The following is a 144,179-nucleotide window of genomic DNA, read 5'->3' on the forward strand; positions in this document are numbered from 1 at the left end:
TTATTTTGAGGATGAACGAATCAGGGGGTGGGTCTTTTTACCGCCGAACACCACCGCGCACCACTGAACACCACCGAACACCCAAAACGTGAATTAAAACTATGAAAAAAACAATAATGTGTGTCAATAAAAGCAAAAAACTTGAATTAGTTGATTTTTTTAGAATAATTAAACGGAGAATACATACAGCGTTTGTGAAAGTCTATTTATTATGTTATTGTTTCAGTAAATCAACTACATATATATTGACGTCATTACTGATTTTTTTTTTGGCAGATTAAATGTCTATTTCAATTTTAAGATTATTGAAGGTATTTTTTTGGTTCTGGTCAGATGATTTTTTTTTTAAATTTTGTTCAATATATATATATATATATATATATTTATGTCGTTTTTAGGGTTCGCCTTCCTGATCCTTCCTTAGTTTTTTTAACAAACAAATAAAAGTTATATTTCTTAATAAATAGTTATTACAGTAATCTTGTATATATATATATTACAAAAAAAAAAATAAGATTTCACCAAATGCAACTTTTATGTGTTCTAAATGTATTATTTATTAGGGCCCCGCCGAATGGCAGACGCCCTATAGTGATCCGTCTGTCCGTCCATCCGTAACAAATTGTGTCTGCTCTATATCTAGAGAACCGTTAAGATTTCAAAGTTTATACTTGACATGTATATTAACCAACACCAGAGGGTGTGTCATAATGTATGTACAACTTCCTAGGTCAAAGGTCAAGGTCAAAAACTTTGGTGTTAGTTGACAACCCCATGTCCTATGGTAAAGATCGTGTCCGCTCTATATCTTGAGAACCGTTAAGATTTCAAAGTTTATACTTGACATGTATATAAACCAACACCAGAGGGTGTGTCATAATGTATGAACAACTTCCTAGGTCAAAGGTCAAGGTCAAAAACTTTGGTTTTAGTTGACAACCCCATGTCCTATGGTAAAGATCGTGTCCGCTCTATATCTTGAGAACCGTTATGATTTCAAAGTTTGTACTTGACATGTATATGAACCAACACCATAGGGTGTGTCATAATTTATGTACAACTTCCTAGGCCAAAGGTCAAGGTCATAAACTTCGGTTTCAGTTGACAACCCCATGTCCAATGATAAAGATACAATTTTTTTACCACACATTATTCACGGCGGGTCCCTCAGAGATGGCTCCCATCTCAATGATATCTAGTATACATCAATTTTAGCCTGACATGTGTCTGGGGGTAAACAAGATTAAACGTGATAAGGAAGTTGGAAGGAATGAATAAATTACAGCTTGACACACGTTGGTGATAATCAGTTTAACGCCTTACTCGCTTATCATGATTAATCACAATTAACAAATATACTAACCCGCATACAATTATGAAAATTGCGAAAAACAATTATCAGACCAGACGAAAAAGAGTAGGATGGTCCTATTTCTTCTCTCAAAAAGGTCAAACAACAGAAAGTGTAACCACTAGAAGTTACTAGGTGATTAATATCTGGTATTGCTGACAGTCATAATGGTACAATGAGTTACAGAAGTCACCCTTTAATGAATTCTTGGAACAATTCTGTCTGCAGTCCCCGCAAGGCAAAAAAAATGGACCTTTTTAGGTACGAAATTTTGCGTTTAGGCATTATGATTTCAGTTATAGACTTTTAGATATTTTTTTGAGAATTTTTCTATAAATTTCTTGTTCTGTCAATATAATATACCTTTTTGTCACGAAATATCTTCAGATTTTAGAACCAATCCTAAATTCGACCAATAATATCAAATGAAAATAAATGTGTACAATTATTTTCATCGGAAATAAAATGTTGTCCAATAACCTTTACAGAAATTATCTGTGATTCCAATACTTAATGGATATATATTTTTGGATGTTCGGCTGTGTTAAATGTGTTCGGCGACTCTTTTATTTTTTCGATGTCAATATTTGGTCTTGTTTCCTTTTATTTGTTATCTTATTACTTTATTATTAAACATATCAAACCTTCTATAACACTTGTTGAAACAATAAATTAAAAAAATTTTTTTTAAAAGAGTTTTTTTTCTCGTACGGTTCGGCGGTGATTTACGGGTGTGGTCGGTGATTCTCCTATACTTTACGATGTTAAAATTCATTCTCATTTCCATTTATTTGTTAAATTTTTTACTTAATTACAACATAAAGGTAAAAAAAAAATTAACAAATTGATAAAAAGGTATAATTATGGGTGTTCTGCTGTGTTTTGCAGTGTTGTTGACTCTTCTACTCTCTTTGGGTGTTTTAATATTTGGTCTCGTTTCCTTTTTTATTTGTTAAACCTTTTACTAAAATACGTGAAATATATCTGATAACATAATAAAATATGTTTTTTTTTTCATAGTTTAAGATCATTTTTGGGTTTTTCGGCGGTGTTCGGTGGTGTTCGGTGTTGTGCGGTCGTGTTCGGCGGTGAAAAGACCTACCGCAAATCAGGCGAGTGTATGTTCATATGTTTTATTGCATTGTACTTATTGCTTTTGGGAAAGGTTAACCTTTTAGTAGTTAGACCCGTCACGGCCAGGCTGGGAAACTTGGTAGGAAAATACACAACTCAATGAAAAATTGATTTAAAATTAAGTATCAACAAGTGATAACAACGTGACATAGTTTAAATACATACTTTTCCCACAAGGTCATGTTTTTCTCTGACTGTTTATGACGTCTTCTACTAAATCCATTGGATGTTGGATGTGTACGGATTGATAATTTAGTCTTAGATGCATGATTTTTTTATTAGTTGTTAGTGGCTTTGAACTTGCTGTCTGTAACTGCGAGTACTCTCAGATCTGTACTTAGTGTCTTTTTGTTGTTTGGATGTACAAGTACCCGGCTACGGCCACTTGTATTTGTAGTAATTGTATTTTCATCCATCTGATGAGTTAAGCCTCTTTCAACTGATTTTTGTAGTTCGTTCTTTTGTTGTTCTGTTACACCACTGTCCCAGGTTAGGGGGAAGGTTGGGATCCCGCTAACATGTTTAACCCAGCCACATTCTGTATGTATGTGCCTGTTCCAAGTCAGGAGCCTGTAATTGGGTGGTTGTCGTTTGTTTATGTGTTACATATTTGTTTTTCGTTCATTTTTTGTACATAAATTAGGCCGTTAGTTTTCTCGTATGAATTGTTTTACATTGTCATTTCGGGGCCTTATATAGCTGACTGTTTGGTATGAGCTTTGCTCATTGTTGAAGGCCGTACGGTGACCTATAGTTGTTAATTTCTGTGTCATTTGGTCTCTTGTGGAGAGTTGTCTCATTGGCAATCATACCACATCTTCTTTTTTTATATTTTGATGTTTCTTCTTAAAGCAGACATTGATTTTCTACCTTGTTCCGACAATTTCTGTTGTAGCATATCATATGTTCTATTAAAGTTTAAAAGAACACCCAGCATACATTTAAAGATACAAGGCGGGTTATCCAAATGAAACGTTTGTTGCTTGTTTATTTACTCAAAATGCAAATTGTATTCAATGCAGATCTCAATTTTTTCAAAATTTTATTCGTCACTGAAGCCGTAAAAACTGTATAAGTATGGTATGGTAATAAAATGAAAAAGAAGTTATACATTTTTATGTGTTCGAAGCGCTTTTCTGAAATCGCTCAAAACCGAATATTTGAAACCCAAGGATGTATAAAAACCGAAACGAGTGTACGTAGAGCTATATAACCAAAAGGACCTAGAAAAATAGCCAAATCCAATTTAAGATCAACTTTGCCTGAAAAAATTGTAACCTTTGTAACGTGAGATAATTGTCATAGAGACAGCAACCCAGTGATACAAAACAATTGGTATTTAGCTTTTTACACATGCAATAGTAAAAAACCTGAACCATTTAAGAATTAAATGCAAGAATGGTTCCGATTTTCTAACTATTAAAAAAAAGCAATAATATACTACTACAATACTCTTGTTTATATAAAATACCAGTTGCTAACACAGGAACATATATATTGACTTTAAAATTAGATTTTACTGGTTCCAGCTTAGCAATAGAAACATTAAAACGGCGAATCAGTGATTTTTTTTTTATTTTTCGAAGCATAAATACAAGCCTTGGGGTATTTAAATAAGGGCAACTATTCTTTTTTTTTTCACAAGTAAAGAGACATACAGAGTTCGGTGAGAGGAGTAACTTAAAAAAAAACCGCGATAAATAATCCATTGCGCATAGCAAATTGGTCACGTGACAAATTACCTGCCTTTACTGATTTGACAGGTTTGTTTAATCTCAGGTATTACATTGCTTTAAACACTTACAATAACACTCTTGATATGAAATTGATCCGTGTTGAGCACATTTAATCAAATGACAAGTTTTAAAATATAAAAATTATTGGGAATCATTGTGAATTATTGAGTTTCTCATTCTACTTTCGTTTTCTGTCCGCTTTTACCTTATACACGAAAGAGCGAATAAATCCAATATACAGTTTCTTATTTGACTATTGAGACCTGGTTCAGGATCAGGATTTTTGAAAAAAAAACGGCGGTGGGGACGACAAGGCAACATTAGGAGTGCTACTTGTAAAGAGTCTTGTAATAATCATATTTTAGCTCCATAAGACAGGCCCTATGCCCCTGGGTCTCCTTAATCCGAATCTGTAGACCCATTCTATTTTGTCGGAGTGTAACCTGATATATTTATCGATTGGTTGTATGAATGTTTAGGTGTTCATTTGATGTATGAGTGTCTGAAAGGGGAAGGGGTGGGGTCCTTCATTTTTTCACAATTTTTCTCTATTTATTATCTATTATGTCCATTATTCTCTATTCTGTAAACACCTCGTGTAAGATCGTCCTCTAGTATATCCACGGAAGTAAATTGTTTTGTACCCTAGGTGACCGATCGGTCGTGCCATGTGACCCAGGCTCACTATTGTAACCATGTTTATTAGACTTTGAAGAGCATTGTTCTAGAAAAAGATCAATTTCATGAAAGAAAATATTGCTATATAGATATATTTTTTATCATTTTTTTTTCATTTTATTTTAATGTACGTTTTATTGATATACCAAATTATCAAATTAGTAAGGAACTTAATTAGAACTGTTTAAAATGGGTGTTTTCTTTTTATCATGATAAAGATCAGTCACATCACCTCAAGAATTGTCAAGTGTGTAATTAAATATATGAAAGCTTGGTTTGAAAATGAGAACAAAAATTTTCAAATTCTTGTAACCGGAGCACTTAATTCTCTGCATACATGATCTTTCAACTTTTTCCACAGGCACTTGTCTTTTAATTTTTACTTAATATACACCTTTATATCTAATATAGCACAAGGTACCTAACTCTTATATTTGAGAAAGGCTACCCGGTCGTTAACGTCCGTTCTATTTCGACTTCGCGGTTGTCTTTCCCACTGGAATTTGTTATATCAAAATTCTGATTGATATTTTAATATCGGAGTGAATGATGAATTAATTTTGTCCCTTTCGTATCGTTCCCCTCTCTGATACATATCTTATTGCTAAAGATAAAAGTTTTTTTTTGTTGTTATCGCAATTTTGTATATGAAGACTTGAAGTCCAGAGAGAGTCTGAATAACAGTGATGGAATGAGAAAATCTGAGTTTAAAAAAAAAGAAACTAGTAACTCGATCATTAGACATACCTCAAATAAAACTTATTAGATTTTTTTGTTCACAGTATCTTTTACAAATTCACTGTTTAGAAGATAAATTAAACTGATTCGGAGAAAAACTAACAGGTTTTTGTGAAATATTATTTTTTTAATGATTAATCATTCACTGCGAAATAAAACATTTCCAATCGGTTGTGAGAAATAATTACGGTTGATCAACTTGTTTACTATTCGAGCGTCGCTGATGAGTCTTTTGCAGACAAAACGCGCGTCTGACGCAAATACTAAATTTTAATCTTGTATCTATGATGAGTTTATTTGTAATCTAATATGTGAACTTTAAAGTTAAAGCAGTGTAACGATAAAGCAAAGTGTTAACTCTTCTGTTTTGTAGCATGTCGAGTAAGTTGACTGTGTGTGGAGTATGTGAATACCGCAACATCAACAAATCCTCGGTGGTCTGGTGTTCGGAATGCGACGAAGGTCTTTGTGAGGAGTGTAAAGAGCATCATGCTGCTTCAAAGGGATCAAGAGACCACAGTATTGTACCAATATCCGAGTACCAGAAGCTTCCTTCCAATATATTGCAAATTACTCAAACTTGTCCAAAACACAATGAAAAATACGTTATATTTTGTAAGAAACACGATAGTCCATGTTGTAGACGATGTGTTGTAGAAACGCATGACGATTGCAGAGAGTTGAAGGCGATAGATGACGTCATTCGAAATGTTAAATCATCAAATGCATTCTTAGAGATGGAACAAATGTTAGCAGAACTTTCGGAAAATTTACAGAGAATAAGAAAAGATCGGCAAAACAACATTAAAATTCTGAAGGAGAACAAGACCAGAATTGAAATAGAGATTGAGGAGACACGAGTATTGATTAAGAACCATCTGGATAAATTGCAGGAAAGTCTGATGAAAGAGTTGTATGCCGCTGAGGAAAAGGAAAACAAGAAAATCAGCCGTTTAATATCATCTATACAAGAGAAAGAAAGGGAGATTACAGAATGTCAGACCAATTTAGATAAAATAAAACAATATGCCTCAGACCTGCAGACGTTTTTGGCTATGAAACACATCCAACAAGATGTAACAAACAGCGAACAGTTTCTAGAATTCTTATGGAAAGAAGCAAAAATGAGCGATGTTACAATTTCATTTAAAAAAGAAAACGTTTTGGAAGCTCTTCCTAAAGCTATAAACAAGATTGGAACCATTATCTTAGATACCAGGCTAAGTGATACAACATTAGCCAGCAGAAAGAACAAGCAAGCACAGACAATGGTGCCTACCACACATGTTTCTAACATTGATGATCTTAAACTTACTTTAGGACAGACCGTGCAAACAAATGGAAAAGATATCACTGGTTGTTCCTTACTACCTGATGGCAGAATGATGTTTGCCTGCTACGCAAGAGGCCATATTAATGTGATGAAAACCGACGGGTCGTTAGATTTCACATTACAGCCAGGGTTGATTACAACTAATATACACTTTACAGAGGAAAGTCAAAAACTTGTCGTAACATCTGACAGGGACTATTCAATTACGATAATCGATATGAAAAACAGAAAAAGTGAAAAATCGATTAATGTCGGGTCACATATTTATGGAATTGTTTATAAAGATGGCAAATTGTTCTATAATGCATCTAGTCGTGGATTATGTGTTGTAAGTTTAGATGACGACTCTATAACACAGCTAGTTAACGCTACTTTGTCTCCATATAGCAGCATTGCAATATGGTCAGATCAACTTTATTATATAAACAATGATGATTCAGTAACATGTTGTGATCTTCAAGGCACATTTAAATAGCAATTAGAACAGAAACCATTTCTACGAGGTGCACGGGGTATTACGGTAGACAAAGACGGACGTGTTTACGTATCGGGGTTTTATTCTAACAATGTCTTTATCATTTCACCAGATGGAAAGAAACACAGACTGTTGCTGTCAGAGAAAGATGGTCTTAAACTGCCACAATCTTTATTCCGTGATCGCAAAAATAACAAGCTACTAATTTCGAACCGATCAAATGAGGCATTTCTTTATGATGTTTCTAATTGATGAATTGGTACAATATACTCTTCTAAAAGAAACATTAAAAAATATTTTGAAGACTGGTACATTCGATGTTTATACGCCAAGACGTTTGTGTAACTACACTTGATTTAGTCGAGATACATGTAATTCCTCTACAGCAATCAAACTTACAAAATATAAAGTAGTACCAAGAAATAATTAAGATGTTATTAAAAAAAAGTATTAAGCTTGGTATTATTTTGTTTTTTTTGTTTAGATCAAGTAAACTGCATTATGATTGGTGTTACGATGTAGATTAATTCAGCCCCTTTTTATTGTATATTGATTTATTTAGTGTACGGAACATTGCTGAATCATTGTGTATATCCATAAAGCTTATTTAACGAAAACTGATGACCGTTTCAACATTTAGACTTGAATAAGCTGATATAATTTATCTACTCTAACTTTACCTCAATTGTTTCCCATTTTGTCATGTCGGGCCTTTTATAACTAGCTATGCAGTATGGCTTTTAGTTATTGTTGAAGGCCAAAAGGTGACATATAGTTGCTAACATTTATGTCATTTGGTCCCTTCTAACATTTGTCTCCTTGACAATCATACCACATCCTCTTATTTTTATATTACTTTTTAATCCATAGTTATTAGTATTGATGATATGCGTCGTTTTTAATTTGATATTAGAATTTCTCAATGTAATCTTCATAGTATTACCATAATTAAAGACAAAATGAGTTATATTTTTTTTCCTTAATATTGAAGTGCAGTGCCCTCTCTCTCAGGTGGTTAGATATCGTAGTATTTTCAGAGACATTTCAGATGGAAAACATTAAGAAATTATGTGGCCACTGCTAAGGAGTGCAGAATAGCTGTGTTGCTTTGTTTCCATTTATCAATAAATACACATAAAGTAGTGTCTACTGTTATACATGTATCACCACTATACGAATCCATACTCTGTAGAATATCACAATCAGGAATCGGTAAACTTATGGATTAGATAAATTTTCTGATATCTAAAAATCCCAATATTACCGAATAATGAATATAGTTTTTAATAGTCACAAGCACTTTCATGTTTTTACAACAATCTTCAGGTAAAAGACGAATAATTGTAACTAAGAGGCAGTAGTTGAGTACGTAAATTCATTATACAATCATAAAACGGAGTAACAACTTTTAAGTGAAATATGGAAAGTCAATTGTAACGTTATTGAAAACCTCGCACATTTAAAATTGGCTTGCATTTGGTTATTAAGTATTTTTACCTCTTGATGTCACAGTCTACATTTACTTTATAGAACGGGAAAATTTTAAAAAGCCCTATTCTACAACGATCTAAATGTTCGCTTAGAAGGATTTTCCTAAATTGCGGCTGTCTGATGTATTGTCGATAGGCTTAACTATTTCCAGTTTGTCTGATGTATATTTCTTTGCAGTCGCAGCTTTCAATACGGTATATCAAATTTTCACTTTTACACGTCTGCTTGGTATTAGCCTAAATTGTTTGTCTGATTTCTATCTTAAGTTTGCTTCCGATATAGATGTAAGGACACGTACAACATCGAGAATCCTTGCATTTCGACATTTGGATTTTTTCCCCTCTATGTTTGGTCGAATTATTAAGGGTCAATAGACGTTTTAAGTTGTTTGGTTGTCGTTTGTCTTGTATTAACGTTTCTTGATTTATTAGGGTACTTAATTTTGAATTTTGTACAGAGTGGTAAATTTCTTCTTGTTACGCGAAATATATTCATGTTACGAAGATTTGTGACAACAATTGGTATCTCATCATTTTGGTATAGATCTATTGCGTGTTGTCCTTCGTTGTACCATCGGGATTTGTTAAGGCATTGCAATACCCGTTTTGATAAGGCTTTGCGGATATTTGTGTGACATAAGAAATGTTTCAAGTTCTTGCAATCAATCATCCCTATACTGTTCATGCATATTTTCCTATCTAAACAGTAGGGTATGTTTCTTTTTGCATGTGCGGGATGCAAGAATAAAATTTAAATATTGTTGCGTGTCTGTGTCTTTATAGTAAATATCGGTTTTCATATCAGTGCCTTCTTTGATTACCAAAATATCCAGAAATGATAGCTTTTGGGAGGTTTGGCTAGCCATTGAACCATGTTCTATCCACCATTTTTTCTTAAATTGTTCTGTACCAAGTCAGGAATATGGCAGTTGTTATCAAATAGTTCGTTTTATTTGTAAGTTGGCGTTTGTTTTTGTTACACTTCAGTGTTCCTGTTGTTCCTTTGTTTTTCTCTTGTAGTTGCTGTGTTTACCTCGGTTTTGGTTTGTGGCCCGGTTTGTTTTCTCTCAATCGATTTGCGACTTTTGAACACCGGTATACTACTGTTGCTTTAATTTATGAGTATTCATTTCCATCGTAAACTTTATAGCTCTGTCCATAGAACATCGGAAGACATTTTCAGATCTTCATCGGATTTTGTCCAAATAATAAAGCAGTCGTCTAGATATCTCTTCCAGGATGTTTAAAAATTCCCTGGCCATTTCTATACCGAAAATGTCCTCAATCTCCTGATATTGTTTCTGTTGTTAAAAACTCATTACTTGGGTAGCGTAAGTTGGGGAATATGTTTTACTCAAAGCAGTTTGTATTTAGTTTTTCTCATCAAAATAAAATGTATTGTTTTCCAAGATAAATTTTACGGATTCTAAAACAAAATCGATGGTAAAGCGATTGGGTATTGCATCCCTGTGTTTTTCTATCCAATCTTTTACGGCCGCAATTGCCAGGTCATGTGGTATATTTGTATATCAGAAAGTGAAATTAAAGAACTTTGCAAGATGCACTTTATTATATGCCTTTGAGAAGGCTATGCATGAATTCGGTTTCCTGTGATTAAAAAAAAAATAAGTTGATCATTTTCGAGCACTACATCCCTAAGAACATGTTACAGAACAAATAACTAATTGGATTTATAGTTAATTTGTATTTTTGTTTTGTCCTGAATATGTATGAAATATTTGCCACTGGAAGTAAAGCAACCGACGATCAATCAATCAAGTTACTGATATCACTTATCTCATTGTTATTAACAAATGGCCCATCCAAAGAAAAATTAAGAAAACTATATTATTGTTTCAAACTTATTACAAATATGCTAATTGGTATTACCTCACAAGATACCAGATACCATATCTTTTTACACTAACTGCATTATTTAGACGGGTATTACTTGATTAACCTATTTCAAACTTGTTTCCTTTATTAATGTTACGACCTTATAATTTCGAATACATCTTGATCGGTTTATACATATTCTATAATTTGAAGGATTGTCGTTCTTTTATTTTTACACTCCGTAGATACTGAATTGAATTACGCGGAAAAGCAAGAGTTTTGTTTTTATTTTTTGGCAAATCTCTCCGGCAACGTTAACCTTAGTTGTTTTGACTTTTTTTTGGTCACTTTTGTTCATACTGTCCATACTGTTTTAATGTTTATATACAGCCCTTCCTTTCAAACGTTTGGGTTTGAGTGTTTCTGATGAGGGTAAATCCAGAAAAGCGCTTAGGACGTCCGATATTTATAAAGTAGTATTCTCATTTTTTAGTGTTTTAATGTTTTATGATGGCTACTTATTTGTGCACATACACCTCCCCTCGTCACTCCTGCTGACATAACATGATAGCGATCTTTTTACTGACATTACAATTTATAAACAAATATATTTCAGATACATTTCTGTCCCTATCCAACATACCATACGACTTATTTTTAAATAGCTGACCGTATATCCTGACCTTCCCCCCGATTAAACCCTACCTTGCAGAACCTTCGGAGTTCTTATTTTTTCAGTTTTCAATTTGGTCTCACCCTCACCATGCATGGTATATATTTCCAACTGAACGTTAAGAAATAACAATTAATTGATATTTTGGATAACTATGTGATGCATTTTCATAGCTCATCAACTTACCAAACAACTTATAAATGTTCGCACTAAATGTTCATGTAACAAATTGTTACCTGTGTTAGTTACAGGTGCTTGGAAAATTGACCCCGCTTTTTTCGAAATATTGAGAAAGAAATAAGAAGAAAAAGGTGGTCCATGCCCTAAGCGCTTGTTGCATCGATAGGAATGTTACCTAGTGTATCAACGAATTCTTGACAAAAAGGTACAATATACAAGGAAACACGTCTCTCTCCCGTTCGTTAGTCAAATAGATGAAAGCACTTACATAATGGGAATAATGTATGACAAAGATATCTGTGTTGTTAGTTTAACATAACATTTCACCAATCAGAGTTATAACATAAGTACAAATAAGGATGAAGTTAGATAATATAGAATTAAAGAGAGCATGAAACGATAAAAGCAGCCATAGATGTATTTTGGTTATGTGTGTCATTGGTTTTCTAAATGAGGGTCGTGATGCGGTTTACAAAATGGAGAATAAAAGTAAAAAGGTACAGAATTAAAGGCTAAAAAATGTTGAAGGAATAGCCAAAAAATAAAGAATAGAGACTTATGGGTTAAAATATAAAAATAAACAATAATGAGCAAAACAGATAAAGAATAGAGAAAAAAAAAAGAAACGAAAAACCCACCATCCAGACCCTCCTATATAAACCATTTCTGTTTACTCCAGATCTATTTATTCATATAACATGTATACATCACCAGTGGCTTAATAAAAGAAACCATACAAGATTTACATAGCATAAATGTTATTGTCAGGGTATATAAAAGAATTTCAAAACATTCTTGTTTCCTTTAGTAAATAGTACGTTTAAATAAACCGCGATAATTTTATAAATAATCTATGACGCATATTGGTCACATAACAAATTATCTGCCGCTGCTTGTTTTACAGATTTGGTGAATCTCACGTATAACATTGTTTCTAACATTTAAAACACTTACAAATAATACTCTTGATGTGTAATTGACATATGTGTACCACATTTGATCAAAATAAGAGTTTTGAAATACTAGAAATATTGTATATCATTAACTTCCCATTCTACTTTCGTTTTCTGTTTGCTTTGAATTTTTTTGTAATCTGATTAAGTATAATTATAAGTGTAATATAATACACTCATAATACATTATTGTACCGACCAATTAAAAGTCTCCTGGTTGTTTGGTTACAATATATATTTTTGTGCCCATCATTTTCCTTTTTAGTTCCCCGCGCAACGCGATGCGGGGAACATAGAAATACCGGGCATCCGTCTGTCTGTCCATCCGTTCGTTCGTCTGTGCGACCGTCCGTCCGTTCTTGTTAGCGCTCTCACGTGTACAATTCTTGTCAGATTTTTATGAAACTTATATCATAGGTTTATAACAGCAATGTCTTGGACGAGTTCGAAAATCAATTCGGATCAATCGTTTTTAAGTGTTTAAAAGAGTTATGCCTCTTGGATACATTAACTATATTTAATATTGCATCGTTAGCGCTCTCATTTGGTCAATTCTTGCCAGATCTTTAAGAAATAATATCATAGGTTTATATAAGCTATGTCTTTGACGAGTACAAAAATCAGTGCCCATCAATTATTTTTAAAAGAGTTATGCCCCTTGGAAACAGTATTTATGTTGAAAATTGCATTGTCAGCGCTCTCATGTGTACAATTCTTGCCAAAATGTTATAACCTTAAATCATAGATTTATATAAGCAATGCATATAACTAGTTCGAAAATCAGTGCAGATCTATAATTTTTAAAAGAGTTATGGCCATCGGAAATATTAATCGTATCGAAAATTGCCTTATGAGCGCTCTAATGTGTACAATACTTGCCAGATATTTATGAAATTTATATTAAAGGTTGATATCATCAATGTCATTGATGAGTTCAGAAATTTGATTAATAATTATTTTAAAAGAGTTTTGCCCCTTGTAAATATTGATTATATGGAAAATTGTATTGTTAGCGCTCTCATATTTTCAATTCTTGCCAGAATGTTATGAAATTTATATCTTAGGTTTATATCAGCAATGTCTTGGAAATTTTCAAAATCAAGTTCTGATCAAATATTTTTATCAAGTTATGCCCCTTGGAAATATTAATTATAATGGAAATCACATTGCATATGCTCTGAAGCTTTCATTTCTCTAAGATATTGACCAAAAGATTTAAATAAACCAACAAAAAGTGCTGTTTTTGCTCTTGTAACTTGGGATGATAAAAAATGTGCAACGCGGGGCACATTGGAACTCTGTTTTATTATTTGAATATAAATTTTAACACCCCTTTATTCTCCATTCTTATTTTTTCGCCTATTTATCTATTCTTTTTTATTTTTTCTAAGGGGATGGGGTTCATTTTCATGTTGTAGTGGTGACTTATTCTTTATAATGTAAATCTAATCCAGACCCTCATCAACGTAGGCCTACATCAAATAGAAACGAACTTTTAAAATTGAGAATGAAATTTTGTCAGCGTAAGTTTGTTCCTCCTAACAGAAAGTACTCTGGAAACTGTTATAACTATTGCTATAATGGCTGATTCTTTTAAAAAATATCTATAACCTTTATTCCGTCAGGTAGAACTACTATATCATTGTTTGCAGTGGAGGTAATATTTCAGTATATTTCTTTCATTTAGAACTTTACATGTAGGACTTCTAATTTATGACTGCTTTACATACACCACTTAACTTAATAAGAAAAATAAATGTAATAATGACTACATAGCAAGAAGCACTAAATGTTGGTGTAAACCTAACCAAATTACGATGTTTTGTTAACTATTTGCTTAAATAATTTTGTAAATGTCTTTATGTGTATAAAATTTAATCAATAGAAATAAAAAAGAAGTATGACGCTACGGTTTGACCTATTGTAGGCGAAACTACAAATGTGCTATACAATGCATCAACCGACATTTCAACATTCTTCATGTGTTCAATCTGTTATGATAATAAAACGCTTCTTAGTTAACATAGAATCATGGAGCACTTAAAACATAAATGAGACGAAAGACATGCAATAAAGCGATTCTTATGTTGTTTTTTTTTTAAATATTTTTAATGATTGTCAATTTGTTTACCATGTCAACTATTCAGAAAAAAACATTGTGATCAGGCAGAAGAAAAAATAATATTTTCTGATAGAGAGATTTAGCCATTTAATTGAAATACAAATGCATAGTCCTTGACAAATAAATTCGCGATTTACGTAACAACAACAACAAAAAACTCAATACCTAAGGACTAAATGGTCTTAGCCTTACTTGTTTAAAAAAGACTTATTTCACAATTTCATATTCATTTCAGTTTATAAACTGTACATAAGTTAGACTTATAATAAATGGAAAATTTATTACATCCAATATCGATTCAATTTCTTATTTGACGTTATTTATTGAATTTGCATTTAGTAGATAATTTTAAGTCCACTTTATCATCAATTTCACCCAAGGCGCCGCTGCGACGAGTTCTATTTTTCGGAGCTCCATTTTATACATTTCTCAATTTGTTAAAGGAATGTTGCGGTGCTACTGTGACATCGTAGATGTATGACCGCCCTTCATTATCCATGTGGATTAGTACTTCTTTAGACAAGGCGAATGAGAGATGATTTACTGTCTCTTATGTCTCAATGGCAAGCTGGCAAATTTGTTACTTAGGAAAGAAATTTATATAATCATTAGCCTTTGTAGATTATTTTTCTAGAAAAAAAATCAGATTTTTGATAGATATCTATTGCTATTAAAATTTTGAATTTTCCATTATTTAATATCATTGTTTCATTGTATACGTCTTAATTAATATTTCAAAGTATCATACAAGTAAGGAACGTCTTCTCAAATGTTAGGAACGCTCAAATTTCAACACTTGAAAGCCAGGGATGTATATATACAGAGAACTATTAGGAACTACATGTACATAGGACGCATCAAATTAATAAAGTGATATTTTCATTAACAATATGAGTTAGACAAATAACACATAATATTGAAGCTTATGTTCTAATTCGTATCCTTCAACCGAACATAAAACATTTATCAATATAATACAAAACTATCACATGGGAGTAGCCACTTGCAAAAGTCAAGTGCATTTTTATTCAGGTATTAAGTACACGTAATTCATTTTATATCAATGAGAATTGTCTGTCTCTAACAAGCACATCAATATTTGCGACCCATCTTGGACTATCAACCTGTAAATAAATATTTTTTATAATTATTCATTTGGACAAACGCCTCTAGCGCACTTGACTGCAATGACTCGAATAACGATAACTACTATCAAACCACCCGTGCATTAAATTCTACCCGTATACTTTTATATATCCAATCAAACAGACATATCTATAAATAGAATAAACACGTGTACCTTAAAAACAACAAATTTGCATCGATATATGTACAACTTTGATAAATATAATATTTAACGTAAAATCAAAGTTTTCATTCTTCTGTTTTGTAGCATGTCGAGTAAACTGACTGTATGTGGAGTATGTGAATACCGTAAGATCAACAAATCACCGGTGGTCTGGTGTTTTGAATGCGAAGAAGGACTTTGTCAGGAGTGTAGAGAGCATCATGCAGCTTCAAAGGGGTCAAGAGACCACAGTATTGTTCCAATCTCCGAGTACCAGAAACTACCTACCAATATATTGGAAATTACTCAAACTTGTCCAAAACACAATGAAAAATACCAAATATTTTGTAAGAAACACGATTTTCCATGCTGTAGACGATGTGTTGTTGAAACGCATGATGATTGCAAAGAGCTAAACGTTATTGATGACGTCATAAAAAATGTTAAATCATCAAATGCATTCTTGGAAATGGAACATACATTATCGGAACTTTCAGAAAATTTACAGAGATTTAGAAAAGATCGGCAAAGCAACATTACAAGTCTAAAGGAGAACAAGACCAAAATAGAAAAAGAGATTCAACAGACACGAGTATTGATTAACAATCATCTGGATAAGCTACAGGAAAGTCTGATGAAAGAATTGTATGCCGCTGAAGAAAAAGAAAACAAGAAAATAAGCTGTTTAATATCATCCATACAAGAGAAGGAAAGGGATATTACAGAATACCAGACCAATTTAGGTAAAATAAAACAACATGCCTCAGACCTGCAGACGTTCTTGGCTATGAAACACATCCAACAAGATGTAACGTACAACCAAAAATTCCTAGAATCTTTATTGAAAGAAGATAAATTGAATCATGTTATCATTTCTTTTGAAAACGAAAACACCTTGAAATCTCTACCTACCATTCTAAACAAGATGGGAACCATTATCTTAGATACCAGGTCAAGTGATATAACACTAACAAGACATAAGAACAAACAAGCACAAATAATAGTACCCATTACATATGTTCTTACCATTGATGATCTAAAACTTACTTTAAGACAGACCGTGAAAACAATTGGTAAGGATATAACTGGTTGTTCCTTACTACCTGATGGAAGAATGATTTTTTCTTGCTACACAAGTAACAAAATCTACGTTATCAAAAACGACGGGTCGTTAGATTTTACATTACAGCCAGGAGAGCGTACATCTCATATAAACTATATAGAGGACAGCCAAAAACTTGTCGTTACATCTGGCATGGACAGTTCAATCACAATAATCGATATGAAAAACAGAAAAACTGAAAAATCGATTAAAGTCGGGTCATGGATTTATGGAATAGTTCACAAGGATGGAAAATTGTTCTATAATGGATTTGAGGGTGGATTATGTGTTGTAAGTTTAGATGACGACTCAGTGACACAGCTAGTTAATGTTAACTTACCTTCGAATAGAAGCATTGCAATATGGTCAGATCATCTTTATTATATAACTAATGATTCTTTAACATGTTGTGATCTTCAAGGCAAATTCAAATGGAAGACCGACCCTGCAGCATTTCTTAATAGTGTACTTGGTATTACGGTAGACAATCACGGACGTGTTTACGTATCAGGCCGTCATTCTAACAATGTCGTTGTAATTTCACCAGACGGAAACAAACATAGAGTTTTGCTGTCAGAGATAGATAGTCTTAAACAGCCAAAAGCTGTGTTCTTTGATCGCAAAAATAACAAGTTACTTATTTCGAACCAAGAAAATGAGGCATTTCTCTATGATGTTTCAAATTAATGAATTGGTACAATACCCTTAAATTGCAAGTTGTGTCATGGTTTTATGTGTTTGCATATTAAAGTACCTGTTCCATAAACAATAAAGATATTCAAGGGGTGAGTCAATCTGTTCATAAACTTTCACTCAGTGACGCCATACCGTAACATAACGTGCATTTCGCGGATAATACCGTACAGGAAGTTGTTAGTTCCCAAACAAGTACTTCCCATTCAAAACAAAAACTATTCCTATGATATACGTCTTTGTAGGTCAATATCGTTTGCTTTCAACATTTTTTATTGTATGTTTTTTTTTGTTATCAATGCTGAACCAAGAATTGATAGTAAACAAAATATCCGGTTAAATAAATGTTGAAAGCCAACAAAATGGACATACGAAGGCTTAAATCATAAGACTAACGAAGAAATATGTCACATATACAAATTTTTTCAATGCAATTTCTGTCATGATAACGGTCACCTGCAATTTTGTTCTTCAAAATTCAGCATTGTTTAACATATACACAATTCTTTAAAATGTTTTCTCTAATCTACGAAAATAAGCAATAATCACTAATCATTATTACATCTTTAATGACCAATTTCTTTAAAACAAGAGATTGACATACTACAGCAAAAAGTGAAATAACACAAATAACGAATTACGAGGAAAATTCAAAACGAAAAGTCCCTAATCAATTGGCAAACCCAAAAGCTCAAACACACCAAACGAACGAATAACAACTGTCATATTCCTGACTTGGTACAGGCATTTTGTTATGTAGAAAATGGTGGATTAAACCTGGTTTTAAAGCTAGCTAAATCTCTCACTTGTACGACAGTCGCACAAAATTCCTTTATATTGACAACAGTATGTGAACAAAACAAACAGACATACTAGGTAAAAATGTAAAAAAATAGGAGTACAGCTGTCACCATTGTGCTATAATCTTAATCACTACACATGCTATGAAATTAAAACCAAATATATTAACAAAGAAAATCAAAACTCCATATAGACAAAGCACATCAGCAAAAACGAAAGATAAGAATACAAAAATTTAACATAGCATAATATCACAATGACGGGATGTATAAGTACCGAGCCACGTCAAACGGAAAATAGACTAAACAGTAAAAGAAACAATTTACAACGACAAATAAAAGAACAATATAACGCGTAATTAAGATGATAAACAACGTCAGGGCCTAGAATCTATACTTCAAGACCATCGTGTATTATTTGTGAAGCTGATATGGAATATTTTTATACAAGGTCTTGGTGTGTTCCGATGATCTTTTTTTTTTTAGAAAAAAGACGAGACGTTATTTGACACAACCCTGGTTCATCAACATTCTGCTCAGACACTGTTGACGTTTTACAAAGTCTGAGAAGCAGCTGCAAGCTCTTGAATACCGAATGAGTTGGAAAATGTATATTCCATATGCAGGTGAAGTTGGTTTATTGGTACTTAGATGGGGGAAATTGATAATTTCAAAATTTAAATCGTCTTGTTTGTAATAGATTCTGGTACTGAGATGAACGCTTAAGTCAAATTTAGGTATAAGTTTAAAAATGAGGCAGATGAAACCGTGTCTGTTATTTCCTTAATTTCAAGTTCTGGAACCCAATCAGAAAAATTTAGACTGTTAATTGAAAGAACATTCAATATATCTGAATGTGAAATTAAATGATCTGGTTTCTTTGATTTTTTTTCTGAAGGAACTCCGACTCATATGAAAATTACGGAGAGGTCGACAAGGAGAGGCCCACAGTTCGTACCCATAGAAATGCCGAAAAATTGTTGAAAAGTCTACCTCCGATTTCAACAAATATGCTGTCAATATGAAACTCCAGCATACTGATCACTTGTTCCTCTGTGTAGCATGGTTTACTTTTTTTAACTTTTAACAAAATATGCCGTATGGTATAAAGAATCACTGCAATAACTTTGTGATGGGTTTGTAAAGGTGAATCTGTTGCATGCCAGTGGCAGTTCAATATTTCTGCCCTCAATAAAATCGGGCGACCCATTTTTCAGAATTGACAAATAACATATTTTTTGCTGTTTTGAATAAATCCAATAGGCTAACTGGGATTAAGAAATATAGTCCAGCCGGCGTGCAGTAAAACCCGTTGGTTTGTCAGTTTGATTCAATGCGGGATGAATGAATATGCAATCACTTCCGGTCAGAATTGGGGCAATACATTTGAGGCCTCATTAGAGAGACAGTCAAACTCGCTGCACTTAAAAGAACCCTTGTAATAATTCATACAGTGGCATATTGCAAGACCCAATGTCTGTCACTGTCAAGCAAATTACAATTAGATATTTTGCAATTGTAAATTTGTTACAACGACGGTTTTGTCCTTGAAATATCATTTTGTAAGCCAAGCCACATCGCCGTCGTTAATCCGCACTTAGGCATTGACTTCTAAACATTAAACCGTTTACATCTCTAGATTTTAGGGTCAAGAAGAAACGTTAAAGATCGTTAGACGGATTTGTAAAAGTGTTTTTAGAACTTGTTTCCAAATCCCATATTTGACTGCTATTTTTAATTTTACTAAACCATGATTATAATTTGCAATGCTATATCCTATTCAAACTGGACTTTTTAACGACAAATCCCTGAAGACTTTCAAGAGTACGAGGGTCACACAGTATAAATCACTATGTAAAATTGGACAATTTTGTTTTATTTTGTTCAGTTGATTTTTTCTTCTTTCTTACATTTCGCACTTTACTATTCCTTGGATTTTGTTTATTATTTGAAGAATAGTGTGTTTATAGCAATTCCCTGAAAGCTTCGGCTGAATTTATTTTAGATTCGGAGCGATCTAGATGATGAAATAGTGTATTGCCACTTTTTTTTCAAAACCACATTATTGACCTCTATAGCTGTCTTTGTGTGTGTATATGAGATTTTGTAATTTGATTCATTTTGTATTTTTTTGGAGGGGGAGGGTGGAGTTGGTTGGTTGGTTTGGCGTCAGGAAAGATAGTGTAACATGGTTGGTGTTCATTTTGATTATTGATCTTCCAATAGACCCGGACCGGTTATCGACATGGTAAGCATCTTCTGTCTGGTATGTATTAATCACCAGATATGAAAATTTCACACTCATTTAAAATGTCATATTAAGGAATCGGTAGTTGATTGATTAAGGTCTTTTGCTAGAATATATAAATCTGTTCAAAATCATGTCGCTAGAGTTGAGTCATAAAAGCATTGTATTGGTCTACTTATTTGCAATGGTGACCGAAAAACTTCTGAAAAGTCCTTTTCGGTTGTTCTTTAAAGATACATGTATGAAGCATTATGAATTCTTCATGTGAGTACTAAAACAAGTTGATTATAGTAGCACTACATCCCAAAGACCCAATTTGAAGAACATATACTCAATTGGACTTATTGCTAATATGTTTTTGTCCTGAATATGCATGAAATATTTGCCACTGGAAGAATCAAATTTCTGGTATTACTTTTCCCATTTGTTATTAACACACGTGTCCAACACAAAGAACAATTGAAGAAACATTTTAGTGTTGCTTCACTCTTATAACACATGTCTATCTTATTGTGTACTATTATTTGTCTGTTTGTATTTTTCATTTTTAGCCAGGGCGTTGTCAGTTTAATTTCGATCTATGAGTTTGAATGTCCCTTTAATATCTTTTGCCCGTCTTTTATCTCACAAAATACCAGATTTTTTGGGAAATATTTTTTCGAATTAATAGGAAAAGAAATAACAAGAAAAAAGGGGGTCCATGCCGCAAGGGGAAGTTGTGTTGTGATAAGAATGTTCCCTTATTTATAAATGAATTCTTAATAATACGTAAAGTTTACAAGGAAACATGTCTCTCTCTTTAATCAAATTAATGAAATTACTAGCATATTGGGAATAATGTAAGAGAAAGACACCTGTGTTGTTAGTTTGACATAACATTTCACCAATCAGAGTTATAACATAAGTACAAATCAGGATGAAGTTAGAGAACTTTAGACTCAAAGAAAGCATGATACAGTTAAAAGCAGCCATAGATGTATTTTGGTTATTTATGTCATTTCTTTTCTAAATCGGGGTCGGGACGCAGTTTACGGAATAGAAAATAAATTTAAAAAGTACTGAATTGAAGGCCAAAATATAAGGAATAGCACAAAAAATAAAAAGTAGAAAATAATAAGTTGTTTAAATTTAAAAGATAGAGAATAATAAACAAAACAAATAAAGAATAGGAAAAAAATAAATGAAAAACCAACCATCCACCATTATTATTCATAATACATGTATACATTGCCGGTTGCTTAACAATAGAAACCATAAAAGTTTTGCTAAGCGTACATTTTATTGTCATGGTATTAAATGAATTTCAAATATTTCCCCCGTAAGTAAAAAGTATGTGAAACATTTTAAATAAACCGCGATAATTTTATAAATAATTAATGACGCATATTGGTCACGTGACAAATTACTGGCCGCTGCTAGGTTTACAGATGTGTTGAATCTCAGGTATTACATTGTTTTTAACATTTACTTACAAATAACATCCTTGATGTTTAGTTGACTCGTGTTTACGACGTTGTATCAAAATACGAGTTTTGAAATACTACAGTTAGGCCACACCAAATTAATGTCTCTTTCTTCGGACACTTTCCGTAAAAAAGGGTAGCAAGAGAGCGAAATTTTTTTATCTGTTTTTTTTTCGAAGTTTCATTTTTGGCAGGCGAAAGTATTTTTTACTAACGAGCGATATTATTTTTGAAATATTAAAACAATTAAATCTATGAAAAGCATTTTTTGCAAGCGAGCGATCAGAAATTTACACAGTTGTGGTGCTTCATGTTTTTATATATATCATATCCTACTTCTCATATTTCACCACTGTGCTTCTTAATATGTTCTCAGACACCCTGTTGAATCTTTTCACAACATTTCTAGTACACAGATTGTTAACTAGTAGTAACTAGTAGCAAATCATAGATAATTTCGTGTAGTCTGCTCAAATAAAGATCCAGCTGAACATGAAATAGTACAACAGCATTGAACAGGTACACATTCATGTTTGATGACAGTTATAGTTGATGCATTATACATTTAAGGTATGATTGCCATTGAAACAACTATCCACCGAAGTTCAAAGAAATTGATATTTACAATTAAAGGCAACTATACAGCCTTTACCAATGAGAAAACGCATCCCGTATAGTCGACTGTAAAAGGCCCTGACATGAAAAATATGAAACAATTCATTTGAGAAAACTAAAAGCTAGTTCATAACAAAATAATTTACGAAAAACAAATTTGACAAACATGAACCAACAACCAGTGAACTACAGCTGGCTCCTGACAGGCACATATAGAACGGTATGTTGTTTCAAATAAACTTATGCAAAGCATTATATGCATGTATAAACTTTTATATACAACTACATATGAGTGTATACAACAAGATGAAAATTAATTAAAGGACTGCCCTTCAAAAACTACATCAATTATATTTCTACGTATTCAAATACATCACACCAGATGCTATATATATATACTAATTACCAGTAAACGAAAGAAACATTGTAATACATTCCACTTAATAGTCATGCTTTGCTGAAGAATTTAATATGACCAATTAATTGATTGTTGGAAGCTTTATAACATTCAATGGCAAATGATTCATGCATGTTTAGGATGAGAACAAATTCACAATAATCACAATGGGTTATTCCTGCAACAGATGAGGTCCGGGAAGAGGGTCGGTGAAATTTGGACTGCCACGGGAAAAATGAGGGTACATTGTACATTAGACAGGGACAGAAATTCAGCCTTGCAACAGGCCACCTACTGACCCCTCAGAGTTGTTGCAAGGGTTTTCAATGCTCAAAGAATGTGGCACTCTCCTTACACGAGGCATCAGATTTAACGTCCCAATTCTTAAGGGCATCGATACAGTTTCACGTTATATTGTCATTTTTATAATTTTGAAATATGTTGTAGGCCTGGGCGAGTTATAAAAGAAATTACCAAATAAAACATATGTCACTGTGCTTGTTTTCGAGAAAATTGAGGCTGAAAATTGGGGTATTTTGCACTTTTGTAAGAAAGTTAATCAATGTTATCATAATTTTGGAGTAGATATTATTCGTCATAAATTGATAAGATTAGATTCAATCTGATGCTGTGATAAGTGAGAATAATTGAAAAATGGATCCCTACAAGAATGACTGGTTAGTTATTCAAGCCATGCTTAAAATTACGGATAAGATGCTCAATGTAGGATATTTTTTTCACCTTAGAATGTGCAAAAAGAGAGTTTCTTATATTGTCATTTTTCTCATTTTTCTACATTAACTGCCTTTTGTCATGCTTACTCAAAATAGCAAATAAAAAATATATGTCACCTTGTTGGATTCTAGAGATAAATCGCGATTTATCCTAAAAATTGCGTCACCCCTAGGTAACCTCAACGTTAGTGCGAAATTGCACGACGTCGCTGTCAGACAATTTCGACGTCTCCCGCCAATTATCTCTGCAAGTTATCGGCGACATTTTTCAGATGTATAAACAGTGTATATAAAGTGCGAATCCAGTTAGTTCATTTTCACTGTCGTATGCGAGTATGTCTATTGTAGTATAAAGGATGATGGGAAAAACTGTGTTTGTTTACATTTTGAAAATACAAAATAAATGATTTGAAAGTACTTTTTAACAATTTCATTAGAATGTATCTTTTTAATGTATAATAACAGGATTAAAGTCTAAAAAAGAGTAATTAAAGCAGCAGAATCCATAATATTGATTACTGAATGCGATTCATTTTAACTATAGATGCGATGAATTATCACTGTAAGTGCAATCATTTCTGATGTGGAATTTTTGGAGGTGCGATGAATTTTCATTGTTGTTTTATAAGATAATTCGACATGCGACAACTGAAAATAGTCTTCTAATGACTTTAATATTGATGGTATTCACAATTTGAAATGCAAGCTAGTCGTAGATGCTTACTTGAATATACACGGGTATAACCAACGTATGAGTGCTTGTGGACATTGTGCGTTGTGTGCCGTTCGTTGATTTTTTTCCTGTACGTTCGTTGCAGGATTTCGTTATAAATGCACCGTTCGTTAGTAAAACATCGAGAAAATAATTTGCTGTTTCTATTGAAACTAGAAAACACCCGCGACATCGTGGTTCCGTGACTGAATTAGAGTATCTAATTATATATAAGCCTTATTTTTAGCCTGGATTTTCAGTACTCGTATGTCATCCGATAAAGTCATGCTGCTTAAAGATGCACGGTCTCCTCTGCTTTCAAAATCTTTCTGTTTTAACCCGTCGACATGGTACTTATTACTTTTTTGTAATATCAATTATTTAGAAAACAAAAGGGCCTGGAATGGTTTTATTTTTTAATCAACACCATTGTCTTATATTAGTTATATATAAAGTTGAATTTTTTTATTCACCGTTTTTATGTCATGCCGGCTAACAAATTGGAAACTGTTCCTATACGCCTATACTATTTTAAGTTTGGATTTTTAGTATTCGTAATGTCATCTTATAAGGTCGTGCTGATTACAGTACAATAGGAAACAATGTGGTAACGCTTGAATTCAGTACGTCGACTGAGCATGCGCGAAAGCGTATATTACACGGATCGATAACGGTCTCCGAATTTGGATATTTTCTCAAAAGTTGGCGTTTTCTGTGGAAAAAAAATTGTTTTAAAGACAAATTTAGGAAGTACAAATTACTACATTTATACGTAATATTATAAATATTTCCGACTCTGTATGGTTTCAGAGGAGTTGCGGCTCAATGAAATCGGTCTCCTCCTTTAGTATTATTGATACATATCTTTTATTATTTTTAGCAAGCATTTGCAGCAACTATAACTATTTGACATTTCTAACATTTCCTATTGAAGATTAAAACAACATAAATTTTGTATTTGTTTGACGTGAAACAGAACTTACTAGAGCAAGAGAAGCCCACTCATCTCGCCTGATTGCAATCGAGTTTCTAAGAAATCCAGTATTTTGATCTTGAAGTCAAAGGTCAAGCTCACACAAAGGTCGGGTGATATGCGTCACATCGTTTTAAGGTGATACACGTTCATATCTTGCGTATTCAAATATGTAATCCGAAAATATACTGGAGTAAACCATCCATGAATATAACGTATTTTTATGACAAAATTTTCCTTGAAAAGGTTTAGTTCTTTCTTGAAAAAGCTTTGAATTTGTAACGCCGAATCTTACACATTTCTACCATATTGATAGGCTTCGTACAACGAACAGTACACGAATTTACAACAAACGGTACTAAAGAAAGCAAACATACTCCAAAGAGAATATATCGTACAGTGCCCAAATTTTGAGTTCAGTTTTTTTTCAATTAGATGTCTGCAAATAAATACAAGAACGGGTTTCTCATTCGCATTACCTATTTTAAACGACAACAATTCACAAAATACACGGTCGCATTTAGGGTAAGAGCCAACCAATTAATATGCTTTGTTTGTAATTAAATCAAGTTTGAGTTACACATAATGGTTGTTTCGATATTTACAAGTAATTCACAGACCTGTATATTTAAAATATTGACGGGGTGTTCATGTAATACAAACAATAAACAATTCTGTCAGGAACAAAACTTTGATTTCATAAACATTGAATACTTAACTGAGTCTTTGGTGAAAATATTATCCTAATAGGACTCACAAAGTATGCATATATAATCAGTCCTTCTAACTTCATACATGTTGTCAGAGAGTCGGCTGAATTAAGACTTTATATGATGAAATTAATGTATTTCCTTCTGTGAAAATGCATCGCATATACAATAGAAATGAATCGCCCTACAGTGAAAATGAAAGTCAAGTATCATTATTCAACAGTAAACATGAATCGCACAACGAAAACAGCTATAGCGAAATTTAATTCAATATCAATAAACTAAGTAATAAAATCTGTTTTAAGTTATACAACATTAAAAATAATGTTAAAAGGTACATTTTTCTGCAAATGTAACTTAACTGCTGCTTTTAAATCTCTTGCACGCTCTGTTCGTGAACTATTCTTAATATTTATCTATTTGTGTATCAATTTTACACCTGGATGGCTATATGCACGATGAAACCACATTTGCATCTCTTACCTTTATCATGAATTTATAAAAACAGTATATATTATATATTATTTCGTATTTTATTCAAAAATCATGAATTTGTCGTCTGTTTATTTATCATTCTACATCAGAAATTCATAGCGGATACAGTGAAAATAGTATTTCAGGATTCGCACATTACATACACTATAAATTTTGCTTATAAAGAGCTACCTATAAATTGGTAATATAGTTTTCGGAAATAAAATCATGTGTAACATGAATACCTCTCTCTGTTTGTGATCCAAGTGAGAAACATATCAAGCATAGTTATTGCGGACTGTTAATATTGTTTACGGCTTAATTTAAAGACTCGCAAATTAGAACTTGCCATGCAGGTACCGTACACACTCGTCTATTGTTTTAGACCATATGTTGACCTCTAGATGTTTTTTGTTTTCGTTTTGGTTGGTGGGCTGCTGTTTCATTAACATACCCCTTAAAATCCTTTTATTCACATTCTAATCTCTTTTAAGAATTTCACATTTATTCATAAAATCAAACTGTCATTCGGGTCAATTATTACAGTTGAATAAAACTTTGAGGCTCCTACTGTTTTTAAAGTTCACTTGTATATACTTATTTCCATTGGATCACAGCAAAAAGGTTACTTACATGAGGTCTTTTCCTGCAAACGGAACTTGTCTGAAAACAAAAAAAAAATCTTATAAAGCAGAATCTTCAATTTGTTAAAGGAGGCTTTTACGAGACAGAGAAACTGAACCATAATTTTGAAATTTTTCATAATATTTGATTTGGCAAAAACGATTGAAATAATATCTAGAAGACCGGACATATTACCTATACATCCCCCATAACTTTGGTTTTGTTTTTGTTCCTTATTATTTCTCTCCCAAATTTCAACATATACCGTCCCAAATTACGATATTAAAGCAAGTCACTTCTTAAAGCATTTATAATCTTCTTAGTAAACGTTCAGAAATAGCACACAATGTTGTAGAAACCTCAATGTGTAATAAGGTTATTGAAAACTGGCCCTACCTCTTTCGGTTTTTCACTATTATATTGGCATACATTCTCCTCATTCTTTAATACTGTATTTTTTCTGGGGCGGGAAGGGGGGGGGGGGTGTAAAGTTAAAATCCAAATACTTCTCTTATAGCGTAATTTTATTGGCAAATAACTATATATATTTTGATCCCCCTTGCGACGCGTTGCAGAGTACATAGAAATATCGCACGTCGGTTCCTCTGTCTGTCCTCCCGGTTTATTAGATTTTTCAAGTGTACAATTCTTGCCTGAATTTTATAGAACTTATATCGTATGGACACGTTCGAAAATCAGTGCCTATCAACTATTTTTTTAAAGAGTTATGGCGCTTAGAAATATTAATTATATTGGGTATTGCATGGTATATATATTTGCAGTTAATCCGTAACTTCTCTAAGATATTTGTTAAAAGTTTTTAAGAAAAAATTTTTTTTTGGTTATTGCCCTTTGTTGGATAAATTACGTACAACGCGGAGGTTATTGGAAATTGTTTTATGTTAATAATAGCGGCATACCATAATTCATTTTACATAAATAAATGGAATAAAATGTTCCGTTTGGAAATTTACTGCTTCATGTACCTAAACTTTCGGTATAATATTTTAAAAATCATTGACACAAATTGATATTGACCTTGCTTTTCTGTGCTGTAATAAAATGTCAGAAAGTTGGATCCAAACCAAAATTCGATCATGGATGATGAATGATAATAAAAATGATAATTGGCATGCATAATATTAGTAACACCAAAAGGGTCAGTCGTCTTGAGATTGCTTACTATACGATATTTTGTTGAAGATCTCACAGAAGCTTCAAAATGAGGAACAGCAGAAACAGATATAATTGTTTAATTTCTTATAATTTTATTAGACTTTTATCCTGTTAGAATCAAATGCACTAATATCAAGGGTGTAGAAGTTAACATGTGTGAGAAACATAATTTCGAGCATCGATTATACAAAATTAAATATCGTTCTTATTACGGAAAATTACACGCATAACGTCCCGCAAAAAGTGACGTTTTGCGGGAATTCGAACGCTTAACGTCGCGCCAAGAGATAACTCCCTTGAAACTGTATACGTATCGGATGCCCTTAACGATGTTCGCTACTCTGTACTCTGTTTTAAAATAACAAGCTTTTTAAAAGACTGTTACAAATTGATTGAATATAAATAAAGAAACTGGAAAAGCAGAAAAATAATGGGTCCGTGTGCTTGTTTTCGAGATATAAGGCAATGAAAATTTGGCGGGAAATAGTTCTTTCTAGATTTTTCATACATTTAACATTGGCACCTTTTTTCTTTCAAAAACCATGAAAAAATAACAGATTTTCAAAGATGACATTTTAAACTATATGTAATGAAATTAAGGAAAAAAAGTAGGGATTAGTGGGCAAAATTTTTAAATGGTACTTCATGGATAAAACCAGAGGATTCCGAAAATCTGGCAAAATTTCCAAAACAAGAGGAACGAACATCCTTAACGGACGTGGCTGTACACTTATACATCCCGCATAGCCATACGAATGCCCCACTCTAGCGAGGGTTTAACGCCAGTCGGTAGAAGACCTATGATGACCATATTTCTATTCACCAGTCACCCTAGTTGGGAGGGGGAGGAAGAAGAATTTTATAGCAATCAGATCTTTATGTATATGGGGATATGGCTCTGTGTTGAAGGCCATGCTGTGAACTGTACTAGTTACAAACCTCAACAAATGGTCTGGAGGAAGTTAATCTCATTGACAATCATACAAATTCTTATTTTTAGAAGATTTTGTAAATTGTTTAGTTGGATTGATGCGTTATATTCAATTACCACACACACTTTCTTGTCAAATTCCATGCTTTATAACTGCGTAATGGTACTAGCAAATATAAATGAAAGATTCAAGGGAATAAACATTTTATTCTAAAAGATAAAAAAAAAAGTAAAAAATATAATAGTATCATCGCGGTGCCATTTCAATTCATGTTCCACCATCTTCGGGATTCTCTTTTCATGCATGTTATATTGTCATCATTCAAATCTTCTAATTCGGAGGCTTTGGTGCTTTGTGCCAAATAATGTTGTGGTCTAGCACTGAGCACTTCAAACATATCGGTAAAAGAATCGTCCAAATCACATTCCACTGCTGTGTTTGGTAGTAAGGTAGTTGTCTGCGTTACCACTGTAGCTACTCGTGTCTTGCGTTTGAAATATATATCCTATAGGCCAGAATATTTGTCCATGATACAAAAACGTTGTAAATGTTAGATCTAGATCGATTTTGATGTCAAGTTTCGTGTCTGTGTTACCTGACTTTAAAACGCACAACTGATTAAAATTTTGGTTATATAAATTTAGAGACAGACAAGCGCGGCTCCGTAAAGGACGCGGGTTTTTAAAAAAAGTACTATTTTTTTCTCGTCGACCTTTCACAACACGCGGGAAATCCGACGAAGGCGGTATTAATTTGGCGTGGCCTTATTGTTAATCATTGACTTTCTCATTCTACTTTCGTTTTCTGTTTGCTTTGAATTTTTCTAGTCTGATTTAGTATAATTACAATATGAAACATATTAAACCCCAATGTTGTCGTTAAGAAAAGGAAATATTTGCTACTGGATATGTTACAATCAACAAGAAAACAAACCTAATAATAAAATAGAAAAAGAAAGTATTTGCACAGGAAGTTCTGACTTAAATTTTGGTTCTGTTATACATTACAATATAAAAATAATTGTACAGACCAATAAAGGGTCTTTTGATTGCTTGATTACAAGTAGAAACACCAGAGAGGGTCTTTATGAGGGGTCTTTCATTCTTGTATTTTTCAATTTTCAGGTCGTTTTTTTCAATCTTTATATTTTTTGCTAATTATTCTCTATTATTTTATTATTTTTATTTAGCAAACCATTATTTTGTAATTTTATTTTTGCATTTATTTAAAAAAAAAATTTGCCCATTTTCTGATCAATCGGCCTATTTCCTGATCTATCGGCCCATTCTTCTTTATTGTGTCAACCATATCTAAACCTTCATCAAAGTAGGCCTACAACAAATAGTAAACACAAATTAAATTTCCTACTTTTAAATTTCTTCAGGTAGAGATGAAAATTTTGTCAACGTATATCGACGTATATTTGTTCCCATAACAGAGGTTTCTCTGGAAACGTTGTTGTATCCATTGCTATGATATCATCTGTTTCTGTTGGAACAAACATTCTATAACCTTTATTCCGTCAGGAATAAATACAGCTAACGTAATCAGAAAGAGAAAAATAATAATGGCTGTACTGTAAGAAGCACTTAATGAAAACCTGACCAAACTACGATGTTTTAATAAAAAATATTTTTTAATGACTTTGTTGGTATCTTAATTAATGTGTCCTGTTTAACTAATTGAATTCGAAAAAAGTAATATACAATGTATGAATCTACCATACAACATTCTTTATGTCTAATGGCACCAAATCATAGTACGTCACACCGGTTGCATCTCGAAAAAGGGTTAAAAAAATATTCCTTTGAATTTGACAGTTGTAGGAAATTGATTCTACATTTCATTACAGTAAATTTCTGAGTCATAAACATATATCTTGGGTGTTTCAAAGCACCATTCTTTTTTTTCGGTGTTTCTATAGAACGTTTTTGAAATTTAAGGTAACATGGTTACTTAAGTTTGTACACATGAAAAACAGGGATGCAGATTTGATGGTTAACTTACAGTGATATATGCAATGACATGTTATGTGAAATTTTGTCTGTTGTACTGGACAGGTTAAAACTTTACTCATTCCAAGTATTTTTTTATTTGATCAAAAATAAATTCTGTACAATTTTTTGAAAAGTACATATTTAACAGTGACTAATTAGGGGAAAAACAATGGTGGTATTACTCTTAAATGTGTCAATGAGACAACATAAGTCAAAATACCTCAATTGAGTGATTAAATTGAGAAAAAAACAAATGATAGCTAATTAACGTGAAATCAAACTTACCACTCTTCTGTTTTGCAGCATGTCGAGTAAGATTACTGTATGTGTAGTATGCAAATACTGTAACATCAACAAATCCTCTGTGGTCTGGTGTTCATAATGCGATGAAGGATTTTGTCATGACTGTAAAGAGCATTAGCAGCTTCTAAGGGTTCTAGAGACCATAGTATTGTTCAAATCGCTGAGTACCAGAAGCTTCCTTCCAATATACTGGAAATTTCTCAAACTTGTTCACAGCACAAGGAAAAATACCAAATATTTTGTAAGAAACACGACAGTCCTTGCTGTAGACGATGTGTTGTTGAAACGTATGACAATTGCGGAGAGTTAAACGCGATAGATGACGTCACACAAAACTTTAAGTCTTCAAATGCATTCTTAGAAGTGGAACAAATGCTTGCGGAACTTTCAGAAAATTTACAGAGAATAAGAAAAGGTCGTCAAGACAACATTACAAGTCTTAAGGAGAACAAGACCATTATTGAAATAGAGATTAAGGAGACACGAATATTGATTAACAATCATCTGGCTAAAATGCAGGATAGTCTGATGAAAGAGTTGTATGCCGCTGAGGAAAAGGAAAACATGAAAATAAGCCGTTTAATATCATCCATACAAGAGAAATAAAAGGAGATTGCAGAATGCCAGAACAATTTAGATAAAATAAAACAACATGCCGTAGACCTCCAGACATTCTTGTCTATGAAACACAGCCAACAAGATGTAACAAAAAATGAACAATTCATAAAATCCGTATTGAAAGAAGCCAAAATGAACCAAGAAACCCTTTCTTTTGAAAAAGAAAACACTTTGAAAACTCTACCAACCGATCAAAATAAGATAGGAACCATTATCTTAGATAACAGGCTAAGTGATACAACATTAACAAGCAGAAATAACAAACAAGCACTGATAATCGTGCCTACCACACATGTTTCTAACATTGACTATCTTAAAGTAACCTTAATACAGACCTCGGAAACAATGGGAACAGCTATCACTAGTTGCTCCTCTCACCTGATGGCAGAATGATCTTTTCCGACTACGTATTATATCAACGATGATAATTCATTAACATGCTGTGATCTTCAAGGGACATTTAAATGGAAATTAGAACTTGCAGCATTTCTTCAAAATGCACAGAGTATTTCAGTAGACAATCACGGAGGAGTTTACGTATCAGGCTTTCGTTCTCACAATGTCGTTGTAATTTCATCAGACGGAAACAAACACAGAGTGTTGCTGTCAGGGAAAGATGGCATCAGCTTTCCTCAAGCTTTGTTCTTTGATCGAAAAAATAACAAGTTACTAATTTCGAACCAAGAAAATGAGGCATTTCTCTATGATGTTTCATAATGTATTGGTACACATTTTCAAATCAGCTTTCTTTAATAAATTAGTTTTTAATAAAAAAAAATGCGGTTTTCTTAATGAAACATCTACAAATGCTTTTGAATTCAAAATATGGTGCATTCAAAGATTTTACACGTAGACTTTTGTGTAACTGCACCTTATAAAGTCATGAGCATTCCTCTACTAAATTCAAAATAAAAATTGTTTGTGCCTGTCCCAAGTCAAGAACCTCTAGCATTTGTGAGTCTTGTGTGATGATTTAGATTTTGGTTTGTTTGTAAGTTTCGGAATTAAGTTTGACGTCTATTTCGTTGAAATCGTATACATTATTGTTACGGTGCCAGTTGGTGCCCGCCTCCGGGTACGGGATTTTACCGCTGCGTTAAGACCCATGTGTGGCCTTTGGCTGTTTTCTGCCCTTTTTATTCGGGTTGTTGTCATCACCCATCTCCGTTCTGTATTCTAATTAGAGCGCGAAATTATGAAGAAATAATGAAGAAATAATAATAAACAAAAAGTTTAAAGCTTTGAATTGTCTGGTTTATTTTGGAGATTCGTCATTGGTATTACAATGTAGATTAATTGAGTCCTCTTGTTGCATATTGATTTATCAAATGCATTAAATTACATTGTGCATGTATGACATAATGGTCATATTTCTTACTTGGTTTTAGAGTGATTAAGATAATAACACAACGTTGACTGCTGAACCCCTATTTTTGACATTTTTACCTATTATGTCTGTTTGTTTTGTTCACACATGGTTGTAAATATAATAGAATTTTATGCGACTGTCATACAAGTGAGAGGTTTAGCTAGCTATAAAACCAGGTTTAATCCACCATTTTCTACATAAGAAAATGCCTGTACCAAGTCAGGAATATGGCAGTCCATTCATTTGATGTGTTTGAGCTTTTGATTTTGCCATTTGATTAGGGACTTTCCTTTTTGAATTTTCCTCGATGTTCAGTATTTTTGTGATTTTACTTTTTACATGTATATATAATGGAAACTGATTGATGGACGTTTTAATATTTGGAAGAAAGTTTCTCTGTAAGATATGAGATAAAATATTTATAAGTATAAAATCTAGTCAATAGGACTGCTACTGAATAACATAATTAAACAATAAGAATATGTATTATTTATAAATGACCTTTTATAATCTGTTATTCGGAATGTGGTTTTGCTCTTGTTGAAGGCCTTAAGGCGAAACATAGTCCCTAATATCTACTTCATTTGGACACAAGAAATAATAATTAGGTCTCTGGTGATAGTTGTCTCTTTGGCAATCATACCATGCAGATATCCTTATTTTGATTTTACATTTTTTTTTAATCCAAATTGACATGACAATTAGATGGTGTAACTTGCAGATCAGCTATATAAAGCCGACGAGGAAAGCAACAACCCGACTTACAAAAGCTTTATATTTCTATTGCCTAGTTGGTCAAATGGCCATATCACAGTGAAGGCGGTGTTGCCACGGTGTCACAGTTAGGTATTTTTCATATCTTGACTGAAATCTAAAACTGTATCGGTTTGATCAGTTGAGAACTAAACATCTATAAAAGAAATGATTCAATTTGTCCTTTGTAAATTTTCCATTTCTGTGGAGCAACATTCCCTCTGTACTTGCAAATGGAGTCTCGATTTCTCAATATGATATTCCAGGGCTGACGTTGACTATCATGATTTCCATGAGTGATGCCTGTTTTTAGTTTGCTAATTAGAAGCATGCGTCAAATAATTCAGGAATATAAAGTTAGATGGGAACCGTCTAAACAGGGTATGCGTGTCTATTTTTATTATAGAATAGGTTTCGTGACCATTCTGATACTGGATCCGAAATGTTCAATTTACAAAGTATCAAACGAGTAATCTTTATTCATAAATTGATATCAACGAACTGAAATATATACAACTGGTCTTACTTGCTTCAACAGTGTAATTTATCTATACATTAATCATTCCACTTTAACCTATATACAAATAGCAATTTGTCCTTGGTCAGGACAAACGTTTCCGAATGGTACAATGCAGTACCCTACAAGCTACGACTTGTCCTAATGAAACATTTTGGTACCCTACAAGATACGACTTGTCTTAATGGTTCATTTTGGTACCCTACAAACATCGACTTGTGTTATATGGTAAAATTCATATTTGACAAACTACAGCTTGTACAAGTCTTAAAGAACAGGCAACAACCTTGTCTTTTGTTGCATTACATCTTGAATGCAATTCCATATTAGAAAATACAATCTCTAACAATCACGTACCGTACGTATCATGGTCATCGTCTTCGTAGACTTCAGACGATTGACAAAGAGTGATGATGATGGTAGTGTATAACGACTTTGACTGGCTATACAGCCCTCGCATGGTCGAGAGTAAGAAATCGCTCCTGCTTATATACCACAATTGTAGCCGTACCATTCTTGAAGGAGGGGTGTTCTTCCAAAGTGACTCATTACTCGTATTATAAAGTATATACAAATACATAAAATAAGGCGTCTACCAACTGTTAATAAGGTAAACGATCTAAATAAAGATACAAAATCATCAATGATGATTTTCATGAACGGATTACTGCTGATAACGATGTCAACAAGAGTTCAAAGGACAAATTTAAGTAATCTCTTCAAAAGTTTATCACGATCCTTAACTTGTTATATAGATATAAGAATATGTGGTATGAGTGCCAATGAGACAACTCTCCATCCAGGTCACAAATTGTAAAAGTAAACCATTACTAGTATATAAATGCGTTTAACTAGTGACAGTAATTGTTAACCCTTCAGTAGCATCCAAGGTAATCCACGGATATTGGTGGACTTCATGTCGCCCAATCTTTAGGTTTCTGTGTAATGTTTTTGGACTGTTTGTCTTTTCTTTATTTTACCTAATAAGTTCTTGGTTTTGTCCGTTTTTCTTTAGTAATGATTTTTTTATCAACCCTTTTATATCTCCAATTTATTAACAGAGGTCTTTCTTCTCTTGTTATTTTTGGGCCTTTGTAGTTTTGGATTTTGTCTTGTTGGTCTCATTCTTGTCTATCCGATGACAATAATTAATAGATTTTATTTTAAACTTCCGTTTTTCTGAATATTTTTCTTTTAAAAACTATTTTATCTGTTCGATACTAGTCTGGATGAAGGTCATTCATATATATATATTTCTATTTTTAATTATTTATGTCATTTTTCTCTATCCTTTATATTTTTCTACCATTGCTCTTTACTCTTTATTATTATGACTAATTTTGTCTATTCTTTATTTTGTTTGCATATAATAATTTTCTATATTATACCCCATTAAGACCCTCATATACAACACAGATAAGCATGATTGTATTACCAAAGACAATTACCAGTCTGACCTCTGCAAATAATTCATTGGCATTTACTTTACTTATATATCAATATGTTGTACATAATCACATCAGGTCAGAAAACTTATCAAAACATTAACTCCGAATTTTGTTAGTTCGGGTATTTTTTGTCGTCCGTCCGTCCGTCTGTCTTCCTTTTGTGCTATGTTTTGATTTTTTCGTTTTTGATTTTGTTGTTTGTATTGGTTGGTTTTTTTTTCTATGTGTTACGTTTTGTTATAACCGAAGATTGCACAAAATATAAGCATAGATTGTAGACATGTGTTTTCTGTCCGGTTTATAAAATATGAATCGAAATTAGTATATGCTTTGAGAGTCCAATTGTTAACATTTTTAATACGTGTGTTTGCAATGGTTTGGATTTACGTCGATATTATATTTGGAAATTTGATTGGGAAATAAGAAATCGCAAATTGTTTGAATTTTATAAACTTGTGAATGATAATAAAAATTTCAAGAATTGTACTTAGGATATCTGTGTCATCAAACCTGATCGGCTAATATGTGAACATAATTATAATATAATAGAAAAAACAAAGGATATGGTGTATCTATCCATGACACAAAATCAGTACCTACACCCTAAATACCCAAACAAAAAGCAAAGGAACAGCTCTTTAATTATGTTTGTGTGAAAAAAGTGTTGAAAGTTTTATTACATTTCATACGACGCTTAGTTGAAAAGGACCTGCTTAGCTAAACCAGATTCAACCCACCATTTCTACTTAAAATGTCCTGTACGAAGTCAGGAATATGGTAGTTGATTTCAAATAGTTCGTTGGCGTTTTCTTTTGTTGCACTCCAGTGCTCCTGTTGTATCTTAGTTTTCCACTTAGTTTATTGTTATCCTGGTTATCTTAATAATTCTTTCTTATGTTGTACTGTTACAGCACTGTTCCAGGCTAGGGGAGGGTTGAGATCCCGCTAACATGTTTAACCCTCAACATTCTGTATGTATGTCCCTGTCCAAAGTTCGGTATGGGCTTTGCACATGGTTGAAGGCCGTACGGGAGACCTATAGCTATTTTAATTGCTGTGTCATTTGGTCTCTTGTGAAGAGTTGTCTCATTGGCATTCATAACACATCTTTTTTTTTATCCAAATGTGCATTTAATTCTTGTCACTTGACGTTAAACAAGCATATTGCAATTCGATATATTTAATTTTATTATATGTATAGGTCACTGTTGTTCATACTGCTCATAATGTTCCTACGTTCATCTATAAAACCATCCTCCTGATTAAAACCTACCTTGCAAAACCTTTGAAGTTGATAATTTTATCAATTGTTAACATGGTCTCATCCTGAACATGCATGCTATATTTGCCTCTGGACGTTAAACAACAACAATGAATTGATATTTCGGATAACGTGCTGCTTAACCGTGTTATGCATTTTCATAGCTAACCAACTTACCGAACAACTTACATGTATACATACTGTCCTAAGTCAGAAACCGGATGTTCAATGGTTGTCTTTTGTTGATGTGGGTCATAAGTGTTTCTCGTTTTTTATATAGATTAGACCGTTGGTTTTCCCGTTTGAATGGTTTTACACTAGTCATTTTTGGGTCCCTTTATATCTTGCCGTTCGGTGTGAGCCAAGGCTCTGTGTTGAAGACCGTACTTTGACCTATAATGGTTTTTACTTTTACAAATTGTGACTTGGATGGAAAGTTGTCTCATTGGCACTCATACCACATCTTATTATATCTATATTGTATATTTTCACTAAAAAAGCTCACGTATCAAAAATTAATCGCATCTGTCTCAAAAACTACGAATAAGAGCATACATTGAGAATGGAAATGGGGAATATGTCAAAGAGACATAACCCAAACATAGAGCAGAAAACAGCCGAAGGGCAGCAATGGGTCTTCAACGCAGGGTGAAAATCCCACATCACGAGGCGTGCATCAGCTGACCCCTAAGCAAAAATGTGTAGTAGTTCAGTGACAATGGACGTCATACTAAACTCCGAAATATATATAAAAGCACTAAAATTAAAAATCACCCAAGACTAACAAAGGCCAGAGGCTCCTGACTTTGGAAGGCGCAAAAATGCGGCAGGGTTAAACATGTTTTGTAAGATCTCAACTCTCAGAGTTCTGACAAAAACAAATAAGGATGAAGTTAGAGAACTAAAGAATTAAAAGAACATAAAAACAGTTTAGTAGCAGCCATAGATGTATTTTGGTTATGTGTGTCATTGTTTTTTAAATGAGGATCGGGACGCTGTTTAAGAAATAGAGAAACAAAAGGTTAAAAAGTACAGAATTGAAAATATAGTACATTATTAAAGGCCAACAAATGAGGAAGAGACCCCCTCCCCCCCTCCCCCCCCCCCCCCCCAAAAAAAAAGAAAAAAAGAAATGAGAGTAATGGGGTGTTAGAATAAGAACAAAAATAAAGAAAAATTGAAAAAAAAGATAAAGAATAGAAACAGTAAGAAATGATGAACACACCATCAAGACCCTCCTATATCTTTCTGTCTACTCCAGATCTCTTTTTATTCATGTAACATGTACAAATTGCCAGTTGCTTAACAATAGAAACCATACAAGTTTTGCTAAGCATAAATGTTTGTCAGGGTACATAAAAGAATTTCAAACATTCTTGTTTCCGTAAGTAAATAGTACGTTCAAATAAACCGCAATAATTTTATAAAAAATCTAGGTCACATGACAAATTATCTGCCGCTGCTGGGTGTACTGATTTGGTGAATCTCAGGTATAACATTGTTTTTAACATTTAAAACACTTACAAATAACACTCCTGATGTGTAATTGACTCGTGATTACCACATTTGATCAAAATGAGAGTTTATAAATAATTTAGTTATTGTCAATCGTTGACTTTCTCATTCTACTTTCGTTTTCTGTTTGCATTTAACCTTTTTTAGTTTGATTAATTATGATTACAAAAAGAAACATAATCAACCCCAATGTTATAATTTTGAATAGGAAATATCTGCTACTTTATGTTTTTAACATTCATCAATAAATCAACCAAAATGCAGATTACTTTCTAAATAAAACCATGAACGAAAGCATTTGCACAGGAAGTTCTGACATGAAATATGATTCAAGTATTGGTTCTGTTATACATTGTAATATAATACTCTCATAATACATTATTGTACCGACCAATTAAAGGTCTCTTGGTTGTTTGGTTACAATATATATTTTTGTGCCCAATATTTTCCTTTTTTGTTCCCAGCGCAACGCGATGCAGGGAAAATAAAATACTGGGCATCCGTCTTTCTGTCTGTCCGTTAGTTCGTCTTTGCGTCCATCCGTCCGGTCTTATTAGCGCTCTCACGTGTACAAATTTTGTAGGATTTTTATCAAACTTATATCATAGTTTTATAACAGCAATGTCTTAGACGAGTTCGACAATCAATTCCGATTAATAATTTTTATACGCCCGTCAATTTTTGACGGGACGTTTTATGGTATACAAATGTCCGGTATCCGTCTGTCCGTCTGTCCGTCTGTCTGTCCGGTGTAAACATGTCGCACCGTAACTTGAGAATGACTTATCCAAATTTCATGAAACTTAACATAGTTGTTTCTTATGATGGTCAAACGATCTGTATACTTTTTGGTGAAAATAAGATTAAAACTTTTTGAGTTACGGGACTTAGTAACTAAAACAGGTGTGTGTTTTTTTTTTTCACATGTCGCGCCGTATCTCAAAAACAATTTATGATTATTGCTTTAAACTTTACACACGTCTTAGTTATATTAATCTTAAGATCTGTATTCTTTTTGGTTATGATTCAAAATTTTATTTTAGAGATATTGAGTATTTTGTTAAAAAAGGGGGAGGGGTTTTTCACATGTCGCGCCGTATCTCAAAAACAGTTTATGATTATTGCTTAAAACTTTACACACTTCTTAACCTTAAGATCTGTATACTTTTTGGTGATGATTCAAAATCTTATTATTGAGTTATTGAGTATTTTGTAAAAAAAGGGGGAGGGGTTTTTCACATGTCGCGCAGTATCTCAAAAACGATTTATGATTATTTCTTAAAATTTTACACACTTCTTAGTTATATTAATCTTAAGATCTGTATACTTTTTGGTTTTGATTCAAAATTTTATTTTAGAGATATTGAGTTTTTTGTAAAAAAAAAAGGGGGGTTTTAGCATGTCACGCCGTATGTCAGAAACTATTTATGCTTATTGCATAAAAATTCACACACAAGACGACGGGCGTATCATGCGCTTATGGCGCAGCTGTTTATTTAGAGAGTTATGCCCCTTGGATACATTAACTATATATAATATTGCATCGTTAGCGCTCTCACGTATTCAATTCTTGCAAGATTTTTAAGAAACTTATATAGTAGGTTTATATAAGCAATGTCTTTGAAGAGTACAAACATCAGTGCCAATCAATTATTAATAAAAGAGTCATGCCCCTTGGAAACATTATTTATGAAGAAAATTGCTTTGTCAGCGCTCTCACGTGTACAATTCTTGCCAAAATTTTATTAAACTTTAATCAAAGGTTTATATAAGCAATGCATTTGACTAGTTCGAAAATCAGTGCAGATCAATAATTTTTAAAAGAGTTATGGCCCTTGAAAATATTAATTACATCGAAAATTGCCAAATGAGCGCTAAAATGTGTACATTACTTGCCAGATATTTTGAAATTCATATTATAGGTTTATATCATCAATGTCGCTGATGAGTTCAAAAATTTGATGAATAATTATTTAAAAAGAGTTATGCCCTTGTAAATATTGATTATACGGAAAATTGCATAGTTAGCGCTCTCATACGTTCAATTCTTGCAAGTATTTTATGAAAATTCTGTCATAGATTTATATCAGCAATGTCTTGGACATTTTCAAAAATAAGTGCTGATGAAATATTTTTATCGAGTTATGCCCCTTGGAAATGTTTATTATAATGGAAATCACATTGCATATGCTCTGAAGCTTTCATTTCTCTAAGATATTGATCAAAAGATTTAAATTAACAAAAAAAGTGCTGTTTTAGTTTTTTCGTTTGTACCTGGGGTAGATAAAATATATGCAACGCAGGGGACATTGGAACTCCTTTTTTTATTTAATCAATTTTAGCAACCTTTTATTCTCCAATCTTATTTTTTCCGCCTATTTATCTATTTTAATTTATTTATTCTTAAGGGGGTGGGGGTCCATTTTTATGTTGTAGGGGTGACTTATTCTCTATTATGTAAATCCAATCCAGACCCTCATCAAATAGAAACAAACTTTTAAAATTGAGAATTACATTTTGTCAGCGTACGTTTGTTCATCCTAACAGAAAGTTCTCTGGAAACTGTTATAACTATTGCTATAATAGATGATTCTTTGAGAAAAATATCTGCAACCTTTATTCCTTCAGGTAGAACTACAACTAATATATTATTTTTTTTGCAGTGGAGGTAATATTTCAGTATATTTCTTTCATTTAGAACTTTACATGTAGGACTTCTATTTTATGACTGCTTTACATACACCACATAACGTAATAAGAAAATAAAAATAATATTGACTGCATTGCAAGAAGCACTAAATGTTGGTGTAACCTAACCAAATAACGTTGTTTTGTTAAAAACTTTTTTGATCAAATAATTTTGTAACTATCTTTATGTGTATCAAATTTAATCAATAGAAGTAGAGTTGAAGTATGAAGCTACTGTTTGACCTATTGAATGCGAAACTAAAAATGTGCTAAACAATGCATAAATCTACATTACAACATTCTAAATTTCATATGATGAAGACATAATCTTTCAATCAGTTTAAATGAGTTCTGGAGCAGGCATGTCAGTAACTGCTAGTAGTCCTTTGATAATTTATGTATCATTGTCATTTTGCTTAGTTTCTTTTGTTACCTATTCTGACATCGGACTCGGACTTCTTTTAAACTGAGTTTTACTGTGCGTATTGCTATGTGTTTCTTTATTCTACATTGGCTAGAGGTATAGGGGGATGGTTGAGATCTCACAAAACATGTTTAACCCCGCCGCATTTTTGCTCCTGTCCCAAGTCAGGAGCCTCTGGCTTTTGTTAGTCTTGTATGTTTTTTAATTTTAAGTCATTTATATGTTTTAGAGTTTAGTGTGACGTTCATTTTCACTGAACTAGTACACAATTTTATTTAGGGGCCAGCTGAGGACCACCTCCGGGTGCGGGATTATCTCGCTGCGTTGAAGACCCATTGGTGGCCTTCGGCTGTTGTCTGCTCTTTGGTAGGGTTGTTGTCTCTTAGCAATATTCCCAATTTCCATTCTCAATTTTATTCATGTGTTCAATCGGATATCATATTAATAAAACTTTGTTTAGTTATAACATAGAATCATGAAACACTGACAACATAAATGAGACAAAAGACATGCAATAGAGCGATTCTTATGTTGTTTTTTTTTAAATATTTGTAAACATTTTCAATTTGTTTTTCATTTACTATGTTAACTTTTTCAGAAAAAAACATTGTGATCAGGCAGAAGAAAACATAATATGTTCTGATTAAGAGATTTTGCCATTTAATTGAAATACAAATGCATAGTCCTTGACAAATAAATTCGGGATTTGCGTAACAACAACAAAACAACTCGATCCCTATAAGCTAAATGGTCGTTCCCTTTCTTGTTTGAAAAAGATTTATTTCAAAATTTCATAATCATTTCAGTTTATAAACTATACAGAAGTTAGACTTATAATACATAGAAAATTTATTACATCCAATATTGATTCAATTTCTTATTTGACTTTATTTATTGAATGAACATTTAGTTGATAATTTTAAGTCCACGTTATTATTAATTTCACCCAAGGCACCGCTGTGACGAGTTCTATTTGTCGGAGCTCATTTTTATATATTTCTCAAATTGTGAAAGGAATGTCGCAGTGCTGTTGTGAAATCGTACATGTATGACCGCCCTTCATTATTCATGTAAATCACGGTAGGTATTGTGTCCGGCTAGGATCGTGGTTTTTCGAGTGAGTTGGTCCATTTTTTTCGAGTGTAGATCGGGGTTTTTCGAGTGAGATAACATGCGATAAGATCAATTAACTGCTATTTCGTAATTATAATAGTTTTTTTACATGACTATCCATCTTATTTTGAACACTATACATGTTTTGAGGAACAGCGAAGCACAATTTCTTTCTATTTAACCAAACAATTCAGTGTTTGTTATTGTCCGTGCTTTTTCGAGAGCAACTGTCTTGATTTTTCGACAAATGGTCCGGGTTTTTTAAAGAAAATTTTAATAAGAAAAAAAGGTATTTTTGACCTAAAAGATGAACTTTTCTAGTTTATAACTGTATTTTAGTGAATGACAATATCATGTATTCCAAACAAATCTCCAAAACATATTAACGCAAATTTTCTGTTCGGAAAACGTTCTACATCAACCTTCCAGTGTTAAATTAGAAATTACTGGATCCTTTATAAACCGGTATTTAGAACAAAGTGCAGGGGACTTTTAATCTTTTAAACTTCATTTTATGCTACTTTTGTTTTTACAGTTAATAATATTTAAAACAAAAGTGGTTAAACACCTACTGGACAGCAGTAAAGAATCAGAAAAATGCTATGTAATAAAAAATATTATACTAAATAAGACCTGCCCCACAAAAACAAATCCATCAATTTAAAGAAAAACACACACACACATCCATCCCATTTTATTCCCATTGACAATAAAATTGGAATTAAATTTCATATGCAACTTACAATGAAATTAATCGTTCATCAGCTTGACACATTATATGTATGTACGTCTCAACCCAAATTGTCTAAGCTAACATAAGATTGTTGACATCACGAATATATACTATGTATGTAACTTATAAGATGTGACAAACAACAATATATACAAGTGAACGATACTTGTTAATAAAAAGAAGATGTGGTATGATTGCCAATGAGACAATTCTCCACAAGAGACCAAATGACAAAGAAATTACCAACTATAGGTCACCGTACGGCCTTCAAAAATAAGCAAAGTCCATACCGCATAGTCAGCTATAAAAGGCCCCGAAATGACAAATGTAAAACAATTCAAACGAGAAAACTAACGGCCTGATTTATGTACAAAAAAATAAACGAAAAACAAATATGTACATCAACAAACGACAACCACTGAATTACAGTCTCCTGACTTGGGACAGGCACATACATACAGACTGTGGCGGGTTTAAACATGTTAGCGGGACCACAACCCTCCCCTAACCTGGGACAGTGGTGTAACAGTACAACATAAGAACGAACTATAAAAATCAGTTGAAAAAAGGCTTAACTCATCAGATGGGTACAAATAGAAATACATCTAACAAAAACATTTTAAGCTAAAGGAAATTTGTATAATCACTCGATAAAAATTTAGGAAAGAAATTTATATAATATGGTTACATGCTTATTAGGCTTTGTAGAGTATAATTCTAGAAAAAGTTCAGTTTTATTAAAGATATCTATTGCTATAGAAATTTAGGTTTTCCAATTATCTCATATCCTTTTTTAATTATATACAGTTCGGTGCAGACCAAGCATTAGATGTAGACGGACGGAAATAGTTAACGCGGCGTTTACTAGCGTGCACTACATGTAAACGCCGCGTTAACTCTGCGTTAACTCTAAAAATTTAGTAGACATAAAAAGTAAACGGGCGTTTACTTACGCGTTTACCTCCACGTTGACACGAAAATAGCGCGTCTTTTAATTTGGTAAATAGGAAAAGGTCGTTAACTTTCGTGTTTACATCCGCGTTAACGTAAAAAAAAGGCGCGTCTTTTATTTTTGTTTGTAGTAAACGCGCGTTAACACAGATTGTCATCGTATCCTGGATACACTGACATATTACACGATAAGGTACACTTAAATGACCAACTGTCCATTTTCGATTGACATATTGGCGATTACAGTTAATGACATTACACCTCTTTAATCAATTAAAAATTAATCATATTATAAAAGTTTTTATGTATTAAAACGATAAGATAATGTTCAAGTTTCTAAAAAGGGCTTACCTGCATTTCTACGACGTTTCTGTCAGAGTGGAAATATTTTTGTGAGACGATATTTTTACTTGTAACGTTTGAAAAGAAAATATAGAAATCCGCCATTTAAAGCTATTGGAACTAATAAGAAAAGTTAATACTTCGAATTAAAAGTGATTTTAAATTGTAACGGGTTGAAACACATATACGTAAAATATCAAGATAAAAGTCGTTTTGACAAAATAAAAAAATGAACAAATGTACACAAAGTTTCTTTTATAATTTACACCATCAGTTAACGCGAAAAGTAAACGCGCGTTTACTTTCAAGTGCACGTAAAAATACACCTGTGAAATATGTAATAAACGCCCATTAACTTTTTAGTGCACGTAAAAATAAACTTGTGAAATCTGAAGTAAACGCCCGTTTACCACTGACTACACGGACACAGAGTAAACGCGCGTTAACTCGGGTAGACATTTGATATTTCTATTTTGACCGCGTTAACGTAATTATAGTAAAGGCAAAAAATGAAGTTTACTAACGAAATATGTGCACGCAACGTTAACGTGCGTTTACTTTATGTAATGCTTGGTCTGCACCCAACCGTAAGTCTTAATTAATATTTCAAAATATCATACAAGTAAGGAATGTCTCCTAAAATGTTTGTTTTTATATAGGTGCATTTGTGAATCACCTTACCGTAACAAGAATTTTGTAGTGTGGTAATATATGTGCATGAAAGATTTGTTTTAAAACGAAAATAACAAATTTTAGGCGTCTGATTCTCATTTTGCATTTCCCCTCGCAAGGGACGTTCAAATTTCAACACTTGAAAGCCAGGGATGTATATATACATAGAACCATTAGAAAATACATGTATATATGACGCATCAAATTAATAAAGTTTTATTTTCATAAACAATATGAGACAAATAACACTTAAAATTACAAAAAAGTAATAACATTTTGGTTGAAATTGGACAAATAGGAATTATATAGGGCTGATATTTGGCGAGGAATCGATATGCCTCTATTGAATGATTAAATGAAAAAATGCAACGTTTTAAAAAAGCGGTTGAATCTACGCAACATATGCAAGCTAATAAATAAAGACAACAGTTGTATACCGCTGTTCGAAATTCATAAATCGATTGAGAAAAAACAAATCCGGGTTACAAACTAAAACTGAGGGAAACACATTAAATATAAGAGGAGAACAAAGACACAACAGAAACACTAAAATGCAACACACACAGAAACGAACTATAACAATAGCCAATTTCCTGACTTGATACAGGACTTTTTAAGAAAAATGGTGGGTTGAACCTGGTTTTGAGGCTTGCCAAACCTCCCGCTTTAATGGCAATGTTAAATATAACACTACAATGACAACATTACATGACAGAACTACAATACAAATAAATGGAAGAACATACAGGACAGGGAAACACACAAATAAACAATACAATGGAATATTAAGACAATAAACATGAAATCAAAGTTTTCATTCTTCTGTTTTGTAGAATGTCGAGTAAGTTGAATGTATGTGGAGTATGTGAATACCGCAACATTAATATATCCTCAATGGTCTGGTGTTCAGAATGCGACGAAGGTCTTTGTGAAGAGTGTAAAGAACATCATGCAGCTTCCAGGGGTTCCAGGGACCATATAATTGTTCCAATCTCCGAGTACCAGAAGTTACCTTCCAATATACTGGAAATTACTCAAACTTGTTCAAAACACAATGAAAAACACGTTATATTTTGTAAGAAACACGATTGTCCGTGCTGTAGACGATGTGTTGTTGAAACGCATGACGATTGCAAAGAGTTGAACGCTATTGAGGACGTCATAAAAAATGTTAAATCATCAAATGCATTCTTGGAAATGGAACATACATTATCGGAACTTTCAGAAAATTTACAGAGATTAAGAAAAAATAGGCAAAACAACATGAAAAGTCTAAAGGAGAACAAGACAAAAATAGAAAAAGAGATTGAGCAGACGCGAAAATTGATTAACAATCTTCTGGATAAACTGCAAGAAAGTCTGATGAAAGAGTTGTGTATCGCAGAGGAGAAGGAAAACAAGAAAATCAGCTGTTTAGTATCATCCATACAAGAGAAAGAAAGGGAGATTACAGAATACAAGACCAATTTAGATAAAATAAAACAACATGCCTCAGACCTCCAGACATTCTTGGCTTTGAAACACATCCAACAAGGTGTTACAAAAAATGAAAATTTCATAGAAACCTTGTTGAAAGAAGACAATCTGAACCATGTCACCCTTTCTTTTGAAATAGAAAACACGTTTGAAACTCTAACTACCGCTCTGAACAAGATGGGAACCATTATTTTGAATACCAGGACAAGTGATATAACACTAACAAGCAGGAAGGAGAAACAAGCACAGATAATGCTGCCTACCACACATGTTCTTACCATTGATGATCTTAAAATAACCTTAATAAAGACCGTGAATACAATTGGAAAGGATATCACTGGTTGCTCCTTACTACCTGATGGAAGAATGATTTTTTCCTGTTTCAAATATGGCCAAATATATGTGGTTAAACCCGACGGGTCGTTAGATTTTACAGTACAGGTAGGATCGCATACATCTCATATATACTTTATAGAGGACAGTCAATCACTTGTCATAACATCTGTCTCTGATTACTCGTGCATTAAGATTATCAATATGAACACCAGGAAAATAGAGAAATAAATTCCAGTGAAGTCTAGGATTTATGGAATTGCGCACAAAGATGGAAAATTGTTCTGTAATGGATACTCAAGTGGATTATGTGTTGTAAGTTTAGATGACGACTCTATAACACAGCTAGTAAAAGTTACATTGTCTATTTATAGCAGCATTGCATCATGGTCAGATCAACTTTATTATATAAACGAAGATGATTCTGTAACATGCTGTGATCTTCAAGGGACAATAAAATGGAAATTAGAATTTGCAGCATTTCTTAAAAATGCACGGGGTATTACAGTAGACAATTACGGACGTGTTTACGTAGCAGGCTTTGATTCTAAAAATGTCGTTGTAATTTCGCCAGACGGAAACAAACACAGAGTATTGCTGTCGAAAGACGGTCTTACACGGCCACAAGCTTTGTTCTTTGATCGCAACAATAACCAGTTACTTATTTCGAACCAGGTAAATGAGGCATTTCTCTATGATGTTTCAAAATGAATATGTACACATTTTCAAAATTCGCTTTCTGTTATAAATTAGAATAATAAAAATAATGAAAAACTGCGCTTTTCTTAATGAAACATCTACAAACGTTTCGAGTTCAAAATATGGTATCATTCAAAATTTGTAGACTTAGACTTTTGTGTAACTAAACCTGATTTAGTCGTGATCATTCCTCTACAGAAATTAAACCTAAAAATATACACTTATGTTCGCCTGTCCCAAGTCAGGAACCTCTATCCTCTATAAGTCTTGTGTGATGATTTAAATTTTGGTTTATTTGTTAGTTTCGGAGTTTAGTGTGGCGTCTATTTCGCTGAAATAGTATACATATACATAAGTGTCAAGGTGCCAGCCGAAGCATATATCAAATGGAGTGGATGTAGGCGATATAGGCAACCATACGACCTACAACATGAGAAAAAAACCTTACCCAATGGTCGTCTGTAAAAGGCCCCGTGGTGAAAAACATGAAACATGCAATTAAATTGAGATCACTAACGGCATAATTTATAACAAAATAATTTGCGAAAAACAAATATGAAAGACATGAACCAATGACAATCACTGAACTACAGGCTCCTGGCTTAGAATTGGCACATACAAAATGTGGCGGGGTTAAACATGTTTGTGAGCGCTCAACTCTCCCTAACCTGGGACAGTGGTGTAACAGTACAACATAAGAACAAAAAACTACGAAAATTCAGTTGTAAAATGTATCACTTATCAGATGGGTACAAACAGAAATACATCTAACAAAAACACAGAGTGGACCTGGACGGGTACTTATACATCCCCACAACAAAGAAACACTTAAGTACATTTCTGAGAGTCCTCGCAGTTACAGACAGCTATTTCAAAGCCAATAACAACTAATAAAAAACATGTATCTAAAAAAGATGAAAATATCAATCAGTACACATGCAACATCCAATGGATTAAGTGTAAAGACGTAATTTAAAGTCACAGAAAAACGTGATATTGTGCAATGCCAAACTATAGGTATCGACAGATTGTAGTACATTGAAAGTTAATATGTGTAATATTTAGTATGGTATTAACTGATAAAAAAATCAATATGTATACCAATTAAACCAATATTCAAAGATTCAATTACAGTGTTGAATAGGAAACCTTTTAGAATAAATTGATTTAAAGGATTAATAAGTTTACCCGGATCGTATCTAAATTTCCGGGCTCGGTTTACAACATCACCGTAAACTTTAGAATGTGCTAATCCGTTTGAAAAAAAAAATCTACAGGTACAGCCAAACTTACAGACCATGTCTTTGTAACTATGGATAAATTTAGTAAAGGTTTTAATTAATTTGTGGTAACGAAATCCGGGAGCTGGCAAGAAAAATACCCTGGCAATAAGCTGCACAACATTTAAAACCATTACAATCCTGATCTCAGCATTTTCTTTTTGTTCATTGAAGTGGTGTTGGTCTTGGTCATATGTTGTTACATGTAAGTGTTATAGTTTTTATTATAAGTCATAACGTTTTAATTTCTGAGAGATGTTACGTATAATGAACACATACGATGCCAGTCTTAGTCACATAAATCACCAGAAACTAAATACACATTTATATATTCACTAAAACTATAAAAACACAGGAACAATATCAATTAGAATCATACAGGCTGGTACCTCTTTGTTGAAACATACACTTTTTTTGTAATAAACGAATGGCCCATTCATTTGGCAACATGGCTCATTATCATCACAATCCAAAAAAGGGTAAATTAACGATAGGGAAAGAAAAATCATGTTTGTGTAGAGTTTATGGTGTAATACTGAAATCTTTAAATCTAGAAAAGGACAGTTATTGCTGTTAATAATTCATTTATTTAAAGTAAGTTCCTTGGGTAAATTTCAGCAGTATAAGTCTTGATAATTTAACGAAAAAAATATCATCAAGATAACGGTAATTGTTGTTAAACCTATCAATTAAATGGAAATTAGACGGTTGTTTACTGAGTTTGGCCATACACTGTGATTCAGAACAGTAAAGGAACGAACCCGTTATTAAAAGGGGCACAATTGGTGTCAATAGGAATACCTACAACCTGTCGATAAACTTTATTAAGATTATTTACTTGTTATGCACGGCAATCAAAAACATTTAACTTGTGGAACAGAAATTGTTGACCCCTCAAGAGCACCGGAGGTAATCATCGCATTTTGTTGGGGTTCAATTGCTCAATCTTTAGTTTTCTGTGAAATGATTTTGGGCTGTTTGTCTTTTCGTTGTTTTACCTTTGTTTTCGTTTGTCCGTTTTTTTTAGTAATGATTCATTTGGAACTTTCGTTTTCTATTAAATTTTCTTTTATATGAAATTACTTTATCGGTTGATAATCCTTTGATTTCACATCAAGAATATATGTTGATATAACAATTACATGAGGGTTTGGACATGGACCTTTCATTTTGTTTCCTATTTCTTAATTATTTATGTATTTTATTTCTATGCGTTATATTTTTTGCCAATTATTATCTATCCTTTATAATTTAGAACCCTATTATTCTCTGTTCTTACTTTTTTTTATATTCCTGTGTTCTTAATTGTGTCTGCTTAGAATATTTTTCTGCAGTATAGGATCATTATTCTGTATTCCGTAAACCCCATCCTGACCCTCGTTTTTAAAAGACAATTACCAGTCTGACCAAACAAATAAATCATTGACGACATTTACTATACTTATATATCAATATGTCGAACCTTATCACATTAGTTCAAAAAAGTTATGAACTCCATACATCATCAATCAGCATGTTGCTTGTTTGAGTATTTTTTGTCGTTTCAATGTCCGTCTGTGTGTCAGTCTTCTGTCTTTCTTTATTTTCCTTTTCTCTTTTGTGTTTTGTGTTATGCTTTGTATTTCTTTGTTTTGTGTTTTTATTTGGATTTGGGGGGGGGGGGGTATTCTTTTTGTTACGTTTTTGTTCTTTGCTAATGAAGGAATGTTACAACCGAAGATTCCCAAAATAAAAGCATACAATGTAGATATATATTTTCTGTCCAGATTACTTAATTTGAATCGAAATTATTATATGTTTTGCGAGTCCTATTGCAAACATTTATTGTATAATACGTGTGTTTGCATTGTTTTGAAGTCGATTTCTTATCTTTTAATTTTAGATCGGAAATTAAATATCGAAAATTATTGTAATTGTTTGTATGATTTATCAAAGTTTTTTAATAGAAATTGGGCTTTGGATAATTGTGTGGTCGAATTGAAAATGATGCATTCAATAAGTTAATATGTGGATACATAGTCTATGTCTGCGTATTTTTAAATGATATTTTTTATTTTATAAAATATGGCTCGCTGTATAATTATGCAGACGACAATACTTTGTCTTTTTCAAGTCCTGATTATGACAATCTTATATCAACTCTAAAACTGGAGTCAAATCAGCTGATAGAATGGTTTAGGATAAATAAAATGCAAGCCAATCCTGACAAGTTTCAAGTAATTGCAGTTGGAAAGAAAACTTTTGACATGAACCCAACAATTGAAGTTCAAAATTCAAAATTAACTTGTGAAAAAATAGTTAAATTGTTGGGTGTAGAAATTGACTATCAACTAACATTTGACATCCATATTGGAAATATCTGTAGAAAGGCAGCTTAGCAACTAAGTGTTTTAAAACGCTTAGGACCATACCTTTCTAGGCTAAATAAAATTACTATATTTCATACATTTATTTTAAGCAACTTTAATTTCTGCCCTTTGGCATGGCACTTTTGCTCGGAAACTAACACTAAAAAACTAGAGAAAGTGCAGGAACGAGCACTTCGTTTTGTCTATGACGATTACACCTCGTCATATTTGGAATTATTACAAAGAGCTGAGCTGTCTTCTCTACAGATCCGTCGTATTAGGACTATGGCATTGGAAACTTTCAAAATTCTTAACAATCTAGCTCCCTGTTGTCTCAATATTCTGGTAAATAAAACACAAACTAATTATTCTTTCAAGTATAGTAACATTTTGGATATTCAAAGGGTAAGAACTTCTTCTTTTGGCAAAAACTCTTTTCATTTTGCAGCTCCTACATTATGGAATAGCTTGCCTGACCATTTCAGGACTGAAAATGACTTCTCCCTGTTTAAAAGCTTAATTCAGTCCTGGAATGGATCAGAATGTAGATGTAGTGCATGCAAGCAGTATTTTTTTTTAATTTGTTCTCATATAGCTTTTAAATTTTCATTTACTTTTTAGTTGCTTATAGTGCTTAATGATATTGATTGCTTTGCATGGCTATTCTATTCATTTTATTGGTGCTTATATGTTCTGCTTATATATGTATGCTTTGATTGCCTTGCATGTATATCATATTCATTCTATGTCTGTATGTGTATGTATATAGATATAGGAAGATGTGGTATGAGTGCCAATGAGACAACTCTCCATCCAAGTATGTATATCTGTTTTATTTTATGTGTCTGTTTTATATATTCGGTGAAAATCTCTCAAGAGCTTATGTTTGTATGTTTAAACCATGCCGAATCAAAATGAAATTTTCTTATCTTATCTTATCTGTGTTAGCATATTTTCATATTACCTTTTATTTGAAACAAAAATCTCTTCAATGTTTATAGCTATTAAAGCATCTCTTTGACTATTAGTGTCGCAACAAAAAGGGATTAGACGAATGTGTTTTAGCTTCATAATGTCACCCCTCCCCCAACCAAAAAAAAAAACCATAATGCCACAAAATACTGTTTCCCCAGTAAATCTTTCAAAAATTTACCGCCTCGGTGGGCTAGTGCTATTACTTTGTAAAATAGAACGTTAAACGTCCCACTCTGTGTGTCGTTCTAGTACAAAGCATAGCTCTTATTCATAATACATTACAATGTTCTCATCCTGATCGTGTATGCATGAAATATTTGTCACTGGACGTCAAACACACATACATCAAACACATTAAGTAAATACGCATACAATTTCATGTAGGCCGGAAATGTTTACATTATATAGCTTTTAAAGTGGCATAATTTTACGTTCGAAAATATTAGTACTGCTAGTAACTCAACTCTACCGTAAAACTGCGTACTTTGTTGAAAGCAGACATCGATTTTCCTCAATTGTATTTACCTTCTCTATTGTCTAGTATACTCATACTGGTAAACTTAATTAGATAAATGAATAATTTAAATCCCAGTTGCACTCTCTTGGCTGAACAATTTATTTGGATATTAATCGCTCTGACAGATATTTTCAAGTAGAAATGGAATCATAATTGCAATAAATCCATATGCTTCAATTTATGTAATTGTTCTGGCGCTTAAAGTGAATTACCTCAACAGTTATGAAATTAAATGGCCTAACAACAATTTGGTTTACTTTGGGTAATGTCAGAATCAAACAAAAAGTGGAAACTGAAACAATATCTAAGTAAAATCAATTCTACAAATTTATCAACGCATTATCATTGTACTAATTGTGAACGAACAATGTAAGAACAGATTCGTTAACAGAGAATATTGTAAATATAAAAAATGCGAAGAATTTTCATATTCACTCTTTTTTGTTCAGTGTTTGCCGTTGTTCCTGTGAAAAATGACGACTGTACGTACGAATTTGATATGGAACATAATCTAATCTACGTATCATGTTCAAGAAATGTGTCTCTAACTATCAAAGAAAAAGATGGTGCAATAAGTCTTATTCAAGACCCGGATGACAAATTGTGGTTCGAAACAGACGAAAACGTGAAAAATCAGTTACCGGATCGTTTTAGCAGTAAATCTACCAAAAAATTGAAAGATGCCGCGAGACTTTTAAAGCGAATGAAGTCTACCATAGGGACACGTATGGGGACATTAGAAAATATAACTGCGACTTTAGCGTCTGGGGACAGTGACTTAAGGAATGATCTTACAAATATAAAACAGTATCCACCGACGTCTACATTGATGAGAGAATCAATGGTGGCAGCCTTGCAGAATCAGTACACGTACCTCCAACACGCCATGTTGGCACTTAATGCCGAAATGAAAGAAATGGTCGAGATGATGTCATCTGTTGCTACAGCAGCGCAAAAATCAGTTCGAAGTCAGTTAGCTATGAATGACAAAGTTCAAGAGGATGTTTTACTTATATTGGCAAGCTTGGCAAAGGCAAATGTGACTAAAATTGAACGCAAAACTGGTAAGTTACAACCTCATTATTTTACTGCGTTTAAAAATACTATTGAAGTTCATTGCCTACTAAAAAAATTCAGTGCGTTGTAAGTTATAATGTTCGTCGCTATTTGCCTGGCAACATGGAACGTTATTGCCCATAATCAATGTGCAGATGTGTAAAAGTTGCTTGATATATATTATCAATCAAAACGCGTCATTAAAATGCTAGTTTGACTCTTAATTTCAGAAGGAGAGACCAGGGGTACATAGGAGTTAAGTGATAAGATAAGTCAATGATATTTTTTAACGCAATGTAAATGGAGTTTAAACTTTGATATTGAGCGAAACATTAATTTAAGCAACTATTCACTGGAATAAAACTGAAAATGATAATAGTAACCAGAATACGGTCATTAAAAGACGACCAATTTCCCCTTCAAATTGACTGTTCATTCAAATGTAAAGTAAATAAATAAATAAATCCAGAATGAAATTGTATGAGCCTTGATTGAAATCAATTTCTGTTTCAAGTGTGCTACAATTAAAGTAAATAATAATTAAAACAAGAATGACAAAAATGTGTGAGTCTTGTTGGGATTCAGGGTGCATTATGGGTAATGTGTCATTTTTTGTGTCGTTGTGTTGCTGTCTCGTTAAGGTATTCCCACATCTCCTTTTTTTCCTTTATATTCTTTAAATTTTCGTTATCGAACATTACTGAATTATGTATGTATACAATAATAGTATAAATCTCTTACTGAAGCGGTCATATATTCCTTTACAGCTGTTACTACTCTGAAAAATGGTTTCATGTATATGATTACCTTTTATTTATACTGCAACTAGCTGTGTTTATTTCCTAAATATAGTACCACAGCTATATTTTGTACAATGTCAATTTCATCATGGATCACTTTTCCACAATCAGGGGTTCATTAAGGGGATGAAAATAAGTTTGAAATTAGAGTTTCTATTTAAATAGCTATCAATGTATTAATCTAAGTTGCAGTATACAAACAATATAAGGTCAATGTCAGAAAAATATATTTTTTTTTGTATTCGGCACAAAACTGTTTCTCAGCCTCATACAAAAAAGTTTATATTTTTGTGACATTGACCTAATATTGTATATTTATTTTTATGTTAGATAGAAATTAGAAATATTTGCTCTATAATGGTGCTATTCATTATCTCATTTAAATTAAAAACAGAGAAATGCGCTGCACAGTAAAATTTTTGGATTTTTTATTTAAAATGTGAAATCAAAAATGCTTCACAGTGCTTTCAGTGTATTTGTTTTACTCACGGGTCAAACGTAGAAAGTTGTCAAAACCTTCTGAAATTCGAATAGTTATAAGAAGATGTGGTATGAGTGCCAATTAGACAACTCTCCATCCAAGTCAAAATTTATAAAAGTAAACCAATATAGGTCAAAACACGGAGCCTTGGCTCACACCGAACAGCAAGCTGTAAAGGGCCCCAAAAATAACTAGTGTAAAACCTTTCAAACGGGAAAACCAACGGTCTAATCTATATAAAAAACGAGAAACGAGAAACACTTATGAACCACATCAACAAACGACAACTACTGAACATCAGATTCCTGACTTAGGACAGGTGCAAACAATTGCAGCGGGTTTAAACGTTTAAATGGTACCAAACCTTCACCCTTATCTGAAACAATAGTGTAACATCACAACATAGAAAGACACACTATAAAATATCAATTGAAATGGCTTAACTCAATCAAAAGACATATTAACACCAGTGAACATACACTGAACAAATCAATTTGATCTATGATACAATGTAAATACAAAATAGATAAACTAAGGGAAGAATAATTGAAGTAACATGTTATACCGCTGTGAAATGTTTAGCAATTTAAGAAAAACAAATACATGTATTTGGGGGCCCTTTATAGCTTACTGTTCGGTGTGAGCCAAGGCTCTGTGTTGAAGACCGTACTGTGACCTATAATGGTTTACTTTTATAAATTTTGACTTGGATGGAGAGTTGTCTCATTGGCACTCATACCACATCTTCTTATATCTAATTAAAGAATCTATAAAAATAACTTCAATCTTATTTCAACAACGTTACATATTTCCTTAAAACAAACATACATGTTATTTAGAGCTACACACTTCTGCTAAAGACAGTTTAATTGTAAATGTATTTACATTTACACATGTTACACGACACAAAAAATAAAAAGATACCTACAGGTCAATTTTCAAGCATGTGAAACAAGAGCAATACCCATCATGCACCCTGAATTCCTACAAAGCTCACACATTTTTGTCATTCTTGTTTTAATTATTATATACTTTTAATAAACTTTTAACATGAAAAATACATCGTCTACATAAATGAGATAATTTATATTCGCTTGCAAGATGATACCAAGCTTTATTTCCATTATAATTTCACAAAATCTATCAAAACTGCGGATATCAATAAACATGTATGAGTCCTATGTTTAGAAATAAGACAAAATATTGCAAAAAGCTCAAAGGACAATCATGAAGTTACGATACACTGAATTTTGACCCAGATTGAAAGACTTTCTGAAAATGACCTAGGTGTGAAATATATTCTGCTTGAGAAAATCGGTACTACCCCCTTTCCATTATACATGTAAAATTTTATTATACCTCAGTATGTTTTTTCTATATAAAAAGAATGAAATATTTGTGCTATTTCATTCTACAGACTATTTGCCAGTCAATAGTTTCAAAGACTATTACCCAGGTCAATAGTTTTATAAACATATTTCCCGTACTTTTTCATACTAATTTTTCATAGAACAACAATGACGTCGTTGACTATTCTGCTTGGATTTGTGAGCTTGGCAACGTTAAACTAAAACATATCGTAAACGGTATGAATGTGTATGTGTATATGTCTGTCGTCGTAATTTCAAATTTATATATTACTTACCAGAAGCTAATAAAAAAGAAAAGAAAATCTACATGACATATTTTAAGAACTAAACCATGACAAATGTATGTTATGGTCTGTCGTCGTCTTTATAATCTGGAATTACTTTGGTGTACGGTTATACATTTTAGCTAGCGTGAATTTCCACTACAGGATTCCTGGTCTTGATTACAGTAAATAAAATATTGACAAATACCACACGGACAAAAAAAAACCTGATAGTTCATCTTGTTCATGTTTATGTGACTATTTGGTTTTTTTCCAAATGATGCATGTAGTCTTTTTAGAAATTTGTTTTGTTCGGTATAATAAAACACTTTATGACTAGTAATGAGTGTAATAGCAAGTTTGTTGTCCCTTTGATACTAACTATTACCTTCGGCTTCGCCTCGAGCAATAGTTGGTATCTCAGGGATAACAAACTTGCTATTACCCGCATAACCAGTCAATAGGTGTATAATATTACATAGAAATGGTCATGTGCGCTATTCTCATCACTTGGCGTCCGTCGTTCGTCGTCGTAGTCCGTTTATTTTTACAAAAATCTTTTCCTCTGCAACTTCTTGGCCAAATTTAACCAAACTTGGCCACAATCACCATTTGAGTATCTAGTTAATAAAATGTATCGAATGACTCAACATGGCAACCAACATGGCCAACATGACTAAAAAACATAAGGGGAAATTGCAAATTTGACAGGGTAAAATGTTTAAATTATTAAGATTTACCTACTGTTTATTTACATCAAAACTGTTAGTCGTATAGGAGTTCACGCCATAAGATGCCAATCTTTACTAATTTTGTTCGTTTTTGCTTATTATCTTGAAATTATATTGAACTTAGATAGAAATAAACTTTAAATGTCAAAAATGATCAGTCAGACAACATCTACAAATAGTAGTGACCAAAATTATCAGAAGACTACTTTCAGGAGTTATTGCCCTTAGATAACGATTTAACCAATTGTTTTTGTTTATTATCTTGAAAACTATAATAGGTTGAACAAAAACTATAAATAGAAAAAACAATCAACAAGACAGGATTTACAAATAAGTCGACTCAGCAGAAATCGTAATGCAACTCCCTATAGCAGTTATTCCCCTTACATGAAGATTTTTATCAATTCTTTGCATTTTTTCCCTATTATCTTGAAAATTATAATAGATAGAGAGAAAATTCCAATAGCAAAAATTATCAGCAAGACAAAATCTACAAATAAGTAAACATGGTTAAAATCGTCAGAATACTCCTTCTAGCGTTTTTGACCTTAAATGACGATTTTCACAATGTTTGTTCATTATTTCCTATTATCTTGAAAACTATAATAGATAGATAGAAATTTTTAAAGCAAAAATGACCAGTAAAACAATGTCGTATATCACCCCAGGTTATTGTTTGGGTTCGTGTTGCTTAGTCTTTAGTTTTCCGTCTTGTATTGTGTAGACTTATTTGTTTTATTGTCGTTTTTCTTTTTTTTCTATTGCATTGTGAGTTGGTTTTCGACTTATGAGTTTTAGTATCCCCTTGGTATCTTATTTTCTCTCCCTTCTACAAATAAGTCAGCATGTCTTTTGACCTAAATCATATATGAGTTATTGCCCTTAAATAACTATTTTTACGATTGTTTTGCTTGTTTGCCTATTATATAGAAATGAATGATATATAGAGAGAAATAAAAAAAATCATCAGCAAGACAAGACAAGATCTACAAAAAGGTCAACATAGTCGAAATTTTTAGTTGAATCCTTATGGGAGTTATTGCCCTCAAATCATAATGTTTTCCCATTTTTGTGTTTTTGTCAAATGCAATAACAGATAGAGAGAAACTAAACGGAATAAAAGATCAGCAAGACTTTTTTTTGACAAATAAGAGATTTTAGTCTCGAATTATATTATATTCTACAGTGTTAGACAGTGGCCATTGTTGAAGGTGCTCTTGGATGATCCAAAAATCCAAATGATTGACGCAGGCTCTTTATAGTCTTTAGCTTAAATATCAATTCATAATCAACTTTCTTATATCAAACAACCCCCAAGGGTGACTAGGGTAAAGAAATATGGTCGCTACAGGTCTTTTTCCGTCCGGTAGTAAAACGCTAGCCAAAGTTGGCTGTACGGGATGTTCAAGTACGCAGTCACGTCCGGTCAGAATGGGGACGTTAAATCCGATGCCTCGTGTAAAGAGAATGCCACAATCTTTGCACGTTGTGAACCCTTGCAAAAACTCTTTAAGGGGTCCGTATGTGGTCTGTTGCAAGGCAACATTTCTGCCCCTATCCAATATACCCTCATTTTCCAGTGGCAGTCAAAATTTCATCGACCTTCATCCCGGACGGTCTCTATTGCAGGACCTGTTTATTGCTATTGCGTTTATTGTTAATTTGTTCTCGTCCTGAACATGCATGTTTTTGCCACTAGAAATTAAGCAACCAGCAATCAATCAATCATGTCAAACATGATCATTCGTGTAGTTAACAATGTACATGTATTACCTATTGAAAACGTTCCGGTAAATGTTAATTAGACAGCAATCCCACCACACAAGGCAACCAAGAATACAAACAAGCCGCTAGTTGGAGTACCACACGGTTTCCACCATCGGAAAGCATCCTCATTATTTACCACTCCTGTGTATATCTTGGTAACTTCAAGGTTCTCTACGATTTAATTGCCCCTACTTTGTCCAGATGTTATTTTTTCTTGTATCTTTATACTATCGATTTAAAACATTTTCAATTGAATCCTGAATATGTTTTTTGCTATCTCTCTCTTGATCATTTACTGCTTTATGCAGCTTATGCTCGGAATATTTACAATTATATTTGCTATATTTATAGTTTTATTATTTTTTTTATACTTTGAATTGTTTGAAAGACTTAGGATTTTCTACCCAAGGAATATATCACTTTAGCTGTTATTGGCATAACCTTTCTGGATGATTGGTCCTCATTGTTCTCCAACTTCAGACTATATTTGGTCGTTTAATTTTTTTGATCCGAGCGTCACTGACGAGTCTTTTGTAGACTAAACGCGCATCTGGCGTTCAAAATTATAAGCCTGGTATCGTTGATGAGTTTTTATTTTAGCCCTATTCCAATTATCATGGCGTAATATATCACACAATTTTTTTTTGGTAGATTTCTGCCCACAAGAGCTGGTATCAATCAGAAGCGATAACACCGAAATTCCTGTTGGGATAGCACAAGGCAGCTTTGCAGTAGACCCGATACCTGGTGGTCAAATATGGGTAACCTATGGTTACAGTGACATCAACGAAATATTCCAGTACAAATCTTTGGAACTGCTCAAATATGACGTCGAGAAAGGAACACACAAACTCCCGTTCTTTTGTGAAGGAACAGGACATGTCGTTTATAAAAACTCTTTGTTTTGCCATAAGGGAATGAGCAACAAAATTGTTAAGTATAACTTACTTCAGAAAAAGTGGGAGAAAGAAATCGCTCTGGACAACGCAGGTGTCCATAACAAATATCCATACCAGAGTGGAAAATTTTCAGACATTGATTTTGCTGTAGACGAAAAAGGATTATGGGTGATTTATGCTACAACATATTCCAACGGGAATATAGTTATAGTAAAACTTAATGACGACACACTTGAGATTTTGGAGACGTGGGTAACAAATATACCAAAAACAAAAGTTGGAAATGCATTTATGATTTGTGGAATTATGTATGCAACGGATTCGTACGAAAATATCCCAACTTTCATCAAATATTCATTTAATACAAATAACGGCGGTAGCAAGGTTCTTAAAGACAATCAAATAATATTTCCAAACACCATTGATGATAAATTTGCTAAGAACTACATGCTGGACTACAATCCAATTCAAAAGAAGCTTTATGCGTGGAATCATGGTCGTGTGGAAGTTTATTCTGTGTCATCTAAATCGTATTACCCGTTTCAAGTTGGTGCAAACCGCGTTAAACGACGAAATTCTCGAAAGAAAAGGAAAAGAAATTGATTCCCGAAAGAGCTATACGTTCTTGTAGATTAATCTTTGAAAGTATAACTATATAGAACACGAACAATTGTTTGCCAATGGAGTTTTCACGTGTTAGGAATGTAATTGGTATGACGTTGATATTTATTTAAAGTACTAGTAATAGAACGAAATTGGAAGGAACAAATTATGTTTATTGTACATGATATCAAACTATCTTGTTAATGATTGTTCCACGATTTAAAATATCAAAAGAAAAAGTTTTTTGTCCATCATTGTTATAACATATTTCACTCCAATCAGCACTGGGAAATACTTCGCGTAAGTCAAACAATTTACCAATAACTTGTACTAATCACTTTAATATGAGGATCTGGATGAGAAAAAAGAGAATATTTGACCAACAAATAAAAATTATTAGAGAAAAAAAAAGCAAAAAACAAAATAAAGCATAAGGAATAATTGGGTGATAAAATATAAAGAATACAGAATGATGTGGTGATAAAATATAAAGACTAATAAATGAGATGATGAAATGTAAAGAACATAAAATAATCGTGTTATATAATATAAGGAATAGAGAATAATTGGGTGATAAAATATTAAAAATAGAGATTAATGTGCAAAATTTATGAAAAATAGTTTTAAAAAAAACCCAGAATTGAAGGCCCCTTCCCCCTCCAGATCCTCGTGTTGTACAAATCGTGAATGATACGGAATTGTGTATACATCGTGTAGGTGAATTGAATTTTTTTTTTATATTTATATAATATTTGGTTATTATTGCTAGTCATTTTCAAGTATTTCACAGATAATAATTCATATTTGTTTATATTTAACGCATTATTAATGACTTGTTCAAAATAATATCTTTTCTCAAATTTGTATATATTTATCTTTTTATTGATATTTATTCTGTTGAATTATTTAATAAAGGTTTAGATATTACAAAGGGAAACTTATCGCTGGATTTGTATTTCACACGGACAACATGACGGACGCCACAAGTGGGTCAATATCCCTAATGCGCCTTAAATTTAGTAACTCAAAAATAGTGCGTGAACAAAAAAACCTCTATGCAGTGATACAAATAACCCAGCTTAACCATTTGTGTTCATTTGAAGAGCAGTGGACCATAAAATAAAGGTGTAAAAACTATGGAGTTACAAAATGTATGCAAAGAAATAAATTTTCAAAAGAACTTTTTCTTTTATATTTTTTTTTTTTACCTGGAGAAGTCGCATCACAAGGGCTATTCGGGTGAGATAAATTACGGGAAAATGAATCTCACTTCGTTCCCCGAAAATTCAACCACATATGTGAAAATGTCCAAGCTTAGAAACAAGCCATCATAAATATCCACGTTTCCGATATGGGCAGAGGAATTGAGGAAAAGGCTACAACTACCGACAACATGGAATATATTGCATATCTTGACCCAAGTAGAGCAATACAATTGAGAATGAAAATGGGGAATATGTCAAAGGGACAACAACCCGACCAAAGAGCAGACAACAGCCGAAGGTCACCAATGGGAAACATGGTAAACTTACATACAATCCGAGAGCAACACGATGGGCGCCACAAGTAGAGCAAGAATGTTAACCTACCTACTCTGTGGTAGGCCATCCTGATACTCGGTTAGGCAAAAGTGACTTACTGAAATGAAATCAAGCTTACAATCTTTACAATTGGGGAATGGGGACTGTTTTATGTTTCTTTTATACGACAAAATCATCGGAAACTGTTTCTCCAAATAGCATCGATTATAAGTTTGATTTTACTTCTTTCGGTTGCTCTTACTTGACCGGTTACCAGGATGTCCTACAACACAGTTAAAAAAATCAGTCACAATTCCGGAGCGCTAGCGTATACCAATTAAAAGATCAGCGTGTATCATCGCCGCCGGAAATTATAGTAATTAAACAAGGTAGGTATTCCTTTAATTTAAACCATTTCAACCGTTTTGGATAAGGTTATTGCTATGAAACGGTTTTCTGATATACAGTGTTTGTATGCAAACAAGTAGCAAACAGAGGCAGGCTGTTGTGTTATAATTCAAAATTGTGCACTTGGTACCAGAAAATGTCGAGGTCGATCACCCTCGGTCGCCCTATTGGCCTGATATTCCGCTGTTTTTGATTCTTTCGATTATTTAGATGACGATATTGTGACTTCATATTTACTGAAAATTGCTGTCTAAAAGATGTTTTCTACAGAATATTAATAGACCAAAACAATTATTGTGTATTGTACGGCGAATTAAAAAAAAAATAAATGAAAACAGTGGATATATACAACACTATAAAATCCTTTTCTTTGAAATAACTAGATGAATAAGCTATTGTAATCCAATGGGAACGTGGTGATATAACAGTGTAGTTCTGATAAAAACTCTTAGAGTGTAGAAATATCGTATTATAGTTGTATAAGGAGATAGACCATTGCGGTTGGAAACCAAATACATACCTATGTCCATTTTCATCAAAAGTGGACATACTCATCGTTAAAGGCCGTATGGTTACCTATAGTTGTTTATTTATCGGACATTTGGTCTCTGGAGGAGAATTGTCTCATTGGCAATCATACCACACATTTTTATTTTTATATATAACAATAAAAGATTCACACGACGAATTAAAGATGAGAGTATTTCACAGCAATTTTAAACGAACAGTTTTATTCAAATCATCAGAACATCTACACACTCATTGAGGTTATACTGCAAGTTTATGCAATTATACGTATATCAAAATCCGCGGTAGCGATACCAAAGCTCTTGCTACAAATTTTACTACATCAGATGCGCATTTCGACAATTAGTGTCTCTTCAGTGATGCTTTGGATCAAAATATTAGATAATCGGAATATCTCAGAAACGTTGAAAATTGATATAATCGAAAAGGAGCAAAAGTATAGCCTAACCCGGAAAAACACATGCAAGGACAAAAATTAGTTCACCGTTAAACGTTTTTTAAATTTCAAACAAGAGAAATTTTTCGTCTGCCTCGTGTTTTTTCAATCACTTGTGTGCAAGTACACGGATGTCAATACCGAACATTTGCATGGCTACTTCCTGTGCTTGTGGTACCACGGTAGACTTATATTCCAACGAGCGGTACTGACCCAGTGGTAATAAATGTGATACGTTTAGCTGATCACTCGACCAACTAGCCTATACAAAATATAGCTTTCGTTAAAAGAGTAATCTTTCCTCGTCGGTTTAGTCTAGCGTTATATCACAACTACATGAGGGTCAAAATGTGTATTTTTTTCATTTCTGCAGTTTAAAAAAAAATTTAGGTAATTTTTCTCTATTTGTTATAGATTTTGCATGTTATTCTCTATTCTTTATTTCTTAAGCATATCGTTATATTCTATTCTTTATATTTTTGTTTGCATATTGTTCTCTATTCTTTATATATGTTGCCCACCATTCTGCTTTTTTGCCCATTATTCTCTATTCTGCAAACCCCATCAAAACCTTCGTTCATAATGAATAGTGGCAAGTTGATGGTGTACCTTTCAGATCAGATATGTTTTGTTTGTCGTAAAGGATGAAAATGTTACTTACCATGCCGTCACATCAAGTTTCAAACTTTATTTTATATACGTCTAAACATATGAAACTTGATGACAGACATTCTCTATAAATATTATTTTAAATAAACATTAGTACCCTTTACGACACTTAGGTCAATCTGTCCAAAGACTAGTTGGCATTTGTAAGATTTGGCAGGACTTGCTTGGTACGTTTTCAATGCCTTTGTATGTCGTACTTTATTGACCTGTAGATCTTCCGTTTTGCGTTCGGTTGCCGTCTCGTCGACATATACAGCCCATTTATTTCTTTTATCATATTCAATAACATATTCGGATATCAAAACAGACAGAAATATATTTTTGGTCTGTTGTTTTTCTTGTGGTATCTCTTCCGATTCTTTTTAATCGAACATTTGCATGGTGAATTTTGTATTTTTATTTCAAAGAATTCAACGTTCTCTTCTTCGTATCTACAATGATGTCATTTTTCATCCAATTGCATAACTCGAAACAGCGTAATTTTGCCCTGAAATAAAAATTCGTTTAAACATCATTTCATTCCACTCATCAGAACATTTGTTAAACTAATTACATGTGCATGGATTCTATTTCCGCCGATTTATACAACAAAAGGGAGATAATTTTGCACTTTTCATTTTTGCATTGTAAAATATATTCTAACAGAAAATTTAGTCACAGTAAACACTTCCCCACATTGTACTTTCTGTAATTGTCCTCTTTCAATTTCGTGTTTTAGATGCAAACACGACTCCGTTAACTTACTAGGCAAATTCCTTGGAGGGAAAATAGGGAATATTTCCCTTCACATAGTCGACCCTTTTTTGTTTTGAGTTTTCACTATTATATCATTGTTTTTAAAATTCATTTAAAAAAATAACGGTCATATCAATTTATGGACATCCGACCAACCTATCTGTGTAAGCTACGTAATTGTAAAGTATTCCATAATATTTCACGCAGTGAGTTAAGTATATTAGTTTAAAAGTTGCTTACGATGAAATAGGAAACACTTATAAGCTTTAACCTTTCGGAATTGAAAATTTTAAATGCTTTTCAACTTTGTAATTTATTTGGCCTTTTTAACTTTTGTGTTTCGACCGTCACTGATGGGTCTTTTGTAGACGACACGCACGATAAGCGTACACAATTTCTATCCTGGTATTTATGATGAGTTTATATACCTTGTCCTGTGACATGGATTGTCAGAGAAAGTCCACTATTACCAAGTGTCACATGCTTCGTTCCAACAATTGGCCCATTTTGTCCTCGTCGTACAATAATATCATATTCTCCCTTGTATGCACGTACGCTCACTGTACTGGTGAAATGATGAGTTTCGTGTGTATGCCAGCGGTTTTGATAGACATACCCAGCTTGGTTTAGCTATTGTTATTAAAACAAAATATTTACATGCATTATGGAAAACTTTTCAAATTCATTTGAAAACAATCAGAAGGAAAATTTACATTAAGAATATTCTAAACTACTCTTTTATATACTGTAACCAAATAATTTTTATGAGCCTTTTTTCGCGACTTTCGCCAGTAGAAAAATTGCGGGATAATAAATTGTCGCTAATATGTAAAACGTGGAGCTTTTCTTATTTAACTACATTAAAAATGACAAATCGCGGAATTAAATCACCGCGAAGTGTGATAGAACTTTCTAAACGCAAAATCAAGCATCCGCTTTTACCGTTACTGTGCATCGGTATATAACATTTGAGAACATGTCATTGGTGAGGAGCATTGATTGAGCTTGTTGCATGATACATCATATCGCGTTTAAGGTCATATGGTACAGTTACAGGGAACAATGGGGAAGGTAATGACGTTGCTAACGTAAGATGTTATTTTTGCGACGTCAAACTGTGACATATCGGGAAAAGATGCTTTTTCGACTGTTCTTTATGATTTAGACTGATTGAACTTGAAAACGAGTACATGGACCCCTCTTTTTTAAAATAGCATTAGGTTTGATAACGTATGAAGATTATGTGTACCAAATTTAATGAAAAAGTCAACATTAATTTTTTTTTAAATTTGATAAATATACCGCAAAAAATGCTGTTTTTTTTTCTAAAATCCTGAAACTTTGTTTTACATTATTTATTTCCAAAGAACTGTTGTACTTAAGAGCATATTGATGTAAAGAAGATTTTCATAATGTTTCTACAAAATTCCGTTTGCGTTTGTTTATCTGTTGAAATAAAAAAGTTAGGTGTGTCTATCCAAAGGATAGAAATGTCCAAAAAACCGAAATTTTTACTAAATGTCTAAAATTTCGACCCCTTGTATCTCTTAAAGTAGCACATGAAGGTATATTTTTTATTACATATTTGAATTGCTTAGGTGAAAAATAGCTTGTATGCAAATTTTCGTTTGAAATTCATCATGGAATCGAAACTGTATAGTAAATTCTGCATTCTCGAGATTGATAGGCTTATTTTGCAAACATTTCTCCTTAACATGATATATCTTTTCAATACTTAGATATGTTATTACTGGAAGTCTTAGAAATCGCAGAATTTGATGTATCCAATTATTAATGCCATTTTCAATCTTGATTGCACTCCTAATCGGCAGGAAACCGTTAAATTATCCACCGAGGTAAGACGCAAGGTTTAATCTATTTCACTTACAAATGATTTAACCAACGATTAAACAAAGGTTAAATTTACCTCAGGATGAAAAACGTTAATCAGTTTAAAACTCCAACCAAGGGATACAATATTTAACCGTCGGTTGAAATTAAAATAGAGGTGTACGGCAGGGTCTTTTTGTTAGAAAAAAATGCAAAAAGACCACCTAATAAGATATAATAGTACTAGTACATAAAATATGAAATTAATTGATTTCTAGCTAATTAATGCGCAAACGATAACTACGGTAAACGTAACATTTTTAGATACTATTTTCATTTTATTAACTTATCAATCAAAAGATAAACCTGGAAATTTTGTCCATTTGCCAATGCTGCATCCTGACTGATCAGTTCCTTATCCCAAACGTCATCTAGAATAATACCTTCTACTTCCGGTCGTGAGTATAAAAGGGTCATTACATCATCTAACATCTGGGCTCGTAAGGTAACACGGTCTTCATGAAAAGCAAGACTTGATATCCACAATGGTGACTTTGCCTCAGCCAATTTATCAAGTCTGTACTAAATAGTAATAATGTAGATATATGAAAGAATATTAGATTTGTTTAAGAAATAATTCATGGGGGCTTGAATTTATACTGATTTTACCACGGGTTGACTTTATGCTAAATATTTTACCACGAGCAACAGCGAGGGGTAAAATATCGGCATAAAGGGCAAACACGTGGTAAAATCAGTATAAATTCAAGCTCCCATGAATTATTTCTATTCTAATACGACAAATACGGCTATTCTTTTGGATCGAAGCGCTGTAGGTGAAAGCAAATATTTGCTGTTCCCGTAAAAAAAACGCACAATTAAATTGACGTAAAAGAACGGGGCAAACTGAACTAGTGACATGATTAAACTATTTACAATAACGTATTTAGATTAGTTTTGGATGAATTGAATTAATAATTTTACTTATATGTAAAAACAATGGCTTATAGCACCGTTTTTCATCGTTTGCTTACGATTCCTTGTTGTGACGATTTTTTGTTTCACAATCGTGCATTTTCCCGTAAAATGCTTATACTCTTACGTCATCGATCAATGACGTCGGATAGTTCATTCATTTACGTAGGAGTATGATCGGAACAGCCAAAACAATATATTCATATTTTACCACGGGTGTAATCAAAGCGTTTGAAGAACGTCATATTAGAATACTCGTCAATGTGAGTGACGAATACTAGTATATATAGGTGTACTCAAACGCTTTGAGTACACACCCGTGGTAAAATATATAATTCGTCTAAATATCAAACCAACAATGTTAGATCTGTAAATTTGCAGAAGCAAATGTTTTTTCTTCCCTTGCCGGGATTCGAACTCATGCCACTGAGATATCGTGGCACCAAATCGCCTTGCAATATGCCCGGCGCGCTAGACCACACGACCACCTAGGCTCTACAATAATAAAGCTTTCGATGGCCGGGTGTTACCTTTCTTCGTCAGTTTTTATCTAGCGTCGTAACACAGTACATGATATATAAGGCACGAAGATGGAATTTTTTACAGATCAGCTGAATTATCTATCGTAGAGGATCTTACAAATTAATGTAGGATGCAGTCACAGAGATAATTATATCATAAGTACGTCTGAACCAGTGACAACTCTACGGCAGATTTTATCCATCGGATCACCAGGGATGGTGATACAAGGCTGAAAACACATTCTGTATATTCGTCTAAATAACAGCCCAACAATGTTAGATCTGTAAATTTGCGGAAGCAAATTTTTGTTCATTCGAACACACATGCTACTGAAATATCGTGGCACCAAATCGACGCTAGATAAAAACTATATATATATGCATCGTTACACAGCGTCACCCATGCTATATAAAGAAGACGACGAGGATATGAATGTTTGTTGACGGGTGACCAGTGCAAAATTTTTTCCGTCCTCCACTATTTAATGATTGTGAGATGTAATATTTTTTACAACCGATACTGCGTATGTAAACTTTGGTCATATTTTGTAACTGATTTTCAATTTTCTATATGTTTTTAAAGTTATTTAACTCCAAATTCTGATTATTTCCAACATAAATTAAACTGGGTTTAAAAAAGACTCAATCATCCAAAAGTAAGCACTTTCCACAATAATGCAAAAGGAGATAACTGAACTAAAATGCACGTCAATATCAAACAGTTTCCGTTGAATGCCGGAAAAAGACACAACTCTGGATTATCTTTAAATAGTAAGGTGTGAAAACAAGTTAACATTACGAAGAAAAACAAAAATAAAATGGTTAGATATTTCCCTAGATAATCGGCCGACTGCAACATTCATACTATCACAGACTAATTTTAATTCGCTATATTAAACTGAGTTACGTTGCTAGGTAATATAGACTTACCTTTAAAGCATCCATGTCTATCTGACTGGAGTTGAAATGTGCTTTAATACCAAGTCCATAATATGGAGTATGTATGCTCTTCAATCGCTTAGCCATATTTGCATATGCCTAGATAAATAAATGTGTCAATGCAGTGCTCGTTACAAATGTAACTGGAATACATTTTGAATCTTAAAAAATATAAAAAAGATAGTTTATATTTCACGTATACGTGTTAATTTTATATAAATTACTGCTTGCAGTAGCCCATCATGCATAGCTACTCATTTAGTGGTTTGGTAAAAAATCCACGTAAAAAAGAATTGCGTCATACGTAAATAAAGAATTACATGATTGTGCTCATTTGTGCATGTCCATATAAGGTAGTGTTCCTGACCTGTTGTAGTAGATCCGTTAACTACAAACACTTAAATAAGACCAGGAAAATTAAGAACAAACAAAATCAAAACAAAACCAAATAATTACATTACATGTATGTTTCATTATAATACGTTACTTTGATTGGCTAACAGCAAGCTCTCGTCATTCTGAAATCAACCTTAATTTCCAAAAGAAATGTAACATCCATGATGACTCGAGTTTCCACAATAAAGTGCACATGTAAATAAAATAAAAACGTGATAGAAATCGTGTTTTTATGACCCTATCAAAAAAATGTAATTATAAGTATTGAATGATTCTTTTAGTAATTTTATAGGGTTGTAAAAGCGTTGACCGTGCGTACATTTTTAGAATGAAGCGCCGCGCTTCTTAAAAAATGTACTTCGGTCAATGATTTTACAACCCAATAAATTTACACAAAGAAGCATTCAATTCTTAAATAAACAAAGCGAGTTATGATCTTTCAGTATTATTATTTCCACACATCTAATTTGTAGACTTTTTCATTATTCTAGTACAAACTATATTTATTTAAATATGATTGTTCCCTGTTATAATCAGTAAAAATAAAACTTTTTACATTTATGCGTCCGAATGGTTTTTTCTGAATTGACCTCCAAAATCAAATTTAAAGAGTATTAAAATAAAAAGACTACCCGTTTTTGTGTTAAAAATAGATTATCATCAGATAGTTACAAAAACACTGAATTCATTAGAGAACCACATCAATAACAGCGAATTTATTGCAGTTCTTTTTCTCTACTGTTGCTAGATATCATCAACAATGAGGACATCATTCCCATTGATTTTTCGTGTTTGTTAAGATATTATCGTACGTCATAACTTTTACAAATGATTTTGGTCAACCTCTGCAAATTGCAAATATTATGTTTCTGAATGATCCTTTTTTATATTAATAATTCTCTTGCTCTTCAAGGAATGACTGTATCATTTTTTCTGTCAATGAAGAAATATATTTCGAATAGACAGAAAAAAATATTACAGTCATTCCTTATAATTTAATTTTAAATTCCATTTTTGAGGAGTAAAAAATGAAAAACGTTGATGACGTCACGGTCACGTGACCAAAATATATCTATTATATTTATGATAGACAAAAAAAACTTTCAACCAATCAGAAGACGGATTACATGTATATCAAAAATAAGATTATTATCATTCTATATTAAACACTAACTGTTGTGTGTAAACTACTATTAAGAACATTCCTTTCATCTAAAAACAATCTGGCATGTGGAAATACTTGTTTAGCTTTTAGGAATAACTCTTGTGTTATATTTGGTGATTGTGTGTAGATCTCCAGGAATTCATCTTGTAATACATCACTGTACACATCTAAATTTTCAAAACTAAAAATAAACAATACAATGCAAAGTAGAGAATATCATTCACATTTGGTTTTATAATAGTGTTAGTTCATTGGCTATATAAAAATTTAGCAGTCGACAACTGAACAATAATGTGTTAACATTGCTTAAGAATATTCTTTTAAGGAATGTGGGTACAAAGTAGTTACCAGGAGATGCATGCACCTTTAGTTAAATTAACAGTAGATGGTTGGACAATAATAAGTCGCAATAGTTTATCGATATTCTGAAAAGGATGTGGGTACAACTTAGGTGGGCGAAACGACGAATAGACAGAACTTATAAAATCCACTAAATATTACATAGAAAAACGTAAGATCTAGAAACAAGAACATATACAATATCGTAAAATCGTTGATATTGGTATTCGATTAATTTTTGTAAAGCTAGTATGTGAAAATAAAGAGCTACATGCCTTGTAATCGGGATAAAGACGGAGTATAACTTCGTAATTTATTTGGCCTTTTCAATTTTATATTCGAGTGTCACTGATTAGTCTTTAATAGATAAAACGCGCGTATGGCGTACACAAATTTAATCCTGATTCCTTTTATGAATTTATTTGCAGTCTTGCTCTCGCAAGCTCTCAAAGGTTAAGGACTATTTCAAGTTGAGCGATGGCGTTGGTCCATGTCTGTCATATTTGTGTTATATAAACTGGTTTTGTTATAAATTAGGCCGTTAGTATTCTCATTTGAATTGTTTTTTATTTTTCATGTCGGGGCCTTTTATAGCCGACCACATGATATGGCTTTTTTCTCATTGTTGAAGGTCGTACGGTTGCCTATAATTGCTAACATCCATTTTCATTGGAACTTTGATGGATAGTTGTCTCATTGGCAATCATACCACATCTTCTTATTCTTAAATTTATCACAGAAATCTAAGTTGTGAGTAAACAAAAAAGTGTATATATTACTTCAAAATTCAAATATTGCGAAATCACTGAATGCCGTCAAGATATGTAAGTGGGAACATTTATTGTCAATATAAGTCATTTATAACTAAGTCTTGAATTAAGATATTATACACGTACCTCTCATTAAACAAAGCAGACATATAATTAATTCTATCTTGAATAGCCAGGTTAATATCTCTAAGTGGTAGCTTAGATATCCAGTCAGGATTACTTTTGCTCAACGCAGAGAATAAGCCACTCCCCCATCTTTTTAACCTTTAATGAAATATTATATAATATCTTTGTACACTAAATGATATTACAAAAAGGAGGTATTTTATCTTCAATATCAGAACGAATATCGATAAAATGTTATCATTTATAATTACCAGTTTGATAAGTCATATTCCAATTATGTTTCCTCTATTCCTAAATTTCGAGGAAACGTGTTAACAGTTTCCAGACATATTTTTAAATTTATTAAGATTGCTATTTTGAAAAGCATGATATAAGATCTAAAACTCCTTACCTATGACTTCGAAGACGTTGCATTGCTTGAACTAATGTTTCACTATCTAGCTGTCTCTGCAAAATACATAACGGTATACTATAAGTTCTAATGTATTGATATAACAAAAAAGTTATTAATCAATCATTCTACTCCCCGTCTACGATAGAAGTGGGACATTGTCTTTTCTGGTCTATGGGGACGCTGGCCCTTCATTAAGGTAGTTTACCATGAAGTTGTAGACAAATCAACTAAGCTATTACTTTTTTCTTTTTTTGATGTGAACTTTAACAAATTATTGTTTTGAACCCTGTCTCCATGGTTCACTGAACAATAGAGACGTGACGAGATCATATTCAGGTTAAAGTTTTGGATTATTGCAGTTTACAATAAAGTTGTTGTCACATCAACTTAAACTTAAAACCTATGTTCATAATTGTGTTTATTTATTTTACTTGATGTCATATTATGATTGTGACCCCGATTGTACGTTCACGGAAGAAGAAATTTTAAGTGCAAACAAGGCCTGGTATCCTAAAAATATTATTTCTTTAGTCGTATAGCTTAAATATACCTGTAAAAGTCTTCCATGTAGCACTGCACCTCCCGCCAATAAAAGTGAAAGAGGCATTCCATAAATGAGTCAACTATATACTAAGTAGTTTACTCATTTGTGGTATGCATCTTGTATATCTTTAAATGTTAATATTCCTTTGTTTCAAAATTTCTTGGAGACCTTCTATGCTTCCGTACTGAACACACTTGTTGGCACTGTATAGGTTGTGTTCCTTAACCGATCTTCTAACAACTTGGTATACATATTCAGTATATGGATAAACTTCAAGAGTTCAAGGTTAAAGTCATATTGCTATTTTTAATTATTTTGGTATATACAGTGTTGGCTATTGTGACTTCAGAACTATACCCAACAATAACTATTGTTGCAACAAACAAGTAGAGATTACACTTTCAAGACGTCTGTGTTCTCGAGGGCAATAACATCACACCCAAATCACAACTTAGTGTATTTACCACCCCACGATTAATCGTAAACAGAAAAATAATTGAGACTACCGACAATTAAACCGTATTGACGATGTCTACATACTTGTAAATGAATGTCTTTTTGGTGACTTAAAAAATTATAAAGTTAATTAGCACAGTATGAGCTTCTAAAGCCAGACTTTACAGACATTGTATCACCCTTATTCAAGTGAAAAGATGCGGAAGGTACCAACGGGGGAATTAAAGATTAGTCACATAAATACAGATTTGTTTTGTATAATTCGGAATTTATCAAGCAAACTGGAAGTTCAACGTTTGAAAAGAAAAAAATACATTAAGACTGTTCGTTCTCTAGACTCTGTTGCTGTAAACAGAAGAAAGTTACATGCAAACACTTAACTTCTGATTACGTATGTGAGTACGTTTTATTATTTTTTAAATGACACCTTACTGTTTAGCTATTGATGTTGCTGTTAGCCATAAGGGCAGACAGTAGTTGAAAATGTCTATTTTTGGTCATAGAAGTCGTAATTATGGCAACAACAAAAGTAGTAGTTTGCAGTATACCTGATCTGACTCCATGTTTATCCATTGTATTCCATTGTCTATCTCTCCCCACTCGAAATTGTCATACATGAACTGACCATAGTTAGTAAGAGAGTCGTTTACTAACAAGTCTGGTTGTATGGTTGAACCAAAGGCATACTGACTTTGTGTTTGTTTAATCTGAAATGTAACGGCATTTTTTTCTGGTTTTGCTGATTTGGTAAACAAACCCAAGAACACATAATTTTCAAAAGTACTAATTGTGTTTTTGCGTTTAACTTAATTGTCATTGAAATTATCAAATGCGACTCATGAGCGACTTTTTATTGTGACAAACAGGACAATTGGACCACACGCGGATCCGAAACTTCTTCTCTTTTCGAAATGTCTGACTTTCTTAGAGGGTTTTTATGAATTTCATGTTTGTTTAATCTGCAATGTTTTTCTATGCAGTTTTTGGTAAAACGTGTGTCCGTCTTTTTTGTCGTTATGGACATAGAGTTTTACGATTTTTTTATCTATTATTTTGATTTTTTAATCAGATACCACCCTTGTGTTGTACATAAGTATCGTTGCCTTCGAATGTTAAATAAATCAGCGAACACGGGAAACTGTATTTGCAACAACTTATGGTTTAAGGGATCAATCCACCATTTCGCTAGACCGATTTTCACAGTTATCTAAAATAGAGCTAAAATAATCCGTTACGTATAATTTGTATGAAACCAATTCATCAACCATCCTATTGTCCATGCGTCTTTTAATTCGCATATAGAAACTGCTTACAGAACATAGAAATCTTGTGTTTCAACCAAGAACTCATTAAATTAGTATGCCGGACTTTTTGATGATAAGCTAGTGGTAATGTGGTAATGTTTTAGCGGCAATGTTTGAAATTGAGTGATTTTTTTTATTTGTTAATTAACATTTAGAAAAAAAAGTTATTTTTATAGTACTAAATACGATAAGTATCGTGGCAATACTGGGATAATTCGTTTTTATTTTTGAGAATTTTTCAAATTCGCATATTATTAGCTCACCGGGCCCGAAGGTCCCATTTGAGCTTATGCCATCACTTGGCGTCCGGCGTCGTCCGTCGTCGTCGTCTGTCGTCGACGTAAACTATTTCAAGAGTCTTCTGAAACTACTGGGCTAAATATCTTCAAACTTTAACTGAATGTTCCTTATGGTATCTAGTTTATAAATTGTATCCAAAGTTTTGATCCATCAACAAACATGGCCGCCATGGCAAAAAATAGAACATAGGGGTCAAATGCAGTTTTTGGCTTATATCTCAAAAACAAAAGCATTTAGAGCAAATCTGACAGGATAAATAAGTTTAATAGGTCAAGATCTATAAGCCATAAAATTTTCAGACGAACCGAACAACCCATTGTTGGTTTGTTGCCACTTAATTGGTAATTTTAAGGACATTTTTCAGTTTTTGGTTATTATCTTGAATATTATTAAAGATAGAGATAAGCTGTGAACAGCAATAATGTTCAGCAAATAAGATCTACAAAAAAGTTTGATGACCAAAATTGTCAATTGACCCCTTAAGGAGTTATTGCCCTTTAAAGACAATTTTACACAATTTGTTCATCATATTTGCTTACATTTAGAAAAATCTTCTCCTCTGAAACTACTGGGCTTACTACTTCTAAACTTTAACTGAATGTTACTTAAGATATCTTGTTTATAAATTGTATCCGAAATTTTGATCCATTAAAAAACATGGCTGCCATAGCTAAAAATAGAACATAGGGGTCAAATGCAGTTTTTGGCTTATATTTCAAAACCTAAAGCATTTAGAGCAAATCTGACATAGAGTAAATGATCAATAGGTCAAGTTCTATCAACCCGTTGTTAGGTTGCTGCCACTAAATTGGTTATTTTAAGGAAATGTTGCAGTTTTTGGTGATTATCTTGAATATTATTGAAGATAAAGGTAAACTGTTTACAACAAAAATGTTCAGCGAAGTAAAATCTACAAAAAAGGTTATATGACCATAATTGTCAATTGACCTCTTAAGGAGTTATTGGCCTTTAAAGACAATTTTTCACACTTTGTTCATCTAGTTTGCTTGCCTTACTTTAAAAAATCTTCTGCTTTGGAACTGCTGAATTTTTTTGAGCCAAACTAGGGCTGAATGAGTTTCAGAGTATCTAGTACAAATTTTGTATTTTGTTTCCTGGCAAGAAACATAGCCACTATGGCTATAAAGGAACATGGTAGTAAAATGCACTTTTTTGCTTTGGAAGAAAATATGACAGATACAAAGAACATTTAAATGGTATTTTTAAGCCACTCATTAATAAATATTGAAAAGCAAAAATAATCATTGATGAAAGATTTACAGCAAAAAGTTACAGGTGAGCGATTCAGGCTCTTGAGAGCCTCTTGTTATTCATTTATCATTAACTTTAAACTAAACAGGAGGCTTACTAAATGATGTGTCTCCTTAAAATTGGTGTTAAAATATTTTTAGTTTTGAAGTATCGCAAATGTAGAATGAAAAAAAGTCCAAAAAAAAAAAAAAAATCCCATATGATAAATTTTGACACTAATTTAAACACATATCAATATACGCTAGCAATACCTTATCAAAAAAATATGAATATTCTTAAACAGTTAAAAAAAAACATTAATTTAAATCACCAAGAATATATGGAATATAAATGCCAGTTGTAGGAAAAGATAATGATAAACAATTATATTTTACAGGGAATTAATAACAGAATATCGGTTAAATGAGATAATCAAAATCTAACGAATGGGCATGTAACAGTTCGATTAAAAAAAAACCAATTTAATCAGCATACCCGTTTGGTTAAGGAAGGAAACTTCTTGAATACTATTTTTAAAGGAAAAAAAAGACATCAATTTTGATCATTTAAGTAACTTTTAGATATACCTTGTTCACACTCTTATTACAGGCAGATTCAGAGTCTGTATCCCGTTTCCCATTAAAACATTTATTTTTAACAGTTGTATTTGCTTTCATGTATAGTAGATTTGTGTCTGCTGTTTTGATTGACATTGCAATACATGGTACTTTGTAATCGTGTACAATAAAACATATTTTGATATACTTGTATAACATATGGTGTAGCATTCTTCTTCTTTCATTGGTAATTACAAACACGTGATACATTTTGTACAAAGGTTATTTCAGTATATGGACGCAATATATATATAGAATAAATAGAAAACACATTGAATATAAAAAAAGAAGATGTGGTATGATTGCCAATGTCCATTTCCAGAATACACTTTTTACATAATATGTAATATATAAATTAAGGACTTTCACTCAGTCAATACGACAAATATGGACCAGTTAGATTATATTGAATCTCAGTCACTATAATCTGAACATGTCCATATATAACGTATTGACCTCGTCAAAAGTCCATAATTGATATTTGTGTTACCTGTAAGCTGATAGCCTGTTATAGGGTGGGATATTTGTTCAACTGTTTTCATTATTTAATATCTGTGGGAACCGTGGATTTCGCTTTACTAGCATTCGTATTTGCATTGTGTCTGTTTGCTTAATTCCTTGCATTGAGAAAATAATATGATATAAATGTAAGGGAATAACACTCTACATTTATTTGAAGTAATTGTAATAACTTGTATCTAACGAGACTTATTTGTATTGTTTGAGACAATACCTTAACTCGAATGCTTTAACAAATATCAAGTTTTGATTGTTGACAAGAAGATAAGACCAAAGAATTTTGATAATAATTACATAAATTTGAAACCTTAAACTAATTTATTCATCAAAAAATCATATTACCTCGACGTGCATATAACTGATATCTATACAATAAGAGCCGTGATTTTCTCGACAATAGTAATCACTGGTATGGTGTGAAACGGGCCTAAAATTAAAAAAAAATAGATGTATATGTATAAATTTGCATTGCTATACGACGTGTCTCGGTATTTTATACATCCAACATTCATTTACATGTATTTATTTTTGATGTTTCTGTTGTGGTTTCGGTTGGATAATGTGTTATGTCTTATCACGTTTGAAGGACGTGGTTTTCAACAGACTGTCGGAATTCCAATGGGAACCAATTGTGCCCTCTTCTTGCCGACTTTCTTTATTATTATGAGGCTGACTTCATACAGGAACTTCTTAGGAAGAAAGATAAGAAATAAGCAATATCCTTTAACTTTACGTTCCGCTATATAGATGATGTTCTCTCACTAAATAATACAAAATTTGGTGACTATGTTCAACGAATCTATCCCATCGAACTAGAGATAAAGGATACTACAGATACAGTTAAATCTGCCTCATATCTTGACTTACATCTAGAAATTGACAATGAGGGTCGGTTGAAAACAAAACTTTACGACAAAAGAGATGATTTCAGCTTTCCAATTGTGAACTTTCCATTTCTATGTAGCAACATTCCAGCAGCGCCTGCATACGGAGTATATATCTCCCAATTGATACGATATTCCCGTGCTTGTATTTTCTATCATGATTTCCTTGATAGAGGATTGCTGCTCACAAGGAAGCTATTAAACCAAGAGTTCCAAATGGTGAAGTTGAAATCATCCCTTCGTAAATTTTACGGACGCCATCACGAGTTGGTTGACCGTTATGGAATAACCGTTTCACAGATGATATCGGATATGTTCTTTATGTCGTAACTACAATACCCTTCCCTTTTACGAATGTGACCTACCGAATTAGACTATTTACCGGATTTGTAATAACATAAGCAACACGACGGGTGCCACATGTGGAGCAGGGTCTGCTTACCCTTCCGGAGCACCTGAGATCACCCCCAGTTTTTGGTGGGGTTCGTGTTGTTTAGTCTTTAGTTTTCTATGTTGTGTCATCTGTACTATTATTTGTCTGTTTGTCTTTTTATTTTTGGCCATGGCGTTGTCAGTTTGTTTTCGATCTATGAGTTTGACTGTCCCTCTGGTATCTTTCGTCCCTCTTTTATCGATTGTAGTCCAAATAGTTATAAAATTGCCTTTCAATACAGCCATTGTCATGAAAATCTTTGGACGGGTATTGTGAAAATAATTGTATGTAGTTCAAGATTACATATTTGTTACATAAGTGCGTCACCGTGTGTGATGTCCTGTGCTGTTTGTCGTTGATGGAAGATGTTCGTTGTTGCTCTGCAGTTTGCATGTTGTGTCGACTATTATATCATTCGCTTGTGCGTTTCTCTGCGATGAGGGTTTTTGCTTGTTTTTGTGCTGTATTTCTGTCACGTAGTGTTGTCATTTTAGCGATATTTTTTAACATTGCCATATAGGCGGGAGGTTTGGCTAACCATACAATCAGGTTCAACCCATCATTTTTCTTAAAACGTCCTGTACCAAGTACACCTGTATACTACTTTTGCCTTTATTTACCCCTAATCAGGTAAAACGTTTTAAATTTTCCGTAATTCGTTATCCAGTGGCCTTTCACAGATTAGAAAGAAGGTTTAGATGTTGCAAACAGATTGATTCTCAACTTTCATCGTTGTTTGAGTATACAATATAATCTTATTTTTGAAAAAAAAATGTGTCTGAGCCTTTTTGTTTCAAGTATTTGATATCACTGCCAAAATTTTCTTAGAAACTGTTTATAAGCTCAAGTTTTCTGTATTGTCTTGTGTACACGTGCATGTGTCTTCGTTATTGATTCATCATTAAATATGCAAAAATCTGTATGCTGTGGTTTTCTGGGGTTTGCATTTTACCTTTGAAATCAAAACGTTCTGATTTTTATGGTTACATATTAAAAAAATCTTTATTACAAGTAGAAATATACCGACGTTAATGTAAAGAGGCCTCTCGTAACTTATCATGATCAATTTCAGAATCATGCATACGTAAGTAAAAGGAAACCTTTCGAAAATTATAAATTTCAGAATTATACTGACGTTAATGTAAGCGTGGCCTTTCGAAGTCGATCAATTTCAGAGTCTGCCTGTGATTTCCAGTTGGTATTCTTTGGTAATAAAGTAAGTGATGCTTCATCAAACAGAAAATCTACTTCATGCTCCGGTATTTCAATAGAAAGGTTAACATTGATAGACTGAATACCTGCAATAGTGTAATATTAAAATTAGATATCCCAAACATCTAAGACAACTAATGTAACCAGTTTGTAGAATACTAGAAATAGCCAACTTAGAAACATCGATATTCATAAAATACCTGTAAATTATGAACATAAAAGAACCCCCAAAACTATTATGAGTTTGTAAAAAAAAAACAAGACGAAAATCAATACACGGAGCCAAATGGAAATCCGTTCATCAATACTGCATATTGAATTTAGGAGAACTAAATGCTATAAATGACCATATGATATTTTTCACGAATTAAATTCGGAAATTAAAATGTTTTCAGTGCATCACCGAATAATAAGAAATTTGTCCAATCAGTAGTGTGTAAAACCCCAAATAGGAAATACAACAGTACATCTTGGAAATAATTAAGTCAATCGAGAAAATTCTTATTAGAGTACAATCAATCAATCAATTACATACTATGATTTATTGAAGTATTATTCATAATAGTTTGTAAAAAGGAAACAATTGTTAGTAGGTCATAAAACACTTTACTATTGTTTCTTATTTTTACTTCAAAGTGACTTTTAAGCATTAGAAAAGAACAGTGTTTTGAAGGGGAAAAATAAAGGACAAAAACCCGAATAGTTCCATAAAATATACGAAAGATTTCTTAGAACAGATGTCTTAGAAACTAATTAATTATAATTAAAGAGGTTTTCATTTATTTAATTGATAACAGTTGTATCATGATGTTTAATTTTGTATTATATTCAATATTTGATATTTACCATTTGGTATATATACATCTCCACCAAGCTCGGTCCATCCAAAGCCTATCTGTACTTTTGGATAATCCACAAACCTCTGTTTAATATATGTTCCTGCAAAACGTTTTCGTTGTCATTTTGTTATTTTACATTTACATTCGACAGATATAAAATTTTTATTAATATTTCTGACTAGACGTTTGGACATTTGACAGAGGGTAAAATTTTCACACATTGTTGTCAATATTATGCGACTGTCGTACAAGTAAGAAGTTAAGCTAGCTATAAAACCAGGTTTAATCCACCATTTTCTACATCAGAAAATGCCAATTACGAGTCAGGAATATGACAGTTGTTATCCATTCGTTTGCTGTGTTTAAACTTTTGGTTTTGCCATTTGCATGATTATTGTAGGGACATTCCGTTTTGAATTTTTCTCGGAGTTCGATTTTTTTATTATTTTACTTTTTTTATAGCTAGCTAAACCTTTCACTGGTATGAAAATCGCATGAAATTCCATTACATTGACAACTTTGTGTGAACAAAACAAAAAGACATAATACATGGCAAAGGTAAAAATGTCAACCTTGTGTTAAACCTAGGTTTTATAACGTCTGGTATCAAGATATATTATAAATAACAAAAATGCATAATGCAACAACGAAAAATCGCACATACAACAGTCTTCAGAAACATCTTGCATAAAGTACAGAACCACCAAATGTTCATTACATAATACACAGAAAAAACATGCACACTACACGTATAATCCTATTTAAATTAAATTCAATTCTAACAAAAGATGAAGAAACACACTTTTCATACCCCCATAACTTGGCTGTAAATAATTACTTTATTTATGTTTTTATTTTATACACTTAAGGAAGTTCGCTACTCAGTTTCAAAATAACAAGCTTTTCATAACACTAGTATATATTGATAGGGGATTAGTAAAGGAACCAAATGAGCGGAAACAAAATATAGGTCCGTGTGCTCGTTTTCGAGATATTAGCCATTGAAATTTTGGCGGGAAAATGTTCTCTCTTGATTCTTCATAGCTTTATCATTGACGAGTTTAAGTTCACAAAAACTTTTAAAAAATAACAAAGATTTTATAAGACTTTTACAGATGGCTTATAATTATACATGTAAAAGAGTTATAAAAAGAAAAATGGTGGTTAGTGGGCAAAATTTTTGAAGGCATTCAAATGGATAAAACCAGAGGATTCCGAAAATCTGACAAAAATTCCAAAACATGCCAAGCGAACATCCTTAAACATAAACATGCTGTCAAATGTGAGGAGGATATCAAAATGCGTGAACAGCTTTGAAATATGCAAATTAGAAATGTTAGAAATCAGGAGGCAAATAGAATGGATGGCGGTAATTCAATTTTTGCTTAAAACGGCAATAGCGATTTGGATGTAATTTAAAACACACAAATTTTCTGTTCGTGCTAGTTGTTGATATGTGATATTTTTTTTTATAAAAATACCCATTAAGTCAGTCTTGTACCAACCAGAGTACAGACAATCTTCGAATTCGTGCACATTCCAGTAATTTTTATCACAATGAGTTTGTTATTACGTCGCCGTAATAAAAGCCGATTGTTTGTTGACGTCGTGTACACCGGTGTTACTCATTAATAAAAAAAAACGACCTGAGATAGATGTTGTATTACAATATCACAAACATCTTACCATGACGGTCCGTATACTTCACATACACGTGGACATCTGTGTACATAGTTCCTCTTACTAGCTTTAGCAGTCTGATGTAGCTTTTGAAGACATAGTTTTTTCCACCAGTGCTTTGGATGCGTTGTGTCAAAGCCGAAAAACTATGATCCCTGGAAATTAAATAAAAAAGATTTGTACTTTTTTAAAATCATTTTAAGATGCATGCTATATAATATTCTGTGAATGAATTTTCAAAATAGTGTCAGGATTTAAATTTGTATTTTATCACAGATTAATAGGCATTTCATGTGAATTTTGGTACGAACATCATAGAAACAAACAACAGTTAACATAAAAATATGCTGCTGCAAACGTTACATGTTTTAAGAAAGATAAAAAGATCAATTTGTACTAATTTAATTCAAATTATCAAAGACCAAATGTTGGAACAATGATTCGCTCTCTACAATAAAGGCGACAGTAGTTTATCTATGTTCAAATTTAGTATACCAAACAGACAAATCAAGGTTAAAACCAGAAACTAAGAAAATTGATTGTAATCCAAAAGGAGCGAGACCGAGTGCGTCAACAGGGATTCAATTTTAGTTGGTGTAATTTCGTTCTGACGGAAGGTTTAAAAAATGAAATTGACACAAATAAAAAGAGAAACAAACAACATTCACGGTCTTACCTGTTCGTTACCATCACACTCCAATCCCCCTTATAACTATTCCTAAATCCATTTGGTTTACAACCTAAGCATTCCCAAGGATCTATAGTATTAGGGTTCTCAAAGTCTCCATTATCTATAAGATTCGTTGCTGAAAATACTACGTTGTATAACGACACAAACACTAATAGGCCTATTAACTTGTTGATCATCTGTGATTTTCTGACGAGACGTCCTTGTTTTATCAAAACTTCGTGGTTTATCTGATGAACTTTAGTATCAAGTTTGAATTAAGATCATTCACATATTGACATTTACTTCAGATATAAAACTCATTAGAATTGTGTTTACAAATGGTATCGTTCTTAATTAAAACCGTTTTCGGTAGGTACAGGGAAAAAAGTAAAATAACAATAATACCGAACTCCAAGAAAAACTTAAAAACGAAAATTTTGTTTATCAAATTTGCTAAACCAATAGCTCAACACATCAATCGAGTGGAAAACAACTGTCATATTCTTAACTTAGTACAGTTATTCCCTTATGTCGAAAACAATGATTCAGAACGGCCACCAATGTGTATATATTTGCTTGAAGTTCTGACATGTTTACTTAAATAATATCAATTTCATATCAGGATAAATATATTTTTTCAGTGAGTTTTTATATATGGAAATCGATGATTTATATATTCCTTTTGGTCGTTAATAGTTTTGAATAATTGTTTGATTCGCCCATAAAAGAGTCAGTAGATATTGAAAAAAATCTACATTAATATACGAAGTTCTCTCCCTGATACATACTTTATTATATGAATTTCTAGAGATATCAGATATAAACTTGGCTATTAATATTTTGTCAAAAATATGATTCTATTAAACAACCGATATTTATTTTTTATATAAAAAAGAATAGAATTCACATCAAACTTTTTATGGTTACTTCCTTTAGAGGCAAATACGTATAAATCTTCAAATCTTTTCGTTAAAGTTTTATAAACGTAATATGAAGCAATTATAAGCATACGGCCGGTCATCAACAATAAGAAAACCCATACTGTATAGTTGTCTATGAAATGCTCCGACATGAAAAATATGAAACAATTTAAACGAGAAAACTAACGGCCTAATTTATAACAAAAAAATTGCGAAAAACTTTGACAGACATGAACCAATGAAAACCACTGAACTACAGGTTCCTGACTTAGGACAGATACTTAAAACAAGTTTTAGGTTCAAAATGTTAGAAGGCGCCAACACTCCTCTAATACAGGACAGTGGTGTAACGGCACAACATATGAACAGCAAAAAAAACAAACACTTAATTACAGGCTTCTGACTTTAGACAGGCACATAAAGAATGGGGGTAAATATTTGAAGGCGCCAACCCTCCCCTAACCTGGGACACTGGAGTAACAGCACATCACAAAAACAGCAAAAACAACAACTACCCAATTACTGGTTTCTGACTTTAAACCGGCACGTATAGAATGTGGCGGTAATAAAAATTATCTAAGGCGCCCAATCCTCCCTTAACATGAAGTCTGTAATAACGATAGTGTTTTTTTTTCTTTCCAAAACGCATTTCAATGGACGTTCTTGGCTGCGATAATTTGTAAGGACATCATGCATTCAAAACGGTAAGACTGTTTTCGATAGTAGATATGTGGTTACTTTAAGATATCATATATGACATCTGAAATATCTTTCGATTTCATAACTTTCGGAATTAATTGAACAGCGAATGACACTTGATATCACAATTTTGACCAATAATCTGTCTCATGTATTTACTATAATTACTATTGCTTTCTAAACATATGTCGATTGAATGTTCATTTTTCGTACTCTTGTCAGGACAAGTCTTTGTTAACTTAGTTAACTTTTCCTATTCTACTTAGAAATGTTTGATACAGAAAGAAAGAAAAAAACAATTGATGGATGCGTTGATATTAAACAGAAATTGAATAAAAGGAATCAATTGCTATCTATTTACTAGTAAATGAAGCAATTTCTTGTGACTAGGTTTCCTTAATTGCTTTCCTTTCATAGTATTATTTTATTTGAGTAATTTATACTTTGTTTACTGCTCATTAATTTATATTTGATTTCATTTACTAAAATTTTAGTACTATCTAACTCTTGGCGGATTGTAAATCTTAATGAAATATGGAAATTAATAGTATTTTAGTAGTTTGTTTACGATCAGGAATATTCATGATGTTATTATCCATATATATATATGACAGGTATGATATTTTATGGTTTTTATGTTTTTTTCTCCATTTTCCCTATCAATAAACTAGAGGTTGTCATAGATGCTCTTGATTGCCTTTCGTAGCTTTAAATATCTCCAAAACATTAATAAAAATTAAAAAAAAAACGACAATCGAACAACATATGTCAAACAGAGCCAGTAGACATTATTTCCTGAGGAAAGGTAACAACATAATAAAGATTAACCAAAGGTAACGAACCCCCATCCCAGCCCAAAGAAGCTTGCGGTAAACTAGTGTTTGTCTAGTAAATACCTCTAAATTCTTGAATCTTTTCACTCATGATATTACGAGAGGTAGTTTGTCAACATTAACTACTTGCTTGAAAGATCATACATGTTTGTACATATCTGACTGTAATTGCATTTTCGTTTTAGTTTTTGAAAATGGGAATATTTTGAATCAATAAAAGGAGTTGTCGGATAGGATCAATTAGACAGCAACCGAACAGAAATAAAAACGAGATTTAGAGGGCATCATAAGCTTTTAACAATATATAGGTGTCTATGCTGTATACTGCTATAAATTGTCCCAGGCCTAATATGTACACTAAATGTATTTATTAAAGAGAAAAAGTCAAAGATATGCCATCTTTAACAATATACAGGTCTATACTAAATGCTGCTCTTAATTGTCCCGAGTTTGTACACATAATAAATTTATTAAACAGAAAGAGTCAAAGATAATTATTATGCCAGTAAAAACAAACGTGTCACCCGAACCTGATTTAGGACAAACACAAACACATATGGCGGGATTAAACTACTTTTGTTTATATTGACCCTATTTCATCACGATCATCGGACTAGCAAAACGTACCAGCGTACCAAGGCAAATGTGCTCCTCTTGTTTTTTTTAATTTTTGTCAGATATTCGGAATCCTCTGGTGTTATCTCTGTAGAGCAATTTAAATCATTTTTCCGGCTAACCCCTTCTTTTCTTTTCTTAATGTTATAACGTAAAACTTAAAAGCCACATTTAAAATTCTTATAAAAACCTTGTAAAATTTTGATTGTTTTATAAAAAAAAAACAAGAGGCGCATCAGAGCCTGATATCGGTCACCTGCAATTTCAGTTTCAGGCATTTGACTTATTTGTAGAATTTACTTTGCTGAACAATTTTGTCATTTACACTTTCTATCTTACTATAATACTATTAAAGATAATAAATAACCCAAAACTGTAAAGTTTCATAAAAATTAACTATGTCTGGACAGTAGCCCAACAATAAGTTGTCCTATTGGTCTAAAGATTACTTGACAGGTATATCTAAACCTGTTTAACACTTTCACCTGCGTCAGTTTTGCTCTTACTGCTTTAGTCTTTTAGATGAAATCCAAAAATTTCATTTGACTCCTATGTTTTATTAATAGAAACTGCCGCCATGTTTTCGAATGGATCAAATCCCCAAACACAATCTATAAACTAGATACCCTAAAACATTCAAATAAAGTTTTTACGTATTTGGCAAAGTAGTATCAGAGAAGAAGATTTAAAAAAAAAATATTAGACTTTCACAAAGAATGTAAAAAAAAACGTTTTAAGGGCATAACTCCTGAGGGAACAATTGACTATTTTGATTATGTTGAATTATTTGTAGATCTTACTTAGCTGAACATTTATTGCCATTTATACTTTCTCTCTTTTTATTATAATATTATAGAAATTTACCAAAAACAGTAAAAATTAAATAAAAATAAACTATTTCCAACAATAACAGTAACCCAACAATGGGTTGTCGAAAATATCTGAAAATTTCATAACAGATAGATCATGATCTATTTATCGCTTTAACTCCCTCTCACTTTTGCTCTAACTGCTGTAGTTTTTGAGATATAAACCAAAAACTTCTTTTGTCCCATATGTTCTTTTTTTAGCCATGGCAATTAATATTACGGAAACAATTTACAAACTAAATTCCCTAAGGAACTTTCAGTAAAAGTTTGGAAGTATTTGGTTTAGTAGTTTCAGAGAAAAAGGTTTTTGAAAAAAAGTAGTAAGACTTTCACAAAAAATGTTTCAAGGGCAATTACTCCTTAAGGAGTCAATTGACTATTTTGATCATTTGATTTATTTGTAGACCCTTCTTAGCTGAACATTTGTGCTATTTACACTTTCTGTCTATCTATTATAATACTAAAGACAATAACCAAAAAACAGTATAATTGCATAAAAAATAAACTATTTTGGACAGTAACCCTACAGTGGGTGGTCCAATTGGTCTTAAAATTTCATAGCAGATAGATTTTGACTTATTCATTACTTTAACTCTTTGTCACCCTTGCTCTAACTGCTATAGTTTTCGAGCTAAAAGCCAAAAACCATTTGACGCCTACGTTATATTTTAGCCATGGTGGCCACGTTTGTAAATGAATCAAAATTTCCGATACAATTTATAAACCAGTTACAAAAAGGAACATTCAGTTAAAGTTTAGAAGTATAAGGTTCAGTAATTTCAGAGGAAAAGAATGTTAAATGTTAGCAAACATAATGTACAAATTGTGTAAAATTGTCTTTAAACCGCAATAACTCCTTAAGGGGTCAATTGACAATGTTTGTCATGAAATGTGTTTGTAGATCTTACTTTGCTGAACATTTTTGCTGTTAACAGTTTATCTTTATCTTCAATAGTATTCAAGATAATAACCAAAAACTGCAAAATTTCCTATAAATTACCAATTTAGTGGCAGCAATCCAAAAACGGGTTGTTTGGTTCGATTGTGGCCCTTCGACAGACGACGACAACGACGACAGACGACGGACGCCCAGTGATGGCATAAGTTCACATGGAGCCCTTCGGGCCCCGGTGAGCTAAAAACAGGTGTCAATTCTAAATTTATGAAAAATCTAAAGGGAATCGTTTTCCTCTAAAATTTTCAATGGCTAATATTACGAAAACAAGGATACAGACTCTTCATTTTTTTTTTTTGCTTTTTTAGTTCCGTTATTCATAAACTATCAATTTATAACAGTCTTTCAAAAAGGCTTAGTATTTTGAAGAATAGTGGCAAAAAGTTTTAAAACGGCGTGAAAGCAATAACAAAAGTACTAATGCAATAATGGTAATATTATTGATGATTTCCATTTATACAATATAACTTCTAACGTTCCTATGAATTTATATATCCCTGGTTTTTACCTGGCAGTGCTTAATTTTGAGGTTTCGCGATGACTTTAAATCCCAAAAAAGTGGTTTGGACGCATGGATTTGAATTTATTGAGTATTGTTTTCATATTCTATTGATAAACAATATTATATTGTAAAGCAAAATGCTCGCAGTTAATTTTAAATTAACTGTTTACAAAACTTTGATTTTTTTAAATTCTAAGGCTTTTCTACCTCAGGAATAGATTACCTTAGCTGTATTTGGCAAAACGTGTAAGAATTTTTGGTCCTCAATGCTCTTCATTGAACTTTGTATATTATTTGGCCTTTTTAACTTGTTTTACATTCGAGCGTCACTCATGAGTGTTTTGTAGACAAAACGCGCGTCTGGCGCAAATACTAAATTTCAATCCTGGTATCTATGATGAATTTATATACTGAAATTAGGCTCACAGTGTTTGCCTTCTTATAACAAATTTATGCTGTTCTCAATATAAAATAAGTTTCTGTACTTCACTTCCATTTATCAACTTCATAAACAGTACAGAAAGACACTATCTTGTGCAATAATCAAAACATATTCAGAAAATAGTCTTTATACTGTAGATGCATTTTTCTTTCGTGGGAACAAATTTTCATGGATTGAAGAAAGATTGCATTTTCGTGGATATTTGATTTCGTGGATTTTCAAAGTCTACAGAAAAGCCTTATACTTCGTTGACCATTTACAAAACGTAAATTCGTAGTTCACCTGTATCCACGAAATTCACAAAAACTGGTATCCCACGAATAATGATTGATCTCAAGTAACTTGATTCTATACCGACAGACGTTGTTCAGTAGAGACGTTACAACATTAAAATATGTGTGTGAGTGTGTGTGTTGGTGTGTGTGAGTGTGTGTGTTGGTGTGTGTGTGTGTGCTTCTTAGAACTATTTTGTAATCAAAGGTGCTCATAGCTATAGGCCTATGTATTGGTAACTAAACAAGATTTATCAATGTAAAAATGTGTATGAAATAGTTGACAAATATCGTTCAAGTCTCGGAATTAACAAAACATGTAATGCCATCGTCTAGTCAACAGGCAGTCGAACCTTCTCTACAAAACTTACGTCAGTTGGAAGCATCATTGCACCAGGAATGGCGACAGCTACAACATCAGGAAATATAATAACTGACTGCAGGAATTAGACGCAGGGTTGAGGCATGACTTCATCAAAGCACGTGGTAGTTTTGGTCGATATTACACTTGGAACCATGGATGTCATTAAGTGACCTACACTTGACGTTTTCCAGCTTAATTGACCATTGTATCTAGAATTTTAAACGCAGAAGGTCAATACTTAAAGCGGATTTGTTTGGGTGAAATAACTGAGCTTGTGACTTTGTGATAATCTATTCATGAAATTATCATGTCTGTTTAAATTTGCTGTGTTTTCTGAAAGCTAATAAGATGTTCTTAAAGGCTCCTATTGTAGTTTTGCGACTATTTGGACCGTAATCTCATGGCACTAAACGTATCATTTTACATACAGATTTGTTTTGTATTATTCAAAATGTATCTAGCAAACTAAAAGTTCATCGTTTGAAAAGAAAAAAAATACATTAAGGCTGTTCGTTCTTCAGATTCTGTTGCTGTGAACATAGGAAAGTTGCATGCACATACTTAACATTTAACTGCAAGTGACGCAAGTGCATATGTTTTATCTTTTTTTAAACGACCCCTTACATTTAAGCCATTGATGTCGCTTATAGCCGTAAGGGCAGACAGTTGTTGAAAATGTCTATTGTTGGTCATACAAGTTGTAATTATAGCAACATAAGAAGTAGTAGTTTGTAGTATACCTGATCTGATTCCATGTTTGTCCATTTTATTCCATTGTCTATCTCTCCCCATTCGAAATTGTCGTACATGAACTGACCATAGTTAGTAAGAGAGTCGTTCACTAACAAGTCAGGCTGTATGGTTGAACCAAAGACATACTGACTCCTTGTTTGTATAATCTGAAATGTAATTGCATTCTATTCTGGTTTTGCTTAGTTGGTAAACAAGAACACCAATATCTATAAGTTTTCAAAGTACTTATATTATTTTTTTTTTGCATTTAACTTAATTGTCATTGAAATTATTTAAAGCGACTCATGAACGACCTTTTATTGTGACAAACAGCACAATTGGTCCACACGCGGAGCCGAAATTTCTTCACTTTTTGAAATATCTGACTTTATTACAGGGTTTTTTGTGAATTTCATGGTGTTGAATCTGCAATGCCGTTCTATGCAGTTTTTGTAAAACGCGTTGCACGTCTTTTCGTCGTATGGACATGGAGTTTTACTATCTTTATTTTATCTATTATTTTGATTGTTTAATTATATACCACCCTTGTACTGTACAAAATTATCCTTGACATCAATTTTTTTAATAATCAGCAAGCACAGGAGATTGTATTTGTAACAACTAAGGGTTTAAGAGGTCAATCCACCTTTTAACTAGACCGATTTTCACGGTGGTCTAAATAGGGCTTAATAATCCATACATGTAATTTTTTTAAACCATGCATCTCTTAATTCGCATAGAAGAGTACAAGTCGGTGAAGAGACTGCTAACAGAACACAAAAATATTGTGTTTCAACGTAGAACTCATCAAATTAGTACGCAGGAAATTTTGAGGATTCGCTTGTTGTTATATAGTCATGTTTTAGAAACAGTGTTTGCAATTGAATTATTGTTCTTATTTGGTAATGAATCGATAGAAATGAAGTTATTTTCTTTGTAAAGTACTTTATATTCTATACGATGAGCATCATGGCAATACTTGGAAATTTTGTTTTTATTTCATAATTTCTTTTCCCAATTCATTTGTTAAACGTTAAATTAAACAGGATGCTTACTAAGGATGCCTCCTTATAATGGGTGTTAAAATAATTTTAGATTTGAAGTATCGTTATGTAGAATTGAAAACGTCCAAAAAAAAATTTTCCCATATGATAAATTTTGACTTTTAATTTAAACACATATCAATAAAAAGTAAAATAGCAAAAATACCGAACTCCGATGAAAATTCTAAATGAGAAGTCCCTTATCAAATGGCAAAATCAAAAGCTCAAACACATCAAACGAATGGATAACAACTGTCATATTCCTGACAGTTTGGTACAGGCATTTTCTTATGTAGAAAATGAAGGATTAAACCTGGTTTTATAGCTAGCTTAACCTCTCACTTGTATGACAGTCGCATAAAATACCATTATATTGACAACGATGTGTGAACAAAACAAACAGACATAATAGGTATAAATGTCAAAAATAGAGGTACAGCAGTCAACATTGTGTTTTAATCTTAATCACTATAAAAACAAGTAAATATGTCAACAAAGAAAATCAAAAAGGCATATAGACAAAGCACATTATTTAGCAACAACGAAAAAGAAGAATACAGAAATTACAATATCACAATAACACAATGAAGGGATGTACAAGTACCGAGACACGTCAAATAGATATCGACAAAAAAGACTTAATAGTAAAAGTATTTTTTTACAAAGACAAATAAAAGAATACTATACAACGTTATTAAGAAGACAAACAACGTCATTACCTAGAATCTAAACTTCAAGACCATCGTGTATTATTTGTGAAGTTGATACGGAATAGGTCTTGCAATATCATATATAAAAAGTAAGAATACTCTTAAACAGTTTAAAAACCCTTAATTTCAATTAGCACGAATATATGGAATATAACTGGCAGTAGTAGGAAAATATTAAGAAAAATAAATATTTTACAGTGAATTAATAACAGAATGTCGATGGAAGAGAGATATTCATAATCTAAAGAATGGACATGTAACAGTTCGGTTCAAAACACAACAATTTAATCAGCACACCCGTGAGTTTAAGGAAAGAAACTTCTTGAATACTAAACACATATCATATCGGTTATCAGCGACGTCACAATGTGTGGGGAAACGTTATCAAGCTTGCTTTCGTCAAGAGTAAAACTGTCTTAGGGAGGGGAAAAGACCAGTAATAGAACGATAAACAGATAATCGATTTTTTTTCGTATAGATATCGTAAAATATCAGCCGCTCGACACAATGTGAAGTTTTTTTGCTTGTTCGCTGCTCTCACTCGCCAAAAAGATTCACATTGTGGCTCGCGGCTGATATTTTACGTTATCAATTTGTAGAAAACCCGTATACATATCAACAAAATATTTCATATTACCTCGACGTAAATATAGCTGATATCTATACAATAAGAACTGTGATTGTGTTCACAATAGTAATCACTGGTATGGTGTGAAACGGGCCTAAAATAAAGAAATGGATGTAAAAGTATTCCGAACGAAAACCTCGCCAAACATACCTCGACATTTAGTTCCAGGATAGAAACAGAATTGTAGAGATTAAAATTATGATCAATTAGGATTTCAAATATTTGGCTTTGAGTGTTGTTTAATGTTTTGTCTTCAGTATAAAGTAGAATAACACAAGTACTGAATCCAAAGGAAATTAAAAACGGAGAGTCCTCTATAAAATGGGAAGATCAAAAGCTCAAACTCATCTAACGAATGGAAAACAAATGTTGTATTTTTGACTTGGTACAGGCATTTCCTTTTGTAAAAAATGTGGAATAATCTGGTAATATGTTAATCATGTCTTTTCGTCACTCTTCTGTTTCTTTGGAACGACTTGTCAAATTGTCAATTAAAATATTTGTATTTGAACACTGTATTTTTTTATTTATACGTTATAATACCAAATAAGTTCATTTCCAGATTTTGTATTTTTCGAGACAATATCGGATATATTTAGCATGCATGCTTGGACTACTTTAGGAGTAGATCTATTTTAACTTAACTATATTAATTTTCTTTTGATTTAAATAGAATAATATATATTGTATATCAGCACGTTCCAAAAGCTTTTTTTTGTATTATGTCCTAATGCTGTAAGATAACACCAATGTCCCGGGCTATGGGAGAGTTGATTACTCCCAAATATGTTTAATCCCGTTTTCTTCTTTATGTTCAAAGAGCCTCTAGTCCAGTTATCTTCGTTAGTGGCTGACTTCAATTCTTGTTATCGTTCAACGTTATTAATTATCAAAGGTACCATGCTTATAATGTGATACGCCAGACGCGCGTTTCGTCTACATAAGACTCATCAGTGACGCACAGATCAAAATAGTTAGAAAGTTAAACAAGTATAAAGTTGAGGAGCATAAAGTTTTATAAATAGTTTTCTCCCTTTTAATTATTCCGCAATTAATTACCTCACGGCCTTTTTTATAGATAAAGGTTTAGATTTTGCAAACAGATTTCCGATTTTTATCATCGTGAAAGCATACAATAATATTTTGATTGAAAACAAAATGTGTTTGAGCCTTGTCAAGTTTTCCTTTGATCTTTTTTTATCAGCTCCAGCTTTCAATTTTGTCTTGTGTACACGCGCATGTGTCTTTATTATTAATTCATTACTAAGTATGTAAAACTATGTATGCTGTATTTTTCTGTATTTTGTATTTTCACTCTGATTGAAAACATAGGAAACAATAGGAAATCCAACAAAAGTACACTTTTGGACAAATAAGCCCATTGAAAAAGTATTATTACAGTACAATAAATCAATAAATTACAAACTATCATTTATTGAAATATTATTCATAACAGTTTGGAAATAGGAAACAATTTGTCCTCAGGTTATAAACGCATTTCTTTTTATGATTTTGATTTCAAAGTGACTTTTAAGCTTGGAAAAACAGTGTTTTGAAGGGGAAAAATAAAGGAAAAAACCCGAATAGTTCCATAAGATATATGAAAGGTTTCTTAGAACAGATGTCTTAGAAACTAATTAATTATAATTAAAGAAGTAATCATTTTATTAATTGATACATTTATATCATGATGTTTTAATTTTGTATAATATTCAATATTTACCATGTGTTATATATACATCTCCACCCAGCTCGGTCCATCCAAATCCTATCTGTACTTTTGGATAATCCACAAACCTCTGTTTAATATATGTTCCTGGAAAATGTTTTCATCCTCATTTTCTTATTTCACATTTACATTCGACATATATAACATTTTTATTAATATTTCTTTTTAGACGTCCGGACATTTGACATATAATATACTTTACTTATCCGGGACAAATCAGGCATACCAGTATTATTTTGCATTTGTAATTGTTAATTAAGAATAATATGTATTACAAGGAAGTGCCAAATCCCGGGTATTAATACCATTTCAACAGTTGCATTCGCAGGAGAAATAAGCCGATAGAATGGTAATTAATATTAAAAATTGGCACTCTTGCATCACATAATATTCATTCGGGCTTCACATAGGATATGACCTCATATTATTTGTCAGTGCCCGATATCTTCTTCGCCAGATGGCTAATAACATTTACTTTATTGAGAGTTTACTGGTAAAGGGGAGATTATCATATTTAAACCCACGTTTGATAAATAAAACTGAAAATGGAAACGAGGAATGTGTCAAAGAGACAACAACCCGACAAAAGAACAGAATACAGTCCAATGTGTCTTCACCACAGCAAGAAAATCCCGTACCGGGAGCATTCTTCAGCCGGTCCCTAAACAATAGCGCACCCCACCAAAAACTGATCTCTGGGGTGATCTCAGGTGGTCCAACGGTAAGAAGATCCTGCTCCACGTGTGGCACCCGTCGTGTTCCTTATGTTAGTACAAACACGGTAATTTAAAACGATTGAACATGCATATTTTGTCTTCGTGCTAGTTGTTGATTTGTGATATGGCATTATAAAAATACTTTTTGTTGCAGTCTTTTTTCAAACAGTGTATAGACAACTGTCGAATTCCTGCACATCTCCATATATTCCCTATGTCAAAATGTTTTTGTTATTACTTAACAGAACCGATTGATCGATGACATCGTTTACACCGATGGATCTCGGTTAACTCTAGATCGGTGTAGACACTTATATTGCGATTTCGGAAACATCTTACCATAAAGGTCGGTGTACTTGACATACACGTGAACATCTGTGTACATAGTTCCCTTTACTAGCCTCAACAGTTTGATGTAGCTCTTGAAGACATAGTTTTCTCCCCCAGTGCTGCAGATTCGTTGTGTCAAAGCCGAAAAACTTTGATCCCTGGAAATGAATTAAAAAGGTTTGTACCAAAAATATCATTTTAAGATGCATGCCGTATAACATTCTATGAATGGATTTTCAAAATAATGACAGAATTTAAACTTTGTTTCTGATTACAGATTGATAGGCAGTTCATGCGAATTTTCTTACGAACATCACACACACAAACAGCAGTTTACATAAGAATATGATGCTGCAAACATTATATGTTTTTTTAGAAAAATAAAAAACTACAATTATTACTAATTTTATTTAAATTATAAAAGACCAAATGTTGAAACAATAATGCGCTCTCTACAATTAAGGTGACAGTAGTTATACCGAATAGACGAACCAAGAATACAAACAGAAACATAGATAATTGATTGGTCTGAAAAGGAGAGACCCGGAAGTGTCAACATGAATGCAATTTTTTTTCGTGTAATTTTCGTTCTGAAAGTAGGTTTGAAAAGCGGACTTGACTAAATAAAAAGAAAAACACAGTCAAGGTCTTACCTGTTAGTTACAATCACACTCCAATCCCATTATAACTGTTCCTCAATCCATTGGGTTTACAACTTAAACATTCCCAGGGATCTATAGAATTAGGGTTCTCAAAGTCTCCATTATCTATAAGATTCGTTGCTGAAAATACTACGATGTATAACGACACAAACACTAATAGGCCTATTAACATGTTGATCATCTGTGATTTTCTGACGAGACGCCCTTGTCTTATCAAAACTTCGTGGTTGATCTGATGAACTTTAGTATCAAGTTTGAATTAAGATCATTCACATTTTGACATTAACATCCGATAGAAATCCCATTAGAAAAATATGTACAAATGGTATCGTGAAAATAAAACCGCTTTTGGTATGTATTGAAAAACGTAAAAGAACAAAAATACCGAACTCCAAAGAAAATTCAAAATGGAAAGTCCTTTATCAAATGGCTAAATCAAAAGCTCAAACATGTCACACGATTGGAGAACTACTGTCATATTCTTAGCTTGGACAGTCATTTCTTTATGTTGAAAATGATGAATCAGAACGGCCAGTAATGTGTATATATGTGCTTGTTGTCTCTATTAATATCAATTCTATATAAAGATAAATATATTTTTTTCAGTGAGTTTTTTTGTATGGAAATCGATTGATTGATTGATTGTTGGTTGCTTAACGTCCAGTGGCAAATATTTCATGCATGTTCAGGACGAGAACAAGTTAACAATAAATACAACAGGTAGGTACTGTAATAGAGGCCATCCGGGATGAAGGTCGGGGAAATTTAGACTGCCACTGGAAAATGAGGGTATATTGGATAGGGACAGAAATTTTGCCGTGCAACAGGCCACCTACGGACCCCTCAAAGAGTTGTTGCAAGGGTTCTTAACGTGCAGAGAGCGTGGCACTCTCTTTACTTGAGGCATCGGATTTAACGTCTCCATTCTGACCGGACGTGGCTGCAAACTTGTACTTCCGCACAGCCAAACGGACACCCCACTTTCGCAAGCGTTTTACTGCCGGTCGGAAGAAGACCAAGTGACCATACTTGTATTCCCCAGTCTCCCTTTTTGGGGGAGGGGTATGGAAATCGATGTTTTATCTATTCCTGTTGGTCGTAAATAGTTTTGAATAATTGTTTGATTCGCCCATAACAGAGTCAGTAGAGATAACTTACATGTAGTAATTTCAAAGACAAAACATGGTGCACTACTTTAATGCGCATTACCAATACATTCCGCAAACAAATCATTGAAATTGCGCGGTAATTTAACATTTCATATCATATAAATTACTTCATATGAAGCAATAAAACATTATCTTGAGCGTTATCTACGGACTTGTGCGATTACGACTAAATTTATAGTTCACGAGAGTGGAAGCATTACAATGAGCACATGGACATACTCATAGAGACTATTCGTTCTCCACTTTAAAGCACGCTAATGTTTTTCTCTTATATTTGGTTGCAAAGCTTGTCATACAGGGTATTTAAATACTTACTATACAGAATTGGCGTTGCTAACTGTTGAAGGCTGTTCAGTGCCCTATAGTTGGTTACTTCTTAGTCCATTGATCTCTGGTGGATAGTTGTCTTGCTAGCAGTCATACTTTCCCCCTTGTTTTAATGTAATTGCAAATACCTTTTCCCAAAGACTATTGTATGTCGAGATGATCGTAGTATAAATACTATTTTTAGAGTAAATATATTCCCATTATTTATAGAAAAAGCTACTGTAACATTAATAAAATAAATTCTCTCTCGAACGCATACTTTATCGTAGGAATTTCTAGAGATATCTAAAACACCAGATTAAAACTTGGCTATTAATATTTTGGCAAAGATATGATTCTATTAAAATTTACGATTTTTTTTTATGGTTACATTCTTTATAAACAAAAAAGCATAAATCTTCATTTTTTTTTTTTTTTTTTTTTTGTTTTTTGTTTGATGAACGTAATGTGAAGCAAATATTTATCATTTCAAAGTTGAGCAACTATAAACGGCCTTTAACAATGAGAAAACCCCAGTCTGTACAGTTGGCCTTAAAAGGCACCGACATGAAAAATATGAAGCAATTCAATTGTTAAAACTAGTGGCCTAATTTATAAAAAATAATTTACGAAAAACAAATATGAAATACATGAACTAACGACCACCACTGAACTGCATGCACCTGACTTGGGACAGGCACATAAAACAAGTTTCGGTGTCAAAATATTTGAAGGCGCCAACCAACCCAAATCCAGGACAGTGGTGTAACGGGACAACACGTGAACAGCAAAAAATAAAAACAAGCACTATTTTGAAGGCTTCTGACTATATAGACAGGAATGTATAGAATGTTAGGATGTGGGAGGGGGTTAAATGTATGAAAGCACCAACCCTCCCTAAACCTGACAGTTTGTTTTTAACTAATTTATCATATGAAGATTTGCAAGGAGCTGAACCTCCCCTTAACCTGTAGTCTGTAATAACGATAATTTAGGGTTCTTTATTTTTTTTAAAACTCATTTTAATGAACGTTCTTGGCTGTACACTCAAAAAAATAAATTATTTGAATTTACTTAAAACAAGTATTGATTTTACTCAAATCAAGTAAAAAAACAAGTAAAAATGTTTGTCAAAAAATGAGTAATTGCTAGTAATGCCAAGTAATTATAAGTAATTACCTAGTAATTAAATTTAAGTAATTTTTCAATGTATCTTAATTAATTCTTTTAATAAATACTAAGTAGTTTTTTTCATATATAATAAGTAATTCTTTTTATAATAGTAAGTGATTCATTTAATCATGTTAATACACATTAGTATTTCGTTTAATTATAGTAAGTAATTATTTTATTAAAAGTAAGTAATTATTTTAATAAAAGTAAGTAATAATAAAAGTAAGTAATTCTTTTAATTAAAGTAAGTAATTCTTTTAATACACATTAAGTATTTCTTTTAATAATAGTAAGTAATTCTTTTAATATTTATCGAGTATTTCTTTTAATACTCTTAGTAATTCGTGTACCAATTGTAAGCCATTTTTTTACTTATGGCAAATAATTTCTGGAAATACAATTACTTGCAACAGTAAATTTATTTGTAGGTTTTGAGTAATTCTTTTACATATAAATTGTATATATAAATATCAAAATAAAAACTCTACACTGTTTTATCATAAATGCATATAATTTGAAAAAGTAACATACCTTTTTAAAGAATTATCATATACTATATCCTTTGTTATAATCCATTTCTATTCTTGTTTGTTGTAAGTTTACATGGGCTAACTCTTTGTGTTACATTTTCATTTAATTGAATTAGTACACAAAGAGTAGCTAGAAACATAAATACCCACAAAGTGTCCTTTTTGTAAGGTTCTCCTTTCCTTTCATGCTTGTCAATCGTGCAAGTATTTCAACAAACTCAGTATACTTTTTGTTCAAATTGAAATTTGAATGAGTTCCAAACAATTTTCGAAAATAGCTTACCAAAGTCAAATGAAACCTTAATTCTGGTTGGTTGAATATTGTATCAGTCTCAAATCAAAAACTTCTTATTAAATACAGGAAGTATGATATAATTTTGTACATTCAAAATAAATAATTAATTATAAATTTTAGTAAGACTAAGTCATGTAAGTTTACATTATAAAAATTATATCAAAAAAATAATTAATGATAATTTGAAGATATTTTGATATGAAAATGATTTAAGTAATGACTAGTAATTCTGATACTAAGTAATTCTAATCAAATTTTTTAAGCATTTCAAAGTATTATCTAAAAACAGGCTATTATTTCAATTCGGAATTATTTTTAATTATGGAATTTGCATAATTTCTTGTGCTTGAAATTTTTAATGAATTCAATGTTTATTCTGCATTATAATTTTTTTAGCATTCCATTACACTTTCAATACAATGTATTTTGTATAGATAGTGTTGTGCGCGGCACAGTACATGCATTCTATTGAAAATGTGTTATCTTCTTTGAAATAGAAAGTGTTGTGCGCAGCACAGAACATTAAAATACAGAATAAACATGGAATTTATAAAAAAAATTCAAGTACAAGAAATTATTCAAATTCCATAATTAGATAATTCCAAGTTGAAATAATAGCCTGTTTAAAGAAAATTGCTTTAACAGTTATCCAAATTTATGCAACTTTCAGACTGTGAAACCTACATATGTTGAAATTGTTAAATTATGGAGTCAAATTTCATAGAAAGCATTTATTATTATATATAACAAGCCTTATGCAAGCAAACAACATTATGTAGTGCCTAAGCCTACTTAGTAATAACAAGTTTTATATCAAAGTTATCAGAAGTAATTCCAGTAACTTTCATACTGCATTTTAGTATAAATGAAAAAATAAATATGTGTAGTTCATTAATATATAACTTAATCTAAGTAATTTCTTTTTAATAAAAACAGTAAGTTATTACTTAAATAAGGACTAAGTAATTCATTTACTCAAGTGAGTAAAATCATTATTAGTATTTGTTTTAATTTAAGGAATTTTTTTTAATAGACACACATTTTCAGTAAAACAATTACTTGTTTCAAGTAACTATTTTCATATTTAGCAAAACATAAGTAATTGCTAGTAATAGTGAGTAATTGGTTAGTAATTCCTAGTAATGAATAATAAAAAAGAATACTTAATTTAAGTAAAATATAATTACTTGGTAATATTTTTTTTGTGTGATAACTGCTGCAATATTTTGTTGGGAGATATTGCATTCAAACCGGTAAGACTTTCTTGGATAGTAAATCTGTGGTTACTTTAACATGTTTAAGATATCATTTATCATTATCAAAGAAAAATCAAATGATGGATGCGTTGATATTAAACAGAAATTGAATAAAAGGAATCAATTGCTTTCTATTTACGCGTAAATGAAGCACTCTCTTGTGACTAGATTTTCTTAATTGCTTTCCTTTCATAGTATTATTTTATTTGAGTAATTTATATTTTGTTTACTGCTTAGTATCATTAATTTATATTTGATTTCATTTACGAAAATTTTAGTACTATCTAACTCTTGGCGGATGGTAAATCTTAATTCACGAGATTGCCAGCGCCGGTAAAATGGACAATGCTATATAATATGCCTTTTTGGCGGATTTAATTAAGGTATTTTAATCACAACTGGCAAAAAAGCTTACTCTTCTAAATTGCCGGTGCCGGTATTTTTTTGAAAGGTACTGCCTTAAATTATTGCGATGTTTTTATTATTGCGAAAAATGCGACAGGGTTATGATCGCAAAAATTAAAATCGCATTTTAGTCTAAAATGACAAAATCGCAATAATAAATGCACGCAATAATTTCTGAATTTACAGTAACGTGACGTCCATTGTTGAAAATGTACTTGGACCCCCATGAGCGACGCAGGCTCTTTAGAGTCTCTAGTTTGAATATCAATTCATGTCAATCATGATTGTTCATGTAGCCAACAACGTACATGTATAACCTATTGAAAGTGTTCCAGTAAATGTTAATTAGATAGCAATCCAACAACACAAGGTAAACAAGAATACGATTAGGTCGCTAGATGGAGTATCACACTGCTCCCAACCATCGAAAAGCATCCTCATTATTGACTGTTTTGTGAATTTCTTATTATCTTCAAGTATCTCTACTATTTAATTGCCCATACTTTGTCCAGATGTTTGATTTCTTGATTGACAACATATTTGTTGGAGGACGTGTTTTTCAACAGACTGTCGGAATCCCAATGGAAACCAAGTGTGCCCCTCTTCTTGCCGACTTGTTTCTTTATTATTATGAGGCCGACTTCATACAGGAACTTCTTAGGAAGAAAGATAAGAAGTTAGCAATATCCTTTAACTTTACGTTCTGCTATATAGATGATGTTCTCTCACTAAATAATACAAAATTTGGTGACTATGTTGAACGAATTTATCCCATCGAACTAGAGATAAAGGATACTACAGATACAGTTAAATCTGCCTCATATCTTGACTTACATCTAGAAATTAACAATGAGGGTCGGTTGAAAACAAAACTTTACGACAAAAGACATGATTTCAGCTTCCCAATTGTTAACTTTCCATTTCTATGTAGCAACATTCCAGCAGCGCCTGCATACGGGGTATATATCTCCAAGTTGATACGATATTCCCGGGCTTGTATTTCCTATCATGATTTCCTTGATAGAGGATTGCTGCTAACAAGGAAGCTATTAAACCAAGAGTTCCAAATGGTGAAGTTGATATCATCCCTTCGTGAATTTTACGGACGCCATCACGAGTTGGTTGACCGTTATGGAATAACCGTTTCACAGATGATATCGGATATGTTCCTTATGTCGTTACTTCAATACCCTTCCCTTTTCACGAATGTGACATACCGAATTAGACTATTTACCGAATTTGTAATAACATAAGCAACACGATGGGTGCCACATGTGGAGCAGGATCTGCTTACCCTTCCGGAGCACCTGAGATCACCCCCAGTTTTTGGTGGGGTTCGTGTTGCTTAGTCTTTAGTTTTCTATGTTGTGTCATATGTACTATTATCTAAAATTGAGAATGGAATTGGGGAATGTGTCAAAGAGACAACGACCCGACCATAGCAGACAACAGACGAAGGCCACCAATGGGTCTTCAATGCAGCGAGAAACACCCGCACCCGGAGGCCTTCTTCAGCTGGCCCCTAAACAAATATGTATACTAGTTCAGTGATAATGGACGTCATACTAAACTCTGTTTGTCTTTTTATTTTTGGCCATGGCGTTGTCAGTTTGTTTTCGATCTGTGAGTTTGACTGTCCCTCTGGTATCTTTCGTCCCTCTTTTATATTTCTTAAAATTGTTCTTGTATTTTTATACTATCGATTTAAACATCTTCACTTAAACCGTGTTATATGTGTTTTCTATCTCTCTCTTAACATTTACTGCTTTATGCAACTTATGCTAGGAACATTGTACAAAGTTATATTTGCTATTTTTACAGTTTAATTTTTTTAAACTTTAAATTGTTTGAAAGATTAAAGGATTTTCTACCCAAGGAATATATCACTTAAACTGTTATTGGCATAACCTTTCTGAATGATGGGTCTTCAATGTTCTCCATCTTCAAAATATATTTGGCCTTATAACCTCCGAGCGTCACGGATGAATTTTTTGTAGACTAAATGTGAGTCCGACATTCAAAATTATAAGCCTTGTATCGTTAATAAGTTTTTTTAAGCCCCATTCCTATTATAATATATCACACTATGTTTTTGTAGATTTCTGCCCCCAAGAACTGGTATCAATTAACAGCGATAACATCGAAATTCCTGTTTGGATAGCACAAGGCAGCTTTGCAGTAGACCCGACACCAGGTGGTCAAATATGGGTAACCTATGGTTATAGTGACATCATTGAAATATTCCAGTACAAATCTTTGGAATTGCTCAAATATGACGTCGAAAAAAGAACACACAAACTCCCGTTCTTTTGTGAAGGAACAGGACATGTCGTTTATAAAAACTCTTTGTTTTGCCACGAGGGAATGAGCAACAAAATTGTTAAGTATAACTTACTTCAGAAAAAGTGGGAGAAAGAAATTGCACTGGACAACGCAGGTGTCCATAACAAATACCCGTACCAGAGTGGAAAATTTTCAGATATCGATTTTGCTGTAGACGAAAAAGGATTATGGGTGATTTACGCTACAACATATTCCAACGGAAATATAGTTATAGTAAAACTTAATGACGACACACTTGAGATTTTGGAAACGTGGGTAACAAATTCACCAAAAACAAAAGTTGGAAATGCATTTATGATTTGTGGAATTATGTATGCAACGGATTCGTACGAAAATATTCCAACTTTTATCAAATATTCATTTAATACAAATAACGACGGTAGCAAGGTTCTAAAAGACAATCAAATTATATTTCCAAATACCATTGATGAAAAATTTACTTAGAACTACATGCTGGACTACAATCCAATTCAAAAGAAGCTTTATGCGTGGAATCATGGTCGTGTGGAAGTTTATTCTGTGTCTTCTAAATCGTATTACCCGTTTCAAGTTGGTTCAAACCGCGTTAAACGACGAAATTCTCGAAAGAAAAGGAAAAGAAATTGATTCCCGAAAGAGTTATACGTTCTTGTAGATTAATCTTTGAAAGTAAAACTATATAGAACACGAACAATTGTTTTTGTCAATGGAGGATCACGTGTTCGGAATGTAATTGGTATGACGTTGATACTTGTTTTTAAGTAATGGAACGAAATTGGAAGGAACAACTTATTTTTATTGTACATGATATCAAATTATCTTGTTAATAATTGTTCCACGATTTAATATATCAAAACGAAAAGTTTTTGTCCATCATTGTTATTACATATTTCCCTTCAATCAACACTGGGAAATATTTCGCGTAGGTCAAACACATTTATCAATAACTTGTGCTAATCACTTTAATATGAGGGTCTGGATGAGAACAGAGAATACTTGACCAAAACTTAATGAATACTTGTCCAACAAATAAAAATTAGAGAGAAAGGGCAAATCAAAAATAAAGAATAAGGAAAGAATAGAGAATAGTCGTGGAATAATCGGTGATAAAATATAAAGAATAGGGAATGATGGGGTGAAAAAATATAAAGAATAGAGAATAATTGGGTGATGAAATATAAAGAATAGAGAATAATGGGCAAAATTATGAAAAATAGAGAAAAAAAAACTTATAAAATTAAGGAATACAGAATTGAAAGTCCCCAGTCCCCATCCAGACGCTCATGTTGGAGAAACAGTGAAGGATGCAGAATTGTGTATACATCGTTTAGGTTGTCGATTGAATTATTTTTTATACTTATAATACTTGGTTATTATTGCTGATCATTTTCATTTATTTCCCAGATAATAACTCATATTTTTTTATATTTCACGCGTTAATAATTACTAGTTCATAATAATATCTTTACTCAAATTTGTATATATTTACCTTTTTATTGATATTTATTCTGTTGCATTATTTAATAAAGGTTTAGATATTACAAAGTGAAACTTATTTTTTGATTTGTACTTCACACGGACAACATGACGGGCGCCACAAGTGGGTCGATATCCCTAATGCGCCTCAAATTTAGCAACTCAAAAATAGTGCGTAAACAGAAAATCTCTGTGCAGTGATGTTGGACATGTTTGAATTTTTAACAAGTAACCATGGTTGCTGATTTGAAGAGAAGAGGACTATAAAATATAGGTGTACAAACTATTGAGTTATTAAATGTATGCAAAGAACTAAATTTTCAAAAGAACTTATTGTGTGAAAAAAAGAATTTTTACCGCAAGAAGTTGAATTTGGCGTGTGTTTAATTACGAGAAAATAAATCGCTCTTCGTACCCTTAAAATTAAATAACCTTCTAGTGTTGACAATTTTGGATATTCATCGCTTCTAAGGGGCCACAATTGTTTTATTATACCGAACTAACAGTGGAAGGGCATTTTGAATCATTGTAAAAGCACTTACCCTTACTTGAGTCAGTAAAACACACAAGTTGACGTTCAAAAATACATGTAATTTGTGTCTTAGGGAGCTACCATTTAATTTTTATGGTGTGGGCTAGGATGAAAGTTTTTAAAAAAAGGCAGGTCATGAGTTTTGAGTAAAAAAAAAAGGCAGGATGAGCAACTTGGCAAAAAAAAGCAAGGATGACAATTTATGTAAAAAAAGTCAGAATAAACTAATAAAAAAAAGGGCAGGACCAAATAGAGTGAAAAATAAAAAGGCAGGACAGAAATTACAACTTTAAAAAATGCAGGACAAAATTTTTCATCCTAGCCCCCTCATCATGAGTACAAATCAACAAACTATAAAGGTTATTCGCCGGTGAATAATAGAGTTATTCAACGCTGGTGTAAATTTTTATGGTTATTGGTTCTTCCTTGCAATTGAATGAAAATTAACTGAGTTATTCCATGTCACGTGATAACGTTTTACCCAATAGAATTGTTTGAAACATATGTAAGGTATAATAATATCTGTGGTAGGCCATTCTGGTAATCTGTCAAGTATAAGCGACGTAAATAAATTAAATAAAGCTTACAATCTGTACATTTCATAAGGAAGGATGGAGGTGAGGGGGAATTAACTGTTTCGTGTTTTTTATACATAACAAAATTATCTGAAAACTTTTTACCAAAATGTACCGATTTTAATTTTGATTTTACTTCTTTATGTTGCTCTTACTTGACCGATTACCATGATATCCTACCACGCTGTAAAAACTAATAAAAACAGTCAAACGGTGAACTTCAGGGGCGCTTGAGGATACCAAAATATCAGTGTATCATCGGCGTCGGAAATTGGATACCAAAGAAGCGGAGAGAAAGGAAATAATAATTAAGCAATGTAACTTATTCCTTTAATTTGAACCATTTCTACCGTTTTGAAGAGGTTACCGCTTACGAAACAATTTTCTTATATATTGTGTGTTTTTTTTTTGTTTGTTTTTTTTTTTATGCCAAAAAAGTAGCAAACAAAGGCAAGCTTTAGTGTTATAATACAAAATTGTGTAATTGGTAACCGAAAATTGGCCTGATATTCCACTGTTTTTCATTCTTTTTCCAGACAAATTTTTAGATTATAATAGTGTTACTTCATATTTACTTAAATTCGCTAGCAAAAAGATGTTTTCTCCAGAACAGTTATCATTCATTGTACGGCGAATTGCATGGGGTTGATTTGTTCTATACGGCGTCTGCAATATATGATATTATTATACCTTACATATAATAAACATTTCTACTGGGTAACACGTTATCACATGACATGGAAACATTCAGTTAATTTTCGTTTAAATACAAGGAAGGACGAATAACCCTATGGACATTATATATACTAAGCGTTGATCTTTTTTATTTATACGCGAGTTATCTCCCATCAAAACGACGTCACAAGGATAAATGTAATCAAAATGGCAATGGTCACGTTAAAGGCTTATCGAGTGACGAGGAAACAAGGCTTGGAAATTCATCTAGTGTCGAGGATATCTCGTATACACTGTGCTTTTCAGGAAGGGCCATCACTATTTTACAGAACGAGTCCAACGTTGTTGTACATTCGAAAAAATAAATAACTTTACTCAAGACAGAAAAACAATAAATATTCTGCAACACAAAATACAGGAAACAATTGTGTACAAAAACGAAGAAAAAAGCATGCGTCTCAACGGATGAAAATTAATATTCAATCCGGAAAAAATCCTTCTGTTACCTATCCCAATCCCCTAGAATATCAAAGATCGTCTCCTAAAATAAAAATGTTGACATAGCAATAATTTAACATCTTGTCTCATTGGCAATAATATCACATCTTCTTATTTTCATACTAACTATGCCAAACATTCAAGATCAATGAACCATGACTGCAGATGCAAGATCAAATAAGGCTACGTGTTAATGAGAGATTTGAATGTCAATTTATACGGAGTATATATATCTCCCAGTTGATACGATATTCCAGGGCTTGTATTTCCTATCATGGTTTCCTTGATAGAGGGTTGCTGCTCACAAGAAAGCTATTAAACCAAGAGTTCCAAGTGGTGAAGTTGAGATCATCCCTTTGTAAATTTTACGAACGCCATCACGAGTTGATTGACCGTTATGGAATATCCGTTTCACAGATGATAGCAGATATGTTCCAAAAGTCGTAACTACATTCCCGCCCCCTTTTTCTCCGAATGTGGCCTACCGAAATATACTTATTACCTGGTTTGTACTAACATGAGCAATACGACGGGTGCCACAAGTGGAGCAGGATCTGCTTACCCTTCCGGAGCACTGACCTAGTCACAAACGTTTAACAAGTAAACTATGCATATGTATTGTTCCAAATTTAGATGTGCCAATGATAATACAACTGATATCTGATATCATTGACCAACCATTCGTTATTCTCTTTAGACTTTTTTTCACAAACTTTAATAAACTTTTTGCGCTGTTGACGCCGGCGATGTCGTAAACAGTACGACTAAGTCTCGCCGCGGCCATTTTTCGAGACGAGACCGAAAAAAAGACCAGTAACGGTAGTTAATATTAAAGAACTAGCAAGTTGCCATACAGTTGGAAATTTCGTTTTTACCCATATTCTTCAGAAAACATCTTCTTGTTAACGAAGTTAAGTATATGAAGTCACATTATCATAATCAAATTATTTGTCTGGAAAAAGAATAAAAAACAGTTTACTATCTAGCCAACGGGACAACGGAGGGCGATCGACCTTGAAATTTTCAGGTAACAAGTCTTGAGTATAACACAAAATCTTGTCTTTGTTTGCAAAAGAACAAAAGCACTTTCAGAAAATCGTTTCATAAGAGGTTACCTCATCAAAACGGTGGAAATGGTTTAAATTAAACATGTTAAAGGAAATCTTACCTTATTTATTTTTTTCCTTTCTCTCCGCTTCGTTGGTACTTAAATTCCGGTGGTGATGATACACAGTGAAGATAGACGGACACCTGCAGCACTATATATACCATTTCCCCCCAAAAAGAGCGGTGTATGAAAACCTTCTATACACATACGATTGCAAATATCAAAGGAAATGCTGACATAGATTCTATATAATATTATCCTTAGAAATACAGACATGCACTTTAAGCATTAATAAGGACATTTTGAGAATAAATTCATATTGATATGTCCGGGTTTTTTCGATAGCAGTTTTTTTTTTTTTTGAGGAGTGTCCAGGTTTTATCGAGTGAACAAACATAATTTCTATGAGTTGAAATATTGTCTTTAAGTTAATTTCGTTTTAATATATTGTAGTTATTTAATTTAGTTAATTCCAAGTACATCGATAACGATTTGCACGGCTGTTCAAAATGAAAGCACACAACGTAAAACCGATACGTCGTGTGAATCTAATTGACTGTATTTCCCATTTATCTAACCGTTTGGAAATTGAATTTGAAGTTTATAAGTGCAATATCATAACTATTTGACTGAGACATAAACAAAAATATGTAGGAATCGAATTAACGTACTTGCAGAGTATCTCTTTGTTCGATTGTTTCTTTTTTAATATACATAAACTTACATGAATATTTATATAAGCAAGCATCCCCTTTTCAAGAGATAAAATACTTCACTACAAACAATGTTGTTTTAGAAATGTATCCTTATATTTCTATTGGAGGTATATCATGGATTTTTTAACTGTGTAATATCCTTAATTATGGACTACTGGATTTGCTAAGAATTGCTCATAGATTGTCAATGAGTTCAAACCATGCAAACAATTTAAGCATAGTACTACTAAAATACTTTTGATAGCAATTATTTTACAGCTTTAATTCTTAACTAACTAGAGGAATAAGCAAGCTATTAAAATCCAATGGGAGTGTGGAGATATAACACTGTAGTTCTGACAAAAACTCGTAGAGTGTAGAAATCTCGTGTTATAGTTGTATAGGGGGGATATATCATTGCCCTTGAATGTCAAATATATAGCTATCTCCATTTTTATCAAAAGTGGACATACTCATTGTTGCAAGCCGTACGGTTACCTATAGTTGTTAATTTATATGTCATTTGGTCACTGGTGGAGAGTTGTCTTATTGGCAATCATACCACATATTCCTATTTTTATATATAACACTAAAAGATTCACACGTCGAATTATAGACGAGAGTCTTTTCACATCAATTTCAAACGAGCAATTTTATTCAAATCACCAGAACATCTTCTCCTTCATTGAAATATACTGCAAGTTTAGGCGACTATACGTATATTAAAATCCGCGGTAGAGATACCCCAGGTCTTGTTGTAATAAAAACGCTACAAATTTTACTGCATCAGATGCGCATTTCGACAATTAGTGTCTCTTCAGTGATGGTTGGGACCAAACTATTTGAAAATCGAAATATCGTAGAAACGTTGAGAATTGGTTTAATCGAAAAGAACTAAAAGTATTGTGAAACCAGGAAACGCACATGCAAGGACAATAATCAGTTCGCCGTTTAACATTTTTTTATTTCAAACTAGGGAAATTTTTCGGCTGCCCCATGTTATCTTCAATCGGTTGTTTGCAAGTACCAGGATGCCAATACCGAACCTATGCATGGCTACTTCCTGGGCTGGTGGAACCACGGTAGACTGATATTCCACCAAGCGGTACTGACCCAGTGATACGTTTAGCTGATCACTCGACCAACTAGGCTATATAAAATATAGCTTTCGTTATTCGAGTAATGCCTTTCCTCGTCAGTTTATCTAGCGTTATATCACAGTACATGAGGGTTAGGATGGGGATATCTCATTTCTGTATTCTTTAACTTTTTGGGTCATTTTTCTCTCTTTGTTATAGATTTTGCATATTATTCTCTGTTCTTTATATTTTAGCACCTCATTATTTTCTATTCTTTATTTTTTTTGCCTATTTTTCTCTATTCTTTATATATTTTGCTCACCATTCTACACTTTTTGCCCATTATTCTCTATTCTGTAAACCCCATCCAGACCTTCGTACATGGTGAATAGTGGGAAGTGGATGGTGTACCTTTACGATCAGCTATATTTTGTCTGTCGTTAAGGATGACAAATCTACTTACCATGCCACCACATCAAAATTTTATTTTTATTATATACGTCTACACATGTGACATTTTTTATGACAGACATTCTCCATCAATAAGAAAGATCATCCTTTACGACATTTTGGTCACTCTGTCCAAAAGCATAGTTGGTATTTGTCAGATTTTGCAGCATTTGTTTGGTTTTCAATGCCCTTCTACCTCGTACTTTATTGACCTGTAGATCTTCCTTTGTCGTTTGGTTGCCGTCTCGTCGACATATACACCCCAATCTTTTCGTTATTCATATTCAATAGCATATTTGGATATCCGAACAGACAGAAATATATATTTGGTCTGTTATGCTTCGTGTGGAATCTTTTCAGATTTGTAATTGAATATTTACATAGTGGAATTTGTATTTTTATTTCAAGGAATTCAATGTTCTCTCTATTGTATCTACCATGCTGTCATGTTTCATCCAAATGCATAATTCGTAACACGGTAATTTTGACCTGAAAAAAATAATTTCGTTCATTATCATTTTATCCCACTCGTAGTAAAACAAATACATGTACATGTATTATATTTTCACACAGTACCAACGACCCTGATCATTTTGTGAGAATCCCGGCGTTAACGATCGAGTACCGCCGAAGGAAGATAATTTAGCATTGTTCATTTTTGCTTCTGAATTTTTGTATTGTAAAATTTAATTAATGACTTTGAAATATATTCTAACAGAAAATTCGGTCACTGGAGATACTTTCCATAGCGAACTTTTCCCTGATTGATCTCTTTCCATTTCGTGTACTAGATGCAAACACGTCTCTTTTTCATCTCAATTTATGGACCTCCAATCAACCTATATGTGCAAGCTACTTAAAGTCTAACATAATTGTTCACGCAGTGAGTTAAACATATTAGTTTAAAGTTGCACACGATGAAATAGGAAACACTTATAAGCTTTAACCTTTCGGAATTTAAGGTTCTCAATGCTTTTCAACTTCGTACTTTATTTGGCCTTTTTAACTTTTGTGATTCGAGCGACACTGGTGAGTCTTTTGTAGACGAAAAGTGCGTCTAGCATACACAATATCAATCCTGGTATAGATCTATGATTAGTTTATATACCTTGTCCTGTGACATGGATTGTCAGAGAAAGTCCACCATTTCCAAGTGTCACATGCTTCGTACCCACAATTGGACCATTTGCTCCTCGTCGTACAATTATATCATATTCCCCCTTGTATGCACGTACCCTCACTCTACTGGTGAAACGGTGAGTTTCATGTGTATGCCAGCGGTTTTGATAGACGTGCCCAGCTTGGTTAAACTTTTGTCATAATACAAAATATAACAGGCATTATGGAATTATTTGAGAAATTCACTTGAAATTAATCATACCGGTAGCGAACATTTACAACAGGAATATGTTAGACTACTTTTTTATTTACGGGAAAATCTGTTCATTGCATTTGAGAACACGTCATTGGTGAAGAGCCTTAATTGAGCTTGTAACAAGATATATCATTTCGTGTTGATTCTGTATAAGAGTCTAATTCCTGTATTTGTACTTTTTCGATGGGTTCATTTGTACTTTTTCGATGGGTTCATTTGTACTTTTTCGATGGGTTCGTGTTGATCAGTCTTTAGTTTTCTATATTGTGTTTTGTGTACTGTTGTTTATCTTTTCGTTTTTAGCCACGGCACTGTCAGTTTGTTTTCGATTTATGAGCTTGAATATTCCTTTGCTATCTTTCGCCTTCCTTTGTCAATGGATATAATTAACAGAAAAAAGACGAAATAAGATGTTGGTATGTTTATGAACTCTCCGATGCAGGCAATTGATGTTACTCCCGTATGACATGAAATAATATTTAACATTAACAGATAAAATTATAATGCATCTAATGCAAACTGTTATAGTTCCGAGGTGTTCCTTCTAGTATGATAAACCCTTTTTCTTACAATAACCAAGGACTTGTATTATTGAAAATCAAGTTTAACATTTCAAATAAATAAATCTTTTTATTTTTATTTTAAAATGAGTGACACATTGCAATCATGAAACTGGTCAAATATTAAGAAAGTGGCATTTAGTCCGAAAATGTAAGTAAATAAAAATATATATCTGAAAATTAATAAAATATTTTGAAATGAAATAAGATTTACTAAAATGTAATACTATTTCAATGATGTGCTATTCTCATAAATAATAATAATAAAAAAAACGCATTTTATACCGTTACTAATTCAACTCGAAGCAAAAATACAAAATACATTAAGTATCTATTAGACTATAATGTCTCAGATAAGTGATATCTGGTACCCGATTGTTCATCTTTTGGTTTAATATAACGCAGGGTTAGGTTACCAAGGGTTAACATTCGGTTGCGCAACTTAGTTTGGTTTACATTGAATATTCATTTCTATTGATCCGACGAAACTGTTTAAGTTGATACATATGATTACTTGTATAAACACTACTGTTTTATTTCATTATTTAGTACAAATACAACGGGACGTGACAGATACTAGTTTCACTTTTGTTTTGGAAAGAAGCACCTGGCAGCAAGGTAAATTCTACCTTCTCTAGATGGATATATTTTTGCAAAAACCCCTCCTAAACATGATATATCTGTTCAATACTCAGTTATTTTATTGCTGCAAGTTGCAGAAATATCAGAATTTCTTGTGTCCAACTTGTAATGCAATTTTCAATCTTGATTGGACTACTAATCAACAGGAAACCGTACTTTAAAGCTACAGTTTTCCTTTGTAAAACTTTTAACCGAGGTGAGAAGCGAGTTAAATCTAAATCATTTAAAACCAACGATTAACAAAGGGTTAAATTCAACCTCAGGATGAACAACGTTACCCAGGGTTAAACTTCATCCAAGGGATACGATAGTTAACCATCGGTTGAAATCAAAAGCAGAGATGAACGGCAGGGTCCTTTTGTAAAAAATATACAAAAAGACAAACTAAAATATAGTACATAAAAAGTAAACTAATCAATTTCTAGATAATAATAAATGCACAAACAATAAATATAATAAACATTTGTTTTCAGGTTACTATTTTCATTCCATTTAACTAATTAACCAAATTAAAGGTAAACCTGGAAATTTTGTCCATTTGCCAATGCTGCATCCTGACTGTTCAGTTCCTTATCCCAAACATCGTCTAGAATAATACCTTCTACATCCGGTCGTGAGTATAAAAGGGTCATTACATTATCTAACATCTGGGCTCGTAAGGTAACACTGTCTTCATGAAAAGCAAGACTTGATATCCACAATGGTGAATTTGCTTCAGCCAATTTATCAAGTCTGTACTAAATAGTAATAATGTAAATGTATGTACTAATTTATAGATATGTTACTCTTAAACATGATTGACGCGTACATATATTCATCGTTACACAGCGTTACCAATGCTACGAGGGTAGGTATGTTTGTTGACGGATGACCAGTGCAACATTTTTTTTCCGTCCTCTATTTCTAATGATACTGTGCATGTAAAATTAGGTCATATGTCGTAATTGATTTTCAATTTTTGAATTATAAGTTGATTATGTTTTTAAAGGAATTAAACTCCTAATTCTTATCATTTCAAACATAAACTCAACTGGGAAAAAAAAATTCATCATCCAAAATTTTACCACAATATAAGAAAGGAGATAACGGCTCTTCTTTCAGATATTTGAACCGAAATGGACATCGATATCCAAATATTTTCCCGTTGAATGCCGGAAAATAACACAGCTCCGGATTATCTTTAAATAGTATAGTTATGTTTGAAAACAGAAAAACTTGAATACTTGATATCATGAAGAAACCCTTAGACAATTGTAGTATTCAATCTGTCGGATAATCAGAACGTGGATTTTTTCTTCGAACATAAGAATAATAATACCGCTTCCAAATTAACACGTCATAAATTACAAGCGTCCGAAAGGCTTTTCTTGATTGACTTTCATCAGTAACGTTTAATTTTCAACAGACGTTAGTGCTATTGTTTTGTTAAAAACACATTACGTACGCGACGATATACAAGATTGCCCCTAGCACCGGTTTGAGCGCAATGTCCGTTTGACTGTCAATTAAACCGAGTGTGTACCGCATCAACACAAATTTTAGTTCAGTCGTATCTGTCTGAAAACCGTTCAAATAATTAGATAATATGTAAAAATGTTTTCATTCTACATTTCCCTTCTTTTCATCCATATTACGCTACAAAGAAAACAAAAATAAACTGGATAGATATTTCCCTAAATCATCGGCCGACTGCAACATTCATGTTACCTCAGACTATTTTTGTTTTCGCTATATTAAACTATGAGTTACGCTGCTAGGTAATAAAGACTTACCTTTAAAGCATCCATGTCTATTTGACTGGAGTTGAAATGTGCTTTTATACCAAGCCCATAGTATGGAGTATGTATGCTCTTTAATCGCTTAGCCATATCAGCATATGCCTAGATATATAAACGTTTCAATGCAGAGCTCGTTACAAAAGTAACAAAATAATATTGAATCTTAAAGACAAAGAATAAGTTCATATGTTACGTAAACGTGTTCATTTTATATAAAACACTGCTGGCAAGAAAATCCAATTGAATCTTAATTTGAAGCAGATTCGTCAGCTACAAACACCTGAGTAAGACCAGGGAAATTAAGAACAAACAAACAAATAAACAAAGCGAACAATGATCTCTCATAATCGAATTATTATTAGACACAACTAATTTGCAGTATTTTAAATTTCGTTACTTCAGCTGATTTTCTAGTGCAACCTTATATTCAAATATGCTAGCCTTGTTCTATGTTATAATCAGTAAATATAACACTTTTTACATTCATGCGTCCGAATGTTTTTTTCTTAATTGACCTCCAAAACAACAAAAATAAAAGCTTGGAAAGTATAAATAATTGAATATTTAAATGAAAAAAGTCTAAAAAATAGTCTTCACATTTTCGTGTTTAAAAGGGAACATCATCAGGTGATTACATTTAGCACTAAATGCATTAGAGAACCATTTCAATAACAGCGCATTTATTGCAGTTCTTTATCTTGGCTGTTGATGAAAATCTTTAACAATGGGGGCATCATTCCCAATGATTTTTCGTGTTTTGTTTTTAGATATTATCGTATTTTATTACTTTTACAAATGATCTTGGCCAACTTCTGCAAATGTTAAGTTTCTAACTGATCCCTTTTTAATATTTAAGATTCTCTTGCTCTCCATGTTATCTTATTTCAAATAACATATTAAACACTTACAGTTGTGTGTAAACTACTATTAAGAACATTCCTTTCATTTAAAAACAATCTCGCATGTGGAAATCCTTGTTTAGCTTGAAAGAATAACTCTTGTGTAATATTTGGTGATTGTGTGTAGATCTCCAGGAATTCATCTTGTAATACATCACTGTACACATCTAAATTTTCAAAACTAAAAAAAAACCAATATATTGTCGATGATTGAACAATAATATGCCACAATTGTATGCCAATATTCTTAAAAGGAATGTTGGTACAAATTAATAAAAAAAGGGGGGCATAAACCATTAGTCAAAGTAGATGGTTGACCAATATTAAGGTGCAACAGTTTAACGATATTCTTAAAAAGAATGTTGATATAAAGTAAGGGGCATACAACATTAGCCAAAGAAATACAGAAAATGTCATGGCTGAATGAAAAGACTTATAGACATAACTTATACAATCCACATAACACTACACAGAAAACGTAATATCTAGCAACAAGCAACTAGCAAATGAATCTACACTATACACCAGGTAAAGACGGAGTATAACTTTGTACTTAATTTGGCTTTTTTATATCTTTTTTCATTCGAGTGTCACTGATAAGTCTTTGGTAGACGAAACGCGCGTCTGGCGTACACAGTTTTAATCCATGTATCTGTAATGAATGTATTTGTAGTTTCGCTCATTCTAGCTCTCAAGGTTATGGATTATTACACATTATTTCAAGTTTACACTGTCACAGAAATATATGTTGTGAGTAAACAACAAAAAATGTTAGCTGCCCATGGGTAGATAGTACTCAAATATTTTCTTGCGAAAGTACAGACTACCGTCAAGTAATATAATCTTATTAACCATAATAATTCAAACCGAAAATGATTCAAAAGATGTGGTAACGATACAATTACGGATGCAGGCATAACCAGTACAGTGGGAACATTTATTGACAATATTAGTCATTATTAACTAAGTCTTTAATTAAGATATTATAAACGTACCTCTCATTAAACATCGAAGCCATATAATTAATTCTATCTTGAATAGCCAGGTTTATATCTCTGAGTGGTAGCTTTGAGATCCAGTCAGGATTACTTTTGCTCAATGCAGAGAATAAGCCACTCCCCCATCTTTTTAACCTTCAATGAAATATCAAAAAATATTGTTGTACACTAAATGAAATTACAAAAAGGAGATATTATATCTTCAGTATCAGAACGGACATTGATCATGTTGATAAAATGTTATTATTTACAAGTTTGATAAGTCATCTCCCAATTATGTTTCCTCTATTTGTAAATTTCGAGGAACACATATATGTATATAATTGTTTACAGATTGTTTGAATTTATTAAGATTGCTATTTTGAACAGGATGACATAAGAACTACTTACCTATTATTTTGAAGACGTTGCGATGCTTGAAATAATGTTTCATTATCTAACTGTCTCTGTGAAATACAAATTGACATTCTGTAAATTTAAATGTATTGATAGAACAAAAATTAGATTCATAAATTTACTTATGCCCCGCCTACGATAGTAGTGGCCATTGTGTTTTCTGGTCTATGGGGAAACTGGCCCGTCCGAAATTTTGTCTGTTCGTCCGTCCCGTAATTTGTTTCATTAATTTAAAAGTAGTTTACAATGACGTTGTAGTAGCATCAACCTGAAACTTAATACACTTGTTCATTTTAATAAGAACTTAAACAATTATCTGCCAAATTATGGTTTTGACCCCTCACTCCATGGTTCACGGAACAATGGAGACGAGATAGAGTGACGAATTCATATTCAGGTTAAAGTTTTGGGTTAAGGCAGTTTAACATAAAGTAGTGGTCACATTAACTTGAAACTTAGAACGTATATTCATAATTATGTTTATCTTTTTTTACTTTATGGCACATTATGATTGTGACCCGATTACGTTCACTGAAGAAGAACAATTATAGTGCAAACAAGGCATGGTATCCTAAAACATTATTTTAATTTCTTCTTTAGTCATATAGCTAAAATATACATGTAAAAGTCTTCCATGTAACACTGCACCTCCCGCCAATAATAGTGAAAGATACATTCCAAAAATGAGTTAACTATATAGTTAACTCATTTGTGGAAGCATCTTTATGTTTTTCCATATAATTATTCCTTTCTTAAAAAGTTTCGTTGGAAATATTGCAACACACTCATGGACACTATGGAGTTTATGTTTCTTATCCGATCTTCACAAGACTTGGTAAACATATTCAGTATACACATAGAATTTAAGAGTTTAAAGTCAAAGTCATCTTGCTGTTTTTAATTGTATTTTCTAAATACAGTTTTGGCTATTGTGTATTCAGAACCATACCCAACAATAAATATTGTTGCAGCAAACTGGTAGTGATTGTCAACTACATTTCAAAGAAGACTATGTTCTCGGGGGAAATAACATACTCAAATCACCACTTTGTGGAAACACCATTTACGACACCCTCATAAACCGTAAATAAAGGCAACAGTAGTATACCGCTGTTCGAAACTCATAAATCGATAGAGATAAAAACAAATCCGGGTTACAAACTAAAACTGAGGGAAACGCATCAAATATAAGAGGACAAAAACGACACAACAAAAACACAACATTAAAATGTAACACACACAGAAACGAACTATAATATAACAATGGCCATTTTCCTGACTTGGTACAGGACATTTTAAGAAAAAAATGGTGGGTTGAACCTGGTTTTGTGGCATGCCAAACCTCCCGCTTTTATGGCAATGTTAGATATAACATTAAAATGACAACATTACATGACATGACTACGATACAAATAAATGGGAGAACATATAGGACAAAGAAACACACGAATAATAGCTAACAAAAGGTACTAGGTTTAGAATTTAATACACCAGACGTGCGTCTCGTCCACACAAGACTAACCAGTGACGCTCAGATAAAAAAAGTTTGAAAGCCAAAACAAGTACAAAGCTGAAGAGCACCGGCAAATAATAGATCCTCATTGTGCCACCTTTATTTGAATAAAAAGAGGCAAAAGGTACCAACAGGGGAATCAAAGATTAGACACTAAAAACCAGAATTGTTTTGTACTATTCAAAATTTATCAAGCAAACTAGAAGATCAACATCTAACAAGATAAAAATGCAACATTAAGGCTGTTCGTTCTGCAGACTCTACTGAAAAATAGAAGTGAGTTCATTTAATAATTTTCTTTTACAGCTAAAGCAAGAAAAAAGCATCGTTGCGGTAAACATAAGAAAGTTGAATGCAAACACTAAATATTTAACTACTAATGATTCAAGTACGAACGTTATTCCTTTTTAAAAGACCCCCTTACATTTAAGCCATTGACGTCGCTGTCAGCTATAAGGGCAGACAGTTATTAAAACTGCCTATTGTTGGTCATACAAGTCGTTATCATTGCAACAACAGAAGAAGTAGTTTGTAATATACCTGATCTGATTCCATTTTAATCCATTGTATTCCATTGTCTATTTCTCCCCACTCGAAATTGTCATACATGAACTGATCATAGTTAGTAAAAGAGTTGTTTACTAACAAGTCAGGTTCTATGGTTGTACCAAAGGCATACTGACTTCTTGTTTGTTTAATCTGAAATGTAATAGCATTTTATTCTGGTTTTGCTGCTTTGGTAAATAAAACTAAGAACACCAATACTTTTAAGTTTATCTTTTCTAAAGTACTAATTGTTTTTTTGTGTTTAACTTAATTTTCATTGTAATTACTGAATGCGAGTCAGAAGCGTTTTTTCTTGTGACAAACAGCAAAATAGACCACTTTCGAGTAATGTCCTTCACCGGAAAGGTTAGTCAATTATGAGCGCATTTATGTAGTCATTTGCCAAAAAGAGGCGTCCGCATGTATCCCTGCACTATCAAAGTTCATCAAGCGTCTCCGTGATCGTCATTATGCATGAAATAAACTAGAAATAATGTTTGTTCCGTAGGTACTTAAACACAGTTCCCTAATGATAGCAGTGCTGATTAACAATTATAAGAATTAAATATGCCGAATAATTCGTGCAATATAGCATTATATGTTTTCAACCGCTCGCTCAACATGGGAAGAAACGCACGAATGATGTTCACTAAAACCAAAGTTGTTGACGGAAATGAATTCGAAATATCTATTGGTTCGCATGCGGAGTCGAAAGTTCTTCTCTTTCCGAAATGTTTGACTTTACTACAGGGTTTTTGCAAGTTTCATGTTGTTGAATCAGCAATGTTTTTCTATGCAGTGTTTTGTTAAATGCGTTGTCTGTCTTATAGTCTTATGGACATGGAGTTTTACGATCTTTCTTTTATTTATTATTATTTTTTTTTATCAGAAACCACCCTTGTACTGTACATAAGTATCGTTGCCATCAAATTTTATTGCCATTATCGATCACTGGAGATTATATCTGTGACAACTTAGGGTTTGAGGGGTCAATCTACCATTTAGCTAAACCGATTTTTACAGTGGTTTAAAATAGAGTTAAAATAATCCATATTTGATTATACTTTCTATGAGATCAATTCATCAACCATCCTATTGTCCATGCGTCTCTCAATTTACTAAGAAGATACAAACCGAAGTTGTGACTGCTTATAGAACATCGAAAGCTTATGTTTTTAAACGTAGAACTCACCAAATCAGTACGTAGGATGTTTTGAGGATACGCTAGTTGTAATGTGGTAATGTTTTTGCGGCAATGTTTGAAATTAAATTATTTTTCTTATTTGGTAATGAACCGATAGAAAAAAAAGTTATTTTTTATTGTATAGTACTTAATTTTCTATATGATTAGAATCATGGCAATACTGGGAAAATTCGTTTTTATTTTTGATAATTTAAAAAAAAAAATGCAGGTTTTTTCATTGATGTGCCTCCTTAAAATGGGTGTTAAAAATAATTTCAGTTTGCAGGTATCGCAAAAGTCTACAAAGTAATAATTTTTCCAATATGATAAATTTTGACTCTAATTTAAACACATATCATTAAAAGCTAGCAAAATTATATTAGAAAAAAATAAGAGTGCACGTAAAAAGCTTAAAAACCCTTAATTTCAATCAGCACGAATATATGGAAAAGAACTGACAGTAGTGGGAAAATATGATAAAAAACAAATATTTTACAATGAATTTAAAACAGAATATCGGTGGAAGAAAGATAATCAAAATCTAAAGAATGGGCATGTTACAGTTCGATTTAAAACAAAAACACAAAAATTAATCAGCATACCCGTTAGGTTACTGGAAGGACATAATTTTTTAAATGAAAAAAAAAAGATATCAAGTTGGATCATTTAAGTAGCTATCACATATACCATGTTACACTCTATAACAGGCAGATTCAATAGAATCTGTTTCCCGCTTCCCATTAAAACATTTTGTTTTTAGCTATCCTGTATAACAGATTTGTGTTTGCTGTTCCGATTGCAATTGCAATAGTAATGTATTTTGTAATTGTTTACAGTACATGATATGTTTCTATGTGTTACCTGTTAGCAAATAGCCTGTAAAAGGGTAAAAGAGAGGCAAATGATACAAAAGAGACATTCAAACTCGAAAAAAAACTGACAACACCATGACAAAAAACGAAAAACGACGAAAAGATAAACAACAGTACACAAATAAAAACATAGAAAACTAAAAACTGAGCAACACGAACTCTACCCAATAACCAGGTGTGATCTCAGGTGCACCGTAATGATATGCAAACCCTGCTCTACTAGTGACACTCGTCGTATATAAGATATATTATAAAGTTGATAAGATCTTTTTAAAACTAGATTATATAAGATATCTTATATATTATATGAGATATCTTATATATTATATGAGATATCTTATATATTATATGAGATATCTTATATATTATATGAGATATCTGATAAATATTTTTATATAAGATATCGCATATGATATATAAGATATCTCATTTAATATATAAGATATCTTATAAAGTACATAAGATATCTTATATAATATATCAGATATCTTATATAAATTATAAGATATCTACCTCTACCTAAGTGTTGCCAAACGCATGGGGTCAGTTTGCTCCTCTATATTAGGCTCTGTTTTATCTTCACTAATTACACTTGTGCTACTTCCGGTGTTATATGTGTATTCAGTGTTAAAGTTTTATCTCATTGGGTGGTTTTTTCGATGCTAGTCTAGACGATGTTACGTTCTTTGCAGTCACTACGATGTCTGTTAGGTTATTCCACACTTCCACCACTCGGTTAGTAAAGTAGTATTTCCTTACGTCTAGTCTGCTTCTGTTTCATTTCTTCGAGTTGCCTCTTGTTGTCGAGCTTGTGTTACGAGTAACTAAACCTTCTGTTACTCGTGAGTCATAAACTCCTGTTGTTATCTTGTAGGTCTCTATCATGTCGCCTCTTAAACTTTGAAATTTCAACGTAGGAATTTTCAAAGTTTTAAATCGTTCTTCGTATGACAGATCTTTGTATTTGGATAACATTTTTGTTGCTCTACATTGGACGTTTTTAATTTTCTCGATATCTTTCCTTTTGTACGGGTTCCATACACCACTAGCATATTCAAGATGAGGACGGGCTAATGCCTTAAATAGTAGACAGAAGCTTTTATAATCTAAATATTTAAAAGTTCTTTCCAACTAGTTGGTTTGCTTTGTTGACTTGCGTCTGTATATGTTTATCGAATTTCAATTTGGAATCTTAGTATCTCCTTCATCTTTCTCTGACTGAACTGTTTCTAGTGTAATTTCATATCCATCGTATGTAGACATTTTATATGTTCTCTCTTGCCCAGAAGTGGATTTGGTAGAAATTGGTAATGCTTTGCATGTGACCAAGTCGAAACGTAATAGCTATTTTTAACTCCATTTGAACATACTATCTGTGTCACCTTGCATTATGTGTTGTCAATTTTGCTGTTTACAGATCTTTATAGTGTTGTGTCGTCTGCAAACATGAATACATCAGACTCTGCACAAGACGGCAAATCGCTATATCTCATATAATAATCATATAAAATAGTTTATAAGATATCTTATAAAAACTAGATTATATAAGTTATCTTATGTATTATATGCGATATATTCAACTTAGAATAAACAGTAAAACGGCTTGCCATGCGCATGCTTTACCAAATATCCATTTTCAATTATTGACCAGAAGATAAAGCCACAGATAAATTTTGTCGAAATTAAAACTCTTCAGTAAACAATATATAATTTGAAGCTTTAAAACTAACTATCAACAAAATATTTCATATTACCTCGACGTACATATAACTGATATCTATACAATAAGAGCCGCCATTTTGTCGACAATAGTAGTCACTGTTATGGTGTGAAACGGGCCTAAAACAAAGAAATGGATGTTAAAGTATTCAGAACCATAACATAAGAAACAAATGTCGAAATTTAGTTCAAGGATCGAAGCAGAATTGTAGAGGTTACAATAATGATCGATTTGGATTTCAAATATTCGGTTTTGAGTGTTGTTTCATTTTTTGTCTTCAGTAATATACAAGAACTATAGATGTTATCTTTTTGTTATTACTGATGCTATTGTTTTTTTAGAGCGTCAGACTTTGAAAAGTATATCATTTGTATGTGTACATTATATTGTAATTTTTAAAACGTATTACCATATTACTTCATCTCCAGATTTTGTATTTTTAAAGACAATATTGATATATTTAGCATGCATCCTTGGACTACTTTAGAAGTAGATCTATTTCAACCTAACTATATTAATTTGCTTTTGATCTAAACTAAATAATATATATTCTATATCAGCACGTTCCAAAAGTTTTTTTTTTGTATTTTGTCCTAATGCTGTAAGGTAACACCAATGTCCAGGGCTAGGGAAGAGTCGAGTCCTCACAAATATGTTTAGCCCCGTTTCATTTTTTATGTACAATGAGCCTGTAGTCTAGTAGTCTTCGTTGGTTTCTGGCTTCAATTGTTGTTAACGTTCAACGTTATTACCCAAAATCAGGTCAATGGTTTTCTCCTTTAAATTTTTCCGCAATTCGTTATCCAGCGGCTTTTTATAGCTAAAGGTTGGGTGTTGCAAACAGATTGATTCTCAACTTTTATCATTGTGAAAGCATACAATATAATTTTAATTGAAAATGAAAATGTGTCTGAGCCTTTTTGTTTAAAGCATTCGGTATCACTGTCAAGGTTTCCTTTGATTGTTTTTTTTTATCAGTTCAAGTTTTCAGTTTTGTCTTGTGTACACGTGCATGTGTCTTTATTACTAATTCATTATTAATTATACAACATTCTGTATGCTGTGTTTTTTCTGGGTTTTGCAATTTCCATTTCAATTCAAAACATTTTAATTTTTATCGTTACATATTACAAAATATTTATTAAAAGTAGATATATACCGACGTTAATGTAAACGAGACCTCTCGCAGCTTATCAATATCAGAATCATACATACGTAAGTAAAAGTTAAACCTTTCGCAAATTATAAATTTCAGAATTATACTGACGTTAATGAAAGCGTGGCCTTTCGAAGTCGATCAATTTCATAGTCAGCCTGTGATTTCCAGTTTGGATTCTTTGGTATTACAGTAAGTGATGCTTCATCCAGCATAAAATCCACTTCATGCTCGGGTATTTCAATAGACACGTTAAAATTGTTAGACTGAATACCTGCAACAGAGTAATGTTACAATTAGATATCACCCGTCCTCAATACTCTTCAACTTCGTACTTTACTTGGCCTTTTTAAAATTTTTTGATTCAAGCGTCAAATACAAAATTTCAATCCTGGTATCTATGATGAGTTAAATTATACACATCTAAGACAACTTAGTCACAGTCACATTTCTGGAGTTTGTAAAATATCCGTCATTACTGGCTAAAATTCATCGATACATATAAGAACCACAAAAACTAGTATATAAAAATGGCCAGACGAAAATATCGGGAGATCAATACATCGAACCATATGAAAATCCGTTCACCTCTATTGAATTTTGAATTTAGAAGAGATATCAATGATATTTTACACGAAGTAAATTCAGAAAACCAAAGTTTTTTCCAGCGCATTCCCGAATAAAAAGAAGTTTGTTCCACCAATAACGTTGGAAGCTCTGAATAGCCAAACCAACAACAGTACACGTCGGAAACAATTAATTATTACAGTGCAATAAATCAATAAAGTACGAACTACCATTTATTTAAGTATAATTCATAATAGTTTAGAAAAGGAAATATTAGTCTCGAGGTCATACAACACAGTACTATTTTGATTTCAAAGTGACATATTTAAGCTTTGAAAATAATCAATCGTGTTTTGAATATATGATAGGTTTCATAGAACACATGTCTTAGAAACCAATCAATTAAAGAAGTTTTCATTTGAATCATTGAAAGCGTTTGTATCATGATGTTTTAATTTGTATGGTATTCAATATTTACCATGTGGTATATATACATCTCCACCAAGCTCGGTCCATCCAAAGCCTATCTGTGCTTTTGGATAATCAACAAATCTCTGTTTAATATATGTTCCTGCAAAATGCTTTCATCATCATTTTGTTATTCAACATTCACAATCGACATACACAACACTTTTATTAATATTTTTTGTTAGACGTCTGGACATTTGACATCAGATAGACTTTACTGATCTGTGACATCAGATATACTTTACTGATCAGATATACTTTACTGATCAGATATACTTTACTGATACATGACATCAGATATACCTTACTGATCCGTGACATCAGATATACTTTACTGATCCGTGACATCAGATATACTTTACTGATCCGTGACATCAGATATACTTTACTGATCAGATATACTTTACTGATCAGATATACTTTACTGATACGTGACATCAGATATACCTTACTGATCCGTGACATCAAATATACTTTACTGATCCGTGACATCAGATATACTTTACTGATCAGATATACTTTACTGATCCGTGACTTCAGATATACCTTACTGATCCGTGACATCAGATATACTTTACTGATCCGTGACATCAGATATACTTTACTGATCCGTGACATCAGATATACTTACCTGATCCATGACATCAGATATAATTCCCTGATCCGAGACAAATCGGGCATACTGTTATTGCATTTGTTATTGTTGATTAAGAATAATGTATATTATAATAAAGTGCAACATCCCAGCTAATCATGCTAGTTGAACGGTTATCTTTGTAGGGGATATTAGCTGATACCCTATGTGAACAGCAAAAAAGATTAAAATGGTAATTAATGTTAATTTCACGGCACTATTGTATAATCTGATTTTTATTCGGGCTTCGCATGGGATATGGCCTCATAGTTCTTGTCAGTGCCCAATATCCTCTCCACCTGATGGCTTATAACATATATTTTATTTTTTATATAGATGTAATTTTTCTGGTAAAGGGGAGGTAATCACATTTGAACCATGTTAAATCGTCATAAAATGCTGATATTATTGCCTTGTTCACACGTACATTTAATTCGAATTGAATTCGAATCGAATGCGAATCGAATTCGCTAATCGCGTTCACATACTCTTCTTTTTTTAATTCGAATCGAATTCGAATTGGCTAATTCGCATTATCCAATTCGCATTAGAAATGCGTTTTCGTTAATATTTTGCTTTAATTCGAATAAAACTGTGGTGTGGACACTTTCTAAATTGTAATTCGAATTAAATTATAATTAATTATTTGATAATGCGAATTAAAAGTTAACGTCGTTCGGACAGTAAAGCGAATTTGACGCGCATTGCAATTCGTATTAAAATTTACGTTCGGACGTAAAACGTTTCGAATGCGAATTAAACTAATTCGAATTAGTTAATGCGAATCGAATTCGAATTACGTGTGAACGCAGCATATGTTTGATAAAGTCTGGTATTAAATGTATAATCAAGATTAATTAAACTGATTATTCGATAACGTCGTTTACACCTATTGACCTCGGGTCAACCGGTGTAACTCATTTATTAAAAAAACACACAAAAAAACTCGTAATTGGTGTATACAGTTATATTACAATATCAGAAACATCTCACCGCCGCGGTCAGTGTACTTCACATACACGTGGACATCTGTGTACATAGTTCCCCTTACTAGCTTCAACAGTTTGATGTAGCTCTTGAAGGCATAGTTCTCTCCCCCAGTGCTGCGGATGCGTTGTGTCAAAGCTGAAAAACTTTGATCCCTGGAAATGAAATAAAAAGATTTGTACTGTTCAAAATCATTTTAAGATGCATTTCATATGAATTTGCAAAAAAGTGACAGCATTTAATCTTTCTTCTCATTACAGATTGATATGCATTACATGCGAATTTTGTTACGAACATCACATAAACAAACAGCAGTTTACATAAATAAATGATGCTGCAAAGGTTACATATGATTTTAGAAAGCTAAAAAGCTACAATTACTACTAATATAATTAAAATTATCAAAGGTCAAATATTGAAACAATGATGCGCTCTCTACAATTAAGGCGACAGTAGTTTATCTATGTTGAAATTTAGAATACCGAAGAGACAAATCAAGGTTACAAACAGAAACTCATATAATTGAATGTACTCCAAAAAGAACGAGACCGGGAGCGTCAACAGGGATTTTTATTTGGTGTAGTTTCCGTTCTGACGGTAGGTTTAAAACGCGGACCTGACACAAATAAAGAGAAAAAAAAACAGTCACGGTCTTACCTGTTTGTTACCATCACACTCCACTCCCCCCTATAATGATCCCTCAATCCATTGGGTTTACACCCCAAACATTCCCAAGGATCTATAGAATTAGGGTTTTCAAAGTCTCCATTATCTAAAAGATTTGTTGCTGAAAATACAGCATTATATAACGAAACAAAAACTAATAAGCCTGTTAACATGATGATCATAATGTGCAGCTGTGATTTTCTGACGAGACGTCCTTGTCTTATCAAAACTTCGTGCTTGATCTGATAAACTTTGGTAACACGTTTGAATTAAGATCATTCACATATTGATATTTACTTCAGATATAAACCCCATTAGAGATGTATTCACAATGGTATCGTTCTAAATAAAACCGTTTTGACATAGTTGTTTGTTTTTATAGTGATTAATATTATAAAACAATGTTGACTGCTCTACCCAAATTTTTGACATTTTTACCTTTTATGTCTGTTTGTTTTGCTCACACATTGTGGTCAACATAACGGAATTCTATGCGACTGTCATACAACTGAAAGGTTGAGCTAGCTATAAAACCAGGTTTAATCCACCATTTTCTACATAAGGAAATGCCTGTACCAAGCCAGGAATATGACAGTTGTTTTCCACTCGTTTGATGTGTTTGAGCTTTTGATTTTGCCATTTGATAAGGGAATTTCATTTTTGAAATTTCCTTAGAGCTCGGTATTTTTGTTATTTAACATTTTTTCGGTGCGTATAAATGAATTTAAATGGCCAGCAATGTGTATATACCTGCTTGAAATCCCTGAATGTTTACTCAAATAAAATCAATTAAAAACTATTTAGACTTTAAAAATGTATCATCTTTTTTCATTTAAGCGTAGACATATTTTTTCCATGAGTTTGTTCATATGGAAATCTATGAAAATGATTTATTTATTCCTGTAAACGGGTTTAAATATTTTTTTGATTCACCACAAAAGAGTCAGTAGAGATAACTTACATGTAGAAATTTTAAAGACATAGCATGCGGTGCACTACTTTTATGCGCATTACCAATAAAATTCCGCGAAAAAATCATTATAATTGCGTGGTCATTTTACAGGTAACACAAGTATGATCAAGTATTATAATATTTTATATCATACAAGTATTTTAATATGAAACAATAAAATACAAGTTGAATATACATCTTCCGTTAGTCTTTGTCCATTGATTTCAACGATTGGCCTACTAGTATTTTATTATACACATGGGGAAGCAAGCACTTTAGTGGCCAGTTCGTAGTCCGCATTCGATCATCGAGAGAACTGATTTTGTCTGACCAGAGAAACAAATGTCAAATAGAAATCAGCATTTCTTTTACGAATGAAGAACAAATAAGAAACTAGCTAAATATGCATATCAAATCATAAACGAGTTATAAAAAAGTAAAGTCGAAATGTAAAGTTGTTGTGTAATGCGCCCTGTGTTTGAGAATTTTGAAAACCGTGCCAAATAACAGTTGCTTATTTGATAACTTAAAGGGCGTCTAATGACTCATGTGCGGTTGAAGGACATCTAATGACTCCTGTGCGGTGTATAATGCGAAAAATTATCTTGAGCGTTATCTACGGATTTCTGCGATTACGACTGAATTTATAGTGGTAGCGTTACCATCAGCACATGTATATACTCGTGGAATGTATTCGTTCTCCAGTCTACAGCACGCTGTTGTTTTTCTCCTATGAATGGTTGCTTATTTTGTCATACAAGGCCTTTAAAAGCTTACTATAAAGTATTGGTGTTGCTAATTTTTGAAGGTCGTTCAGTGCCCTATAGTTGGTAACATCCTCGTCCTTTTGTCTCTGGTGGATAGTTGTCTCGCTAGCAATCATACCTTATTTCCTTATTTTAATGTCATTTGCAAATATCTAAACTTTACCCAAAGACTATCGTGAATCTAAATGAGCACAATGGGTAGTCTGAAGACTATTTCAAGAGTAAATATATTCCCATTATTTAAAGAAAAAGCTGAACAAAAGTTTCCTAGTTAACATAAATAAACACTTTAAGTATAAGCATTTCGAGAGATATCTAAAACACCAGATTAAAACTTGGCCATTGGTATTTTTGGCAAGGATAAGATTTTATTTAAATAAACAGATATCTAATAATAAAAAAAAATTGATGTTTATATTATGAAGAAGCAAATAAATATAAATCTTTGTATATTTTCGTTTTAGTTTGATAAATGTTATGTAGAGCAAAGACTTATCATTAAAAAGGTAAGCAATTATAGGCAACCGTACAGCCTTCAACAAGGAGAAAAACCTATACCGTATAGTCGACTATAAAAGGCCCCAATATGAAAATATGTGAAACTAGAGGCTCTCAAGAGCCTGTGTCGCTCACTTGATTCTATTTTGGTTTTGGGAATCATGTTCAAATAAATTAAAATCGTAACAGATACCCTAATAATGAGGCCAAATTTGGTTTAATATTGGCCCTGTAATTGAATTAAAAAATCCTGGTGGCAATCTTGAACAGTAAATCAGCAACAAAGTAGCAACACTTCATCAGCACCTCATAAGAAACATTTATGCCATGTTTGGTTTCATTCCATTCAGTGCACCTCTAGAAGAAGCATTTGTATGTATTTCCAATAGGGTCTTATGTTAAAGGAAGTCCCCCAGCTGGCGGCCACCATGGATAAAGGATCAGCTTCAAAGTAATATCACTTGGTCAGCACTTCATAAGGAACATTCATGCCATGTTTGGTTTCATTCCATTCAGTGGTTCTCTAAAAGAAGACGTTCGTATGTATTTCCCATAGGGTCCTATGTTAAACTACGCCCCCCACTGGCGGCCATCTTGGATGATGGATCGGCTTCAAAGTAACAACACTTGGTCAGCACCTCATAAGGAACATTCATGCCATGTTTGGTTTCATTCCATTTAGTGGTTCTTTAAAAGAAGACATTTGTATGTATTTCCCATAGGCTCCTATGTTAAACTAAGTCCCCCACTGGCGGCCATCTTGGATGATGGATCGGCTTCAAAGTAACAACACTTGGTCAGCACCCCATAAGGAACATTCATGCCATGTTTGGTTTCATTCCATTCAGTAGTTCTCTAAAAGAAGACATTTGTATGTATTTCCCATAGGGTCCAATGTTAAACTAAGTCCCCCGCTGGCGGCCATCTTTGATGATGGATCGGCTTCAAAGTAACAACACTTGGTTAGCACCGCAAAAGGAACATTCATGCCATGTTTGGCTTCATTCCATTTAGTGGTTCTTTAAAAGAAGACATTTGTATGTATTTCCCATAGGGTCCTATGTTAAACTAAGTCCACAGCTGGCGGCCATCTTGGATGATGAATCGGCTTCAAAGTAACAACACTTGGTCAGCACCTCATAAGGAACATTTATGCCATGTTTGGTTTCATTCCATTCAGTGGTTCTCTAAAGGAAGACATTTGTATGTATTTCCCATAGGGTCCTATGTTAAACTAAGTCCCCCGCTGGCGACCATCTTGGATGATGGATCGGCTTCAAAGTAACAACACTTGGTCAGCACCGCAAAAGGAACATTCATGCCATGTTTGGTTTCATTCCATTTAGTGGTTCTTTAAAAGAAGGCATTTGTATGTATTTCCCATAGGGTCCAATGTTAAACTAAGTCCCCCGCTGGCGGCCATCTTGGATGATGGATCGGCTTCAAAGTAACAACACTTGGTCAACACCTCATAAGGAACATTAATGCTATGTTTGGTTTCATTCCATTCAGTTGTTCTTTAAAAGAAGACATTTGTATGTATTTCCCATAGGCTCCTATGTTAAACTAAGCCCCCCGCTGGCGGCCATCTTGGATGATGGATCGGCTTCAAATCAAAACATTTGGTCAACACCTCATAAGGAACATTCATGCGATGTTTGGTTTCATTCCATTCAGTGGTTCTTTAAAAGAAGACATTTGTATGTATTTCCCGTAGGGTCCTATGTTAAACTAAGTCCCCCGCTGGCGGACATCTTGGGTGATGGATCGGCTTCAAAGTTACAACACTTGGTCAGCACCTCATAAGGAACATTCATGCCATGTTTGGTTTCATTCCATTCAGTGATTCTCTAGAAGAAGTTCAAAATGTAAAAAGTTAACGACGACGACGGACGACGGACGCCAAGTGAAAAGAAAAGCTCACTTGGCCCTTCGGGCCAGATGAGCTAAAAAATCAATTGAGAAAACTTACGGCCAGATTTATAATTATAACAAAACAATTAACAAAAAAATAAACATGACAGACATGACAGACATGACAGACATGAACCAACGACAACCACTGAACTATAGGCTCCTGACTTGGGAAAAGCACACAAAGGATGTGGAAGGGTTAAACATGTTTTAAGGCACCAACCCACCCGTAACCCGACACAGTGGTGTAACGGCACAACACAAGAACAAACTATGCAAATCAATAAACGAAAGACAAATATAAGAATAGCAAAATACGACAATCACTCAATTACATGCTTCTGACTTGGAACAGGCACATATAGAATGTGGCGGGGTTAAACATGTTTGAAGGCGCCATCTCTCCCCCTTAACATGCAGTCTTTAAAAACGATATTTTAGAGTTCATTATTTTTTCCGAAATTCCTTTTAATGAACGTTCTTGGCTGACACTTCTGCAATATTTCGTTAGGACATATTTAAGTGCTTTCAAAACGGTAGGACCTTCTGGGATAGTTCATTCATGGTTGTATTAAGATACCTTTGTGACATTCGAAGTATCTTTTAATTTCATGACTTTAAGAATTAATTGAACAGTGATTGACACTTACTATCACGATCTAGATAAATTACCTGTCTCCTGTATTAACTATGAGGGTCTGAATGGGGGTCCTTCATTTCTGTATTCTTTAATGTTTTAGGCCATTTTTCTTTATTCTTTATATGTTTAGCCTATTATTCTCTATACTTTATATTTTAGCAACCCATTATTCTCTATTCTTTATTTTTTTTGTCCTATTTTTCTTTATTCTATATTTTTTTGCCATTTATTCTGCACATTTTGCCCATTATTCTCTATTCTGTAAACCCCATCCAGAACCTCTACTATTGCTTACTAAACACGTGATTGAATGTTCCTTTTTCGTACTCCTGACAGAAAAGTTTAAATAACATAGTTAGCTGTTCGTATTCTACTTAGAAATATTAGATACGGAAAAAAATAATCAATTGATGGATGCGTTGATTTATAACAGAAATTAAATAAAAGGAATCAATTGCTATCTATTTACTAGTAAATGAAGCAATCTCTTATGACTAGGTTTCCTTAATTGCTTTCCTTTCATAGCATTATTTTATTTGAGTAATTTATATTTTGTTTACTGCTCAGTATAATTAATTTACATTTGATTGCATTTACTAAAATTTTATTAGCATCTAACTGGTAGTGGATGGTAAATCTTAATGAAATATGGAAATTAAAAGTATTTTAGTAGTTGGTTTACGATCAGGAATATTTATGATGTTATTATCCATATATATAACAGGTATGATTTTTATGGGTTTTTTTTTTTTTGCAATTTTTCCTTTCAGTAAACTGGAGGTTGTTAGTAATTAGCGAATGCTCTGTTTATTCATTCGTCTTTCACGTCTTAAGTTGAAATATCTCCAAAACATTTATGAAAAAGCAAAACGACAATCAAACAAGGCCAGCAGACACTTCATTCTCAAGAAAAGTCAATAACATAATATAGATCGGTCAAAACGACTGAACCCCCACCCTAGCCCCATAGGAGCTTGCGTTATACTAGTGTTTGTCTATTTAATACCTGTAACATCCTGAATCCATTAACTATTGATATTACGAGAGGTAGTTTGTATGTACTAACTACTAGCATGAAAGATCATACATGTTTGTACTTATCTGTCAGTAATTGCATTTTTGTTTTAGATTTTGAAAATGGGAATATTCTAGTATATGAATAAAAGGAGCTGTCAGACAGGTCAATGAGACAGCAACCCAACAGCAATACAAACGACATCTAGAGGGCAACATAAGATTTTAACAATATACAGGTGTCTATAATGTTTGCTACTCTAAATGTCCTGAGTCTGTACGCCTAATGAACTTATTAAACAGAAATAATCAAAGATATGCCATCAAAACTAATGCCTCGTTCACACGTACATTAATGCTGCGTTCACACGTAATTCGAATTCGATTCGCATTAACTAATTAGTTTAATTCGCATTCGAATCGTTTTACGTCCAAACGTTAATTCTAATTCGATTTGCAATACGCGTCAAATTTGCTTTACTGTCCGAACGACGTTAACTTTTAATTCGTATCAACAAAAACGGATTTCTAATGCGAATTGGTTAATGCGAATAAGCCAGTTCGAATCAATTCGAATTAAAAAGGAAGAGTGTGTGAACGCGATTAGCGAATTCGATTCGCATTCGATTCGAATTCAATTCGAATTAAATGTACGTGTGAACTAGGCACTAATTCGAATTGAATGGCTAATGCGAATGCGAATCGAATTCGCCAATCGCGTTCACACACTCTTCCTTTTTAATTCGAATTGATTCGAATTGGCTAATTCGAATTATCCAATTCGCATTAGAAATACGTTTTTGTTAATACGAATTAAAAGATAACGTCGTTCGGACAGTAAAGCGAATTTGACGCGCATTGCAATTCGAATTAGAATTGACGTTAGGACGTAAAACTTTCGAATGAGAATTAAACTAATTCGAATTAGTTAATGCGAATCGAATTCGAATTACGTGTGTACTCAGCATAAAGAGCATGACTGTCATATTTGTTTTTCGTAAATTGTTTTATTATAATGTAGGCCGTTAGTTTTCTCAATTGAATTGTTTCATATTATCATGTCGGGGCCTTTTATAGCCGACTATATGGTATGAGTTTTTCTCATTGTTGAAGGCCGTACGGTTGCCTATAATTGCTTACATCCACATTATTTGAACTTTGGTGGATAGTTGTCTCATTGGCAATCATACCTCATCTCCTTATTTTTATATTTGCATATGACAAACGAGAACCACGGACCTGACTTGGGACATACAAAAAAATATATGGCGGGGTTTAAACTACTTTTGTATATATCGTCCCTATTTCATCTCGATCATCGGATTAAAAAAACGTACTTAACTTTAAAAACCATGTGATATATAGCAATACCAAAAGTCCTAAAGCAATAATAATAATATTGCTAATGGTTCCCATTTAGATGACGATGATGATGGATGGCTGCTGAACGTCCAGCGGCAAATTAATATGCATATTCAGAACGAGAACATGTTAATGTAATATGAATATTTACCCTGCGTTGTACTAGACCGACACGCTGAACCGGATTTTTAACGTGCTAGTTCACAAGGTAACAGTCCGCAGGTAGATATGTCACCTTACCCGTACACATTATTCTGACTCCGAGCCGACCAGTTTTTGCTCTTACTCCTTAATGCCGCGTGCTTATCGGAGAAGCAGAAAATACCAATTTTAAAGTCTTTGGGTTGACCTGGCCGGGGTTCGAACCCATGACCTCCCGCACTCGAGGCGAACACACTACCTTCAACAATGAACACTCTCCAAAATTGTGGACTAGAATAGAATTCATGACAAAAATCTCTTTTTTGTTGATCTTGTATTGCTGATCATTTTTTTCTGTTTACAGTTTCTCTCTATCTTCTTTAGTTTTTGCCCAAAAACACAAAAAATGGTAAACAAATTGCTATTTAAGAGTAATCACTCATTCAAAGGCCGTCTACTAACGATTTTGGCAAAATTTTACTTATGTGTAGATCTTGTCTTGCTGACTTGTGTGATACGTTTTGCTATTTAAAGTGTCTATGTCATCTACCACTTATAGTTTTTTCAAGATAATAGGCAAAAACGTAAACTATTGGTAAAAATCATCACAAAAGAGCAAGAACTCTAATAAGTTGACTGATGATTTTAGCTATATAGATATAAGAAGATGTGGTATGAGTGCCAAAGAGACAACTCTCCATCCAAAAAAAAAGTAAAATCACAAAAATACTGAACTCCGAGGAAAATTCAAAACGGAAAGTCCCTAATCAAATGGCAAAATCAAAAGCTCATACACATCAAACGAATGGTTAACAACTGTCATATTCCTGACTTGGTACAGGCATTTTCTTATGTAGAAAATAGTGGATTGAACCTGGTTTTATAGCTAGCTAATTTTTTAACCTCTCACTTGTATGACAGTCGCATCAAATTCCATTATATTGACAACGATGCGTGAACAAAACAAACAGACATAATAGGTAAAAATGACAAAAATAGGGGTACAGCAGTCAACATTGTGTTATAATCTTAATCACTATAAAGACAAACAAATATGTCAACAAAGAAACACAAAAAGGCATATATCAAATTTAACAAACTCATTCATTGCTTTTTTATTATACGATTTTTTTTATCTTTGTTAAATCCACCCATAAAGGACTGAAAGATTTTAAGTACTAGGACCGATTCCTAGCCCTGACAGGCACATGGTTAGGTCCAAGTCACAATTTGTAAAAGTAAACCATTATAGGTCAAAGTAAGGCCATCAACACGGAGCCTTGGCTCACACCGAACAGCAAGCTATAAAGGGCCCTAAAAAATGACTAGTGTAAAACCATTCAAACAGGAAACCCAACGGTCTAATCTAAATAAAAAACGAGAAACGAGAAACACTTATGAACCACATCAACAAACGACAACCACTGAACATCAGGTTCCTGACTTAGGACAGGTGCAAACAAATGCAGCGGGTTTAAACGTTTTAATAGGCGCTAGCCTTCACCCTACCTGAAACAATAGTGTAACATCACAACATAGAAAGACACACTATAAAATGTTGACTTATTTGTAGATCTAGTCTTGCTCATCATCTTGCTATTTAAAGTGGCTATCTATAATAGTTTTCAACATAAGAGGCAGAACACTAAAAATGGATGAAAATCGCCATTAAAGAGCAATTATAACTCCAATAAGGAGTGAACTGACGATTTTGGTCATTATACATTTTTATATATATTGTCTTGCTGATAATTTTTGCTTATTTAAGTTTCTATCCATCTATTACAGTTTTTGAGATATTAGGCAATAATGCAATAAAAATGACAAAAATCGATATTAAGGGCAATAGCCCTGTAAGGGGTCGTCAAACGAGTTAAACAACTAAACTGATTTGTAGATCTCTTATAGTTTTTGAGCTTTTAAAGGAATGACTGTAATATTTCTTCTGTCTATGAAGAAATAACATAAAAAATGTGATGCACACTAAATAACCCGTGTAGCCCTTTAATGGCAATTTAAGGAGCCTGTGTCGCTCACCTAGGGCTATGTGCATCTTCAACAATGAACACTCTCCAACATTTTCTCTATTTATAGGTTGCACTTTGTAAATACAGCTTTTTCACAAGCCACGCCTCTTTTGGGGAGATATATAATTTGTTAACGTACTGGTTCCCAGATATGATCTCTGTGTTTCTTCTCATAGAGACATAACTTGAGAATGTTACCAGTATACAATAAAATGGTAGCGCCTAAAATCTAATTCTTAGGAGGTCCAAAAGTAGAGGTAGGGGTAGTATAGAATTTTAGTATAAGTTTAAACTCTTAGAAGTTCAGGGCATATAAATGTTGAAAATATGCCTCATAGCCCTATATTTTGACCTTTGAATAAAATACTAGTGCATATCAACTTTCCGTTCTGAGATATAATTTTTCACGAAATTTCCTAGTAAAAGTGGCACAGTTTTAGCCGCAAAGGGAGTTCCTATGTGAAATTACATTGTCTATATTTACAGAATTGCAACCTATAGCGGTTTTCAAGATAATAGACAAAACTTGCATTTTACCCCTATGTTCTATTTTTAGTCATGCCAGCCATGTTGGTTGGCAACCGGGGCCATCAGACACATTTTTAAAACGAGATACCCTAATGATAATTGTGGTCAAATTTGGATAAATTTGGCCGAGTAGTTTCAGAGGAGAAGATTTCTGTAAAAGTTAACGACGACGACGACGGACGACGGATGACAGACACCAAGTGATGAGAAAAGTTCACTTGGCCCTTTGGGCCAGGTGAGCAAAAAATAGTCTATGAAATATTTATATGCCAAAAGAACAGTGATTTTTGCTTTGTTTGAAAAAAGTTGTCTTATATACACTTCACATCTTCTTATCATAATTATGATCAACATGGTCAAATTGAAAAGTACCCTGCACCTAGATAACGACCGTGATATTTGATGACGATAAAAAAAAGATTGCTTCAATGTTCCACTTGTAAATTTGAATTTATTTGATTCAATATTTTAGGAGCATGTATATTCATATGAGAAGAATTTTCTGTTTATACAAGATTCAAGTTCGATAAGAATCCTACATAAAAAGAAAAGATACCATGGTTCAAAAACGAAATACGAAAATCAAAAATTATTCACAAATCAATACGGTTACCCAGAAAGCTACATACTCAGAAACACGAACACCACATAAACCGGGGTTAACTCTTATTCTTTTTGCCACAATAGTTGCATCCGTCGTGTAGCTCATTCCAAGTATAAATTCGTTGTTTTCAGTCATGAACAAGATCTGTGTTCGTTTTCATTGGTCACGATCTTCCATAAAATGTCATTAGATTAATTTCAACTTTCCACTAAGTTTTTAAGGTCACAAGACACACATTACTCCATCTACCAGTCCGTTGGTATAATCCTCATAATCATTCCACCTTATATTTGTAATAGAGAGAGAAGTAAGTTTTGCGAAACAGCCCATGTTAACCCTTCACACACCTGTGCTCACCCCGTCTATAGTGTTATGTGTATATATGTAATGACCGTACTTTTTTTTTTCATTTGTTCATTGTTCATTTTCATGTAGTGCTGTTAGCTTTTCTTCGTCAACTCAGTATATCATTGCTATCTTTTACTTGAAAGTGAGAGTAGCCATAAATCTTTTTTTTTTTTTTTTTTTTGTTTTTTTTTTAGATACCAGCATTGTAAAGTTACAACTACACTATAATTATAAATTTAGCTTGAACTTGACGAGAACACTGACGTCATCAACTGTTATCCAGTGTGCACGTGAATGTATTGGACAAAACATGACAGGAAGTGCATCATATCATGACAAAGATTGTTCTTGTCATTCAAGCGTTTTTACCAGTAAAGACGATGCAGATGTGATAACGGGTGCTGTCTACATTAAACCTGTCCCTTACATGGAAGGTAACTGCTCGTGTAAAGTTATTCCTTATTCTACAGGGCTATGATAAAATACGCAAGTCAACAGCAGGAGGATTTTTGTTAGATGACTGTACTGGCCTTGTAAAAACTGAACAGTATACTCTTGCCCAACACTAGATGAAAATGAATACTAGTATTCTGTCACAGAAAATGCAAGAAGTAATTATGTACAAGAGTGAAAATACATTTTCGATCTTTCCCACGAAAAAAAAGTAAGCCGGTCTAAGAACAATCAAAATGAAAATTCGGTCCGCAACAAAATACGCCAGCCATTGCCGACACCCGAATGACCATCCCCTTACAATTTAGAGAAGTATTTTGAAGTGTTATAGTATTCGTTGTTGTGTAATTTGACATTTGACCTATTGCTTGTTTTCCCCACATCAATTATTTGTTTCTCTATTTTCAGCTGACACAAAGAAATGTCCAGATGATTACTATTATTACGGTAATGTTTCCTGTTTTAGATTCTTTGGCACGTTGGTAAATCACGGTACAGCAGTACAGGTTTGTCAACAGCAAAACGCATCATTGATCAAGATTGATAGTGATGACAAACAGGAACATGTAAATCAGTATTTAGGTACTACTTATTGAAATGAATTAGCACATAACTTCCTGATAGTATAGATAATTAAAGTGTTCATATTACGAGACCTAATGTTTAATTATGTTTCGATCGCTGTCCTGGGAATGAGTTCTAATACTGGGATATCATTTAATATTGGTTGCATGATTGATTTACTCATTGATTGATACAGGTGCACGCAAAAAAGTTCACGAATGCAGATATATTCAATAACTGATTATTCGATTTAATGGACCAATAAAAATTTCGAATTTAAATACATAATATAATAAATGAATCAATTTGCATAAAATACGAAACACTTATCAGTTGCGTTGCATTATAAATAAAAACCAATATTCATTCAAAAGTCCCAACGAAGAAAAAGTCTTTCCTTCGATAGGATGTAGTAAAGCACACCTCTTTGTGACCATTAATTTTCTAGGTATAGACATTCTTTAAATAAAAATTGTTAAGACTACAATCTGAACTTTACTCTGGGGATGCTTGTGATGTATAGAAAATATGCTTTTAATGCTGAAAGTTTATAAAAAGAGGATAAGAACTATTTTGAAAAGAGACTTCTTTTGATGATAGTATATAACATTATGAATTGTAGACTGGCATCCAGCCGAACTCGTCCACATACAAGGGTATAGAGGACTTGAAGATGATTCCTGGTTTTTTGAAGACGGGAATGAGATGGAATTCAACAATTGGAACGAACGTCAACCTGTCAATGATCCACAGAATAGTCACATAGTAATGGATATATTGGAGGGTGGTGGTCACTGGTCAAACGTTAATCCTGAATACGTAGCAAGCTCCTTATGTGAAATATACATTTAAGACACGGAAAAAAATATGACTGTTACATTGTTACATTTATATTACTTGTAATATAGACAAACCCCTGATATATATATATATACCCATCTGCTTCCAGTTGTGCGCAAAGAAACATAACTATATTTATTTTTAAGGTAGATAAACTATATACCGCCATCTTGGATTGTAAAATAGCAGTTCACAGACAGTCTAGTTCTTAGCTTAAATCTGTAAATTTTGAGACAGATTGATTATTATGTGTTAGGCTGTTTATTTGAATAAAGAAAAATAATTGGTTTATTGCATTCTTTTAACAAATTCCAAATGTTTGTGTTTGTTTGAATCAAATTGTCAACTTAACCATTTAAGGGTAGATAACTCAAATAGTAAAATGTTTATAAGGAAATGATAGAGAAATTTTCATTTTTTACTTTTAGCAAGAAAACAAGGTCGGTGACACCATATTTTTTTTTTTCTTAAAGCATATTTTAAAACCTAGCTTCTCATATTTTATTTCAAAATTCCATCTCATAGATTTCTTTTTATTCACAAAAACGTGTTTTTTCATGAACAATCTATGCAAATTTTGGCAGTTTTGCACGACTTGTAGCTTGAAAAATAGCACGGTGACCCATACATTTTATTAACCCTTACTATGCCGTAAAGCCTATATTTAGGCTTTCTGTACTCCTTTCAAATGCCAACGGTCTTTATTTAGGCTTAGCAACGATTGCCTATGTCGTCTGTTTTGTAACAATACACATTACGTCACAGATGGGTAAGGACAATACATTGAGGCTCGACACGGGGTTTCAATGCAGGACGATTTCTGTTTATTGCAGGGGACAGACTTGCCATTGCTGTCGTCATATGTTTTTGACGTAATGCTAAAATATGACTTCATAATTGTAGACAGCATCGTAAACTGTAGACAACATCGTAAAATAATGGCCGCGTCTCATGAAAAATGTGACAGAAGCAAACAGGACAACTATTCATAACTATTCAAGTAATGTAGAGGAGGGGTTTAAATAATAAAAAAAAGATACAATGTATTCTTACTTTGATTAAATGAAGACTCGTGTGGTTTTCAAAACTATAGCCTAATAAAAAGTGAGGTCACGGAGATATTTATCAAGCTACAGCTTTTGCAATTTTTTTTTAAATAATCGGAATAATACAATAAAACAAATAACTACAATTATCTTCAGTTAGATGAAAAGTCTTATAAATGAATTGCATTCCTCATTTAAAATACATATTATTTCATTAAAGATCTAGACCGATTGTTTTCTAGTATTTTACAATCCGAGATGGCGGAAGATACCAGATATCTACTTTTAAATTTTATATCTTCAAATTTAACACCCTCCAAACACATTGATACCCGTATTTTTCAATCAAAGAAAAATTAAAATGGGTCTCTAAATATTTGGCGAGTTATTTATTGACAGGATGAGAGAAATCCTGAAAGTCCGCAATCGCAGTCCATCAAACTGTTTTATCATGGTGATTCATGTTAATTGCATGATAAATGTTCAATAGAATTATTCTACCACGGTTTAAACTAAATGTTGTACGTGTCGTGTATTCGGAATAATTTACTTCAACTTCTGCCGGGTCAATCTTACTTTCAAAATGTTCATACTGTGAATCCGATGACCAACTGTTGAAACTAACGAACTTTTAAGAGATCACAGATTTGCATAAAATAATCGTTCTTTATGAATGTCCACAAGAGATAAAAATTAGAAGATGTGGTATGACTATCAATTACCCATAAATGCAACAACTCCCCACAAGAAACCAAATGACGTAGAAGTAAGCAACTAAAGGTCACCGTTTGGCCTTCAATAATGAGCATAACCCATACCGTGAAATGACAAATGCAAACAATTCAAACGAGAAATCTAACGGCCGGATTTATGCACAAAACAATAGACGACAAAAAAAAATATAATAAACAGCAACAAACGCCAACCACTCAATTGCATGTAGGCTCCTGAATTAGGTCAGGCAAATATAGAATGAAAAGGGGTTAAACATGTTTGTGGGTACCAACCCTCCTCTAACCTGTGACAGTGGTGTATTAACATCACACCATAAGAAAAAAATTATAAATATCACTTGGTTTAAACCGTAGTTATTATTGGAAAATTGTAACCCTGCAGTTACTGTAGTACAATTTTACATAAAATTCAAATATGGGATTCGGAAAAGTTGAAAAAACTTTTATAATATAAAAAAGAAGATGTGGTATGATTGCCAATGAGACAACTCTTCACAAGAGACCAAATGACACAGAAATTAACAACTATAGGTCACCGTACGGCCTTCAACAATGAACAAAGCCCATACCGCATATATTAGTCAGCTATAAAAGGCCCCGAAATGACAAATGTAAAACAATTCAAACGAGAAAACTAACGGTCTAATTTATGTACAAATAAATTAACGAAAAACAAATATGTTAAACAGCAACAAACGACAACCACTGAATTACAGGCTCCTGACTTGGGACAGGCACATACATACAGAATGTGGCGAGGTTAAACATGTTAGCGGGATTTTATAAATCTGTCTCCCGTATCACTTGAAAAGAGATCGAT

The 144,179-nt window shown here is 32.8% G+C and overlaps 6 protein-coding genes and 1 long non-coding RNA gene across 7 annotated transcripts; 6 read left to right on the forward strand and 1 right to left on the reverse strand.

Moving 5' to 3' along the window:
* The first annotated feature begins 4,212 nt into the window (after window positions 1–4,212).
* LOC127713100 (uncharacterized) lies at window positions 4,213–7,652 on the forward strand. Its single transcript, XM_052219728.1, has 2 exons — window positions 4,213–4,264; window positions 6,011–7,652. The coding sequence occupies exon 2, from the start codon at window positions 6,012–6,014 to the stop codon at window positions 7,443–7,445; it is 1,434 nt and encodes a 477-aa protein (XP_052075688.1). The 5' UTR covers window positions 4,213–4,264; window position 6,011; the 3' UTR covers window positions 7,446–7,652.
* Window positions 7,653–12,506: 4,854 nt separating this feature from the next.
* Window positions 12,507–17,878, forward strand: LOC127713096 (uncharacterized). Its single transcript, XM_052219724.1, has 2 exons — window positions 12,507–12,544; window positions 16,093–17,878. Exon 2 carries the CDS (start codon window positions 16,094–16,096, stop codon window positions 17,774–17,776), a length of 1,683 nt encoding a protein of 560 aa, XP_052075684.1. The 5' UTR covers window positions 12,507–12,544; window position 16,093; the 3' UTR covers window positions 17,777–17,878.
* Window positions 17,879–39,347: 21,469 nt separating this feature from the next.
* LOC127713102 (uncharacterized) lies at window positions 39,348–48,928 on the forward strand. Its single transcript, XM_052219736.1, has 2 exons — window positions 39,348–39,396; window positions 47,178–48,928. The coding sequence occupies exon 2, from the start codon at window positions 47,179–47,181 to the stop codon at window positions 48,382–48,384; it is 1,206 nt and encodes a 401-aa protein (XP_052075696.1). The 5' UTR covers window positions 39,348–39,396; window position 47,178; the 3' UTR covers window positions 48,385–48,928.
* Window positions 48,929–54,081: 5,153 nt separating this feature from the next.
* Window positions 54,082–62,883, forward strand: LOC127713099 (noelin-2-like). Its single transcript, XM_052219727.1, has 2 exons — window positions 54,082–55,036; window positions 61,092–62,883. Exons 1-2 carry the CDS (start codon window positions 54,385–54,387, stop codon window positions 61,940–61,942), a joined length of 1,503 nt encoding a protein of 500 aa, XP_052075687.1. The 5' UTR covers window positions 54,082–54,384; the 3' UTR covers window positions 61,943–62,883.
* Window positions 62,884–63,293: 410 nt separating this feature from the next.
* LOC127712903 (noelin-3-like) lies at window positions 63,294–105,669 on the forward strand. Its single transcript, XM_052219500.1, is given in 2 exon segments — window positions 63,294–63,363; window positions 104,656–105,669. Coding segments are annotated over 2 exon segments (921 nt in total). The 3' UTR covers window positions 105,507–105,669.
* Window positions 105,670–112,384: 6,715 nt separating this feature from the next.
* On the reverse strand, window positions 112,385–115,256 carry LOC127713117 (uncharacterized). The gene is made up of 3 exons (XR_007987462.1): window positions 115,066–115,256; window positions 113,076–113,277; window positions 112,385–112,456 (listed from the first exon to the last, which is right to left on the reverse strand). It is a non-coding gene; the product is annotated as an uncharacterized LOC127713117 (long non-coding RNA).
* Window positions 115,257–139,920: 24,664 nt separating this feature from the next.
* On the forward strand, window positions 139,921–141,806 carry LOC127713110 (NKG2-D type II integral membrane protein-like). Its single transcript, XM_052219746.1, has 3 exons — window positions 139,921–140,156; window positions 140,584–140,757; window positions 141,362–141,806. The coding sequence occupies exons 1-3, from the start codon at window positions 140,033–140,035 to the stop codon at window positions 141,589–141,591; spliced, it is 528 nt and encodes a 175-aa protein (XP_052075706.1). The 5' UTR covers window positions 139,921–140,032; the 3' UTR covers window positions 141,592–141,806.
* The last annotated feature ends 2,373 nt before the right edge of the window (window positions 141,807–144,179 follow it).

The sequence above is a fragment of the Mytilus californianus genome, unplaced genomic scaffold, assembly GCF_021869535.1.
Source record: "Mytilus californianus isolate M0D057914Y unplaced genomic scaffold, xbMytCali1.0.p SCAF_8, whole genome shotgun sequence".
Classification (NCBI taxonomy): domain Eukaryota; kingdom Metazoa; phylum Mollusca; class Bivalvia; order Mytilida; family Mytilidae; genus Mytilus; species Mytilus californianus.

Excerpts from the sequence above, each read along its gene's own strand:
- LOC127713100 (XM_052219728.1), top strand. The coding sequence starts at position 6,012 with ATGTCGAGTAAGTTGACTGTGTGTGGAGTATGTGAATACCGCAACATC.
- LOC127713096 (XM_052219724.1), top strand. The coding sequence starts at position 16,094 with ATGTCGAGTAAACTGACTGTATGTGGAGTATGTGAATACCGTAAGATC.
- LOC127713102 (XM_052219736.1), top strand. The coding sequence starts at position 47,179 with ATGTCGAGTAAGTTGAATGTATGTGGAGTATGTGAATACCGCAACATT.
- LOC127713099 (XM_052219727.1), top strand. The coding sequence starts at position 54,385 with ATGCGAAGAATTTTCATATTCACTCTTTTTTGTTCAGTGTTTGCCGTT. Across the intron at positions 55,037-61,091 it reads TAAAATTGAACGCAAAACTG|ATTTCTGCCCACAAGAGCTG; the intron begins GTAAGTTACAAC and ends TTTTTTTGGTAG.
- LOC127713110 (XM_052219746.1), top strand. The coding sequence starts at position 140,033 with ATGACAGGAAGTGCATCATATCATGACAAAGATTGTTCTTGTCATTCA. Across the intron at positions 140,157-140,583 it reads ACCTGTCCCTTACATGGAAG|CTGACACAAAGAAATGTCCA; the intron begins GTAACTGCTCGT and ends CTCTATTTTCAG. Across the intron at positions 140,758-141,361 it reads ACATGTAAATCAGTATTTAG|ACTGGCATCCAGCCGAACTC; the intron begins GTACTACTTATT and ends TATGAATTGTAG.